The sequence below is a fragment of the Tamandua tetradactyla genome, chromosome 16 (assembly GCF_023851605.1).
Source record: "Tamandua tetradactyla isolate mTamTet1 chromosome 16, mTamTet1.pri, whole genome shotgun sequence".
Taxonomy (NCBI): domain Eukaryota; kingdom Metazoa; phylum Chordata; class Mammalia; order Pilosa; family Myrmecophagidae; genus Tamandua; species Tamandua tetradactyla.
The window spans coordinates 23,945,758-24,089,936 of NC_135342.1; the positions used below are offsets into that span (position 1 = coordinate 23,945,758).

At 39.4% G+C, this 144,179-nt stretch overlaps 2 protein-coding genes, 2 long non-coding RNA genes and 1 pseudogene across 6 annotated transcripts; 2 read left to right on the forward strand and 3 right to left on the reverse strand.

The window, feature by feature from the left end:
- The first annotated feature begins 4,237 nt into the window (after positions 1-4,237).
- LOC143659186 (uncharacterized) lies at positions 4,238-24,958 on the forward strand. Its single transcript, XR_013163474.1, has 3 exons — positions 4,238-4,341; positions 4,623-4,792; positions 24,591-24,958. It is a non-coding gene; the product is annotated as an uncharacterized LOC143659186 (long non-coding RNA).
- On the reverse strand, positions 24,219-44,590 carry ZNF546 (zinc finger protein 546). The gene is made up of 5 exons (XM_077131881.1): positions 44,178-44,590; positions 40,507-40,580; positions 38,525-38,651; positions 37,326-37,421; positions 24,219-30,814 (listed from the first exon to the last, which is right to left on the reverse strand). Exons 1-5 carry the CDS (start codon positions 44,281-44,283, stop codon positions 28,695-28,697), a joined length of 2,523 nt encoding a protein of 840 aa, XP_076987996.1. The 5' UTR covers positions 44,284-44,590; the 3' UTR covers positions 24,219-28,694.
- A 7,537-nt stretch (positions 44,591-52,127) lies between these two features.
- On the reverse strand, positions 52,128-61,486 carry PSMC4 (proteasome 26S subunit, ATPase 4). The gene is made up of 11 exons (XM_077131878.1): positions 61,357-61,486; positions 60,399-60,497; positions 60,090-60,276; positions 58,406-58,552; positions 58,217-58,326; positions 58,020-58,113; positions 53,383-53,550; positions 53,227-53,303; positions 52,854-53,022; positions 52,579-52,634; positions 52,128-52,392 (listed from the first exon to the last, which is right to left on the reverse strand). Exons 1-11 carry the CDS (start codon positions 61,390-61,392, stop codon positions 52,279-52,281), a joined length of 1,257 nt encoding a protein of 418 aa, XP_076987993.1. The 5' UTR covers positions 61,393-61,486; the 3' UTR covers positions 52,128-52,278.
- A 37-nt stretch (positions 61,487-61,523) lies between these two features.
- Positions 61,524-100,147, forward strand: LOC143659184 (uncharacterized). 3 transcript variants are annotated; one of them, XR_013163470.1, is made up of 4 exons: positions 61,524-61,953; positions 92,982-93,090; positions 97,186-97,322; positions 99,185-100,147. It is a non-coding gene; the product is annotated as an uncharacterized LOC143659184 (long non-coding RNA). The 3 variants fall into 3 exon arrangements; XR_013163471.1 differs by lacking the exon at positions 92,982-93,090 and having other exon boundaries at positions 99,185-100,024; XR_013163469.1 differs by lacking the exon at positions 61,524-61,953 and having other exon boundaries at positions 91,754-93,090; positions 99,185-100,144.
- A 26,829-nt stretch (positions 100,148-126,976) lies between these two features.
- On the reverse strand, positions 126,977-129,173 carry LOC143658357 (vesicle transport through interaction with t-SNAREs homolog 1B pseudogene; annotated as a pseudogene).
- Positions 129,174-144,179: the final 15,006 nt, after the last annotated feature.

Sequence of the window (144,179 nt, forward strand, 5' to 3'; positions counted from 1 at the left end):
CTTTTCCCAGCCTTTCACTTTCAACCTATTATTGTCTTGGGTCTGTAGACAGCATACAGATGGTGCTGTTTTAATCCACTCTTCCAGTCTATGTCTTTTGATTGGGGAGTTTAATCCATTAAAATTTAGTGTTATTACTGTAAAGGCAGTACTTTCTTCTACCATTTTGCCTTTTGGATTTTAAGTGATATCTATTTTTTCCCTCTCTCTTTTTTTTTTTTTTTACTTTTACTGGTAGTCTTCATTTCTAAACTCTTCTCTACACCTCTCCTGCCTTTTCCTATCTGTTTGTAGTGCTCCCTTAAGTATTTCTTGCAGAGCCAGTCTCTTGGTCACAAATTCTCTCAATTATTGTTTGTCTGAAAATGTTTTAATCTTCCCTTCAATTTTGAAGGACAGTTTTGCTGGACATAGAATTCTTGGTTAGCAGTTTTTCTCTTTTAGAATCTTAAATATATCATACAGCTGCCTTCTTGCCTCCATGGTTTCTGATGAGCAATCACACATAGTCTTATTGGGCTTCCCTTGCATGTAATGAATTGCTTTTCTCTTGCTGCTTTCAAAATTCTCTCTTTCTTTTTGACATCTGACAGTCTGATTAGTAAGTGTCTTGGAGTATGTCTATTTGTATTTATTCTGTTTGGGGTATGCTGCACTTCTTGGATCTGTAATTTTATGTCTTTCATATGAGATCGGAAATTTTCGTGATTATTTCCTCCATTAGTCTTTCTCCTCCTTTTCCCTTCTCTTCTCCTTCTGGTAAACCCACAACATGTATATTCATGCACTTCATGTTGTCATTCAATTCCCCAAGACCCTGTTCATATTTTTACATTCTTTTCCCTATATTTTCTTTTGTGGGTTGGATTTCAGATGCCAGTCCTCTAGTTCACTAATCCTTTCTTCTACCTCTTCAAATCTATCATTGTGGCTTTCCATTGTTTTTTTTTTTTTCATTTTTTCTACTGTGCCTTTCATTTCCACAAGTTCTATGATTTGTTTTTCAAACTTTTAGTTTCTTCTTTTTATTTGCCGATTGCCTTCTTTATATCCTCCTCAACTCATTGATTTGATTTTTGATGAGATTTTCCATGTCTGTTTGAACATCCTGAATTAGTTGTTTCAACTCCTGCATCTCATTTGAATTGTTGGTTTATTCCTTTGACTGGGCCATATCTTCAGTTTTCCTAGTATGACTCATAAGTTTTTGCTGGCATCTAGGCATTTAATTTCCTTAATTAGTTTATTCTGGAGGTTGCTTTCACTCTTTTTTACCCAGGATTTTCTTGCTGGATGGCTTTGTGCTCTACCTGTTCTTTGGCATTCAGTTCAACTTATTCAAGACTTCTAGCATAGGTTCTGTTTAACTGATCAGAAATTTTCAGTTCTTTCTGTTTTTCTGTTTCTTGCCCTGAAAATATAGAGCCTTTTTTTTTTTTTGAGGAGGGTCTCCTCAGATATTATAGACCCCTGTCAGATTTTCCCAGACCAGCCTGGCCTCTTCTCAGGCAGAAAGAGTTGCTGCATCAGTTTTCCCTGAGGGTGAGACCCAGCAGGTTGACAGACTTTCCTAGAAGCCTCTAGACGCTTTGTTTTTCCTGCCCTGCCCAGTACATGGTGCTTGTCTGCCTATGGCTTCCCAACAGTGTAAAGTGATGCAGCCCCTTTAACTTCAGCAGACTCTCCCTTCTGGGGGCATGGTTGAGACAGAGGTAAAGTTGGAGATTGGCATTAATCGCTTCAGTTTTCCAGTTCCTGGGGCCTGAATTTCTCGAGGGATTCCGCTTGAGCTGGGCCCCACCTTTCTCTTGGGGAAGGTACAGCCTTTAGCGATTTACTCCTTTTACCTGACTAGTTACTTTGTTTCTCAGACAAGCTTAATTCCACCCTTGCCTGAGGCAGTGTTGGAGACTGAGAAGGCTTGCATTTCTGTCTAGTTAGCTGTTGAGTAGTAGCGACAAAGCAAAAAAAAAAGATTATTTTCAAAGCAGGACCCCTGCTCCTTGGGTTTTGTCAATCAAGAGCTTACATTGGTACATGGCTTTATATATCTCCAGGCTCTACGCGCCCCTCTTTTAGGGCCCAGCTCTTTTCAGGTATTTTGTGCTGTGAGACTCAAAAAGCCTATGTTTTTTTCCATCAGCCCTATCCCCTCTCTGCTAGGGCAAGAATGCCTAGTATCTTTATCTCTTTTACCAAGTTTATCTGAGCTGGGGGTCTATTTTCAGTAGTCAGAATTTGTTACCTAATTCCACAATTGGAACTTGGCTGAGGTAAACCCTTGCTGCTAGTAAAATGTTTCCTTTCCCCTCAGGGATCTAGGCTGCCATGCCAATGGGGGAGGGCACTGGCCTCTGTGGCTTGGAGGACTTGCAGTTCTGTGTGAGACCTCAGCCAGCCCAGCTTGTGCAGGCTGGTGTACACTGTGTGTCCGGTCACTGATACGTTCCCAGAAGTTGTTCTGTACTGTTCCTGGCTATTTACTGGTGCTCTGGAAGATGAACTAAATTTCACACTCACTAAGCCACCATCTTGCCCCGCCTCCCCAGAACAGCTTTTTAATTGAGTAAGGGGAAGATTCTGGAAGAAATATGATATCCTTGATATTGAAGTCCTGAGTTATTTTGAAGAGACTGTTGGTAGAAATGTGGACTTTAAAGATACTTCCAATGAGGCCTTAGACAAAAATGAGGAGTGTGCTATTGCAAACTGGAAGGAAGGTGATCCTTGTTTTAAAGCGGCAGAGAATTTGGCATAATTAAATACTGGTGTTAGATGGAAGGGAGAATTAAAAAACCACGAACTGGGAAACTTAGCTGAAAAGATTTTCAAATTAAAAATGGAAAGTGTAGCCTGTTTTTTCCTTGCAGCTTATAATAAAATGTGAGAGGAAGGAGATCAGTTGAGAAGTGAACTGTTGTATACAAAGAAAACAGAAATTGATAGTCTGGGAAGTTCTGGACTTCCAGAAAGGGAGACACAAGTAGTTAGTGCCCCACATGAGGATTTAACCAAACATGGAAACAGTCAGCCATCACAGGACAAGCCAGGATTAGATATGGAGTTATCCAGAAGGGATTTGTGGAAGCCTTGTTTTTTACTCTCCATTACATAAAAATGTTTTTTACTTTTTTTTCTCTTTTTGGGAAAAGTAACCTAAATAAAAAAGGACAAACTTTTCAAAGCACATCACAACAATTAGTTGTAGAACAGATTTCAGAGTTTGGTATGGCTTACAATTGCACAATTTTAGGTTAGGAGGATAGAACTAGTTGATGTTTTGGAGACACTGGCCCCTCTGCATTTCAGGACTTATCTGGTCCAGGGACCTATAAGGAAGTTGTAGGCTTCTGGAAAGTTACCCCAATGCAAGAAACCTTTGTAGAATCTTACATAATGCCCTAAGTGTTCTCTAGAATTGGCAGGAATGGTTTTGGCTGGGGTTTGGCAATTAGCAATGGTAGGTAGAAATGTCTAACTAAAGCTTGCATAAGAGTGACCTCCAGAGTAACCATTTGACTCTATTTGAACTTTCTCAGCTAGTCATACCTTATTTGTTGCATCTCTTTCCCCCTTTTGGTTAGGATGTATTGTTGATCCTACAGTACAAGGGCCAGGCTCATCTCTGGGAGTCATCTCCCACACCACCAGGAAAACTTTTACCCTTGGATGTCATGTCCCATGTGGCGGGGGGGGGGGGGGGGCAATGATTTCACTTGCAGAATTGGGCTTAGAGAGAGAGAGGCCACATTTAGGCAACAAAAGAGGCCCTCTGGAAGTAGCTCTTAGGCATACCTAATGGGTAGGCTAAGCTTCTGTGCTACATACAGAAAGCTTCACAAGAGCAAGACTCAAGATGAAGGACTTGGCCTACTGATTTGAGTGTCCCTAATGTTTGACACAGTATCTGGGGATTCCCTAATGGTAAAGTTTAATAGTTCCATATTTTTTTCTCCCATTCCTCAAGGGACTTTGATTATCTGCTTAATACACTCTGGGATGTATCCAAGCATAATATTAAGCTATACAGGATTAAAGGCTCTCATTCTTTCTACAAGATTCATACCTTTGCAGTAGTTCATGCAAGAATTTATTTATATTTATAGTGTTAACCAGTGGGACACATGAGTCCATACAACTCCTTTTAATCATGTTCACCTTCAATATTGTAATGTTACTTATAGACCCACTAGTGAACTGCCTTCGCTTCTATCTATTCCCTTACATTTCAGCTCAACCTGGGCATGACCTTTTGATTAGATTACTTCCATGGAGATGTGATACACCAAATTGTGGGTGTGGACTCTTGATTAGATGGAGATGTGACTCCGCCCATTTGAGGTGGGTCTTGATTATTTTACTGGAGTCCTCTAAGGTGGGGAAACATTTTGGAGGGAGCTTCAGAAGTGACAGATTAACAGATGCAGACACAATTGTTTGCAAATGCAGAAGCCCCAGGAGACACCAGGAGCTGAGAGAGCTGATAGAGGCTAGATAGGAACCAGAGACAACATACATGCAGACATTTGGAAATGCTAGGGGTACCAACATAGAGAGAAGATGCCTAAGCATGGATGTTTGGAGATGTAGAGCCCAGCAGACATTGCCATATGCCTTCGCAGGAGATGCTAAGCAAGCAAGAACCCAGAGTCTTCCACCAGAGAAGCTAAGTAAAGACCCACAGGCCCTTAGAGAGGAAGCCACTGGGATCAGAAGCTGGAAGAAATGCAACTGGGAACAAAGACCAGCAGATGCCAGCCTTGTGCCTTCCCATGTGACAGAGGAAACCCAGGTGCCATTCAGCCCTTTCTTTGTAATCACTTTATCTTTCTCTGGTACCTTACATTTTTAAGGCCTTAGAACTGTAAACTTGTAAATTAATAAATCCCCTTTATAAAAGTCAATCCATTTCTGGTATATTGCATTCTAGCAGCATTAGCAAACTAAAACCCTATGTGACCCAGAAATTCAAACATAGATATATACCCAAATGAATTGAAAACAGGGACTTAAACAGATATTTGTACAAACAATGTTCATAGCATTTTCATAATAGTCAAAACATGGAAACAGATGGAGAGATCCAAGATGGCTGATTAGAGAGAAGCTGGGCTTAATTCTCTCCAAGAAAAACATCTGGGGGGGGGGATCACACAGAAACTGTCTGCGACAATGAATCAGTGGATCTGGAGATGGTAGTGCTCTGCAACACCCAAGAAACTGCGGGATGAAGAGGCAGGGAAAATGCAGTGAGAGATCATGAGTAACGCCCCTCAGCACAACTTCTGGTGCCTATCCTCCACCCTCAGGGCAGAAAGCCTCTTGTTCACCAGTCTCTGGAGGATGGGTGGCTCTATATTGAAAGGGAAGCAGAGGTGCACTCCCCCAAGAATGGCAGGACACAGGCTCACACTGTGACAGCTTTTGGCCTGTGAGTTTGCACTGCTAGGACCATTGGGAGGTTAAAAGTACCCTGCCAGGATCAGCAATGTCATTGTCTTGTTGGCAGGGAGCTTCTCAACCTTCTGAGGGCTGAGGAAAAGAGTACCATCTGCTGGCAGGTGGGGAAAGTGCACCTCTGGGAAGACATCTGAAAGGCTTTGGGGTGAATAAGGACATATGCTGAAGGAGAAAAGTGCACCATTGGGGAATGCAGTTACAGGTTTTTAGATATCTTTACCTGACCTCCCTGGGGCCATATGGAGCTGGTGTTTGTCCCCTTTGTGGATCCTTGACACAGCCCAGGTTGGGTAATACCGATAAGCCATATGTCAAGAAGAGCATTAACACAAATTGAATAAATAACAAAAGCTTTGGTAAAAGAGAGAATCTGAACTTCAGAGTAAACTCACAAAGATAATCTGATGCCCAGATATCAGCAAAAAATAGGCCATATGAACATACAAGAAGATATGGCCCAGTCAAAGGAGCAAATAAAAAAATCAGAAGAGAAACAGAATCTGAAACAACTATTCAAAGATGTTCAAATAAATCTAAATAAATCCAACGAGATGCCTAAAAAGATAAAGGATATTAAGAAGACACTGGATGAATGTAAAGAACACAAAGAAAAATAACAGATCTTATGAGAATGACACAATGGATGAAATTGAAATTACACTGGAAGCACACAACAGCAAACTTGAACAGGCAGGAGAAAGGGTCAGCAAGCTAGAAGACAGAGCATATGAGTTCAAACAGACAAAAGAACTGAGAAAAGAATGGGCAAAATTGAGCAAGGTCTCTGGGAACTGATCGGCAATATAAGAAACACTCAAACATTCCTGTCATGGGTGTCCCAGAAGGAGAAGAGAAGGGAAAATAAGCAGATGGAATATTTGAGGAGATAATGGCTGAGCAGTTCCCAACTCTTATAAAAGACATGGACATTAAAGTTCAAGAAGTGCAATGTACACTCACTGAATAAATCTGAATAGACCTACTCCAAGACACATATTAATCAGAATGCCAAATACCAAAAACAAATAATTTTGAAAGAAACAAGAGAAAAATGATTCATCGCACATAAGCAAAGCTTGATATGACTAAGCACTGATTTCACATCAGAAACCATGGAGGTGAGAAGGCAGTGGTATGAAACATTCAAGATAATGAAAGAGAAAAATTGCCAGCCAAGTATTCTCTATCCATCAAAGTCGTCTTTCAAAAGTGAGGGAGACAGTCTTGGGGTTTGTTCACATGAAACTTAACCCCACAAAGGATAGGTCAAGTCTACTTAAAATTTAGGCCTAAGAGTCACCCCCAAGAGAGCCTCTTTTGTTGCTCAGATGTGGCCTCTCCCTCCAGTCAACATGACGAGCAGTCTCACCACCCTCCCCCTCTCTGCGTGGGACATGACTCCCAGGGGTGTGGACCTTCCTGGAAACGTGGGACAAAGATCCTGGAATGAGCTGAGACTCAGCATCAAAGGACTGAGAAAAACCCTAGAATGAGCTGAGAATTAACATCAAGGGATTGAGAGAAACTTCTCGACCAAAAGGGGGAAGAGTAAAATGAGACAAAGTGTCAATGGCTGAGAGATTCCAAACAGAGTCGAGAGGTTATCCTGGAGGTTATTCTTACGCATGAAGTAGATATCACCTTGTTGTTCAAGATGTAGTGGAGAGGCTGGAGGGAATTGCCTGAAAATGTAGTGCTGTGTTCCAGTAGCCATGTTTCTTGATGATGATTGAACAATGATATAGCTTTCACAATGAGACTCTGTGAATGTGAAAACCTTATGTCTGATGCTCCTTTTAGCTACTATATCAACAGAAGAGTATAACATATGGAATAAAAATAAATAATAGGGGGAACAAATGTTAAAATAAATTCAGTTTGAAATGCTAGTGGTAAATGAAAGTAAGGGGTAAGGGGTATGGTATGTATAGTCTTTTTTTCTCTATTATCATTTTATTTCTTTTTCTGTTGTCTTTTTATTTCTTTTTCTAAATCGATGCAAATGTACTAAGAAATAATGAATATGCAACTATGTGATGATATTAAGAATTACTGATTGTATATGTAGAATGGAATGATATCTTAAAGTTTTGTTTGTTAATTTTTTTAATTAATAGAAAAAAGTTTTAAAAAAAAGTGAGGGAGAGTTTAAGATTTACAGATAAGAAGAATCTGAGAGAGTTCATTAATAAGACACCTACCCTATAAGAAATACTAAAGTCCTGCAGGATTAAAGGAAAGGACAGGAGAGAGGTTTGGAGGAGAGTGTAGAAATGAAGATTATCTGTAAGATAACTGAAAGAGTAAAAAGATAGATGAAAATAAGGTAGGACATATAAAAACCAGAGGATAGAATGGTTGAAGTAAATACTGCTTTTACAATAATAACATTTAATGTTAATGGATTAAACTCCCTGTGCTAGTTTGAAACTGCTGTATACACCAGAAAAGCCATGTTATTTTCCTAGTCCAATCTTGTGGGTTAGGCCTATTGTTTTAGGTTGGAAACTTTGACTGGGTTGTCTCCGTGGAGATGCAACACAACCATTTGTGGGCGTAGTTTTTTGATTAGGTTACTTCCATGGAGATATGACATATCCAATTGTGGGTGTGTCCTTTTGATTACCTGGAGAGGGGCCTCCCGACATTTAAAGTGTCTTGATTAGTTTACTTGATTCCTTTAAAAGGGAAAATGTTTTGGAGAAAGATGAAAAGTGACATAATTGCAAGCATCCAAGTTGATTTACAGATTCACCACAATTCCAATCAAAATTCCAACAGTCTACTTTGCAGAATTGGAAAAGCCAATTATCAAATTTATTTTGAAGGGTAAGGAGCCATGAATAGCCAAAAACATCTTGAAAAAAGATATATGAAGTTGGAGGACTCACACTTCGTGAATTTAAAGCATACCACAAAACTATAGTGAAAAAAACAGCATAAAGTTAGACATGTTAAAAATAGAATTGAATTGAGAGTTTAGAAATAGTCTCTCTTATCTATGGTCAGTTGACTTTTTAAAACATTTTTATTGTGAAATATAACATATGCAGAAAAGTGATAAATTTCAAAGTGAAATCTAACAAGTAGTCATTAGAGCAAATTTAAAAGTGTAGTTAAACAAATAATTATAGAGCAAACACCTGCCAAGGGTATAACATTGCTTATACCCTAGAAGCCTTCTTTGTATTGTTCATGATCACAACCTTCTTTTTCAGTGGTATTTGGTCAGATCTGTTTTTTAAAATATATTTTAAAAATTTAAAATTATATCATATAACATAAATACAAAGTAAAGAAAGAAAAAAAGCAATCATTTTCAAAGCACATTTCACAAGTAGTTACAGAACAGATCCCAGAGTCTGTCATGAGCTACCATTCCATCTTTCTCAGATATTTCCTTCTAGCTGCTCCAAAACACTGGAGTCTAGAAGGAATATTAATGAAGTGATTCAGCAGCCATACTCATGTGTTAAATCCCATTTTCTCTGTTATACCTCCTCCTTCTCCTTTAATCCATCTCCCAATCTATAGGAATCTTTGGGGAATACCTGTTCTGACTTTTTCATGTTGAGAAGTGGTGTCATGTAATTAATTGATAATCCTGGAGAGGCTGGTCCCTCTGAGTTTCAGGATTTTACCTGACTTAGGAACCCTTTGGGAATTGTATGTTCCAGGAAGGCAAATCTTTTGTATGAAACCTTTATAAAGTCTCAGTTCAAGCCGTAGCTGTTCTTAATAATCCACAGGAGTGATGTTGATTGGAGTTTAGCAAACCAGGACAATTGGCACTATGTAGCTGAAGCTTACATATGAGCAGCCACCAGAACAGCCTCTTGATTCCATTTGATCTCTGTTGGCCGCTGGTGCCTTATTTTATTACACCTCTTTCCCCCCTTTTGGTCAGGAAGGCATTGTCGATCCTATGGCACTAGGGCCAGACTCATCCCCGGGAGTCATACCCCATGTTGTCAGGGAGGTTTTCACCCCTGAATGGCTCATACCACATAGCACGGAGGGCAATGGTTTTCCTTCCAGGTTGGGTTTAGAGAGAAAGGCCACATCTGAACAACAAAGAGGTTTCCTGGAAGCAGCTCTTAGGCCTTGTTATGGGTAGTCATCATTTCTTCCCTACGAAAATAAGTTTTATAAGAGCAAGCCTCCAAATCCAGGGCTTAGCCTATTTTCTTGGGAGTCCCCAATGGTTGGGCAGGGACTCAGGGTTTCCCAGATGGGAGAGTTTATTAGTTCCATATATATATGTAGATATATTTTTCCCCTTTCAGATCCTCAAGGGACTCTACCAATACTTTAAAATTATCGCCCACCATAGTCTGAGATGTATCCTGGTATTATATTAAGCTATAAAGAATTACTAGGCTTCATTTCCTCATCAAGTGATTTTTTGACAAGGTGGCCAAGGCCACCCAACTGGGTCAGAGCAGTCTCTTACACAAATAGTGCTGGGAGAGCTGGATATCTATATCCCAAAGAGTGAAAGAGGACTCCTATCTTATATCTTATACAAAAAATTAACTCAAAATGGATCAAAGACCTACATATAAAAAACAGAACCATAAAACTCCTAAAATAAAATGTAGGGAGACATTAAAACTCCTAAAATAAAAAGTCACTGAATTATATACTTAAAATGACAAATTTTGCCACATATATTTAACACAACTTAAAAAATGTAACACTCCACGATAAAAACATTCGATAAGCTAGATCTTGCTTTTGGTGTCATGCCTAATCCTAAATCAAGATCATTTTTCTTGATAATTTTATTTTCTTCTAAAAGTTTTATAATTCTATTTTACATTTAAATCTATGATCAATTTTGAGTTAATTTGTGTATAAGGTATGAAGTTTAGGTCAATGTTCTTTTTTAAAATATGAATATCCTGTTGTTCCATCTCTTTATTAAAAAGACAATTCTACATGATTGCTCTGTAAACTCATAACTTCTCTAATAAAGAAAATATGACTGTTCCTACCAAGTTGTTTGTACTTTTGTCAATGAACAAATTGACATAATTGTGTAGGCTTATTTCTGGACTGATTTTTTGCATTAAATCCTACAAATGTGTTTGATGACTTTTCCTAACAATTTTCGCAAAGCATGTATTCCTTGTTGTGTGTACACTAAAGTTTGTGTTCTGTTATCTCTGCTATCAGCCAGTGACCTGAAAAATATCTCCTTTGATGTATGGCTCAAAAAATGGTTTCTGTCCCTTTAAATTTTCTGGTACAGCTGTAGCAGGGAGCCTTGCAGTCCTCAGAGGGCCTAAACCAAGACAAGCCCTCTGTGGTACCTCAGGAAACTACCAGATTGACAAAAATGGAAACACCAAATTTTTAGAAAATAATTTCCTTACTGCCTGCCCTGGCTCCAGCCAGTCCCTCTAGGAATGTAGTCTGCCATGCCTACCATGTCAAAGCTGAGGAATGGTGGATGGTAGCAGGCTCACATCGGCCACTCTCCAGAGTTGCAAAATAGTTCATTCTGTTAATTTCTTTTTCCAGTTAACTTTTTTTTTGGTGGGAGGAACAATCCCTAGAGCTTCCTACTCCAACATTTTGTGTGACTGCAGAATAGGTTTTTAAAAAGTCACCTACCTTGTACAAAGAGTTAATAATAGAGTGGTATATGAAGAAAAATTACCTATTGCAAGCTACAGACTAGTTAAAAGTAAGACCTTAATATTCTTTCATAAACACTAATAGGTGTATCACACCAATACTAGAGGTCAATAATGGGGAGGGGGAGGGATATGGGATGTTTGGGGTTTTCTTATTTTTGTTTCTGATATTTTTCTTTTTGGAGCAATGAAAATGGATAGAATTGACTGGGATGATGACTGCACAACTAGGTGATGATAAGTGAGACACTGATTGTGTACTTTGGATGGAATATATGGTATTTAAATATATCTCAATAAAATCTGCAGATTCAAAAAAAGCCACCCATCTATATGGTGTCTACTAGAATAAATTTTTAAAAAAACCAAACATACCACTATACAACACAGTGAACCCTATTGTAAATGATGGGCTATAGTTAGTAGTATAATTATAAAAATGTTCTTTCATGATTATAAACAAACCTCACTAATGCAAGGTGCTGACAATAGGATGGTGTATGGAAACTTTGCATTTTATGCATGATCGTAAACCTTCAACTTCTCTAATAAGAAAAACCAATCAATGTAATCTAGTATATTAATAAGTGATAGAAGAAAAATCATTGGTCATATATCCATTGATGCAGGCAAAGCATTTGTCATAATTCAACATCCATTTATGAAAAAAGTCCCAGTGAAGTAGGGACAGAAGGGAACTTCCTCAATGTAGTCAAAAGAAACTACAAAATACCTATAGCTTACATAATACTTAAGACCTCCTTAAGAATTGAAGAAGTCAAGGATGTCCACTCTCACCACTCCTATTCAACATCAGACGATGTGATAATGCAAGAAAAAGATATATAGGGCACATAAATTTAAAAGGAAGAGATGAACTGTCTTTATTTGCTGTTGACATGATATCTACATAGAAAATCCCAAGGATTTTGCAACAACAAAAAAACTCTCTTGGAAACAACAGTGTGTTTAGAAAGGTCACAAGATACAAGGTCAACATACAAAACTTAATCCAATTTCTATAAACAAACATTGAACAATTGGAAAGTAAAATTATTAAAAAATAACATTAAAATAACTACAAAACAAACAAATGAAACACTTAGATAGATATATGTATAGAAAAAAGTCAGAGTACCTAAATAGACATGAAGTATTCATGGATGGGAAGACTCAAGATAGCAAACATGCCAATTCTCCCCAAATCGATTTACAAATTTAAAGCAATTGCAATAAAAATCCCAGATTTTAAGATAGATATAGACAAGGTGATTCCAAAATTTATACGGAAATTCAAACTATCTAGATTATCTAGAAGAATTTGGGAAAAGAATAAAATTTCAGGCATCATGGTGCCCTATATTGAGACTTAAGATGAAGTTATAGTAATTAAGGCAGGTAATATTCACGAAGGATAGACCATTGAAACGTAATACAGAACACAGAAATAGACCTGCAGAAATATGGACCTTAATCTTTGACAAAGGTGAAAAAACAATCAGAGGAGAAAGGATAGCCTTTTCAACAAATGGTGGGAGAACAATGGGTCATTCATTTGAAGACAAAGGAAAACCTTGGACTAAACCTCATGCCTTTATAAAATTAAATCAAAATAGGTCATAAACTAAATGTAAAACATAAGACTCTAAAACTTTTAAAAGAATGCATAAGAGAAATGTTCATCACTACAGGTTAAGGTCCTAGACATAACCCCAGAAACAGGACCACTAAAAGAAAAAATAGAGAAACTGAATTTCATCAAAATTAAAAACTTTCGCTCTATGAAAGATACTCCTAAAGGAATGAAAAGAGAAGGTACAGCTTCAGAGAAAATAGGTACAAATCACATATCTTACAAAAAACCTTTTGTCCAGTATATATAAAGAACTCAAAACTCAACAATGATTAAACAACCTAATTCAAACTGGGCAAAACACTTAAACATAGAGGATATGCTCCAATAAAGAGAATATATGGGAGGCAAATAATCACAATAAATATTCGACGTCATTAGTCATTATAGAAATGCAAATTAAAGGCACAGAGAACACCATTACACACCTATTAGAATGAAAAGTGAAAAAATACTTTTAATACCAAGTACTGATGAATATCTGGAGCAACTGAAATTCTCATAATTTGATGATAGAGATGCTAAATGGTACAGATGCTCAGGAAAATAGCTGCAACATGTTTGTTTGCTTGTTTAAAATATTCTCATTATGAACTGAAATTATGAACTGAAGTTGACGTAATTTAAGAAACATAATATAGTCACACCAACACAATTAAATCTCAACAGCCTTTTGCTTTAATTTTATAAAAAAGTAATGACACATGTAGAGTTGAACACCCCTATCCCTCTCCTTTCTATTCCTTTATCTCCCTCTCCAGAGGCTGCAATATACTGAGTTCCATTTCACCAATACCAAGCATCTTTAAAAACTATTACTACATATTTATGTTTCAGAAATACATATTTTTAGACTTTATGTATTAGTATTAAACTTTATATATCATTCTGCAACTTGCTTTTTCTCCTCTTAATTTTTAAGATATTAATCTGTTTTGATAAATGTAGACCTAGTTCAAACATTTTAACCACTGAATAGTATTCTATTGTAGGTATATATTATTTATTTATCCTTAAATTTTGATGGACCTTATAGTGTTTCTAGTTTTTCATGATTACAAAGAAAGCTTTCTAAACATTCTTATATGTGAATGTTTTTGTAAAATTGTGAGAATATCTCCTGGAAAAATATCTATGAGAATAATAGTGTATAACTTTGAACTTTTCCAATCACTGCCAAATGCTCTCCCTGCCCCTGCCCAAAGTGATTGTACCAATTTACACCAGCATCAGCAAAATAGGATTTCCATGATTCTGCATTCCCAGAAAACTTTATTGTCAGACGTTTTAACTTTTACCAAATTGAAGGAAATGTTTCTCATTCAGTTAAGATTTACAAAGTCCTTGGAGGGCCACCCTGGCTCAGCAGGCAAGAACGCTCGCCTGCCATGCCAGAGGATCCGGATTCGATTCCTGGTGCCTGCCCATGTAAAAAAAAAAAAAAAAAGATTTACAAAGTCCCTTTCAGTTTACTTCTAAATTTGAGTTTATTGTTTTCAGATGGAATGTGTTTCAGGCTATGCAGGTTATTTCCTGGATTCTTTGGTTTTATTTTTCAATTTTTATTCAGGTATAATTTACATAGAAATGAATTCATTTTAAGGTTATCATTCAAATATTTTTAGTAAGTTTACCCTTGTGCACCCACCATAAAACAGCTTTTAAACATTTTCACCCTTCCATAAGATTTCTCATGCCAATTTACAGATAATCTGTTTCCACTCCTAACCCTAGGTAAACACTAACCTATTTTCTACATATTTTTGCCTTTTTTGGAAATTTTATATAAATGTAATCATACAATATATGGTCTTTTCTATATGAAATTTCACTTCGCATAATGTTTTCAAAGTTTATTCAAGTCATAGAATTTATTAACACATCTTTTTATGATTGAATGACATTTCAGTCTATGGACATACCATATTTGTTGATCTATTCATTAGGAAATGGACATTTGAGCTATTGTGAATAGTGCTGTTATCAACATTTGTATACAAGTATTTGTATGAACAACTGTTTTCAATTCTTTGGGATAAAACCTAGGGGAGGAATTTTGATTCTTATATTAATTCTATGTTTAACATATAGGAGAAACATCAAACTGTTTTCTTCAGCAGCTGCATCATTTTACATTCCCATTAGCAGTGTATGAGGGTTCCAATTTCTCCACATCCTCATCAACATTTGCTGTTTTCAGGTTTTAAAAAAATTATTATTATGGCCATTCTGGGGGGGTATCTTACAGTTTTGATTTGATTTTTCCCAATACCCACACCTGCCAATTTTAACATTTTGCCACATTTGCCATATCATCCTGTCTGTCTATCTACCTATCCAGTGCATCTATCTGTATCTCTATTTATCAATATATTTTCTGAACACTTGAGTATAGGTTGTATGCATCATGCTCCTTAAACACTTATTACTGCCATATACATTTCCTAAGAGCAAGTATATTCATTTATGTAACCACCTTAAGTGCTGTTATCAAGTTCAAAAAATTTAATATTGACAGAGTTTATAGTCTATATTCCAATTTTTTCATAGGTACCAATAATATCTCTTTGAACTTTTTATCTTCCCTTTATGGATCCCATCTAGGATCATACATTGCATTTAATTGTCACTATCTGTTTAGCTGTTTTCTTTTTCTTTAATTGTCTCAGCCACTCCCAAGCATATCATCCAATGGCATTAACCACATTCAAGATATTGTAGTACCTTCACCACCTTCAATTACTAAAACTTTTCCTATCTTCCCAAACAGAAATCCTATGCTCACTGTGCATTAACTCCCCATTCTCCCTGCCCCCACACCCCTGGCAACTTGTTTTCTATTTTCTGTTCTTATGAGTTTGCATATTCTCTTTGTACTTACCAGGGCACTTAAATTTAAGTACCTAATTTTACAACAATCTTGTTTGTAAAATTAGCAACTTAACTTCAATAGTATACAAACCTATGTTCCTATACTCTTCTGTCCCCCACTTTGTTCTTGTTGCAAATTATATGTTATACATATGAGTGCAAACCCACTAATTTATCATTACATTTTATGCATTTACCTTTTAGATTTATAGGTAGAAAAAAATGGAGCTACAAACCAAAATTAAAACAGTACTGGCATTTATATTTACCCATGTTGTTATTTTCACTGGAGATCTTTATTTCTTCATGGGTTGTGATTTATTATCTATTGCCCTTTCATTTTAACCTGCAGTTGTCTACTGGTGAAATAGTCCCTCAGCTTTTGTTTATCTGGTGTGCTGGTTTGAAAGGAAGTATGCCCCCTAAGAAAAGCCATGTTTTAATATAAATCCCATTTCTTAAAGTAGAATAATCCCTATTCAATACTGTATATTTGAAACTGTAATGAGATCATCTCCCTGGTTGATGTGATTTAGTCAAGAATGGTTGTTAAACTGGATTAGGGGATGACATGTCTCCACCCATTTGAGTGGGTCTTGATTAGTTTCTGAAGTCCTATAAAAGAGGAAACATTTTGGAGAATGAGAGATTCAGAGAGAGCAGAGAATGCTGCAGCACCATGAAGCAGAGAGTCTACCAGCCAGTGACATTTGGAGATGAAGAAGGAAAACACCTCCCGGGGAGCTTCATGAAACCGGAAACCAGGAGAGAAAGCTAGCAGATGATGCTGTGTTCACCATGTGCCCTTCCAGCCGAGAGAGAGAAGCCCTGACTGTTCACCATGTGCCTTCTCACTTGAGAGAGAGACCCTGAACTTCATCGGCCTTCTTGAACAAAGGTATCTTTCCCTGGATGCCTTTCATTGGACATTTCTATAGACTTGTTTTAATTGGGACATTTCCTTGGCCTTAGAACTGTAAACTAGCAACTCATTAAATTCCCCTTGTTAAAAGCCGTTCTGTTTCTGGTATATTGCATTCCGGCAGCTAGCAAACTAGAACATCTGGGAATGTCATAATCTCTCCCTCATTTTTGAAAGATAGTTTGCCAGATAGGCTTCTATGTTGACCATTTTTTGCTTTCAGCACTTTAATAAGTCATCCCATTGCTGTCTTACCACCATGGTTTCTGATGAGGAATTGGCATTTAATCTTATTGAGGCTTCCTTGTCCATGAAATTTTGCCTCTCTATTGTGGTTTTTAGAATCTCTCCTTATCTTTGGCAATCACAGTTTTATTATAATATGCCATGGTTTGGCTCTATTTGGGGTTATCCTGTTTGGAGTTTGCTGAGCATCTAAAATGTGTATATTCATATCTTTTGTTAAATTTGGGAAGTTTTCAGCCCATTATTTCTTTAAATATTCTCTCTGCCCTGTTCTTTCTTTTGCTGGGACTCCCGCAATGCATTTATTTTTATGCTTGATGGTGTCCCACAGGTTTCTCAGCCTCCGATCAGTTTCTCATTTTTTATTTCCTTCTGCTTCTCAGAAGGGATGATTTCAATTGTGTTATCTTCAAATTCACTACTTTCTTTTTTCTGCCAGCTCCAATCTGCAATTGAATCCATCTAGGGAATTTTTGATTTGTTACTGTGGTTTTCAGCCTATTTGGTTCCTTTTCATAATCTCCATCTCTCTATTGATGTTATGTTTGGTTTCATCCTATTGTTTTCCTAATTTCCTTTAGTTCTTTGTCCACAGTTTACTTTAGCTCTTTGAGCATATTTAGGATCTTGTTTTTGAAGTCTTTATCTGGTCTGTCCTAGGTTTGGTTCTCCTCATCCATGGTTTTTAATATTTTATTATTTTCTTTTGTCCAGGCCATTGCTTCCTATTTCTTTATATGTTCTGTAACATTTTGTTGGAACCTGGATATTATTGTGTTACTGCTGGAAGTTAAGACTCTGAAATGTCTGTGTCTCTTAAGCTTTTATTCAGGTGTATTATGAAAGAGATTTCCCTGATTGCCAGGAGCTAACAACAACAACAAAAAGAGCAAATGAAAAGAAGGGGAAATGAAAACACTTTAATGATCTTTAAAGATTAATCTGTGAAAGTGTTCTCCTTCAGGGCTTATCCATACAATCAGGCTAGAGAATAGCTGCAGGCCTCTCTGATCCTATCTATGTATGTGTCTTGTCTTGTGCATGCAGGTGTGGTCCTAGGAATTCTCCTATATACATGGATATACATATCTCCTTGTATTAGTTTGAAATTATTATGTACCCCAGAGAAGCCATATTCTTTTCCTAATCCAGTTTTGTGGGGACAAACCTATTGTTCAGGGTGGAAACTCTTGACTAGGTTGTTTCTATGGGGATGTGACACACCCAGTTGTGGGTGTGGCATTTTGATTAAGATGGAGATGTGACTCTGCCTATTCATGTGTATCTTGATTCGTTTACTGGAGTCCTTTAAAAGGGAAATATTTTAGAGTTGCTTCAGAAGCAACATAGACACAGACATTTGGAGACACTTGGAATTCTGACAGACTGAGCAGACTCATAGTCATGGATGTTTGGAGATTGTCATTGCCATATGCTTTCCCATGAGATGCTAAGCAAGCCAGAAGCCAGAAGCATTCACAGGGGCTGAGAGAGCTGTTTGAAACCAGAAGCTGGGAGAGGATGCACATTCCAGCCACGTGCTTTCCCATGTGACAGTTACTGGCCTTTCTTGAGTAAGGTATCTTTCTCTGGATACCTTAGTTGGGACAGTTTTATGGTCTTAGAACTGTAAACTTGTAATTTAATAACCCCCTTTATAAAAGGTAACCCATTTCTGGTACATTGCATTCCAGCAGAATTAGCAAGCTAAAACACTCCTCTTCTGTCAGGGAACAGTTTCCTCATGATCCTGGGCATTGCACTATGTATTTTACAGCCAGAAATCCCTTGCCCCATGCAGCTGACTGGACTACTCTTCTACAGTGGTCTGCAGAAGAACTACAGTGAACTGTCTTCTACATGCAGGCTAAGTTCTGGGATGGTGAGTCCCTCAGGCCACTATCAGACTGGGCCAGATATACATGTTCCCAGTACATGCAGGAGGGTTACTCTGCTCCCTCTGGAACTGGGACCAGAGATAAATACTGGGAGCATAGGCCAGCTCTGCACTGAGCTAGTGAGGGGTGGGAAGGGGCCAAGCGGGGTAGGAGATCCTACTACTTTCAAATAGCCATTTTATTTAGCATTCATTCCATTTTTTTATTGCAGTCCCTTAACTGTTTTCTGGAGCTTCAGTGATGCATTTATTGGTATATTTGAGAGTGTCCTACAGGTCACTGAGGATATTCAGTTTTCATTTTTCCTTTCTGCTCCTCACACTGGATAATTTCAATTGTCTTCAAGTTAATGGATCCTTTCTTCTGCCTGTAGAAATCCACTGTTGAATCCACTAGGGAGTTTTTCATTTCAATTACTGTACTCTGCAGCTCCAAAAAATTTTTCGTTCCTTTTTACAATTTCCATCTCTCTATTTTGTTCAGACAATGTTTTCTAATTTCTTTTAGTTCTTTGGATATGGATTCTTTTAGCTCATTGACCATATTTGGTTTAGTCTGCCAAAGCTGCCAGAATGCAACACACCAGAGCTGGATTTATTTAGTTAAAAACTTATAGTTCTTCAGAGGAAAGGCAGCTGACTTTCATCTGCAGTTGTCTCTTACATGGGAAGGCACAGAGTGATGATTGCTGGCCTTCTCTCCCAGCTTCTGGATTCCAACAGCTTTCCCTTGGGTGATTCCTTCCTCCATCTCCAAACATCTGAGGTGCAAGTGCTGAGATGAGGTATGCTGAGCTGCTTGGGCTGTGCCATGTTGAGCTCTCTTCTGACATCTCTCTTTTAAGCCTCCGGCTAATTAAGTTAAACATCACTCATTGCTGAAGGCACTCCCCTTAGCTGACTGTAGATGTAATCAGCTATAGACGAGTTGTACATGCTAATGATTCAAGTCCACAGCAACAGAACCTGGCACCATCATCTGGCCAACTTGACACCTGAACCTAAGACGATTGATTTGTAGACTTTGATTAACTATTATGTATTAACTTCCTCAGAGATGTTTTCTGGAATTTTTTTTTTCTTCCTGTGAATGGACCATATTTTCATGTTGTTTTTTTTTGTGTATTTTATAAATTTTTGTTGAGGACTGGACATTCTAATTATTATCTTGTTACAACTCTGGAATTCTAGTTTTTCCACTCCTCTGGGATTGCTAGATTGCTATTTTTGAGAGTTGGAGCTGTCAATTTGTGACTATTTTCCAAACTATTTTCACTCCTAAATGGAGAGTGGAAAGAGAAAAGAGGACAAAAAACAAGGTACTCCCTTTCCCACTTTTGCCTGAAGGTGGGGCGGGCAGCTTGGAACAATGGCTGTCCTCAAGGCAGACCCCTCAGCAATCTGAAGTCACTGATCAAAAGCAGTAATCATCAATCAGACTACACACCCCAGGAGTCTGGAGGACAAGGTCCCTATATCCCACTGTGGCATCAGCAAGGAGCACTAGGAGTCCAGGCTGCCTGTGGTTAGAGGATGGCAGCTGCTGCCTGAAGGATGAAATTCATCAATATCACTTTTCCTCCAGCTCTTCCCTGGATGCTGCACAGTGTTCTACTAGAAGCCAGAGTTTCCAAATAGTTGATTCAGAAAGTTCTTGCCAGTTCAATAGTTGTTTTGGGGGAGGGACTGATTCCTGGAACTTTCTAGCCCATTATCTTCCTCTTCATGAAAAGTGCTTAAATAGTTAACTTAATTTTAAAGAACTTAAAGTTTAATTTCTCTCTCTCTTATTTTTTAAACATTAAAGGTTTTGGTGTTCTGTCTACAAAATCTATGCCTATGCTAGGGCTGCAAAGATAACCTCTTATATTTTCTTCTAGCTTGTACCTTCATTTATCAAAATTCTGGGGGTGCTGCCTTGGCATCCATCTTACTTTGGCTAAGGAACTTGCTTCACACTGACCTTTGGTCTGGTTAATAAGCAGTTTTCCACTCCTGGGACCTAGACTCCGCACCTCAACCCACATCTGCTGCCATTACGTGCCTCACCAAGAACCCAAGGCTGGCCCCAAATGATAAGATAACCATCACCAGCAAGCTGGGACCCCATCCCTTTTCCTTTTTTGTGCACGTTTGCTCTAAACTAACCAATTCTTGACTCCCATGGGAAACATACTAATCTCCACCTTTGGGCCACAATAAAGGCACAAGCCCATGGGTAATTCTTGCTTACTACCTGCTGGTTGAGACACCAGAGCCTATCATGCTTCCAGCTGACCCTTCAAAGCACTTGTTTCTCTGGGACCTGTGACATCTGTAACAAGCCATCTTTTCTTATGCATTATGGGCTCAGTTCCCTTTTATATCACCTGACCTCCACCCAGACCCAATTTTAAAATACAATTTAATTAATTCAAAGTAATTGTTTATACCTGTGACCAATCTCATTTTTTACATATGTTGTGAGGTATAGATCAAGACTATCCCCCGCACCCCAAGTTTATCCAGTTGTTTCAGCACCATTTGTTGAAAGAATTTTCCTTTACCCCAATAAACTGCCTTGGCACTTTTTACGGAATCAAATGGTTGTGTAAGTGTAGGTGTATTTCTTGATTCTCTATTTTTTTCCTATTTATCTCTCTATCCTTATGCCAGAACCACATCATCTTGATTACTCTAGTTTCATGGTAAATTTTTAGTTCAGGTAGCATAAATCACCCATCTTTTTTTTTTTTAAAGTTGTATTGACTATTCTAAGTCCTTTGAAATTCCACATATATTATTCAATCAACTTAGCAATTTCTACAAAAATCCCTGCTGGAATTTTGATATTACTTTAAATCTATGGATCAGTTTGGGGGAGAACTGAGTTCTAAACATTTTTAGGTCTTCTCATCCATGATAATGGCATAGCTCTACTTTTTTCAGGTCTTCTCTAATTTTTCTCAGCAAAATTTTGTGTAGTTTTCTGGTAATGATCCTACATTTTGTTAAACTTATTCCTAAGTATTTGATGTTCTTTATAAGTGGAACTTTTTGGTTTTAATTTCATCTTGCCACTGCTTCCTGATACATAGAAATTAAGTTTTTTTTTGTATATTGACTTTGAGAATATAATTAAAAATTCTTCTTACCAAGAAAACTTCAGGCTCAAATGGTTTTAATGCTGACCTAACTCAAGACCTAAAAAACAAATAACAACGATCTTACAATATTTCCTTCAGAAAATAGAGAAAGAAGGAGCATTACCCATGTCATTTTATGAAGTTAACTTAACACTGAAACTAAAATCTGAGAAAGACATGTTAGGAAAAAAATTACAGACTAATATCAATGATAATCACACACTCAAATCCTGAATATATAAATAGTAAATTGATTTCAGCAATATATAAAAAGGATAATACTTCACGACCAAATGGGGACTAACCTAGGAATGTAAGGCTGGTATGACATTCTAAAATTAATCAAAACAATTCACCACCTTAAAGAAGGAGAGAAACTAAAAGACCATGTCAACACTTGCTTTTTATATATTTGAAAAAGATTCATCATTCATGATAAAACTGAATAAGTTAGGAACAGAACAAAATTTCTACATTGTGATAAAGGGTATCTATGGAGAACATAAAGCTAACATCAAATTGATAATGAAATATTCAATACTTTTCCCCTAAGATCAGAAACAAGGGTGAGGATGTCTACTCTGAGCACTTCTACTGAACACAGTAGAGAATGTCCTAGCCTGTGCAATAGCAAGTATAGGAAATAAAAATGAAAAAGGAACCATCTTCACAAATGTCATGACTGTGTTTATAGAAAAGTCTAAGTAATTTATATTAAAAGCCTTTATAGAACTAAGTGAATTTAGCAAGGTCATAAAATACAACATCAACATATAAAAATTCATAGTGTTTTAAAAACAAGTTGTCACTTAATTTTTTAAAAAACAGATAATTAAAATAGATAAAACTAATCTTATGGCCATACATGGAAAAATTCTCGTTAAAATATTATGAAATGGACCAGCATTATGATGAAATCACAATATATTAAAAGAAGTCTTAAAAATTCAAGAAATTAAGTATGAATTAATGCATCAATAGATTTGACAAAATATAAAATTATAGCAACAGATTACAAAATGGCCTTGAACAAACATCAGCAGTCAATAAAAGCAAAGTAGGTACCTCCCATTCTGCCACACATATAATGAAGGAAATTTAGAGGCAACAAAGAGAATTAATCCCCAAATGAAGAGTGAACATTATAGTAAATGCTTAAATGTTGCAAAATATTTCATTAAATTTGGAGAAAAACTACCTGCTATCACAATAATATTCAGAGTTGTTCTGATTATTCCAATTGCTATAATAATAAAAGTAAATAAAGGAATAAATATAAATATTGGAAAATAAAATTTATTTGCTGATTAGACAACTGATAACCTAGAAATCTTAAAAGTATCTTATAAAAATAGAATGAGTGGTCAGTAGACAGAAAACCAATGCTATATTCAGTCTAGGAGAAAACAGTTGTTGCTATAGCAAAGTATCCAGAATGGCATCCAAGTCAATTAGAAAGAAAGACAAAAAAATACTTGGGAAATCCAACAATAGCACAGACAAAGTAAAAGAATGATGACTGGCTTAGAAACATGTTTGAAAAGATGCTCAACTGAAAATTTAGGAAATACATAATAAAACATACCTAAAGTGAGGCTATAGGGATGCTTGATTTATCAGTTAACAGAAGTCTAAAAGAACAATTTGGCAATATTTAGTAGTGCTGGAAGTTGTAGTTGTTTGAAACTGTATGTACCCCAGAAAAACATGTTCTTAAATTTAATCCATTCCTGTGGTTGTGAATCCATTGTAGGTAGAGCCTTTTGTTGAGGTTACTTCAGTTGTGTCCCACCTCAATCAGGATGTGTCTTAATCCTATCACTGGTGTCCTTTATAAGAAAATGAAATTCACACAAAGAGAGAGAAAGCCACAGAAAACAAGAGGCTGGACAGCAATATTACCCCGGAAAGAAGGGAGAGATCAGAGATGCCATGTACCTTACCATGTGACAGAGGAGCCATGGATTGCCAGCAACCAGTCCCAGAATATCACTCTTTAGGGAGAAAGCAACACCTTGATGCCTTGATTTGAACTCTAGCCTCAAAACCATAAGCTAATAAATTCCCATGGTTTAAACCAACCCATTTCACAGCATTTGCTTGAGCAGCCCAGGAAACTAAAATAGAAAAGTGTATATAACCTATGATCAATTTATGAAAGAGCATATAATGTATGAGCAATTCTACTACAAGATGTACACAATTAGAGAAATTCTAGCTCACGTAAACCAATGATACAGACAAAGCTATTCACTGAAGTATATGTGAAGTAATGACAAATTGTTAAAGCCTCCTATCAATTAATAGGAGGTTTAAAAACCTTATGGTAGGGTGGGCCACGGTGGCTCACTGCCAGAGTTCTTGCCTGCCATGCTGGAGACCTGGGTTCGATTCCCCATGCAAAAAAACCAAAAAAAAAAAAAAAAAAAAAATCCCAAACAAACCTTATGGTAGGTTCATATAAAAAAACTGGGCCAAAGGGGCTTTTATGTGTTAACCCAAAATTCAGAAAGTGGACAGTGGATTCCAGAGCAAGGTGTGAATAGCAGAGAAAATACCATGCATTTCCTTTCTCAACATAGCTAATCTTCAGCCATAATATTTGAATATTCCATGCAGAGTCAATTTTTTTTTTATTATGGCAGCACTTCTGGGGTGGGTTCACATCCCAAAGACATCATTAGATGTTATGAATGGGATTTCCTTGGTAAAATTTAAGATGCACTAGGATAAACAAAGTTAAATTTTCTTTACTGGAGGACTTCTAAACATCTTTTCTTTTTTTTTTTTTTAGGTGCATGGTCTGGGAATCGAACCCAGGTCTCCCTCATGAAAAATCTTAGAAGGAATTTAGTTTTCAAAACTTCATAAGGTTGTGTGACCAGAGAACACTTTTTCCAAGTACCATTAAGTGCTACTATTCCTAGAGTCATTCTTTCAGACATGTTGGGTTAAGGCACTGTCTTTAGAAGACCCCAGGTTACGAAGCTATGGTACCTTAGAGAAATAATTTATCTATTATCAGTGAATTGCTTTATTATATGACTCAATTTTGTTCTGTCTATTGACATATAAAAATAATTTGCAAATGTTGGGCAAAGATGTCATCTATTAGATAGGGAAATATATTCTGGCTGCCTTATCTGCATAAAATGGGCCTGAATTTGCAAGTCCTAATGGATGGCCTCAATAAAATCACAGACATTTTGGTTGGCAGTGCATGCGTTGGGATGGAACTTAGTCATTTTAAGTTGGGGAAGGTGATACTTAAAAAAAAAAATTACAGTTGTGCAAGTAGATATATGCTCATGCTTTATTTTTACCAGGAAGGCTTTTCACAAAACTAGTTGATGACTGCCACCCGGCTGAAAGGACTGTAATGTGCCATCAACTGCAAGATACATCTTGATTTCAAAAGTGTTAAAATGTGAAAAGTGGCACTATTAAGCACTGAGGAAACTGCCCTATCCAGTTTAGACCACACTTTAGCCATTTCAAGCTAAGAAAAACTAAAAAAATGTATTTTGAAGATACAAAAAAGTTCTCCATCATTAATCTGGATAAATAATTAAAACAGAACAGATCTGTCCCTTACAGTCCAGGTTATTTATTTTGAGTAATTAGTAAATAAACTCTTGGATGATGTATGCTGATTATTTAGTATTTCTGCATTTATACTCATAATAAAACTCACTTACACTTTTGTCTTTTAAGAGCTATCAAGTACTAAGTATTAGTATGAAAGGGGAGCTCTTTGGCTAAATTTTCATTTTACCTTTTTATTTGTCTACTTAGGTTTAATACATAACTTGATAAATTATATTTCTCTAGGGAATAATTCCTTTTCCCCAGAGTTTTAAATATATGGGAATAAATTTGTTTATAGAATATTGCCTTCTAATTAAAAAAATTCATATCTGTAGTTATAGCCCATTCTTATTCACAATACTGTAATTTTATCACCTTCATTCCTTAGTCAGAGATAACAAAATCAAGAATTTTTTTTTCACAAAGCCTGGATAAATCTGTGATATTTTATTTTCTAACTATTAACTTCTACTTTTAATTGTCCTCATTCGTTTCTTTTACTGGCTTAGAGTATTTTCCTCCTAATGTCTTGAGCTGAATGTTAATTCACTTTTTTTTTTAACCATTTTATCAAGTGCTTCCTGGGAGACTTGGCATTAGTGCTGTGATGGCATGGTGAGCAGGAGATAGAGTGTTGACCTTAATATTTGTTTACTGGATACATTAACAGGTATTGATCTTTCATTGAGTAAAGGTTTGGCCACATCCACAAGTTCTGATATTCAAGATCTCATTAAAATTGTTTTCAATTGTGCCTTACGTTTTAATTTTCTCTTAAATCTAGGGTAGTTACATTATTGGTGATTTTAAAGTGGAGTTGCCAAAGTATCACCCCATTGATTACTTCTTGAGAACAACACTTAGCTTTAATGTGATTACCCCATTCCAGTTATCTATTGCTGTGCAACAAACCATCTCAAAACTTAGTGCCTTAAAACAATGAAGATATTTGTTTTACTCGTGAATCTGCAATTTGGACAGGCTCATGGGGGAAAGCTTGTTTTGTCTCAACACCATGGCTGAGAGGAGACAAGGATTGCTTAGAGGCTCACACACTACATATTTAGTGGTTGATGGTGGCTCTTATCTGCCTTCAGCTAGGGCTGTAGCTAGGAACCTTTGCTTGGCCTTTCCATGAGACTACTTGGCTTGTTTACAGCATGGTGGTTGGGTTTCAAGGGAAAAATTCTAAGTGGGCCAAGCGATTTTGTACTGCTTTTTGTGACTTAGTCTTGGAAGTCACAAAACATCACTTCTGCCATAGGCACAGACCTGCCTCCTATGACTCAAAAGGGGAGTACTGACATCACACTGTGATGTGAACATGTGGGATGGGATATATTGGTGTGGTCATTTTTGGACAATACATTCTGCTACACCAAATGACCTAATGTCAGACAACAAATACAGTGGCATGACATTGTTTGCCACCATGATGGGCAATAAAACGAAATATAAAATGCCACCTATTACATATTCTTGTAATCTGAACATAATTGGATCTCTAATCTTAACTTCCAGTTCATGTGAAATACTGGGGATAAAGGAACACATTAAAAAATACTTTGAGAAAATATAGAAAAATCTAGAACGTGACATTCTACAAAACAACTGTCCTAACTCTTTAAAAAGTCAATGTCACAATAAAGTTAGGGAGCTGTTCTTATTAAAGAAACTAATAATGTATAGGCAAATACAGTCCATGAACTTATTTTGGTTCCTGAATTTAAAAATAATAATCTATGAAAAGCTTTCTTCACACAATTGAGAAAATACAAATATGGACTGAATATTATAGATTATGGAATTATTGTAAATCTCTTCGGGTGAGAAGTTACATAGTGATTAAATAAAAGGCATCCTTTATTCTTGGGAAATAATATGTTTGTTTGTTTTTTATCTCTCTCTCTCTTTTTTTTTTTCACATGGGCAGGCACTGGGTATTGAACCCGGGTCTCCAGCATGGCAGGTGAGAACTCCGCCACTGAGCCACCATTGCCCAGGTGGGAAATGCATGTTTTATACAAAGAGGTGAAATGTCATGATCTATATAACTTATATTCAAATATTATAGCAAAATATATGTCAATATTATATAGAAGTAAACCAAATATGACAATTAAAAATGGCTGAATCTGGAGAGAGCATACCAGTGTTCATTGTATTCTTTTAACTTGTTCAAATGGACAGTGGTCTTTCAATTGTGTGTTAGTTTCTAATTTATAATGAATTGTGGACAGTAAAAGTGGACTGTAACATATTCACTTTTGGGATCATGAAAAGAAAAAGCTTCACAGCTCTCTGATTCTTCAACATTTTTGCTCTCATCATCTTAACGGTCATTAAATCCAAAGATTTTTCTTGCGTTAATTTTTTAGAGTTGTGCTCTGATTTTAGCAATGGAAGTTTACTATATTTATTCACAACCAATTATCTGAATTTAAATAGAGTGAATAACAATGGAAGCCTTTTACAAATTCCCACTGGGTCTTCCTCTCACATGAATTTTCTAATACCAGAATACCATCTTAATAAAAATAAAAGCACTATTTATTGGGTACATGCTGTGTGCCAAATACTCTTCTAAAGGTTTTATTTTGTATTAACATTTAATCCTCACAAAAATAGTTAGGTATTATTTTCATTATTTAAAAACTGAGGCACAGAGGGGAAAAGTGTTTTGCCAAATACCATACCAGCAAAGGTGGAATTGTGAAGACTTACAGTAAAGGATGTGTATGGCTAGGGTCTTTTCCACATTCAATATGTTAACAGAGTAATTTCCTTTTACAGTGCTATATAAAGTGTATGCTGGTCCATAAATTATTTACTACATCTGCAAGTCTTAAGTACAGACACTAAGAACAAGCATTTAGAAACCTTTGTGCAACCTGACAGGGTTAATTTTGTCTGTTAAACCCAATAATAAAAAATTAGGGCTTTAATTTTTTGGTCTCTTTTTCTATTTCATTTTCTCCTAATCCATTTTGACTGTATTTTATAAAAGTATTGGTTAGCAACAAATTGGGGGAAAAGGTTCTTCACTTTGGATAGTCTGAGATGCACTCTACCAGTATCAGTCTGCTGAAGTTAAACCAGGACTGGGTGAAGCTACAGATTTTCAATTCTCTAATACATGTAGAATAAAATTTCTGTTGAGTTGTTAGCATGAAGCAAAGGGATTCCCACATATAATCTAGTATGCATTTTCTCATGTCTCTTATTAGAGACATAAGTAAAAACTTTAAATTATGAATTCTCTGTTGTTGTAAAAGGTATGAATCTTTTCTAAAGGCATTGTTGATCATCCTTACATTCTTAGGGTTTCCTCACTAATATGATTTTTCTGATGTAGAGTAAGTTGATCACTTCGAATAAAGGCTTTCCCACATTCTTTACATTTATAGGGTTTCTCACCAGTATGAATTCTGTGATGTCGAGTAAGTTCTGAATTAACACTAAAGGCCTTTCCACATTCTTTACATTTATAGGGCTTCTCACCAGTATGAACTGTGTGATGACGAGTAAGTTCTGCTTGAAGACGAAAGGCATGTCCACATTCTTTACATCCATAGGGTTTCTCACCAGTATGAAGTCTAAAATGTTGAGTAAGATGATACCGACGACTAAAGGTCTTTCCACATTCCTTACATTCATATGGAATCTCACCAGTGTGAATTCTCTGATGTAAGGTGAGTTGATAACTACATATAAAAGCATTCCCACATTCTTTACATATATAGGGTTTCTCACCAGTATGAATTCTGTGATGTTGAGTAAGATGATAGTGACGACTAAAGGTTTTCCCACATTCCTTGCATTCATAGGGCTTTTCACCAGTGTGAATTCTGTGATGTTGTGTAAGATGATTACTACGGATAAAGGCTTTCCCACATTCCTTACATTTATATGGTTTCTCACCAGTATGAATTCTGTAATGTTGAGTAAGTTCTGTTTGAAAGCGAAAGGCCTTCCCACATTCCTTACATTTATATGGTTTCTCACCAGTATGAATTTTATAATGTTGAGTAAGATTATAACGACGACTAAAAATCTTCCCACATGCCTTACATTCATAGGTATTTTCACTGCTGTGAATTCGCTGGTGTGAAATAAGTTGATTGTTACGAATAAAGGCCTTTCCACATTCCTTACACTCATAGGGTTTCTCACAAGTATGAATTCTGTGATGTCGAGTCAGTTCTGCTTGAAGACGAAAGGCTTTCCCACATTCTTTACATCCATAAGGTTTCTCACCAGTATGAATTCTGTGATGTTGGGTGAGATGATAGCGACTACTAAAGGTCTTCCCACATTCCTTACATCCATAGGGAATCTCACCAGTGTGAGTTCTCAGATGTAAAGTAAGTTGATAGCCACAAATAAAGGCCTTCCCACATTCTTGACACTCATAGGGTTTCTCACCAGTATGAATTCTGTGATGCCGTGTAAGTTCTGTTTGAAGACGAAAGGCTTTCCCACATTCCTTACAATCATAGGGCTTTTCACCAGTATGAATTCTATGATGTCGAGTAAGTTCTGCATGAAAACTAAAGGATTTATTGCATTCCTTACATTCATAGGGTTTCTCACCAGTATGAATTTTCTGATGTTGAACAAGGTAAGAACCATGACTAAAGGCCTTCCCACATTCATTACATTTATAAGGTTTCACACCAGTATGAATTTTCTGATGTTGACTAATATGTCGTTGCACTCTAAAAGTCTTCCCACAAACCTTACATTCATAAGGCCTCTCGCCAGTATGAATTCTCTGATGTTCAGTAAGTTGATAATGAAGCCTGAAGGCCTTCCCACACTCTTTACATCCAAAGGGTCTCTCCCCAGCATGAATTGTCTGATGTACTCTAAGGTCTCTAACACGACTAAAGGCCTTCCCACATTCCTTACACTCATAAGGTTTCAAACCAGAATGGATTCTATGATGTTCGGTAAGGTGGTACTGAAGTCTAAAGGCCTTCCCACATTCCTTACATTCATAGGGTCTCTCTCCAGCATGAATTGTCTGATGTACTCTAAGGTCTCCCACGCGACAAAAGGCTTTCCCACATTCCTTACATTCATAGGGCCTCTCACCAGTATGAATTCTTAGATGTTGAATAAGGTATGACTGTTGTCTAAAGGCTTTCTTACATTCCTTACATTCATATGATTTCTCTCTAGTATGAATTTTCTGCTGTAGAGGAAGAGATATATGTTTTTTGATTATCATTTGATTAATGCATCCCATTTGCTGTCCTTCTTGTCTTTCAAATTCACATTTGCACAGCAAACCATTTCTGAAAATGCTGTCCTCATGGATGTAGGTTTTAGTTTTACTTTTTTCCACTGTCTGCCAGTGAGATAAATATATTTCATAAATACCATTTTCTGGAAATAACCTCTTGGTGACATACATGGACTCCAAATCTGGAAAAAAAAAAAAAAGCAAGAAGGCAACAAATGTTGAAATATTGGTGGGATGGAAAAGGGCCTTCCCATTCCACAGTAGAAATTAGAAGGGAAATGCTTAGAGTAGGGTCAGCAAACTTTTTCTGTAAATGGCCAGAGAGTAACATTTTAGGCTTTACAAGGCATCTGATTTCTGTCATAATCACTTACCTCTGCTGTTACACCATAAAACTAGCCACAGACGATATATAAATGAATGAGTGTAGTTGTGTTATAATAACTCTTTATTTATGGACACTGAAATTTGATGTGAATTTCATAAAATTTCTTATGTTACAAAATATTCTTCTTTTGATTTTTTTCCCCAATCGTTAAAAAATGCAAATCTAGTTTGAACTCACAAGCCATATAAAAATAGGGGGTGAGTTTTTTTGCTGATAGGCCATAGTTTGCTGACCCCTGGTTTAGAGAACTCTAAAAAATATTGAAATGCAATTTGAAAGAAGGCAAAAAGAGCTCAGAAAATCATGTGACATTAAAAGAAGGTAAAATTGGTTATTAGGGAAAAAGGTTAAGTCAGGGGTTCTTCTATTTTTGAATGACTCTGGGAGTTCCTTACAAATACTGCTTTTTAAGTACCAACCCAGATAAACTGAATCAAAATATATAGGTGTAAGTCCTGGATATCAGTATTTTAAATCTTTTACATCAGATTATTTTGAGGCAAATATTTTGAGAATCGATACCTAGTACTTTCCCCAAAGTTTTCTCTTTATCCTTAGAATAAAATCTAAAACACTATCACAGATAAAAATCATTTCAGGTTCTACAATATGCCACAATCTTTCTTATATCTTAAGGCCTCTTAAAGGCTGCTCCCGCTCCAGGAATCCTAATACTCTGACTGAGGTACTTTGTGTGATTTGGTCCTTCTCATCTTCTAGGTCTCCAGCTAAATGTTAATTCCTCAGAAAGGCTGTCCCTGCTGATTACATCTGAGCGGCTAATACTCTTTTTTTTTTATTACAACATTTAAAAATTGACCATTCTTTTTTTTTTTTTTTAACTTTTATTGATAAAGCATAACAACATACAAACACAAACATTCTTAACATATGAATGTTCCATTCTTGGAATATAATCAATGACTTACAATATCATCACATAGTTGTATATTCATTACCATGATCATTTCTTAGAACATTTGTAGCACTCCAGAAAAAGAAATATAAAGAAAAAACTCATATATACCATATCCCTTACCCATCCCTCTCATTGACCGCTAGTATTTCCATCTGCCCAATATATTTTAACCCTTGTTCCCCCTATTTTTTCCTTTACCCCTTACCACTCATCTTCATTGATCACTAGTATTTCAGTCTTCTCAATTTATTTTAGTATTTGTTCCCTCTATTATTTATTTATTTTTAATCCATATGTTTTACTCATCTGTCTATACCATAGATAAAAGGAGCATCAGATACAAGGTTTTCACAATCTCACAGTCACATTGTGAAAGCTATATCATTATACAATCATCTTCAAGAAACATGGCTACTGAACACAGCTTTACAGTTTCAGGCACTTCCCTCTAGCCTCTCTAATACACTTGTTCAATATCTGAATATAAATCAGTATAATAACCATATTAATAGGCTAAAAAAGAAAAAAAAATCACATCATCATATTAATTAATGTAGGAAAAACTCAATACCCATTCATGACTAAAAATCTCAGAAAAATAGGAATACAAACTTTATAAGTTTCTCAACTTATAAAGAAAATCTACAAAAAAACCTACAACTAACTTTATATTTAATAGTGAGAGATTAAATGTTTTCCCCCAAGATTGGTAACAAGGCAAGAATGTCTGGTCTTACCACTCTTATTTAACGTACTGTTGGAAGTTCTAGCCAATATAATAAGGCAAGGGAAAAGATAAAAGGCATATATGAGAAAGGAAGAAATCGAACTGCCTCTATTTTTCAGATGAAATTATTGTCTGCATGGAAAATCCCAAGGAATCCACAAAGAGCTCCTAGAATTAATAAGGTCAGCATGGGTGCAAGATAAAAGATACACACAATCAATTGCATTTCTATATACTAGCAATGAACACACGGACCATGAAATTAATATTTATAACCACTTAAGAAAAGTAGAAACTTATGTGTAAATCTAAGAAAACATACACAGGACTTACATGCTAAAAAGTAAAAAAACACTGATGAAAGAAATCAAAGAAGATCTAAATAAATGGACAGACATATTGTATTCATGGATTGAAAGATTGTAAAGATGCCAGTTCTCCCCAAATTGACATACACATTTAATGTGACTCCTATTCAAAATCCTAGCAAGATTCATTGTAGATTCAGACATGATTATTCTAAAACTTACTTGAAAAGATAAAGAAACAAGAATGGCTAAAACAATTTTGAAAAAAGAAGGAGGAATCAGTCCATCATATTTTAGGATTTGCTATTTTAGACTGTATGGTATTAGCAGAGGGAAGGACAAATAGACCAGTGGAATAGAACAGAGAACTGAAATACACCCACACAAATATGCCCAACTTATTTTTGACAAAAGTGCAAGAGCAATTCAATAAGGAAAAGATAGCCTTCCAACAAATGGTGCAGAAGCAATTGTACATCCATAGGTAAAAAAGCACACTTCAACCTAAGTCTCATACCTTATACAAAAATAAACTCAAAATGGATAACAAACATAAATGTAAAATAAAAAACTACAATTTTTAGAAAAACTATAGGAAAAAATCTTCAGGATCTAGGATTAGGCAAAGAATTCTTAAAATCGTCACCAAAAGCATACTCCCAAAGAAAAACTGATAAATCAGACTTCACTGAAATTAAAAGGTTTTGTTCTGATAAAGATCCTCTTAAGAGTATATAAAAATAAGCAAAAGTCTGGGAGAAAATACTTGCAAACCACATATCTCATAAAGGATTAGTATTTAAAATACATAAAGAACTCTCAAAACTCAACAATAGAAAACAAACAATCCAGTTAGAAAAGACATGAAGAAGCATTTTCATACAGATGGTAAAAAAGCACATGTCAAGATTTTCAACATCATTAGCCACTAGGGAAATGGAAATTAAAACTATAATGAGATATCACTAAGGAATGGCTAAAATAAAAATTGTGACAAGACCAAACGCTGGCAAGGATGCAGAGAAAATGAGTCTCTCATCGATGGCTGGTAGGAATGTAAATGGTACAGCCACACTGGGAAACAGTTTGGCAGTTTCTTTAAAAAACAAACAGGCAACTAACATACAATGAAGCAATTGTACTCTGGGACACTTATTCCAGAGAACATAAAGATAAAGGAGTCAATCAAGAGGACAAAACAATTCTAAACATTTAAATACCCAACAACGAGCTTCAAAATCCTTTAACAAAAACTGATTCTACTGCAAGGAGAAATAGGAAGTTTACAATTATAGTCAGAGATATCAATATCCCTATTCCAGGAACTGGGAGAAACAAGTAAGACAGAAAATCAGTAAGGATATAAAAGCCAAACAGTATTATCAACCAACTTGACTTAACTGACATTTATGGAACACCCTCCCAATCACAGCAGAATATACATTCTATTCAAGTACATATGGAACATTTGCCAAGGGAAATTATACTTTTTGCCATAAAGCAAGACTCAATTAATAAAAACGATTTGAGTCATTCAAATATATACCTTGAACACAACAGAATCAAATTAGAAATCAGTAACAGAAAAAAACTGGAAAATCTTCAGATATTTGGAAACTAGATAACACACTTCTATATAATGCATGGGTGAAAGAAGGAAAAAAGAACTTAGAAGGTGTTTTGAAAATGAAAATACAACATATCAAAAATTGTAGAATGCTGTTAGAGCAGGGCCAATAGGGAAAACTGAGGCACTAAATGCCTAGAGGAGAATAAGAATACTATGAACAACTTTATGCCAACAAATTTAACAACTTAGATGAAACAGAAAATCTCTTGAAAGACCCAAACTACCTCAGAAAAAAAGATAACCTAAATAGCCATATATCTATTAAAGAAATAGAATTTGCAATTAAAAACCTTCCCACAAAGAAAATAATACCAAGTGTATACAAATTCTTCCAGAATGTTGAAGAGGATGGAATACTTCTTCATTCTATGAGGTCAGCCTTACTATAATACCCAAACCAGACAATGACATTATGAGAAAAGAAAACTACAAAGCAACACCCTCATAAACACAGATGCACAATTTTTAAACAAAATTTTAGCTAACTGAATGCAACAATATATGAAAAGGATAAAACATGACCAAGTGGTTTATTCCAGGAATGCCAGATTGGTTTAGCATGCAAAAATCAATGTAATTCACCATATTAACAAACTAAAAAGAAAAACAAAATTATCATTTCCATATATGCAGAACAGCATTTGACAAAATCCAACATCCATTACTGACAAGAATTCTCAACAAACTAGGAAGAGATGAGAATTTCTTCAATCTGATAAAGGATATCTAAGAAAAGCATGAAGCTAACATCATTCTTAATGACAGAAAATCAAATGTTTTCTCCCTAAGTTAAGAAAAAGACAAAGATGTCCTCTCTCATCACTTCTATTCAACATTGCACTAAAAGCTCTAGCCACTGTTGCACTAAAAGTTCAAGCCACTGAAATAACACAAGAATAAGAAATAAAAAGCCTTCCAGACTGCAAAGGAAGAAGTAAACTGTCCCTATTCACAGACAACATAATCATCTTTGTAGAAAATTTGCTGGAAACTATATAAATGTTACTAGAATAAGTTTAACAAGATTTCAGTATACAAGATCAATACATAAAAATCAAATATAGAAAATATCAATATACAAAATCATTTGTATTTCTGTATTCTAGCAAAGAATAATTGGAAATTGAAAGTAAAAAATGAAAAAAGCAATAGAATTTATAACAGCATAAAAAATACGAAATACTTAGAAATAAATCTGACAAAAGATGTGTATAAAGTGTATATATTTAAACTATGAAACATTGTTTCAAGAACGTAAAGATTACCTACATTTAAAAATACCATTGATCAAAAGACTCAATATTAAGGTGTCATTTCTCCCCAAATTGATTCTCTCTATATAATAAAATCCCATCAAAATCCTAGAAGGCTTTTCTGCAGAAACTGACAAGGTGATTTTAAGAACTGTACGGAAATGCAAAGGAAATGTAAAAGGTTAGCTAAAACAACTGTAAAAAAGCAGTGTTACTGAGAATTAACACCACCTAAGTAGAATTAAAAAATAAAAAGATAAGCAATCCAATTAAAAAATGGGCAAAGGACTTGAATAGACATTTCTCCAAAGAAGATGTACATATGGCCAATAAACACAGAGAAGATGCTCAATGTCATTAGCCATCAGGGAAGTGCAAATCAAACCATAATGAGATACCACCTCACACCTAGTAGAATGACAATTAATTAAAAAAAAAAGGAAAGTAACAACTACTGACATGGATGTGGAGAAATAGGAACCCTTGTACATTGGTGGAAATGTAAAATGGTGCAGTCATTATGAACAGTTTGGTGGTTCCTTAGAAAATTAAATACAAAACTACCATAAGACCTGGCAATCCCACTTCTAAGTATATACCCTAAAGAACTGAAGGCAGAATTCAGACAGATATTTATACACCAGTGTTCACAGTAGCATTATTCACAATAGTCAAAAGGTGGAAGTAACCCAAATGTCCATCCGTAAGTGAATGGATAAACAAAATGTGGTTTATACATACAGTGGAATATTACTTGGCCATAAAAAGGAATGAAATCCTGATACATGCCAGCAAATGGATGAACCTTGAAGACATCATGTTGAGTGAAAGAAGTCAGACATAGAAGAATAAATACTGTATTGTTTCACTTATGTAATAACTAGAATATGCAAATTCACACAGACAGAAAGTGGAGTGCAGGCTACTAGAGGTGGAAGAATAGGGAATGGGAGTTAATGCTTAATGGTACAGACTTTCTGTTTGGGGTGATAGAAAAGTTTTGGTAACGGGTGATGGTGACAGAAGTATAACACTGTGAATGTAATTAATACCGATGAATTGTTTATTTAAAAGTCATTCAGATATGAAATTTTATGATGTGTATATGTTACCACAATAAACATTTCAAAATAATGATTTTAGGCAATGGAGAAATGAATACAGGTCTAAATGTGAAAAAAAAAAAGCCCTGGAAATATAGGGAAAATGGATTTCAATTGGGAAGAAAGAAAGTAGCCCATCTGTGAAATGAGAGAAAAATAACTGAGAAGAGAAACAAGGAACATAGCAAATGGGGTAAAAATGAAGTTCTTCCGGGAGCTCATGTTGAAAGGACCTTAATGTCTCCCCATTTTCTCCACAGGCCTTGGACCTTTGAAGGGAGATTTCCAAGCATCTCAGGGGGTCCCTGATCCAGTGGATTATAATCTGTGGTGGCTTCCCCCCTGAATGATTTGCTATCACTTACCTGTGTACCAACTTCTTATCCCTTCCCTCGCTACCATCCAGGGTTCTTTCTCTTGCTCCAGAAAGGTAATCAAATCTGGCTTAGGAAAGGAACATCCTGCTCAGGAGAAAAGAAATGCCATGTGATATAGAAAGTTTTAAAAAATAATGTAAGTTCAAAATGACTTAATTCAAACCTAGCTATTTTTATAATAAATTGTAAGTTAAAATGGTACTTGATAAAACCTTCAAAGTAAAGAAGAAAACGACATTGAAGAGCATTCACATTAAGATCATAGGACGTATGCATGATCTTAGGACTAAAAAGAAACCAGATAGGAGACGGGGAGCTATGCTCTCCTTTTGAAGGCAGTGTAGAGAAAGGCTGAGAGCATAAACTCTGGACCTATATGGCTGGGGTCCAAATCCTCTCTGCCACCTACCAGCCCTGTAACCTTGAAAAGTTATTTATCCTCAGTGTGTCACACTTTTATCAAATGCAAAATGGGGCTAATATTAATTACTTCACAGAGCTGCATGAGGATTAAAGGAATTAGTATATGTAAAAGGCTTAAGAGAATGCCTGGTCCAAAGAATTATTTTTGTGGTTGTTGTTTTGCTATCTTGCTAAGAGAAGAATAATAAGTTTCCTAAAACACATCCAGGTTCTTTTTCAGATATTACTCCAATCAAAAATGCAAAATTCATGTATAAATTTCAATTACAAAGCAGCTTAAAGAGAATATGTCTCTTTTAGGATAGGATGTGCTTGCTTAAGTTTTAAATGAATGTTGTTAGCCCACTACTGAAACTGTAGCAGTTCTTTTAATAATCAAAGAAAGCCAGAGCCCTGAGCCTAGCAGTCCTCCTCGTGGATGGTGAGAAATTAACACACAGCAACTATAAAAATTTGAGGCAATAACATCATATGAAATCCAGTTTCTTTGAAAAAGTCACAGAGCTCAAATTTGGGAGTTATTTAGAAAAACAGGCAATAACAGGAAGGGCCAGAGGGAGGAGAAAAGGCCACGGAAGGAAGGGGAAAATGAAGGCACTTAATGCAGGGGTCCATTCCCAACCCAACAATATTCAAACCTTTTCTTTAGAACAGGAGGGCAGAAATTCAGCTGGCTTCTTAAAATAGAGGTCTGACATTCAACAGTGGAGAAAGCTGAAATTCCAAAAAACAGACTGCAAATGATTTGGGGCAAATATCTTTACCCAATGAGACCAGGTTGCTGTAGTTCTCCAACATCACTTCCCTGTACAAGTCCCTCTGAGTGGGGTCCAAGCACTCCCACTCCTCCTGAGAGAGGTCAATGGCCACGTCCCTGAATGCCAACGATACCTGAAATGATGAACCATGTGTTATAAATAAAACTTTTATTTTGAAATGGATTTTCAAGTTAGAAAACTGTTTTGCAAGAAAGAGACAGCAGAGCAAGCAAATAAGTCAGGTTCAACCACTGACACGTAGGGAAGACTAAAGGAATCAGTATATTTCTTTCTTTCTTTTTTTTTTTTTTGCATGGGCAGGCGCCGGGAATCAAACCCAGGTCTCTGGCATGACAGGCAAGAACTCTGCCTGCTGATCCGCTGTGGCCTGCCCGAATCAGTATTTCTGAAACAGTGTGCTTACACCTTTTAAAAAATACCATTGATATAAACAAAATGTCCTGTATGTCATAGGATAATAAATTATCTGAGGGTATGGAAATGAATAAAATAATAAAAGTTTCCCAATTACTTATAGCATAAGTAAGCACACTGCCTATGATGTATCTCCATTTTATGTTCTGAATAAAAGTGAGTTCCATCATCCTCTTTTCCCATCAAGGAATAAAAAAAAGAGAGAATTAAGGAATTTTTTTCCCCAAAAAATTACTCTTATAAATCTCTCTCTTAGGAAACAGGACTTGATTGATAGAATTGGATTTCATGGAAACTCAAGTTGATCATTATGCAAGATGATGTCATAAGGATTTTTCCTTGTGGTAATGAATGACGAAGACTTCAGTTAATTTATCGGCTGGCTAATCATCCCTCTTGTGGATATTATCCGACTAATTCTTCCTTTACATTTAGGTATTTAGGTTGGACAAAATGTCTAATGTCTCTCCCAGTCCTGGGAGTCTGTTTTCCTCTACCGCTTAGGGATCTGGAGGATCTTCGTACCTACCACCAACACTGCCCCTCGCAGCACAAGACTTGTTTCTGAGCTAGAAGATGCTGAGGGAGAATGCTCCACAATGACAGTGATGTCATCAGAGACAGCACAACTCCTCAACCACAAAACTGACCTTTCTTTCATTGTTTGTCCCTTAGGGGGAAGTCCCCAATCACACTCTAATTGAGTCCTATAAGCCTCTCAAGGCCTGAGGTCTCATCATATGCAGAACACTCAGAATTAGATTTCATCCTATCAACCTGCACAACTCAGGTCAGTGGAGAAGGCTAAAGCTTCACCAAAGTCTGTGGGGACCACTATCTCTGCGTCATGGAGTCATGACTCTGACAAGAGAAACTTTCCCTTGAGGAACTTCACTTTTCACTGCTCCATTGGTGCTCCTCAGAGAAGCCTGGGCACAGAGGAGGAGGTGGATGAGTAGTGAACATGGGTCAGAGAAAGAGGAGGCAGAGGAGGAGGGTTCTAGACTGGGATAGGAGCAACCAGGGAGCAGGCTCAGCAACAGGGTTCTCTTAGGAAGGCAGTTTCAGGACAATAAATAAGGTCACAATGAGCCTTCAGTGTTCTGGGGCAGCTGGAGAAGAAGGTCTGAGATGATGGCGTGGTGGCCCATGGCGGACTCTGGGATCTGTCCAGTGGCTACTTATTGAAGAGTGTGTTGAAAACAATTTCTTTCTTTGCTTTATATACATGTTATATTGTATAATAAAAACAGTTAAAAAAAAGGAGTTATATCAGAGAAGTTTGGATTTAACAAATGAGTATGACTACTGAATCATTATATTGATATATTTTTTTTCCGTCTCCAGTGTCTTGGAGTAGCTAGAAGGAAAAGCCTGAAATTGTGGAACTATAATCCTTATCAAATTTTGAAATCTGTTCTATAATGTACTTTGAAATTTATTGCTTTTTTGTATATATGTTATATTTCACAATAAAACATGTTTAAAAAGAAAAAAAATGGTCACAATGAATTCAAGAACACAATACTTCAAGGAGAAGAAAATGAACTTACATGGGCCATGGTTTTAGAACTTGTCAGTCCTCCTGCTGCCTCTGCTGGAGAAGCAGCGTCCAAAGAGGCCAGGGCTGGGGAAGGAACAAGAGATTTTGAGATCAGGTATATCTCAAAACTACCCCCCAAATTTTTAAATGATTCCATTTTTTTCCTCATTTCTATTTCCAACCCCACTAAGTCCCACAGACAAACCTGGTGTGATAAGGGGATGTCTTGATAAAGCTAAGCCTTCCTCATGCTGTAAGGAATCAGCTGTTTAAGTGTAGACACAGAGGAAAGGCCTCCTGTACTGAAGCCACAGCAGTCACTACAGAAGTCTCTGGTCTACCCCAATTTCTGATCTGTCACCTCACAACAGATCAGTCTCAAGTGAACTACTGAATCTGCCCCGAGCAGATCCTTTTCTCTTCATGTTCACCTTCTAGGGCTGAGAAGGGGCCACCCCGTTCAAAACAGAGTATCATTCACGCCTAGGGAAGGGTCTGGATTCTACAGATAGAAAGGCAGAAAACAGGAGGCAGCCTTTCCCGCTACTGCACTTACCTATGTGAAGCGCTTCCCTACCCAGAACTACAACCCCCAGAATTCTCTGGGCCCATCAGCCCCTTTCCCAGTCTGGAAAATTGCTTTCTTGCCTGAAGTCAATGAATATCCCAAATTCTCAAATCAAGAACGGGGAAGGGTGAATTCATGCCCATGGTTGTGAGGTGACAACAAAAGAAGATGTTTTTTAGGATCTTCTATGTAATGGGTCCTTTAACATGTTAACATTTAATCCTGCATTTAGTTAGTTTTCTTCATCCAGCAGATGATGTAGTAGAGGCTCAAAGTAAAGTTCCTTACCCAAATGCAGTGTTAATAAGAGGTAGAGCTATGTTCAGAATACACATTTCTCTAATTATAAAGCCAGTTCTCCTTCAGCTCTGACTTTCATCTCTGAAGCTCAGGATATCTTTAAGTGAAACCTGAGTACAAGTGATCCACTAAAAAATAACATATCATCCATTAAAGATATTAAACTGCAGTGTAATTAAGGAGATACTTGTTAAGGAAATAAGGAAATAGTTTACAGTTTTTAGAATGCCAGCTTTAAAAGACTGATGATAGCCATATGAGGACGATTATGGGAAAATGGAAATGTCGTAGATGCTCTAGACATGTGCAAACTTAAACCAGGGCACACAGAAGTATGCAAAATAATTTAAACTTGTAAGCCTACTTCTGGAATTCTGTTCAAAGGAAATGTTTGTAAATGTGTATAAACATGTCTGCAAAGTTCAGAATTCTGAATCCAGCAACAGCTGACTGGATACATAAATTACAGATCATCTAAGTATTGGAATATTAAGTAGCTAAAAAGTATCACACTAAGTTGTGAAAACATTTAAAGGATGTGGAAATATTCAGGGTTTATGGTACAGTCAGGTTCAGGGGTCAACTTGGCTAGGTGGTGGTGCCTAGCTGTTCTGTTGTTGTGGACTTAAATCATTGGCATATGAATTTCATCTATGGCTGATTACATCTGTGGTAGGCTAAGGGGAGTGCCTTCCGCAGAATGACATTTAATTTAATTAGCTGGAGGCTTAAAAAGAAGAGTCAGAAGAGAGCTCAGCAGCTCAGTACACCTCAACTCAGTGCTCCGAGCCGACCCAAATGTTTGGAGATGCAGACAGGGAACACCCTAGGGAAAGCATTTGAACCCAGAAGCTGGGAGAGAGGGCCAGTGGACATCACCATGTGCCTTCCCATGTGACAGAGAAACCCAGATGAAAGCTATCTGCCTTTCCTCCGAGGAACTGTAAATTTGTAATTAAATAAATTCCCTTTATAAAAACCAATCCATCTCTTGTATACTATATTCCGGTAGCCTTAGCAAATTAAGACATATGCATAAACAGAAAAATCAGGTTAAAACCATGCTTTACCATATGATTATATTTGTTAAAAATACACACACACACAAGAATGCATGAAAGGCTAACAGACAGAAGAGCAGATATCAAAATAGTGAAAAAAGTCCAGAAAGCTAATCTAAACATAGCTGTTGTATTTTTATTGAATACCTTTTTTTACCTTTAGCTCCTAACTTTTAAATTTTTTTTATGTATGACTATTTATATTAATGTAATGCAGTATCTTGTACATATTGATGTTGGTCTCAATGAGGCTTTATTTCACATATTTTTACAGATGTATTCCTACAGTTTATTTTGCTTTGAAACTGTCCTTCAGCTGTGATATCTTCCAAACTTCTAATGAATCCAACAGTCTCACTCTGACTCTAACATCATTAGAATAAAAACTGTAAGGTATGACGTTCCACTGTCCAATACATGATTATTTAAATTAAAATTTAAGTTAGGTAAAATTAAGATTAAACATTTAGCTCCTCAGCTGTACTGAACATGTTTCAAGTGCTCAATAACCACATATGGCTAGTAGCTACTACAGTAGAGAATATAAATATAGATCATATCCATCATCATAGAAGTTTTATTGGACAGTGCTCATATATAGTATACAGACAGATCCAATTGCTCCACAGAGCTCCTCTGAGTTCAGAATAATTTGGTCAAAACCTGACAGAAATGGCTAATGAAATAATGACGTCTCCTCTCCACGCGCTCCTAAAGAGTGACCTGAATTTCTCCAGTTAATGACCCTACTCAGTCCATTCTGATTTTACATTCTTTGGTTGATCACAAATAATTTAAAGGAAGCAACTATGTGTTTTCAGCTCTTGTATTCCCTCAATTATTATCATAAGATCCAGAATGTTGTAAGAAGCCCTTTGTCTTACATTTGACTAAAATTACACTTTTAGGACTTTTTCTTAGTAAATAGTGATAAAAGCACTTTAAGATATAGGTGTAAGATGTTTAACATATAATTTATAATAACCAAATATTAGAAACATAAATAGCTATAACAGACAACAGGTTATATAAATCATGGAGAGTTATGACACATACCAAGGCATTATTTTCTGATTGTACTGTTCCATATGCATTGTTGGACAAAGACAAAGACATTTATGAATTACTGATTGAGAGAGGCAAATTAAAGGAGTACGTAAAATGACAGGAAGGATTGTAACGTCATCCTTAAGAACACACTCTTCAGAACCTGAAGAGCCATGATTATTATGTTTAATTGATTTATGTAATCCTAAAAGTTGTAAATACTTGGGAGGTTTATCAAACTAGAAGGGGTTCATTGGCACTTCCCTATTCTCCCTATATAGGAATGGAGGCTTAAGAAACCTATGTCTGGGTGAGATTACTTTTTCTAACTAAGAGCTGGAGAGTCTTTTTCTTCTTCGAATGACCAATTAATATGATTCTATTCTGCAGAAACAGCCCACACACCCCACCCCACCCCACCCCTGACACACACATACACAAGTGCTCAGAAAAATATACTTCCTCAAAATATTAATAGTGATGCTGGGTCAACAGATAATTTTAACTTTCTGCTTTAAAAGTCCCTTATGCAATATAATTGAATAACTGCATTTTTGCAAAATTTATGTATTAATTCTATAATCAGAAGTCTACAATAAACTTATATCCAATTTCAAAAAATGTTTAGAGATGTCAGAAACAAATAGGTTTGACATGCATAAGAACAATAAGAAAATTAGTATGACTGTTATAAATAACACCTACCACTTCTTGAACATTCTTGCTCAATATAAGACCTGTATACTTTAAAATTCTTCTCTGAATGAATACAGGTCTGGTGAGCATCTGCAGACCAAATAAGAAAATTCATGCAGTGCAGATACAACAGTGTTTGTTTCTCCCTCCACTTCTTCACTGAATAATTAATTGAAATATCATTTTGGATATAATCTTTGTTAAATGTCTTTCAAATCCCAATACTAGTAAATGAACTTTAAATTTTGAGTATTATTATTTATCACTACGAATACTACTTTACCTCATATGCACTTGTTTCCTTATGACTCACTCTTTATAAACATAAATCTCAACTTATGGATTCCCTGGAAAAATCCCTGCCCATGTTGCCCAAAATTTCCATGCTCAGATTACCACTCCATGCACATTCCCATTCCTAAAAGCCTTAGGAAGCACATGACTACCAGTCAAACCATCTCTACCTTGCCTTACTTTTAAAAAAAATTTTATTAATAAAACCAATCAACATACAATATGAACATTCTTTTTACGTCACATAGTTGTATGTTCATCATGATCATTTCTTAGAACATTTGCATCAGTTCAGAAAAATAAATAAAAAGACAACAGAATAAAATTCATACATACATACCCCCTACCCCTCCCTTTCATTGATCACTAACATTTCAATTTACTAAATTTATTTTAACATTTGTTCCCCCCTATTATTTATTTATTTTTAATCCATGTGTTTTACTCACATGGATTAAAGGTAGATAAAAGGTAGATAAGGTAGATAAGGTCCATAAGGTAGATAAAAGAAGCATCAGACACAAGGTTTTCACAATCACAAAGTCACACTGCAAAAGCTATACCACTATACAATCATCTTCAAGAAACATGACTACTGGAACACAGCTATACATTTTCAGGCAGTTCCCTCCAGTCTCTGTTACTCCTTAACTAAAAAGGTGATATCTATATACTGCGTAAGAAAAACCTCCAGGATAACCTCTCGACTCTGGAATCTCTCAGCCATTGACATTTTATTTTGCCTCATTTTGCTCTTCTTCCTTTTGGTCAAGAAGGTTTTCTCAATTCCTTGATGCTGAGTCTCACCTTATTCTAGGATTTCTGTCCCACATTGCTTGGAAGGTCCACACCCCTGGGAGTCATGTCCCACGTAGAGATGGGGAGGGTGGTGAGTTTGCTTGTTATGTTGACTGAGAGAGGCCACATCTGAGCAACAAAAGAGGTTCTCTTGGGGGTGAGTCTTAGGCCTAATTTTAAGGAGGCTTAGCCTATCCTTTGCGGGGTTAAGTTTCATATGAATAAACCCCAAGATTGGGGGCTCATCCTATTGCTTTGGTTGTCCCCACTGCTTGTGAGAATATCAAGAATTCTCTACTTGGGGAAGTTGAATTTCCCCCCTTTCTCACGATTTCCCCAAGGGGATTTTGCAAATGCTTTTTTATTCACTGTTCAAATCCTTCTGGGATTTATCAAGGCATCACTCTGGACAAACCTACAAAATCTCATGCCCTACTCAAGGTTCCATGTACTTATGGTGTTCATTTAAGCTGTCCACATAAGTTATATTAGGAAATGCACTAGCCAAAATATAAATTTTGTACAAAAATTTTTTTAGTCTCACACATAAGTTAAAATTTTAAAATATTAATTACCATCCATTTTCAACACCCTGCTATAATGACATTACTTTGTTCTTTCTCATGCAAAAACATTTTTAAATTTGTACATTTAATCAGTATTATTATACACTCTAGGTATTCCTAGATTATACCATCTCAGTCTTTATGGTCTATCTTTCTTTCTGATTTCATTTGTGCCCCCAGCCCTCCTCCTTCTATCATTCTCACACTCAGCTTCATTCAGTGTTCTAACATAATTGTATTACAGTTAGGTAGTATTGTGCTATCAATTTCTGAGTTTTTACAATTAGTCCTGTTGCACAATCTGTATCCCTTCCGCTCCAATTACCTAATATCTTACCCTATTTCTATCTCCTGATGGTCTCTGTTAAAGTATTAACTTTAAACTCTAGGGTATGACTTTCTCTACCATTATAAAAAGTCTGTGTATGGAATGATTTTTAGAAAAATGAGGAGAGCAGCACTGAGACCAGTGAAGAGAAAAAATGCATTTGCATGACCCCATCATTCACTGGGAAGGAAGACCTTCGATAGGTCATGAGACATTTCAAGAAAAGTAAAGCAAATCTTCCCATGTACACTAAAAAACAAAATGCCATTTTAGGAATAAAGAGGAAACACAAACATATGTGGATCTAGACTTTTAGTGGCACAACAGCAACTTTCCCCTCCTCCTTATGATCCTTATTTTGGAGAATGGTGGGACTGGGGAAAAAGGAAATCATGGGAAACCAGGTCTTAGTGCACAGACAAACCATATGCATCCTCTCCAGGGCCACATCTGTCCTGCCATCGTGCACTTAAACAGCTGTGAAAGGGAATTCACAGCAGAGTCCTAGGATCAGAGAGGCCTGGAAATGCTGAAGTTCTGAAAAATATAGCAGTACCCAAAGCGCCTCCAACTGGGGACTCTCCCATTATGTCATCCCAGGAGTCTGCCTCGGGGATAGATTCTAAAAGTTCCAGCCTCACAATGCACCCACCAACACAGAGGCCCACACCGGACCTGCTAGGCACACTGTCGCTCGCTCACATATGCACACGTATTCACACACTCCGTCCCACATACTGTCACACACAGTCACACAATCCCCTTTCTCCGCTCCTCACGCACCCAACAACAGGCCTGAGGCTACGGGCACGACACGCCCTGTCTGAGCCCGGGGCTCCTCGCTTTGGCAGCAGCCCCACCTTCAGGAGTCCCACTCCCTCTCACCTGACGCCGACTTCTTCCCTGGCTTTGATTCACTCACCCCAGGTGGTAATTCTACCACCAAAGCACCGGAAGGAGACCTCGGGTTTCAGACTAGCCCCGCCCCCTGTGGCTCCTGGGAAATGTAGTCCGTAGTCGGATGCACGTCGCCCTCAGATTGCTCAGGCGCAGGCGCACACGAGGGCGCCGTCTCGCCGCACCGCAGGACTAGAGCCGCGAGCTGAGCTGCCGATTCTCACTTCCGGGTGTCGGTAAATAACTGACCCTCACCTGCGTGGGCCGGGCTGCCGGATGCCTCTGTGGGTGCAAACCCCAAGTCGATATGGTGAGGGACCCGGCGTGAGCTCCGCAAGGCAGAATTGTCTGTTTCTGCCCCTGAGGTAGTGGTGGCGCCAGGGCCCATCCTTGAACACAGCAGGTGCTCAATACATGTATATCAAAGAATGGGTGTGTGGCCCCGTGTACCTGCCCTTGTGAATGGATGTGTCACTGTAAGCATTGTGGAACCAACTGCCCTCTCTGGCCGTGGTGGGTTTTGTTTCTGCGTGTGCGTAAGTCTTTCGATGTGAGACGGTATGTGACTGAAGCCGCTGCTGATTGTATAGAAGCCACAGAAAAGTAACCTGTGAGCAATGGGGTGACAGGTTCTGTGGAAATTTGCTGTTTTACTGTAACTTGATGGGTGAAGGTGTGTGGGTACGTGGGTCGTTGAGTGACTGGGTGCTAGGTGCAAGCAGGTCTGTGAAAAGATGGGTATGTGTGATTTTGAGTATCTGAATGTGGGACTTTGTGGGTGCCAGTGAGATTGTGAGTCTGTATGATTGTGTGAAACCATAGGCCTGTTCTAATCTGTGAAATAGAATAGGTTGTATCTTGTTGGAGTATCAGCTTTACTTAAAGATTTGAACCAAAGATTTGCAGTTTACCTGCCAAATAACTTAGCCTTTTATATTGAATCAAATGAATAGTTTCATAGACAAAAATGCAACTCATAGTAACTTTTAAAAAATATTAAAGATATAAAAATTCTTTCCACTTTCTGTGCTCTGAAGAGGTCTTTGGCAGATAATTTTGAAAAGCTCAGACTGGGGAAATTAACACTTGGAAAGGCAACATGGCATAGACTAGAGAGCCCAAAGGTAGGAAGTCAGATGTCCTGAATTCTAGGTCAGACTTTGTTAGTCCAAATTTCTGAAAAGAAAACCTTGATTCACTAAGGCAAGGAACATGTTTAAGACCATGTATAGTTAGTCTATCAGAGAATGACTTGCTGTATTTCAAATTATAACATTTTACTCTTCCTTTTCCCTTCCCTTCTTGAACAATTCAGTCCTAAGGACGTAAAGTGGGCCCACAGCAAGATTTTGTAATGTGAGCAGGGTGAGGAGGGGTCCATGCAATGGGCGGCTTAGTGCAGGATGCCAGAGTCCAAGATGGCACTATGAGAGTGTCAAAGTGATGGTATGGGATGGACTAGCTGGGGGTGTCAGAACCTGAGCAGAGTAAGGAGAGTGTCCGTATTGGCTGACCAGCATGGGGTGTCAGAGCCCAAGCAGGGTGAATAGTGAATCTGGCTGTGAGTGCTGCTCAGGACTGGGTGTTAGACCCCAAATGGGGATATTGAGGACAGTCGGGACAATGGTAGAGTGAGGGTAGTGGGTTAGAGGTGGCAGGGGTCTAGAGTTAGGGACTAGTGAACAGAGCAAGCTTCAGAAAAGGAGGAGAGGAGGAAAATGGAGAAGGCACGTGAAAGTGAGGAAGATGATAGGAAATGGTGTAGAGAGGCTGTGCTGGACAGGCTTCAGGTAGCACAGTCAGGTTGCTAGGGGCAAAGCCTGGATGAATAGGAACATTTTGGCAGTGAGCACTGAGGGAACTTTGGAAGAATTATGTAAGTTAGGAGTCTTGGTTGCAAGGGGCAGAAATCAAAATCAAACTGGTTCAAGTAAATAATGGATTAAACTATTATGAGTTAATAGCTTTTAAAGTCCAAAAGGAGTACTGCCTTCAGTTTGGCTGGATCCCAGGGACCAAACAACTACAATATCCCTTGGTTTTTTATTCTGCCTTTCCGTTGTTTTACTTTATTAGAGAAATTGTAGGTTTACAGAAACAATCATGCATAAAATAAAGGATTCCCATATACCACCCTATTATTTACACCTTGTACTGGTGTGGTACATTTGTTACAACTGATGAAAACAATGTTTACATAATTATACTATTAACTGTAACCCATGGTTTAATTTAGGGTTCACTGTGTACTGCAGTTTCATGGATTTACTTTTTAAATTAATTCTATTTTCTTATTTAACATTTGCCCTTTTAACCACATTCAGATATATATTTCAGTGCTGTTAATTGCGTTCACTTTTGTGCTACCATCACCACCATCCACTACCAAAACATTTCCATTGTTCCAAACAGGAACTCTGTAAATTTTAAGCCTGAACTCCTTATTCCCTATCTCCTCACCCTGTCTTCCAGGTTACCTATATGCTAGACTCTGACTCTATGAGTGCTTATTCTAATTACTTTATATCAGTGAGATATTTATTATATTTCACACAGCATGTCTCCAAGATGCACCCATGTTGTTGCATGTATCAGAACTTCATTCCTTTTTATGGCGGAATAATATTCCATAATATGTATATACCACATTTTGTTTATCCATTCATTGGCTGATGGGACACTTAGGATGCTTCTATTTTTTGGCAATTGTGAATAATGATGCTATGAATATCAGTGTGCAAGTATCTGTTCAAGTCCCTGCTTTCAATTCTTTTGGGTATACATCAGAAGTGGAATTGCCAGCTCTTATGGTAATTTTATACTTAGCTTTCTGAGGAACGGCCAAACCATCTTCCACAGGGTCTATACTGTTTTACATTATCACCAGCAATAAATGTGTTCCAGTTTTGTCACATCCTCTCCAACACTTGTAATTTTGTTTGTTTTTTTTTAATTGTATCCATTCTAGTGGATGTAAAATGGTATCTCATTGTGGTTTTGATTTGTATTTCCCTGACAGCTAATGAGGTTGAAATCTTTTCATGTGCTTTTTGGCCATTTGTATATCTTCTTTGGAGAAGTGTCTATTCAAGTCTTTGGACCATTTTTAATTGGGTTGTCTGTTTTATTGTTGTTAGGTTGAAGGATTTCTTTATATAGTCTGGATAATAAACCTTTACCAGATATGTAGTTTCCAAATACTTTTTCCCACTGTATAAGATGTCGTTTTGCTTTCATGATTAAGTCCTATGAGGCACAAAAACTTTAAATTTTGACAAGGTCCTATTTATCTGGTTTTTCTTTTGAAGATGCTCTTCTTTGTTTTCTTCTAGGAGTTTGATAGTTGTGGCGCTTCTGTTTAGGTCTTTGATTCATTTTGAGTTGATTTTTGTATAAGGTGTGAGATAGGGGTCCACCTTCATTCTTTTGAAAATGGAAATCCAGTTTTCCCAGCATCTTTTGTTAAGGATACTATTCTTTCCTAGTTGAGTAGTTTTGTTCCCACATCAAAAGTCATTTGGCCATAAATGTGAGGGTTGATTTCTAAGGTCTCAATTCAGTTCCACTTGTCTGTAATGTCTGCCCTTGTGCCTGTACCATGCTGTTTTAATTACTGCTTTTCTGTGTTTTTTATTGACACTTCACATGGTGACCCCTGACACTTGAAGTTTCCTTTATCCTTACAGCTTCTAGTCCCAGAAAAAAATTTTTTTCTTCCCAAGTTTCCTAATTTGTGCAGAATGGCATCTCATTGGCTCTGGCTGATTCCTGAGGCTATTCTGAAAACTATCTCTATTTCAAGAGGAATTCAGAATGTCTGAGGGGCTAGCATAGGCCACACACCTTCCCTGGTTCTCCACCTAAAGTTCGTGGACAGAGAGTGGGGTTGGGGGCCTCATCAAAGAACATCAGGTACTCTGACTTGAGTAGTGTGAACAGATAAGCAAAACCAACAGAAGCCCATCACAGAGCAGGGAAGAGAATATCCTCTATGTTCAGAAGAAATGATTTCATAAGATGCTTCCTGGATAGTGTTTCCTCACCTTAGAAGTAGATTTAGCAGCCTGAGTTTTACTACCAGATTATCTGAGATGAAAAAGCCTGTTAAGCTTCCCCAGTGTAGAATACAGGAACTGGTGAAAGATAAAAATGATATAGATAACATGAGGCAGGTAGAAGGGAAAAATTCCTGAAAGGCTCCTTATCAGGCAGCATATAGGACAAGCCAGGAGGCCCAGAGGCCCCAGTGAACATTGGATCTCTCAGCTCTTAGATCTGACAGCAGGTCCTCACTGCACTAAGGCTATTTCCTAAGGAAAAGGCCTCTCAGGGACAGTGACTATGGTCAGGCTTTAGTCAGAAATCACAACTTAGTAAGACACAAAAGGACACACTGAAGGGAAAGTCTCAGGCATTCAGGAAACAAAGAAAAGGATTTTGCTCAGTCACATATGACTCAGGGGAAAAGATTTGTGTGGGGAGTTTGCTTTTTTTAGCCAGAAGTTACAGCTCTTCAGACAAAATAGCACACCCAGTGAAGGCTTAATATGCCAGGCAACACCAAGAAAACCATAGATGGCTTACCTGCCAGTAGGCAGACAAATGCATACTTTGGTGGGTACTGATGTATCAGTGAGGATTGTGGGAATTGTTCAATCAGCACCCAACCTGCCTATGCTCTAATATTTCCATTTGGAGAACTAGAGAAATTCACAGAATCCGAGCATACAAACTTACCACCACAGCATCCCTGCCCTGGGGGACCCTGAGGAATGTCTCTGATACCCTCCAAGAATGAAGAAGGCAAGAATCACTGAAAATTCAAATGCTTTTCTATCTGTAGTAAATGGGGATGGGGAGAAGCACAGGGGCTTTATTTTGTGGTCAAAGAATGGTGCTTAAGGTTCATTTTCCATCTCTTTCCTCAAATATATGAAGTCATTTCATTTTAATTCTTTACTTCTCTCTCAGTCTATAACCTAGGCCAAGTACCTCCTTGCTCATCTGTCAGGAGGGACACAAAAGATCCTATTCAAGGCCCAAGTTCTCCAAAGGAGTCAAACTTCTAAGAAGAAATTAAAGAGGATTCAATCTTATACATTTATTGAATAAACCAATCCTGTGTAGAGAGGAGAACCAACCAAGTTTTAGGACAGAGGTACCTAGAGAACTGAGGGAAATCCTGGACTTTTGTAGTGGGTGGAGTAGGGGAAGGAAAATGGATGGGTCACTTGTAAAACTCATGTTCTTGTTCATCCTTCTTGATGACGGTCTTGTATGCTTTCTCAAAGTCCTTGGCCAGAACGATGTAGCGGTTCTCACGGACAGCCAACATTCCACTCTGTTGAGGGATAAAAGTTAAAATTGACTCCACTCTTCACCCTTAGTGATGGTAGAGGAAGATTCAGATGGGGTGCAAGACCTCAGGAGGCAAGAGGGAATAAAAGGATTGCAACATAGTAGTCTTGGAAAAGAGGAAGGGTCTTCTCACACTCCACCAGGGATCCAGAGAGAAACCATCACTTACCTCCTGACAGATGGAATTGATATCAGCTCCTGAAATCTTATCTGGCCGGGCCACATCTGAAGTGCATGAATTAAAGAAACCACTGCTTGCACTGAAAGGGTGAGTTCTGGGAACCAGTCATCCTTGGGCTGTCTTTGTTACCACCCACCTCCCATCACCTTGGTCTCCCACCTGCAGTCTGGGTTGTAGTGATAGCAAATGTGGAGAGGAAGCTCTTCAAGAAGCCAGATCCAGTCCCCATTTCCAACCCTGCCCCTCACTTTTAAGCAGGATACAATCTTCCAAATCAACCTCCTCAGACAGGTTCATCTTGCTGGTGATGGTGGAGAAAATCAATCTCTTCTGGCGGCGGTCAGGGAGTGGAAATTCAATTTTACGGTCAAGGCGTCCTGGCCGTAGCAGGGCAGGATCCAAGGTGTCTGCTCTGTTTGTGGCCATGATTACCTGGCATTGGGGGTAGGCTGGCTCAGACCTTTGTCTCCACTCCACCCTCCTTCCTAGCTCTGGGATGTATATTTAAATACCCCACTCTTTGACCGCTAGCTCACCCACTCCTTCCCATCATGATAACCACCACTTCATGTACCAGCTCCCTCATTTCCCTGATTCCTATGCCACACCTCCCTTGGCCCATCCCAAACCCCGAACCTTGACATTGACATTCTGGTCAAATCCATCCATTTGATTCAAGAGCTCCAGCAGGATTCTCTGAACCTCCCTGTCAGCTGGAATATTCAACACAATCAGTCCACGGCATTCTATATAAGCCCCCCAGACCCCAGTCCCTGGATGGACATGACTCACCCCCTGTCTGGGCATCAAATCTCTTGGTGGCGATGGCATCTATCTCATCTATGAAGATGATGGCAGGTGCATTCTCCTTGGCCAGGCGGAACACATCCCGGACCATGCGCGGGCCCTCACCCAAGTACTTCTGTACAAACTCCGAGCCCACAACCCGGATAAATGCAGCTGATGGTAGGATGACAAGGATTACATGTGATGAGTCTCCCATACAGCCCATTCTGCTTAAACTGAAACAGGTATTTCCCTGAGGACACCGCTTTTTTTTTGGCAACCGCTCTAAGTAGCCAGGTCATTTTCTCACACCCATGTCGTTCAGAACTTGCCAAGCAATGATATGTGTGTGCCCAACTGCAACCCATAGCAACCCAAGTCATGAGTCCTGCCCACAGATGTGGTTCAACATTTAAAAATCAGGATATTATTATTATTTTTAACCTGAATTTCTGGGACTTTTGACAAATCAGTGAAAAACAGATTCATTGTCCATGTACTAAAAGGTATTGTGTTGTTTCACCAAGAGCTCCAAATTCCCATTTTCTATATGGATCCAATTTTTAATATCATGCAAGAATTGGGGACCAGGGACACATCTTCTGACATAATAGATAATAATCTGGAATGGGACTGGAGACAAGTTTGTTTTAGGTTCCTCCTTTTCATCCTGTTTCTTAAAGGTTAACTTGTAATCTACTGAGAGTTGTGCAATGCTGCAGCCCTGTCCTGTTCACTCCTGAAAATCCAGATTTCACACCTGATCCAGTGTCTCCCTTCTCCCCAGTATCTGGGCTGTCCTCCAACATCCTAACCTCATAGTTTCTTACTTTTTCTGCACCAAACATATCCCCTACCACCTTGCTTTGGCCTCACATTTACTTGACTGCTCTGTAGGTGCCATATTTTTCCATGTGAAATCGCAATTCCTTAAGTTCCCTGACTCTGGCCTACTCTCTGTTTCTCTCACTGAATTGCTGCAGTCCCCTGTCCTACTAATTCTTCCTTGTCCTCACAATCTCTCAGTCCCTTCCAGGCTCTGCTACTCTTCCCATCTGCTCTGGAATGTGCTGCTTCCATCACTTGCTCTTAGTAAACTGTGCTAATTGCCACCATAGCAAATGGATAAATCCCCATTTCAGCTGCAATTTTAATCTTCCTCCAAAGTTAGATAACTCAACCCTAGTCAACAGCTTTTCCCACTGCGCAATCCTTTCTGTGCTATCTGTGCCTCCCTCCTTCTGCCAGGGACAAATCACTGATTCACACAGTACAGGAAATTCCTCCAACTTCTGTTCCTACTTGGCCAGACCTGTCTTCATCCACCCTTTTCAGCCTGGGGGAAAATTTTCCAGGTGTCCCACCCAAGTCTAGTCCTTCCACATCACTTGGATTCTAGAACCCATTATTCATTCAAGTCTTCAGCCACTGGCACACTATCAGCCCTGCTGCTACCTGTGCTAACTTCAGTATATAACATTCTAGATTTTGACCTCAACTCCAGACAGATGCATCTAACCCCACCTTACCATTCCTACAGCTGGACAGCTCCAGCACTGGGATTTACATTTAGATACCCGACTCTTTGACCGCTTGTCCACTCCCACACAACTACACCTGTTCTTTAGCTTCATTCTTTAGTACTTTACTATCTGCACTGAAGGCAATTATGCAACAACACAACAAAATAAGAAACAAAAAGGCCTGGAGTGTTCCTGAAACCTCTTTGTCATTTCCCCCCTTCAAGCCATCAGCAAATCCTCCAAAAGGTAGCCTGTTTCCAACCACTTTCATCGCTACCCCTGGTCCATGCCCAACATCATCTTTCTTTCATCTGGATTATAGAGCAGCCTCCTATTGAGCCCCCAGTATTGTCCCATAGCAGCCAGAGTGATCCTTTTAAAATGCAAGGCAAATTGTTTCCCTTCTCTGCTCATAATTTCCTGTGGCTCCTTTCTCACTCAAAATAGCCCAAGTCCTTACAGTAGCCCTCTGGTCTCTACCTGACCTGGCCCTTGCTATGTTTCTCCACAGTCCCCATTCACTTCGTGGACCAGTTGATGTACAAATAATGGCAGCTTTCTGGTTTCTGTTCTTAAAGCCTACCGTCTTCAGCACTGTTTAAGATGTCACTGTTCTCCTTCATACTGCAGCAGGACTTAAATACTAAAAAAAACTGGCAGATTAGGCAGACACCACAGCAACAATTGTGGTGACAAGATCCACAGATGGATGATAGATTCGGGGGGCAAAAGTTTGAAGAGAAACAGGATATTTGCATAGTCCTAAAATATCTCCCTCAAGACATTTATTTATTATAAAGGGACAAAAATAACTTTACTATGGAGAAGTCCATCAGATACCCCACCTTAACCATGTCATCAAGGTGAACATCACCAGTAATAAGACACACATGATACACTGAAAGGAGCTGCATCCCTCTTTGGTATTCCTGCCAAAAATGCGAAAGCACAATCCAATCATGAGGAAACACCAGGCAAACCCAAATTGTCGGACATTCTACAAAACACTTGACCAGTATTCTTCAAAAGTGTCAGTCATCAGAAACAAGGGAAAACCAAGGAATTATCCCAGATTGGAGGAAACTAAGGAAACCAGACAACTAAATGTAATGTGGGATCCCAGGACAGAAAAAGGACCCTAGTGAAAAAACTGGTAAAATTCAAATAAGCATTTTAGTTTTGTTCACAGTATTGTACCGATGTTTTCATCATTTATTGGATTTCCTCATTGTACTGTGACTATGTAAGAGAATACCATTAGGGGAAGCTGGGTCAAAGAACTCTGAAATAATTTCTTCTAAATTATTTAGAAAATTATTTCTTCTAAATTATTTAGAAAACATTTATCTTTATTTCAAAATAAAAATTTTTAAAACTAAATTTTTTTAAAAAGTGACTGGTAGGGCGGGCCACGGTAGCTCAGCAGGCAAGAGTGCTTGCCTGCCATGCCAGAGGACTGGGGTTCGATTCCCGGTGCCTGCCCATTAAGAAAAAAAAAAAAAAAAAGTGACTGGTAGATTTCCTGGATCCCAGACATAACACAGAGCTTCATGACATCATTATTTCTTTCTTAAAACAGTCAAGCCAAGACCCTCTAAATATCCCTTGTATCATTTTTCTCACTCACACACAGCAAAACCCTGCCCCTGGGACTCACTGAGGCCAAGGGATAAATAGAAGAATTGGAGATGTGCAGTTGGGCAGATTAGAATGGAATCTGCTGATGACCTGGGCAAATGAATCACTATGTGCCTGTTTTCTTATGTGTAAAATGGAGATAAAAGTCCTCACTGAGGACTTCAATGATTAAATGATTAAGTATTAAACAATAAACTCCACAGTGCTATACACTATCGAGAACAATCAGAAAACAAGACAGGCTGGCAGCACCTCAAATTCCTCTCTCCAGCCTCCCCAGGGTCCTCACAGCTGCCTGGGAATTATCCTGTGTCTCTCCTTCCATTGTCTACAGCAGCTATTTTGAACCTTTTCCACTGTCCTTAAGCACCTCACCTATCTTGTCCCCTCTTCAGTCAGGAGATGACCTCACTTAAGTCACCATCACAGAAACAATCAAACCATCAATTGAAAACCCTTTTTCCTGTCCCCCTTGTGGATAGTTACCTATATCTTCACATGCCCTTTTCATTTACCCTCTCTATCTTTCCACCTAAGCTCTAAATCCTGTATTTCCCACCTCTCCACAGATCTTTTCCTATCAGTTACATCCCCTCTTGACATGTCAACTTTTCCAGTCAATTGGTTCCTTTTCTGACAGCCATTATAGTGCATTCAAATCTTTCCCATCTTTAAAAAAAAAAACCAAAGCTTTCCTCATATATCCCCTCACACTAGTCAGAGTAAAAGCTCAATGCATAGTTAAGGAAATGAACAACTATGACAGAGGCTAACACTGCCCACTTACTATATGCCAGGCATGGTTCTAGATATTTCACATTATTTCATCCTCTTGACAACCCAGAAAGAGAGGTTTGATGATCGTTTCCATCTTATAGTTGAGGAAACTGAATCACAGAATAAGTAACTTACCCAGGATCATGTACGTAGTTGGCAGGGGAGCCAGATTTAAACCCAAGCAGTCTGACCCAGAAAACCCACTGCTAACCACCCTGGGTCACAGGTATTAAGAGTTTTCCCAAGCCCTGTACAAAGGCTTTACAAACAGTATTACAATGATTTTTGTCTGGAACTTTACTGTAAACAACTTATAATACTGTAAACCACACATGGGTTTCACAAAACAATGCTAACTCTCATTCTATAAGATCTGCTCTGACATTTTCCATTCTATTTTGTTTTTTAAATGATGGCTGAAACCTCCAAATTTGAATTCATAATTACCAGTGGTCACAACCCACCATGGGAAAAGCACTGTTATTTCTCTAACTTCTCACAATCAACCTGTGAAGTGAGTTTTTTTTTATTAGATGAAGGAACTGAGGCAGGAGAAGTAGGCTGCCCAGTCAGGAATAGGCACAACGGGTTTGAACCCAGGGCCTGTGTCTTAATCACTGTGCCACACCAATTCCTGAGGCAGATGAGAAGGAGCAGGGTCAAAAGAGCCAAGGTCAGAGCTCATAAGGGATGGGAGACATTCACCTGTCGTGTGATGTGCCACGGCCTTTGCCAACATGGTCTTCCCACAGCCGGGTGGGCCGTACATGAGGACACCTCGAGGAGGATCAATGCCAATCTGAAACCCAGAGATATGAACAAGAAGGAGAAACCAGGGAATTCCCTTAGCAACCCCAGACCCAGTGAAACCTCTCCTTTCCTGGCTACCCCTGGCTCCTCACCTGCTTGTAGAGCTCAAAGTGCGTAAGTGGTAGCTCCACGGCTTCACGCACCTCCTGCTTCTGGATGTCCATGCCCCCAATGTCTGCGTACATCACGTCTGGCTTCTGGTCTGGTGAGGGAACAGAGTTAGGGCTCCCAGCCTGGCCTGGAGGGTCTTGAATTTCCCTGGTCCCCGGCTGCCTCCTCACCTGATGTGAGCATCATGATGCTGCTGTCAGCCTCAGGGGGCAGCACATCCACCAGGGCATTGCTATGCTTGTGGAGGGCCACCGAGGCATTAGGCTTGAGCAGCTCCCGGTCAATAGTGCTCAGGATGCGTACGTAATAGTTGGAGCCTTTGGGAAGGGGACAGGGTGGGCGAGGGGAAAATGAGAGATGCCAGATCCTTAAAATCACTCCCTCTCCCCCAAACTCAGGCCACTAATACCTCACTCAGACCCTGACCGGCCTCTTCCAGTCCATCCCCCACATTCAAACAGACTCCTCTGTTTGTCTATCGTGACGCTCTGAATCTCTAGCCCCCAGGTGTCCAGCAGCCTCCTAGGTGCTTCCCCAACATGTTCCACATCTCACTCACTGGGTCACAAAGTGATCTCAGAATCTTCCCCCAAATTATGCTGCATCTGTCTTACTGGATGTGTCCCAGAGAGGCCCTACTATCTCCTAGTCTCAAGCCAGAGCCCTGAGCCTCCTTTTAGCCCTCTTTCTACACCCTTCCACAGCTCTTCAATCACTACAACTTTCCAGCTTGCCCCCTAAATGTTTCTCCAACCCATCCCCTCCTCTCCACCTCAAGGCCTGTGCTGATTCAGCTTCATCCTTTCCCCTAGGGGTCCTTGCCCCAGACTCCTCCTTGGTCTCCAGCCTCTAGTCTCACCTCCTCCAATCCACCTTCTACATTAACCTTATAGACCACACATCTCCATCTAGCCTCAGTCTCCCTCCTAACCTTCAGGCCTGGCCTTCTAGACACCTCCCTCTGAATGTCCTAGACTGCCCTCGCTAACCTACTCCTCTGCCCATGCTGCCATCTCAGGAATAGCCACTATCCCCACTGTCCCTTTAAGATCCACAAGTCAAAGACATGTGCCTTACCTTGGATATGTCCCTCCCTGCACTACCCCACATACCATTAGTTCAATTCCAAGCATGTCATATGCCTTATAAGAACATGCCTTAGTCCAGAGGAGCAGAGGCCGGTGTCAGGAGAAGACAGAGATGCCAGAGACACTGACCATCATAAGGAAAGGCCCCAAATCTATCTTAGTAACAGCAGCTACTGACAGTTCTTACCAAGTATTAGGCCCTGTGCTACATGCTTCAGATGCACCATATCATTTGATCCTCTGGACAACCTGAGGAGGCCAGTGTAATCAACACCACATGAACAAAGTGAGACTCAGAGAGAAGTAATGTCTTGCCCCAAAATCCAACCAGAAGTGGCCATGTCTGTCTGATTCTACAGCCCAATCTTTTAGCACTCCACCAATGTTTTCAAATTGCATATCCTAGCGCATGAAATCAATTTAGAGAGTCACAACTAGAACTTTGTTTAAAGTGAAATAGACTGAATAGAAAGGAAAACACCAGAGAATGTCACGTGTAGTAAGGCACTGACTGAATCACAGCATAAAATATATTCCTACTTTTGGATCAGTCAGAATGCTCTGAAGGGTGCACACGTTGAGACCCGGGTTCAATTCCTGACCCATTCACCCCCTCCATCCCCCCCCAATAAGCTCTGAAGAAGACCATGACACTGTCCTGCCTTGCTCGCTGTTGAAGGACCCTAGCACAATTCCCAGCACATGGCAGAAGACAGTTGTAGAATGAACAGATGAGTAAATGAAATGCCACCACCCACCCACCCACCTGTGGTGGAGCCCACGATGGCTGTATTCTGATCCACAGCCTCTAGAAACTGCCCAATCACCAGTGGGATGCTTTGGATTCGCTTCACCTCCTCCTGGGCATGAAGAAATTCCTTCTTCAAGTTCTTTTGCTCATCCTTGATATATTCCTCCTGTACCTCCAGGAACTCTAACTCCTGCTGCAGCTTCTGTGAGCAGAGGAGGGGAAAGGTGGGAGCAGCTTAGGTCCTTTTGAGCTAGGGAGTGGTACAAAGTAGGGAGAGTGTGGGATGCCTGGCCTCTGCAGGGTCTGACTTGGGGCTGAATGTACCTTGTAGCGGCTGTACAGGTCCTCAAGGTCCTCAGGCTCAGGCCCCAGGAAGGACAGGCCAGTCTGGGGCCGGGATACAGATAGTGCTGGGATTTCATCCTAGACCAAGGGGGAAAACTCTGGTTGGAAGAAGGGGGTCCCCACGTGAAAGCATCTAAAGCCTCCTCCCCATTTCACCATAAAGTCTCTTGGCCCCTAACAGGCTCCTGACATCATTCAGCCCCTCCAAATAGATCGCTGAAACCTCTCAGCCCCCTAAATAAGCTCCTGATGTCAACTAGCCTCCAAATAGACCCCTTATGGCAACTGCCCACCCCCAAACTGAACCTCTGCTATTATATGCCACATGTTCCCAATAACACTCAACTCATAACCAGAACCCAATGCCACCCTGGCCCCTACAACAGGATTCTAATGTCACATAGCTTTCCCACGTAGACTATCAATGTCACCAGACCTTCAAATAGTCTTAACATTACCCAGTTTCCGCCAAATCGTCCCTCATGGCACAGACCCCTAGCTCACATCAGGCCCTTAATGTCCAGCCCCCAGGCAGACCTCAAACATCACTCGGCCAAGCCACAAATATTACTTAGCCTTTAGCCAAGTCCCATATGTCATTCAGCACCATAGCCGGGCTCCATACATCACCACCCGCCCCAAGTCTGTTCCTCCCTTCCTCTTCCCGTCGACCCCCATACAAGCCTCGAAATCATTCAGTCCCAAAATAATCCTTAACGTCACTCATTCCTCCAGCCCCGCTCTCTGAGCCCTATCGCTCTTTCAACATTATTTGAGCCTCCCACACAGGCCTCCCACCATAGAAAGCTTTCTACTGAGGCCTCTGAAGTCACCCAGACTCGGGCCGGGACCCCTGAAGTCACGCAAGTTGCCCCTCGGGCACGTCTTCGCCCTTTTCCCGAGAACCAGGCCTAAAAAACCCAAGTTCCCGCCGAACCTGAGCCTTCTCCACCAAGATGCCTATCTCCTCCATAGTGACCAAGCCGCCCTCTGTGCGGCCGGCACAGATCCCAGTCACCGCTTCCGCTGACGGAACCGGAAATCTCTAGTCTGAGGGCACTCTGGGAAACGTAGTTCAAGACCTCGCTGAGCACTGGTCGAATGGGCGGGGTAGTACGGAGGGGAGGGAAGACCCCGCCTGGGGCTCCGCCCCCAAGGGACGCTTCTGCGCTCTCCGTAGCCCGCGGGGGCGCGTGCGCAGTAGCTGCGGTGTGATGGTTGCGCTCCCCAACCCACAACGCTGGCGTCCTAGTTGTGGCACTCTTCTTCACTCCCATTTTTGGGATGGGGCAGGAAGTGCTTCAGGCCGAGGTCCGGAGAGAGAATTTTTTAGAGGGTCTCTGAGCACCACCAGTCCAGCGTCACCTTTAGCAGCGAACCAAGAAGAGCCCACGCCGCAAAGCTGAAGAAAGCGAGGTAGCGGGTGGCCCAGGAGGTGTGAGGAGATGTGTGTCACACAGGAGACGCCGCAGACTTGTGCCACGTCCTGCGCTTAGAGAAGCCTTCCATGCATCATCTTACTGAATAACAACAGGTATTGCATGAGCTATTCCACAGACAAGGAAACAGGCTCAGAGCCATGAGACCACTTGCCACGGTCACAGGGAGCCGAAAGGGTGGAACACGGAATGGTGCTCAAATGGGTCTGACCCCAAAACCTGGGCTCTGGCCCCGGTGATAAGTTACTGCCCATCACACCAGTTCCATTTTTTGTTAAGTAGAGTTTTTATTGACATCTGAATATAAATACACAAGCATTACTATACAACTCAAAGAATTTACCCAAAGTGAACACACCCATATAATCAGCAGCCAGATCAAGAAATCAAAATCTTAGTAGCCCCCAGAAGCCCTTTATGCCCTTCTCCTCTCCCCTTCCCCCGAAGGTTATCACTTACCTGACTACAGCCTGAATTACTTTAGTCTGTTTTTGAACTCTCTCTCTATATATTAGACTCGTACAGTGTGTGCTGTGAGTTTGGCTTCTTTTTGTTTAACATTATGTTTCTGAGATTTATTCCTATATGGTTTTCCATTGTGTAAATATACCTAAAACTGGATATTTTCCAGTTTGGAGTGATGGTGGTGCTCAGAAAATTCTATTGCATTTCTTTTGGCAAATGTGTATTCATTTCACTTGAGACTATACCCAGGAGTGGAATTGCTAGTCTTAGGGTAGGTATGTGTTTAGCTTTAACTGTCAAACTGTTTTCTAACATGTTTCTACTAAATGTACACTCCCACCAGTTGTGTATGAGAATTCCAGGTGTTCCATAGCCTTACAAACGCTTGGTATTGTCTTTTTCACTTTTTTCAGTCCTGGTGGGTGGGTCATAGGTAACACTAGACACTGTGCTTTATTTTTTGGCCAGGCAATTTCCAAACCATGATTTCTGAATCCTTGCAACAACCTCGGACATAGGTTTGCTTTTCAGCATATTGCAGATGAGAAAATTGAGGCTCAAACAGGGAAAAGTCACTTCTGTTAAATCACAAAGAGAATTAGTTGCTCCTGCCCAGTGCTCGCTCTTTCCTAGGGGAACCCTGATTACTCACTGGTCCCTGCTCCCTTGTTTAAGGTCCCAGTATCTTTATTTCCACTAAAAAGGAAACGAACAAATCTTTCCTTTTTCTTCTGCATGTACAACTCAATTTTGTCTTCCTGGTCTCCTCTTAACACCCAAAAGACATCCCAGGTTGAAGCTTAGAACCTACCCTTTCAAATGGAATCCATCATCGTCTTGCCTTTTGTTCCCTATTCTCCTAGGATCCAGGCTTCAGACTCTAACCTTTCTGAGAATTTTCCTTTTATTCCACCGAGCCCAGTCAAATCATCACCAAATCTCTCTGCTTCCTTTGGCAATGACAAATCAGTGTATCCCTTTTGAGTTGTTATGGATAATAATCATAGCTAACTATTCTGTATACACTGTGTGCCTCATTCTTTGCTAAACACTTACCTCATTATCTCATTTGATCCTCATGGATAGTAAAAGTAACCAACATTTATACGGAGTCCTTACCTTGTGCCAGGGAATCTTAAGTACTTTATAAATATTATCTGATTTAATCTCCAGAACCTTTTGAAGTGGAAACTATCGTCTTACTTCATATTTTTTCAGGTCTTACATGAGGAACCAGGCCCAGAGAGGTGAAGTCACTTGTCCAAGATCACACTTTAAGTAAATGGTTGAGCTTGTATTCAAATCCAGAAGTCTGAGCCCTTAATGTCACGTAATAGTTATTTTGGATCTGCCATTGATCTTAGACATGTAGGCCAGGCATTTTGAAAAAGGATAAGGTTATCGAATCATTTAGGGAGTTTCTTTTCAAGCTAGACTCACCTTTACTGGCACATATCATTATGACCCTTTCTCCCACCCCCCAGTGAAGAACCACCCACTTAGCCTGTCCAGATGGGTCATGCCTCTGGGGCAGAGACTAAAATACATCTCTCCTAGTTCAAACCCAGGGCTTTAGTCCTCTCAATTTTGCCTTCTTGAAGAAGTCCTAAAACAGCTCTCTCTGAGTGAGGGTGTTTCCAGATCTGGCTCTTTAGGGCCTCTGCTGGTTTGAAACTGTTGTGTACCCCAGAAAAGCCATGTTCTTTAATCCTGAGTCAATATTGTTCGGGATCCTTTTGATTAAGTTGTTTCCATGGAAATGTGATCCACCCAATTGTGGGTGGGACCTTTTGATTAGGTGGTTTCTCTGGAGATATGTCTCCACTCATTCAAGGTAGGTTGCTTACTGGAATCCTTTAAGAGGGAGCTATTTTGGAAAAAGCTTTAGAGCTGACACAGACAGAGACCTTTGGAGATGCAGAAAGAGAATGCTCCCGGGGAAGCGGTTTGAAGCTAGAAGCCAAAGGACCAGCAGATGCCAGCCATGTGCCTTCCCAGCTGACAGAGGTGTTCCATGCCATCAGCCTTTCTTGAGTCAAGGTATCTTTTTATGGATGCCTTAGTTTGGACATTTTTATGGCCTTAGAACTGTAAACTTTAACAATAAATTCCCTTTATAAAAGCCAACCCATTTCTTGTACATTGCGTTTCTGGCAGCTAACAAACCAAAGCGTGGTCCTAGGTGAGGTTAAGTGCATACAGGAGCCACTTAAAAGCACCATAAGGGCCAAACAAAACACGCCTGTGGACTCTATGCAGCTGACAAATGACCATTTTATGAGTCCTGCTCTAGGCTCACCCTGTCCCCAGTATTGCTGTCAAAGTTCCCAGAAATTCTGAGCTTTATTCAATCGCAGGGTGGAGGTGCCATCCTGAACCATCCAGAAAGCAGGAGAAATAGGAGGTAAAGAATTAGTATGGGCTAAACCCAAGAAAAATCACATTTTAATGCCTACCATAGCAGATTAGTTAACTAAGCTTGGAGACATCCATCCATCTATGGGCTGTACAGTTTTTTAAAGGGGTGTAGACTATTTAATGATGAGCAACATGCTTACAAAATATGTAAGATGTAAAAGAAAAAAATAGATGACAAAGCAATAAAGTATAAATCCTTCACCCAGATGCCCCCAAATGTTAGCATTTTAACAAATTTGCTTTATCATTTAGCATATCATACATGTGTGTATACACATATATTATACATCTATATATATGCATATTATTTATTTATGTCTGTACTGTCTGAGTGTAGTTTGCAGACATACTGCCCCTTTACCCCTACATATTTTTGGAAATAATGTATTTTATCAAAAAACAGGGACTTTCTCTTATATAACCACAGTAGAGTTAACAAAATCTGGAAATTAACATTGATGCAATACTATTATATAATCTACATATCTTATTCAAACTTCACCAATTGCCCAGTGATGTCTTTTATGGCTAAAGGAAAACTTTTTTTTTTTCTCCTTGTCCAGCACCCAATCCAGGACCATAATTTGCATTTAAGTGCCATGTCTCCTTGAGTATTTGAGCCACTTTGGAAAACAGTTTGGCAGTTTCTTACCAGGTTAAATACACTTACCATATGATCCAGTGACTCCACTCCTAAATATTTACTCTAGAGAAATGAGACCTTATATTCACACAAAACATGTACAGGAATGTTTATAGCAATTCAGTTCGTAATCACCAAAACAACCCTGTAAGGAATCCAATTGTCCTCAATAGGTGAATAGATAACATCCATAAAATGGACTGCTATTTAGTAATTACAAGGAATGAATGATTGATGTACACAGTAACTTGGATGAATCTCACAGGCAGTATGCTGAGTGAGAGAAGCCAGTCTCAAAACATTACATACCAATTCTTTCCATTTAGATGGCATACTTAAAACAGATAAAACCATAGGAACAGAGAATAGATGTGTGGCCAAAGGATGGCAGAGGAGGTGACTACAAAAGGATTGCATGAGGGAGGTTCTGTATCTGACTGCAGTGGTAGTCACACAGATCCATTCGTATCAGTTGTACCGTACGTTCACTTAAAAAATAGTCAAGGGAGAAGGAGGTGCCAAAGATTACTCCTAGGTTTCTGACTTGGACAACGAATGCCAATTGTGGAATGATTCACTGAGCTTTAGAATGAGAAAGGAACTTAGGTTAGGTGGGAGAGGATGATGAGGTTTGGGGTATGCCAAACTTAAAGTGCTTTTGAGACATGCAATAGGTATCAAGTAGGCAGTTAGACCCACCATCTGGAACCCGGGGGAGAACTGTGTCTGTTCTTAACATTTTCAAAGAGTCAATGTCCTCCCAGATCCTTACTTGATGTGGAATCATATGAATGTTTCTTCTAAACTTGTACCTGAGTTATCAAGAATTACCATGCCATGTCCCTTATCACCGTTGTTTACATTGGCCTCGCACCAGCAGACTTAGTGCTTTCATCATAGCCATTGTGTGGTGTAAATAATGTCTGTTTGTGACTTCTGTGGGGCGGGTGTCTTAATTACAGTGAGGAAAGTAACAGGGCAGGAGGCCATTTAGAGTAATTATAGGGCATAAATCACCTGTATGAAGGTAATGAAGTCAGAAAGGGTTTGAAATGGCTTAGGAAGAATGTAGGATGTAAGAGTGACAGAGGGCTGAGAATGAGAAATGACAGAGGAAAAGGAGCTTGAAAAGTTGCAGCCAGAGGAGTTGGAGGGAAACCAGGCGTATATGTGTGTGTATATGTCTGTACATGTGTGTATGTGTACGTGTACGTAAGTATATGCTGTCAGGGAAGCCAAGGAAAGAGAGCAAGCCAAGACAGAAAGGCTTATGAGAGATCATCCAAGAGCAGGAAAATATCCTCTGGATTTCATCACAGGGAGGTTATTGGCAACCTCAGCTGGTGAAAACTCAGTGAAATGTGGGGTGGGAGCTGGACGCACGGGGGTGAAGAATGTGAAAAAGAATTATTGTAGAATGTAGAAGAAAAGCGAGAGAACATAACTCCTTCAAGAAACTTGGTTCTGATGGAAAGGGGAGTGAGAGGGCAGCAGTTAGAGGAGGTTGAGTTGTTAGGAAGAGTTTGTTTGTAAAGAGAGTTGGCCATGTTTACACGCTGATATGGAGGAATGGAGATTGAGAGAATGAAGTTCATTGGTGGAGGCAATCTCCTGATGCAGACGGAAGGGAATCGAACCTTGATAAGATACTCTCTATCTTCACTTTAATTTTTATGTTGGAGGTATTAGTCAACACTAATTAGAGGCATAAGAATTTGGAAGGATCTTTATTTACTGATAAAATGATTATAAAGAATTGGAAAAAACCACAAATAAGAGAATTTAGTTAAGTAGCACGATGTAAAATTAATATACGGAAATCAATAGTCTTTATATAGAGAGCAGTACCCAGTTAGAAGAAATAATGGAAGGACGGGCATTATTTACAAGAATAACAAGTAATAATAATGGAATATCTATGCATAAACTTAAAAGAAATGTGCAAAACCTATATGAGGAAAACTATAAAATACTCCTAAAAGACACAAAAGTAGATGTGCACAAATGAAAGCTTAATGTTTTTGGATAGAACACTCACATAATAAAGATGTCAGTTCTTTCAAAGTTAAATTTATAAGTGTAATGGAATTCTAATAAGAATACCATCAATTTCTTATTTAAAACCAGAAATTTGCTTATAAAAGTTATTTTAGTGGGAGACCTAGGCTCGATTCCTGGACAATGCACCCCCCCCCCCAAAGAAAAGAAACCTTATTTTAAAGAATAAACAAGCAAGAATAGCTGGAGAAACTCTGACTATAACATCTATGTAATTAAAACAGTGTGGTATTATCACATGAACAGAGCAAAGAAATCCTGTTTTCTTTAACAGGATTAAAGAAAAAACAGAAATAGACTCAAGTACATATAAATATTTAGTATATGATAAAAGTTGCCTCTGAACCCATTGAAGAAAAGAAGGACTTTTTAATAAATGGTATTACGATAAGTGTATTAGGATAGGTATATGGAAAAAGATGAAATTAGATTCATTCCTCATACCTTACACTAGGATAAAGTAAAATGGTTTTGAGATCTAATTTTTTTCAAATGAACCTATATAATCACTAAAAGAAAACATGGATGAATTCCTTGATAGCCTGGGAGTGGTAAAAAATTTGCAAACTATGATTCAAAATATAGGAGCAATGAAGGAAATGATTGATAAATTTCACTGCAAATAATTTTAATTTTTAAAAAGAGTTCCCATTAAAAAAAACCAGTAAGCAGGGCAGGCCACAGTGGCTCAGCAGGTAGAGTTCTTGCCTGCATACCGGAGACCCGGGTTCGATTCCTGGTGCCTGCCCATACAAAACAACAAAAGCAACAACAAACAGTAAGCAAAGTAAAAAGACAAAAGAACAGAATTCAGGAACCCTTAAATAAGCAGATGACTAATTTCATTTATAACATGAAAAATGCAAAATAAATTTTCATTGAGATACCATTTCTCACCTATCATATTGGAAACTTACTGTGGACAAGGTTGTAAGAAATTTTTCACTCTAAAATTGGTGGTGGGAATGAAAAATGGTACAAGCCCCGTGGAGGGGGATTGGCAATTTCTAATTAAGTTGAATATTCCCTTTCACTCAGCAATCTCACTTCCAAAAAAATTGCATAGCCCTTTGACCCAGAAATCTCATTTCTGAAATCCGATCACAAAGACACACTGGAAAAAATACAAATGTATATGCAAAGCTATCTTTGGTAGCAAATTTATAGTAGAAAATACTGAAACAACCAAAATGTCCACCAATAGTGGACTGATTGAATAAGCGAAGGTGTACGGTGGAGTATTATGCAGCTCTGAAAAGGAACGGGGAAGATCTGTATGTATTGTTATGGAGTGATCTTCATGATAAAGTATTAAGTAAAAAGGCAAAGTGAGGGTCAGTGTGTATAATATGTTTAAGTAAGAAAGAGAAATGCAAAAATAGATATAGATATATATGTGTATTTTTCAAAAAGAAACTATGGGAATATGACTAAAAAACTCCGTTAAAGTGGTTACTCATAGGGGAAGGTAGGAAACAGTGTGGAGAGTACAGAGATGGCAACTGAACCTCTGTGAATATTATTTACTTTGTAATTTTGACTTTGGAACCATGCAAATGCTTTACAAGTTTTAAAAATTAAATAAACAACTCCTCCCATAAGCATCCTAATTATGGACTCTAAATACAATTTTGTAATAATAGGAATCAGAGCTCTCTGAGAAATAGCTGATTCTTGATTTTGGAAGAAAATGTACAAATAGGGGCCGGTAACATCTTGTCATCGTATAAATCAAGGAGACTCCCATTAACCTAAGATGGAACTGGAATGGATTGAAATACTTCAAATATATTAAAAATTGAAGTATTTACGTTCTTCCTGTATGAACTGTAACTCAGGGTAACCAAGGAATTAATTAGGGGATGTTTCTGTATAATAGTTGTGTTAGCCAGGGTTCTCTAGAAAAACAGAACAGGATATATCTGTTAATAAACGATTTATAAAGATACCTCAAGGAACTGCAAGAATGGAAGAGTACAAAATCTGCAGGTCAGGCTGTGAAGCTGGTAGCTCCAATGAAGGGTCTAGATGAACTCCACAGGAGAGGCTCGCTGGCTGAAGAAGCAATGAAAAAGTCTCTCTTCTTTCTTAAAAGCCTTCAACTGATTGGATTATCTCATTGCTGGGAAATGCTCCTTAGTTGATCACAGATGTAATCAGCCACAGACACAATCAATGGACTGATGATTTAATATATCAGCCTTCCGGTTTATCAACCAGCAATGAAATATCCCTGCAGCAAGTCAGGCCAGTGCTTGCCTGACCAGACAACTGGTCATCATCACTTGGCCAAGTTGACACTAGAAACTAACCATCGCATAATATTCTAGCTAATAAATGAAGAAAATGATAAGTTAGAAATCCTCAAGAGAAATAATGGATCTAGGGAGAGTTGCCAGATTTAGCAATCAATAAATTGCATAGAACATACTTTTAAAAGTATATTTATACTATGATCATATGGGACATTCTTACACTAGAAATTTATTGAAAACTCAAATTTAAATGAATGACCTGTATTTTATCTGGCAACCTCAGGTCTAGGTTATGATCAATAATGGCTGTTAACATCACTAAGACAGATGCATAAGAATCATTTAATAAAATGAAATATCTATTTATGATTAAAAATTACTTAGCACATTAAAAATAGAAGAAATTTCTTTATGCGATTAGGTATGCTTAGAAAAATACTACTGCAAACATCACATTTAATGGCAAAATGCTGAAAGCTTTTCCCGTGTGACTAGAAGCAAGGCTAGGATGCCTCTGTCATTTTATTCAATGCTGTCCTCATCATGGTTTTATTCAATGAAGTGCTGAAGAGCCTAAAAAGGATATAAAAATGAGAAAAAGGACTTTCTCATAATGAATTCATTATTCATAGACAATATGACTATGCATGTAGAGAATCCAAAAGACTCTACTAATAAATTATTTAAATTAATAAGTGGAGACTTCTGGTTACAGATGAGATGGCATAAACATTTCTTCCTGACCCTCTCTATGCTATGTCAACTAAAAATCCTGGAAATAATACTGCAGGCATTCATGGGGTGGGATTCTGAATCATGGAAAGAAGAAGTCAAACTTATTGAAGACCTTAGGGTTTGAGGAACAACAAAATTAGTGATGTTAAGTGCCCCAGTATCCCCCAGCTCCTCACCAAATGGTAGAAGGAGGTGCAGACCTTGTGAGGCCCACCATCTAGTAGCAGAAGCACCCAAGGTAGATGCTTTCCTCCTTCATAGGTCAAGCAGGATCAAGCAGGATCTCTGAGCAGTGCAGGGAAGTGCTTTTCACTCCTTCAGATCAGTGTCTCCTATTCCCACCCTAGCAGTACCAGGTGGGCCTGAGAAAGTGCCTTCATCCCCTGCTGTTGGTACCAACAGGAGCTTCTTGTGAGCCACTCCAGCACTGGGCAGATGAAACAGACCAGAATAACACTATAAGGGCTCTGGAAGCTCAATTGTCACAGTGTACAAAATGGGCCACGATCTGCATGCTTAACCTAAACAGGGGACTGACTACTAAAATAGGAGAGTTAAGTAGAATACAAAGTCTCCAATCATAATATCTAAAATGTTTAGAATATAATTAAAAACTATATGTCATGCCAAAACCCAAGAAAATCATAACTTATGTGAAAAAAGGCAGGTATTATCATTGAGATGAATTAGATATTGGAATTATCTGACAAATAACTTAAAGTAGCATCATTAAAAAAATCCCTCATCAAAATATGGATCTATTTAAACTCCCCCACCTGGAAAATTCTTGAAACTCTCTCAAGCATTAGGGACTCCCAAGTAAATAGGCCAAGTCCTCAATCTTGAAACTTCCTCTTATGAAACTTATTCATGTAACAAGGAAGCTAAGTCTACCTATAATTATACCTAAGAGTCACTTCCAGAGACCCTGTGTTCTAGTGATGCCAATTTTTGATCACTTAGCCACTAAAACCTAATATTTTAAACATTTTGGTCAAGAAGGAATTGTTGAGCCCATGCTCATTCCTGGGAGTCATATTCCACGTTCCCAGGGAGACTTACACTCCTGGAAGTCATGTCCATGTAGTGGGGGAGGGTAATGAGTTTACTTACAGAATTGGGCTTATAGAGAGGGGCCACATCTGAGCAACAAAACAGGGTGTGCTGGTTTAAAAGGATGTATGGACCCTAGAAAAGCCATGTTTTAATCAAAATCCCATTTCATAAAGGCAGAATAATCCCTATTTAATATTATATATTTGAAACTGTAATCAGAACATCTCCCTGGAGATGTGATTTAATCAAGAGTGGTTGTTAAGCTGGATTAGGTGATGACATGTCTCCACCATTTGGGTGGGTCTTGATAAGTTTCTGGAGTCCTATGAAAGAGTAAACATTTTGGAGAATGAAGAAGATTCGGAGAGAGCAGAGCAGAATGACATAGCCACAAGAAGCAGAGTCCACCAGCCAGTGACCTATGGAGATGAAGAAGGAAAATGCTTCCCAGGGAGCTTCATGAAACAGGAAGCCAGGAGAAGAAGCTAGCAGATGATGCTGTGTTCACCATGTGCCTTTCCAGATGAGAGAGAAACCCTGAACTTCATCAGCCTTCTTGAACCAAGGTATCTTTCCCTGGATGCCATTGGTTGGACATTTCTATAGACTTGCTTTAATTGGGATATTTTCTCGGCCTTAGAACTGTAAACTTGAAACGTATTAAATTCCCCCTTTTTTTATTAATAAAAAAATTAACTAACAACATTTAGAAATCATTCCATTCTACATATGCAATCAGTAATCCTTAATATCATCACATAGATGTATGATCATCATTTCTTAGTACATTTGCATCGATTTAGGAAAAGAACTAGCAAAACAACAGAAAAAGATATAGAATGATAATATAGAAAAAATAAAAATAATAATAAAAATAAAAAATAAAATATACAAAAAAGAAAAAAAGGAAAAAGAAAAAAACAAAAAACACAAACAAACAAAAAACTATAGCACAGATGCAGCTTCATTCAGTGTTTTAACATAATTACATTACAATTAGGTAGTATTGTGCTGTCCATTTTTGAGTTTTTATATCTAGTCCTGTTGCACAGTCTGTATCCCTTCAGCTCCAATTACCCATTATCTTACCCTGTTTCTAACTCCTGCTGGTCTCTGTTACCAATGACATATTCCAAGTTTATTCTCGAAAGTCGGTTCACATCAGTGGGACCATACAGTATTTGTCTTTTAGTTTTTGGCTAGACTCACTCAGCATAATGTTCTCTAGGTCCATCCATGTTATTACATGCTTCATAAGTTTATCCTGTCTTAAAGCCGCATAATATTCCATCGTATGTATATACCACAGTTTGTTTAGCCACTCGTCTGTTGATGGACATTTTGGCTGTTTCCATCTCTTTGCAATTGTAAATAATGCTGCTATGAACATTGGTGTGCAAATGTCCGTTTGTGTCTTTGCCCTTAAGTCCTTTGAGTAGATACCTAGCAATGGTATTGCTGGGTCGTATGGCAATTCTATATTCAGTTTTTTGAGGAACCGCCAAACTGCCTTCCACAGTGGTTGCACCATTTGACATTCCCACCAACAGTGGATAAGTGTGCCTCTTTCTCCGCATCCTCTCCAGCACTTGTCATTTTCTGTTTTGTTGATAATGGCCATTCTGGTGGGTGTGAGATGATATCTCATTGTGGTTTTGATTTGCATTTCTCTAATGGCCAGGGACATTGAGCATCTCTTCATGTGCCTTTTGGCCATTTGTATTTCCTCTTCTGAGAGGTGTCTGTTCAAGTCTTTTTCCCATTTTGTAATTGGGTTGGCTGTCTTTTTGTTGTTCAGTTGAACAATCTCTATAAATTCTGGATACTAGACCTTTATCTGATATGTCGTTTCCAAATATTGTCTCCCATTGTGTAGCCTGTCTTTCTACTTTCTTGATGAAGTTCTTTGATGCACAAAAGTGTTTAATTTTGAGGAGCTCCCATTTATTTCTTTCTTCAGTGCTCTTGCTTTAGGTTTAAGGTTCATAAAACCGCCTCCAATTGTAAGATTCATAAGATATCTCCCTACATTTTCCTCTAACTGTTTTATAGTCTTACACCTAATGTTTAGATCTTTGATCCATTTTGAGTTAACTTTTGTATACGGTGTGAGATACGGGTCCTCTTTCATTCTTTTGCATATGGATATCAAGTTCTCTAGGCACCATTTATTGAAGAGACTGTTCTGTCCCAGAACAGCCTTATCAAAGATCAAATGTCCATAGATGAGAGGGTCTATATCTGAGCACTCTATTCGATTCCATTGGTCGATATATCTGTCTTTATGCCAGTACCATGCTGTTTTGACCACTGTGGCTTCATAATATGCCTTAAAGTCCGGCAGCGTGAGACCTCCAGCTTCGTTTTTTTTTTCCTCAAGGTACTTTTAGCAATTCGGGGCACCGTGCCCTACCAGATAAATTTGCTTAATGGTTTTTCTATTTCTGAAAAATAAGTTGTTGGGATTTTGATTGGTATTGCATTGAATCTGTAAATCAATTTAGGTAGGATTGACATCTTAACTATATTTAGTCTTCCAATCCATGAACACGGTATGCCCTTCCATCTATTTAGGTCTTCTGTGATTTCTTTTAACAGTTTTTTGTAGTTTTCTTTATATAGGTTTTTTGTCTCTTTAGTTAAATTTATTCCTAGGTATTTTATTCTTTTAGTTGCAATTGTAAATGGAATTCGTTTCTTGATTACCCCCTCAGCTTGTTCATTGCTAGTGTATAGAAATGCTACAGATTTTTGAATGTTGATCTTGTAACCTGCTGCTTTGCTGTACTCATTTATTAGCTCTAGTAGTTTTGTTGTGGATTTTTCCGGGTTTTCGACATATAGTATCATATCGTCTGCAAACAGTGATAGTTTTACTTCTTCATTTCCAATTTTGATGCCTTGTATTTCTTTTTCTTGTCTAATTGCTCTGGCTAGAACCTCCAACACGATGTTGAATAATAGTGGTGATAGTGGACATCCTTGTCTTGTTCCTGATCTTAGGGGGAAAGTTTTCAATTTTTCCCCATTGAGGATAATATTAGCTGTAGGTTTTCAATATATTCCCTCTATCATTTTAAGGAAGTTCCCTTGTATTCCTATGTTTTGAAGTGTTTTCAACAGGAAAGGATGTTGAATCTTGTCAGATGCCTTCTCTGCATCAATTGAGATGATCATGTGATTTTTCTGCTTTGATTTGTTGATATGGTGTATTACATTAATTGATTTTCTTATGTTGAACCACCCTTGCATACCTGGGATGAATCCTACTTGGTCATGATGTATAATTCTTTTAATGTGTTGTTGGATTCGATTTGCTATAATTTTGTTGAGGATTTTTGCATCTATATTCATTAGAGAGATTGGTCTGTAGTTTTCTTTTTTTGTAATATCTTTGCCTGGTTTTGGTATGAGGGTGATGTTGGCTTCATAGAATGAATTAGGTAGCTTTCCCTCCACTTCGATTTTTTTGAAGGGTTTGAGGAGAATTGGTACTAATTCTTTCTGGAATGTTTGGTAGAATTCACATGTGAAGCCGTCTGGTCCTGGACTTTTCTTTTTGGGAAGCTTTTGAATGACTGATTCATTTTCTTTACTTGTGATTGGTTTGTTGAGGTCATCTATTTCTTCTTGAGTCAAAGTTGGTTGTTCATGCCTTTCCAGGAACCCGTCCATTTCATCTATATTGTTGTATTTATTAGCGTAAAGTTGTTCATAGTATCCTGTTATTACCTCCTTTATTTCTGTGAGGTCAGTGGTTATGTCTCCTCTTCCATTTCTGATCTTATTTATTTGCGTCCTCTCTCTTCTTCTTTTTGTCAATCTTGCTAAGGGCCCATCAATCTTATTGATTTTCTCATAGAACCAACTTCTGATCTTATTGATATTCTCTATTGTTTTCATGTTTTCAATTTCATTTATTTCTGCTCTAATCTTTGTTATTTCTTTCCTTTTGCTTGCTTTGGGGTTAGTTTGCTGTTCTTTCTCCAGTTCTTCCAAGTGGACAGTTAATTCCTGCATTTTTGCCTTTTCTTCTTTTCTGATGTAGGCATTTAGGGCAATAAATTTCCCTCTTAACACTGCCTTTGCTGCGTCCCATAGGTTTTGATATGTTGTGTTTTTGTTTTCATTCACCTCGAGATATTTACTAATTTCTCTTGCAATTCTTCCTTCACCCGCTCGTTGTTTAAGAGTGTGTTGTTGAGCCTCCATGTATTTGTGAATTTTCTGGCACTCTGCCTTTTATTGATTTCCAACTTCATTCCTTTATGATCTGAGAAAGTGTTGTGTATGATTTCAATCTTTTTGAATTTGTTAAGACGTGCTTTGTGACCCAGCATATGGTCTATCTTTGAGAATGATCCATGAGCACTTGAAAAAAAGGTGTATCCTGCTGTTGTGGGATGTAATGTCCTATAAATGTCTGTTAAGCCTAGCTCATTTATTGTAATATTCAAATTTTCTATTTCTTTATTGATCATCTGTCTAGATGTTCTGTCCATTGATGAGAGTGGGGAATTGAAGTCTCCAACTATTATGGTATATGTGTCTATTTCCCTTTTCAGTGATTGCAGTGTATTCCTCACGTATTTTGGGGCCTTCTGGTTCGGTGCATAAATATTTGTGATTGTTATGTCTTCTTGTATAATTGTTCCTTTTATTAATACACAGTGTCCTTCTTTTTCTCTTTTAACTGTTTTACATTTGAAGTCTAATTTGTTGGATATTGGTATAGCTACTCCTGCTCTTTTCTGGTTGTTATTTGCATGAAATATCTTTTCCCAACCTTTCACTTTCAACCTATGTTTATCTTTGGGTCTAAGATGTGTTTCCTGTAGGCAGCATATAGAAGGATCCTGTTTTTTAATCCATTCTGTCAGCCTGTGTCTTTTGATTGGGGAATTCAGTCCATTAACATTTAGTGTTATTACTGTTTGGATAATATTTTCCTCTACCATTTTGGCTTTTGTATTATATATATCATATCTGATTTTTCTTCTTTCTGCACTCTTCTCCATACCTCTCTCTTCTGTCTTTTCATATCTGACTCTAGTGCTCCCTTTAGTATTTCTTGCAGAGCTGGCCTGTTGGTCACAAATTCTCTCAGTGACTTTTTGTCTGAAAATGTTTTAATTTCTCTCTCATTTTTGAAGGACAATTTTGCTGGATATAGAAGTCTTGGTTGGCAGTTTTTCTCTTTTAGTAATTTAAATATATCATCCCACTGTCTTCTAGCTTCCATGGTTTCTGCTGAGAAATCTACACATAGTCTTATTGGGTTTCCCTTGTATAGATGGATTGTTTTTCTCTTACTGCTTTCAAGATCCTCTCTTTCTCTTTGACCTCTGACATTCTAACTAGTAAGTGTCTTGGAGAATGCCTATTTGGGTCTATTCTCTTTGGGGTGTGCTGTACTTCTTGGATCTGTAATTTTAGGTCTTTCATAAGAGTTGGGAAATTTTCAGTGATAATTTCTTCCATTAGTTTTTCTCCTCCTTTTCCCTTCTCTTCTCCTTCTGGGACACCCACAACACGTATATTTGTGCGCTTCATATTGTCATTCAGTTCCCTGATCCCCTGCTCAAGTTTTTCCATTCTTTTCCCTATAGTTTCTGTTTCTTTTTGTAATTCAGATGTTCCATCCTCCAGTTCACTAATTGTAGCCTCTGTCTCTTTAAATCTACCATTGTAGGTATCCATTGTTTTTTCCATCTTTTCTTCTTTGTCCTTCAATCCCATAAGTTCTGTGATTTGTTTTTTCAGACTTTCTATTTCTTCTTTTTGTTCAGCCCATGTCTTCTTCATGTCCTCCTTCAATTTATTGATTTGGTTTTTGAAGAGGTTTTCCATTTCTCTTCGTATATTCAGAATTAGTTGTCTCAGCTCCTGTATCTCATTTGAACTATTGGTTTGTTCCTTTGACTGAGCCATATCTTTAATTTTCCTGGTGTGATCTGTTATTTTTTGCTGGCGTCTGCGCATTTAATCAGATTTCCCTGGGTGTGGGACCCAGTAGGTTGAAAGATTTTCCTGTGAAATCTCTGGGCTCTGTTTTTCTTATCCTGCCCAGTATGTGGCGCTCGTCTGTCTGCGGGTCCCACCAGTAAAAGATGCTGTGGCTCCTTTAACTTTGGAAGACTTTTGCTGTGGGGGAGGGTCGCCAGCCGAAGTGGCTTGGGGGAGTGCCGCTCCAAATCTCCCAGCCCGCCCGGGAATCCGTGCGTGGGGGGGCGGGGAGCGCCGGCTGCTGCGACTTGGGGGAGTGCCGATCCAAATCTCCCAGCTGGCCCGGGAATCCGCGCGTGAGGGTGGCTCTAGCCACCGCCGCTTGGGGAGTGCCGATCCAAATCTCCCAGCCGGCCCGGGAATCCACGCGTGGGGTGGGGGGCGCCGGCCGCTGCGGCTTGAGGGGACTGTCTGTCCAAATCTCCTAGCCAGCCCGGGAATCCGCGTGTGGAAGGGCGCCGGCTGCCGCGGCTTGAGGGGACCACCTGTCCAAATCTCCCAGCCGGCCCGGGAAGGAGGGAGGGAGGGGCTCTGGCCGTCAGCTGCCATGGCCCGGGGAAGCACGCGCCCCTCGGGGATCTCACCGCAGCAGTTTCTCCCAGCCAGTTCAGCCGTTCCAGAATGGGGTACGCTGTCTTTTTGGTCTCTGTCGTGGCTCCGGGAGCTGTTCTGTACCGTTTCTGTTTCTTTAGTAGCTGTTCTGGAGGAGGAACTAAGACCCGCGCATCTTACTAAGCCGCCATCTTCTCCGGAAGTCTCCCGAGGTATTTTCTTGCTAGAAGACCTGTACAGAGCTATGACCACCGTCTCCATCTTCAGTCCATTGCGGTTGCCTTGTGAACTTCCCGACTCTCCTCTTTTTGCATTCTCTAAATTCCCCTTTTAAAGAGCCATTCCGTTCCTGGTGTATTGCATTCTGGCAGCTAGCAAACTAGAACATATTAAGAAACATAAATCAAAATGCAATTTTAAAGCAACAAAGATTAAAAATATGTGAGGAGAAAATTGGTAGAGCTGAAAGGAGAAAAAATACCAATCCACAGTTGTACTTGGTGAGTTTAAACTTCACTCTAACCAACTGATAGAACCACAAGAAAGAAAATAAGCAGATAAGGAAGAACTGAATAACACCCATCAATCAACAGGATCTAATATATATTTATAGAACAGCTTGTCTAACAATATCAGTATATGCACTTTCCAAGCACTTCTGGAACATTTAGCAAGATATATTATATACTGGAAGATGGCGGCTTAGTAAGACGCGCGGGTCTTAGTTCCTCCTCCAGAAAAGCAACTAAAGAAACAGAAACAATACGAAACAGCTCCCGGAGTCACGACAGAGACCAAAAAGACAGCGTACCCCATTCTGGAACGGCTGAACGGGCAGGGAGAATCCGCTGCGGTGAGATACCCAAGAGGCGCACGTTTTCCCGGCCGGGGCGGCTGGCGACTGGGGTCCCCTCCACGCACGTGGCTCCCCAGTCTGACTGGGAACGTTGGATAGCGGGGCCCTCCCGTCACACTTGGCGTCTCGGGCCAGCTGGGCAATTTGGACCGGCACTCCCCCAAGCCGTGGCGGCCAGCGACCCCCGCCTCCACGCGCGGTTTCCCGGCCAACTGCCCCGCAGACAGACGAGCGCCACGAGCGCCACCTACTGGGCAGGAAAAGAAAAACAGAGCCCAGAGATTTCACAGAAAAAGCTTTCAACCAGCTGGGTCCCACACCCAGGGAAATCTGATCAAATGCCCAGACACCAGCAGAAAATAATGGATGACGCTCGGAAAATTGAAGATAAGGCCCAGTCAAAGGAACAAACCAATAGTTCAAATGAGATACAGGAGCTGAGACAACTAATGCTGAATATACGAACAGAAATGGAAAAACTCTTCAAAAACCAAATCAATAAATTGAGGGAGGACATGAAGAAGACATGGGCTGAACAAAAAGAAGAAATAGAAAATCTGAAAAAACAAATCACAGAACTTATGGGAGTGAAGGACAAAGAAGAAAAAATGGAATAAACAATGGATACCTACAATGGTAGATCTAAAGAGACAGAAGCTACAATTAGTGAACTGGAGGATGGAACATCTGAATTACAAAAAGAAACAGAAACTATAGGGAAAAGAATGGAAAAACTTGAGCAGGGGATCAGGGAACTGAATGACAATATGAAGCGCACAAATATACGTGTTGTGGGTGTCCCAGAAGGAGAAGAGAAGGGAAAAGGAGGAGAAAAACTAATGGAAGAAATTATCACTGAAAATTTTCCAACTCTTATGAAAGACCTGAAATTACAGATCCAAGAAGTGCAGCGCACCGCAAAGAGAATAGACCTAAATAGGCGTTCTCCAAGACATTTACTAGTTAGAATGTCAGAGGTCAAAGAGAAAGAGAGGATCTTGAAAGCAGCAAGAGAAAAACAATCCATCTATACAAGGGAAACCCAATAAGACTATGTGTAGATTTCTCAGCAGAAACCATGGAAGCTAGAAGACAGTGGGATGATATATTTAAATTACTAAAAGAGAAAAACTGCCAACCAAGACTCCTATATCCATCAAAATTGTCCTTCAAAAATGAAGGAGAAATTAAAACATTTATAGACAAAAAGTCACTGAGAGAATTTGTGACCAAGAGACCAGCTCTGCAAGAAATACTAAAGGGAGCACTAGAGTCAGATACGAAAAGACAGAAGAGAGAGGTATGGAGTAAAGTGTAGAAAGAGGAAAAATCAGATATGATATATATAATACAAAAGCCAAAATGGTAGAGGAAAATATTATCCAAACAGTAATAACACTAAATGTTAATGGACTGAATTTCCCAATCAAAAGACATAGAATGGCAGAATGGATTACGACCCAGCAATACCACTGCTAGGTATCTACTCAAAGGACTTAAGGGCAAAGACACAGATGGACATTTGCACACCAGTGTTTATAGCAGCATTATCTACAGTTGCAAAGAGATGGAAACAGCCAAAATGTCCATCAACAGATGAGTGGCTAAACAAACTGTGGCATATACCTACGATGGAATATTATGCAGCTTTAAGACAGACTAAACTTATGAAGCATGTAATAACATGGATGGACCTAGAGAACATTATGCTGAGTGAGTCTAGCCAAAAACTAAAGGACAAATACTGTATGGTCCCACTGATGTGAACCGACATTCGAGAATCAGCTTGGAATATATCATTGGTAACAGAGACCAGCAGGAGTTAGAAACAGGGTAAGATAATGGGTAATTGGAGCTGAAGGGATACAAACTGTGCAACAGGACTAGATACAAAAACTCAAAAATGGACAGCACAATAATACCTAAGTGTAATGTAACTATGTTGGAACACTGAATGAAGCTGCACCTGAAATATGGTTTTTTGTTTGTTTGTTTGTTTGTATCTTTTGTTTTTGTTTTTTTTTCTTTTTCCTTTTTATATGTATATATTTTTTATTAGTATTATTTTAATTCTCTTCTCTATATTAACATTCTATATCTTTTTCTGCTGTTTTGCTAGTTCTTTTCCTAAATCGATGCAAATGTACTAAGAAATGATGATCATACATCTATGGGATGATACTAAGAATTACTGAGTGCATGTGTAGAATGGAATGATTTCTAAATGTTGTGTTAATTTCTTTTCTTTTTTTTGATTAATAAAAAAAAAGATATATTATATACTGGGTCATAAATCCATGACAAAACACAGCATAACAAAACTAGAAGTGTAGAAATCAGTGTATATTCACTGACCATAATGGAATAAAATAGAAATAAATAACAGAAAGATATAAGGAAATATCAAACCACATGGATATTAAACAAGACATTTCTAAGTAATTCATGAGTCAGAGATGAAATCTCAAGATCATAAAAAGTTACAGAGAAATAAATGAAAATGGAAATACAACAAACCAATATTTGTGGTTTGCAGCTAAAGCAATGTTAAGAGGGGGATTTATAGCACTAAATGCTTACGTTAGAAAAGAGTAAAGGTCTAAAATCAACAATAAGCTCCTACCTCAAGAAAGTAGAAAAAGATCAAAATAAACATAAAGCAAGCATAAATAATAAATATAAGAGCAGAAATTAATAAAATTGAAAACAGGAACCCGATAGAGCAGATTAATGAAAGAAAAAGCTGGTTCTTAGGGAAATTTTAAATAAAATTTATAAATCTAGCAAGACTGACAAAGATAAAAAGAGAGAATAAAATCAACAATATCGGGAATGAAAGGTGTTTTTTTGCTGCAGATGCTGCAGCCATTGTAAGGACATTAAGGGAATATTCACATATTTGACAGATAAAATGGACCAATTCCTCAAAAGCAAAAACTACCAGAAGTTCACTCAACATAAAAGATTATCTGAATAGTCCTCAAATCATTACAGAAATTGAATTTGTCACTAAAAAGCTCTAGAAAACGAAATCTCTGGGCCCAGATTGTTTCACCAGAGAATACTAGCAAACATTTAAAGAAGAATTAGCACCAATTTTCTCAATCTCTTCCATAAAATAGAGAACACTTTCCAACTCATTCTATAAGGTCAGTATTACCTTGACAGCAAAATTAAAAATCTTCACAAAAAAGGAAAGAAAGAAAGAATAGGAAAATTAGACAGACTCTCTCATAAACTTAGATGCAGAAATCCTCAGTAAAATATTAGCAAATCAAATCCAGTAATGTGTAAAAAGAATTATATACCACAACAAAGTGAGATTTATTCTAGGTATGCAAAGCTGGTTCAGTAGAACAGATAACCCAGAAATAGCCCCACATAAATATGCCCAACAGATTTTTTTTTAGGGTAGTTGTTAAATCAATTTTTTTTTTTTTTTAGTGCATGGTCCAGGAATCGAACCCGGGTCTCCCTCATGAAAGGCGAGCACTCTACCGCTGAACTACCCGTGCACCCTCCAAATCATTTTTTAATGGTTGTGGTAGAGCCCATTGTCCTCATTAAGTACCTCAAGGCATTAAGCACCTCTTTTTTTTTTTCGCATATCCATTTATTAAACAAGAACTCCTTCATGACAATTTAATACGATATTTATCAGCGATTTAGTGTTGGGAAAATTATTTCCCTCTACATACAAAAATACAGATTTGAACACTATGAAAACAATAAGGACAAGTACCATGAAAAAATTAGTCCTTCAAAAGAAAGTAAAGGGCAACGTGAGGCTTTGTCTGTTGTCAGGGACAAATAAAAAGAAGCCAAATTTTGGGGGCCCCCAAAAACACTCCAGATGGACAGAGTCAAACCCGAGAAGCAATCGGAACTAGGTGTCCCCCTCGCAGGAACAGTTTGAGGAGATAGGATGGGAGTTCTGAGTAACAACAGCATAAACCGAAGTTCACACAGAAGGTCCCACAGCTGTACCTTAAAACCAATAAAAAGAAATTGCCTTAGCATTGCTCCCAGAGTACCATTTGGGGAAGTATCCATGAGTAATCACATTGGAAAGATTTATGACTTGGCCATCTGACTTGTCTTCTTTTGCTATAAAATAACTACATAATCTGGCCCTTCAAGAGGACAAAAAATGGTACCATGTTTTTTCCGTAACTCTGATATCTTCATTTTGCAATGGCTCACCTACTTCACTCAAGACTTTTTCCTTGGCCAGACACATCTATTTGTCCTGCAGATGGAGAGCAGGAAGAGCAGCTAGAGAGTGTTACCTGTGTCTTGATATCAACCTTCTTATTGCAAAGAATCTATTTCTAGGGCCAAAACCCTAGAAAGGGCCACTGAACTGACCCAGAGCACCCACAAACCCATCTGAAGTCTGAGTGGAAGGACTGCCTGGCAGCCTGGCTGGCTGGGCAATGGGAGGCAGGCAGTGAGGTTCCTGGGACATGCCTAAGCTCACCCTGGGAAGCACCAAGCCTGAGAATACCCTCCTGCTTGCCAGCATGCAACAGTGGGGAAGGAGCCAGAAACAGGCCTGTCATCATTTTAAACCAAAGAAGTGGAAGACAGCATTGATAATATTCTTTTATTTTTAAAAATGCAACAACTTTCCTCTTACTGTTTGAAGTGTGCCATGCCCTTCAAATGGAGCAAAGGGTACAAAATGTCAAATGCAATTATACTGATTAATTGTTATTTCACAGAAATGTACACTCACTCTCAGACTATTTAAATAAGCAGAAAAAGATGTTAGGCAGAAAGCAACATAGAAGAGACAGGGAAAGCCAGTTGCTTTTCGTTTTGTTTTGTTTTTTAAACATACGTACGAAGTTAAAGGGGAAATGGCCAAACCTCAAAACCAGCATTGCTAAAAGCAATATCAAATCTAAAACCATGCTACAAAAATAATGTTATCTGGTTTAACTAAATGTACATCTTTTTTTCAATTTCATGATTGACAAGAGTGCTTCTGTGACACATGGACAGCACCAGAGGTGAAGTGATTATTATTTGTCTTAAAATACACAAAGATAGAACTACCTACTTTAGAAAAAAAATATGGTCATATCTATAATAAATAGTTTACTGTTTTGCCATGGGTTCCTGAGCCCCTACAAACTTCAGCATATACAAATAACTTCAATCCCTAGCATTTTCTCAAAGGGAACCACATTAAACAAAATCAAGTTATGAGAAACACTGATTTTATCCAAATAGATTAATTTTACTGTGGGGCAGGATTTGAAAACTCATTTTAAATGGGTTGTGGCCTGAAGAGTTGGAAGCAGGTGGCCCCCACCATGGGCCTGAGCCGGCAGGAGGCTCTCCCTGCCCTCCCTCTCCTGCAGGAACCTGCTATCCTTGAGCCCTGGGACCAGCCAGGTCTCCCTTCAAGCCCCGAAGGCTTGCCTCTCTCTCTTCTGCACAGAGAGGAATGGAACACAGAAACTTGGGAAATCTATTCTGAAAAGGTAGCAAGGCAAAAGCAGGGCCCTCAGAGGGAAGCCGCTCACTAGTCATGCTTGGCCCCACCTGAGGTGGGCATCAAGTGACCCCCCTACCATTCTCATTTTCCAGACCATTCCTTAGGGTTGCTTTTCTAATCAAAGGCGGTATTTCCTACTAGGGAGAAAAGCATGCTCTTAACAGTTACTTAAATATAACCAAGAATGTGGTACTAAGGAAGATTATATAAATTCAAATATTCATGGTAAAAGGACTATCTTTTTTAAAAAAAATTTTAATTATGAAATATATATACAAAAAAGCAATAAATTTCCAAATACATTTTAACAAGTAGTTATAGAACAGATTCTAAAGTTGGTATGGGTTACAGGGCTACGATTTTTTGGTTTTTCTTCTAAATGCTTTAAGACACTGGAGACCAACAGAAATATCAATATAATAATTCAGCAGTCATACTCATTTGTTAATTCCTGTCTTCTCTGTTATACTCTTCCTTCTCTTTGACTAACATATATACATAAAAAACAATACATTTCAAAGTACATTGCAACAATTAGTTGTAGAACAGATTTCAGAGTTTGGCATGGCTACAGTTCTACAATTTTAGGTTTTTATTTCTAGCTGCTCTAAGGTACTGGAGGCTAAAAGAAATAACAGTAAAATGATTCAGCACACATACTCATTTGCTAAACCTGACCTTCTCTGTATAACTCCACTATCACTTTTGTTCTTTCTCCCACACTTTAGGGGTATTTGGGCTATACCCATTCTAACTTTTTCATGTTGGAAGGGGCTGTCAATAGTATGGGATAAGAAGATGGAACTAGTTGATGTTCTGGAAGGCCTAGCCCCTCTGCATTTCAGTACTTATCTGGTCCAGAGACCCATTTGGAGGTTGTAGGTTTTGGAGAGTTACCCTAGTACGTGGAACAACTGTAGAATCTTATATAATGCCTTAGGTATTCTTTACTATTGGCAGGAATGGTTTTGGTTGCGGTTTGGCAAGTTATGATAGGTAGCAATGTCTAACTGAAGCATGCATAACAGTGACCTCCAGTGTAGCCTCTCAACTCTATTTGGACTCTCTCAGACACTGATACCTTATTTGTTACACTTCTTTTCCCCATTTGGTCAGGATGGCATTGTTGATTCCACAGTGCCAGGGCCAGGCTCATCCCTGGGGGTCATCTCCCAAGTAGCCAGGGAGATTTTTACCCCTGAATGTCATGTCCCAAGTAGGAGGGGGGGCAATGGTTTCACTTGCAGAGTTGGGCTTAGAGAGAGAAAGGCTACATCTGAGCAACAAAAGAGGTCCTCTGGAGGTGACTCTTAGGCATACCTATAGGTAGGCTAAGTTTCTCCACTACATACATAAGCTTCACAAAAGCAAGCATCAATATCAAGAGCTTGGCCTATTGATTTGGGTGTTCCCTATTGTTTAGCACAGTATTTGGGGTTTCCCTGGTAATAAAGTTTAATAGGTCCATAATTTTCCTCCCATCCCTCAAGGGGGTTGCCAGTACTTTTTGCTTATCTGCTTAAAATGCTCTGGGATATATCCAGGCATTATATTAAGCAATACGAGATTAAAGGCTCTCATTCTTATTCTGCGCTCCCTGTATTTGGATTGTTTAAATAATCAATCCAAATAGGTTGAGTTGGATTATGTGCTATAGAAAACTTAGGTTCTGGACATAATTAAACTTTCTTCCTTTTGTTAAAAAATTTTTAATTAAATTAATTTAACATTTTGATTAAATAAAAATTCCCAGAATAAGTTTGTTAATTAAACAGAATGTTTGGTAAATCGTTAATCTTAAAGTATATCAATATTCAAGAAGAAGGTTATTGCTACCAAATTTGAATTAAAACTTTAGAGTAAACTCTAAAAAACCATAAAAAGATATGAATTTTCAAATGAATGCAGAATGGCTATTATCTTTAAAAAAAAAAAAAAAGGAAACTAACAAGTCCTGAAAAGGGTGAAGAGAAATAGGAACCCTCCTTGTCTGTTATTGTCAGTGGGAATGTTAAACAGTGCAGCTACTGTGCAAAAATAGTTTGGTGGTTCCTCAAAGAGTTAAACATAGACCTACTGTATGACCCTGCTTTACCACTTCTAAGTATATACCCAAGAGAATTGAAACATGGATTCAAACAGATTAACAAGCCAATATTTGTAGAATTAATCATAATTGCCAAAAGATGGCAGCAACCCAAGTGTCCATCAGCAGAGGAATGGATAAGCAAAATGCGGTATATATAATGGATATTCAGCAATAAAGGGAATGAAGTACTTACACATGTTACACCATGAACTTTGAAGATATCATGGTGATGGGAAAAGGTCTGACACAAAAGTATAGATTTTGTATGACTTGTGTGAAATAACTAGATTATGAAAATTCATAGTAGATTCCAGGTTACCAGGGATGTGGGTGGAGAAGAAATGGGAGTCATTGCTTAAGGGGCACAGTTTCTTTTGAGGCAATGGATAAATTTTATTAATGGATAATGGTGATAGCAGTATAATATTGTGAATGTAATTAACACTGAGATCTACACTTAAACTACATAAAATAGGAAATTTTATGGTGCGTGGATGGTTCCACAACAAAAGAAAATCCCTCACAGAATTGTACAACAGAGTGAACCCTGATATAATTATGATAGTATTGGTTTATCAATTTTAATAAATATACAACACTAAGAGAAAACCTTGGAGGTGAGGGGTAAACATATGGGAATTCTGTACTTTCTGCATAATTGTTATGTAAACCTCTCACTGCTCTAAAAAAACTTTTAATTTTAATTAAAAGGAAGATTAACTAACATGAACTGCAACATGTTTAAGAAATATATCTATCCACATTTATGTATTCAATTCCTTCCTCCCACCACAGAATTAATGCCATGTTGTATTTCACTTAGGCTGGGAACCCATATGTTTTAGTTTGGAAGTTGCCGGAATGCAATATACCAGAAACGGAACGGCTTTTAAAAAGGGAAATGTATTAAGTTGCAAGTTTTAAGGCTGTGAAAATGTCCAATTTAAGTCACCAGCAAGAGGTTACCTTCATTCAAGAAAGGCTAATGAAATTTGGAATTTCTTTCTCAACTGAGAGGGCACTTGGAGATGTCTGCTAGCTTTCTCTCCTGGCTTCTTTTTCATGAAGCTCCCCTGAGGGTGTTTTCCTTCTTTATCTCCAGAGGTTGCTGGTTGTGTGGACTCTGTTGGTTCTGATTGTTCTCAAACTTTTCCAAAACGGTTCCCTCTTTTAAGGGCTCCTTGAGTGGGTGGAGACACATCTCCATGGAAACCATCTTATAAAACGTTACCACCCACAATTGAGTGGGTACGTCTCTATGGAAACAATAAAAAAGATCCTACATGTGCTTGTTTGAAATGATGTACGTACCCTAGAAAAGCCATGTTTTAATCCTAATCCCATTTTGTAAAGGCAGCTATTTCTTCTAATCCCTATTCAGTATTGTGTGTTTGAAACTGTAATTAGATCATCTCCCTGGAGATGTGATTTGATCAAGAGTGGTTGTTAGGCTGGATTAAGTGGAGGCTTGTCTCCACCCATTTGGGTGGGTCTTGATTAGTTTCTGAAGTCCTTTAAAAGAGGAAACATTTTGGAGAAAGAGCAATTCAGAGACAACAGAGCAGAACAACATAGCCACGAGAAGCAGAGTCTTTCAGCCAGCGACCTTTGGAGATGAAGAAGGAAAATGCCTCCCAGGGAGCTTCGTGAAAGGAAGCCAGGAGAGAAAGCTAGCAGATGATGCCATACGCCCTTCCAGCTGAGAAAGAAGCCCTGACTGTGTTCGCCATGTGCCTTCTCACTTGAGAGAGAAACTTTGAACTTCATCAGCCTTCTTGAGCCAAGGTATCTTTCCCTGGATGCCTTAGATTGGATATTTCTATAGACTTGTTTTAATTGGGACATTTTCTCAGCCTTAGAACTGTAAACTAGCAACTTACTAAATTCCTTTTTTTAAAGCCATTCCGTTTCTGGTATATTGCATTCCGGCAGCTAGCAAACTAGAACCTTAGGGATGCAAGGGTAGTTCAGTGGTAGAATTCTTGCCTGCTATGCAGAGACCTGGGTTCGATTCCCAACACATGCACTTCCCTAAAAACAAACAAACCAAAAATTCAATAAATGGTGCTGCAATAACAGGAAACTCACATGGAAAAAGAATGAAATATGACCCCCACCATATTGAATGAGGATTAAAGGACATGGCTTTTCTGGGGTACACAACAGATTCAAGCTGGCACACTATCTTATATTTCATTGGTTTCCATGCAATCCATGACAGTGAAGTGGGAGACTTTTTCTGAAGCTTAGAATATGTTAAAAATTGGCAGGAAGTGGGTGCAAGGGTAGTTCAGTGGTAGAATCCTCGCCTGCCATGTGAGAGGCTGAGGTTCCATTCTTGGCCCATGTACTTCCCCCAAACAAACACACAAAAATTCAACAAGTGGTGCTGCAACAACGGGATATTCAGATGGAAAAGGAATGAAATGTGGCCCTGGACATACAGCATACAAAAAAAGAAAAAAAAATTGGCAGGTAGTAGAGTGATGGCAGCCACCAGCTAAGAGAACATTTACTCCCTTTCCTCTGGCCTCAGGGCCTTAAGGTGATTATGCCTCAAGAGAGAAATCAAAATACTTTGTGATCTTCAGAGGATATTTAGAGGTTGACTCTGTAGCTTCAGTGGCTTCATCTAGAAAGCTGGAAGTGGTTGATCGCCCATCAGGAAAGAAATCAAACTTCTTGGTATCCTACAGAGGCCCTTTACTGAGTGACTCTGCAGCCTCAATGGCTTTGACCACCAAGCTGGAGGTGGTTTATACCATTATCCGGTAAGAAGTCTGGAGCTGGGGTCGGGGAAGCCACAGCCAGGGAAAGCAAGGCTGAGAAAAGCAGCACTTTCCAGAGCATGGTGACTGCGGGGATGGCCAGAGTTGAGAGGAGGGATGCAGACAGAGAGGAGGCCCCCCAGAGGGGATCAGGAATGAACTCTTGATATACACAACAACTTGAATCTCAAGAAAATGGTGCTGAGTAACAACAACAACAAAAAAGCTAATCTCAAAAGGTTACACATAGTTTTGCTGATCCTTGGCACTTATGGTCACTTGGTTTAAATAAAAGTGGGCCTGCAGAGCAGCAGAGATAGGATATCTTTTCAATAAATGGCATTGGGTCAATTGGCTATTTATTGCAAAAAAATGACACTGAACCCCAAACTCACATTCTACACAAAACAATACCAGATCAATAGTAAATCTAAATGTAAAAGGCAAAACAGCAAAGCTTTCAGAAGACATAGAATATCTTAATGACCTTGTGGTAGGCTAGGATTTCTTTAATCAGACACAAAGACGATGTTCATAAAGGAAAAGTTTGATAAAATGGACTTATAAAAATTATGATTTAGTTCATCATTAAGAGAATGAAAAGATAAGTCACAGAGTGAGAGAAAATAATGTCAAGACAACCAACAGCAGGCTTGTATCCAGAATATATAAAGAATTCATAAAGATGAATAAGAAAAAGACAGCCAACTCAATAGAAAATAGGCAAGAGACGAATAAGTGCATTACCAAAATCACAAATCACAACAAAAGGAGATCCAAAAGGCCAATAAGTGTATGAAAAGGGGCTTGAACTCATTAATATCAAGGATGTGCAAACTATAATCACAACCCAATAATATTGTATTTCCAGATTGACTAAAATTACAAAGTCATACAAGACAGAATACTGGTGAAGCTGCGGTGGAATGAGAAGGCTCATACACTGCTCCTGGGAATGTCAGTGGGTCTGGAACCCTGTCTGGTAGCATCTGCTAACGCTGAGCCCAATGACCTGTCAGTTGCAAGACTAGGAGTATGTGATCCTTGTTTTAAAATGGCATATAGAAGTTGGTAAAATTGACAGCTGGTATTGAATGGAAGCCATCAGTTGGGATACTTAGCTGAAAAAAAATTCAGTCTAAATCTGGAAAATGCAGCCTGCCTGCTTATTGCAGCTTATAGTAAAATTTGACAGGAAAGAGATAAGTTCAGAACTGAACTCTTGGGTACAAAGAAACGAGAAACTGATGGTCTAGAAAATTTTGGGCTTCCAGAAAGGGAACTAGTGCCCCATGTGAAGATTTCACCAAATGTGGAAACTGTCAGCCATTCAGAAAAAGCCAGGATTGGAGATGGAGTTGTCCAGGAAGGATTTGGGGAAAGTCCTATTGTCTGATGGATATGATCCCACTATACTGCATAGAAGACCACCAAGAATGTTGTGCGATCTGTATAATTGGAACCACTGCCAATCTGGACTAAAATGGACAGAAAAGGGACAAATGGATTGAAAAATAACTTCAAAGACAAAACTATGGAAGGTAAGGTCTGAAGCCAATAAACTTTAGGCCAGGAGAGTGGACCCACTCTTGCACTTGAAGAGAGTGCACTTGCCCTGAAGTGCACTTCTTGGCCTTCAGACTCAATGTTCAGGAAGAGTTTGGTTGCCTCAGGCCTCACAGAGGTTGGAGCACATTCCTTGGGAATTGGGAAGAACCTTGCTGCTGCCCCATTGTACTGAGGGTGTTGAGTAAGTGCCCCAGAGAGGGTAGAGAGCCCAGGTGCTGCCCATGTTTGGAGAGGGTGGAGCTGAGAAAAAGGTGGTCTCCCCAATGTCTGCCAAGGTTGCAGCCAACACCCCAGTGTTTGCAGAGAGCAGGGCCCCTGCATAGGCCCTTGGAAGGGGTGGGACTGCTGCTTTCTAAAGCCCTGAGGATAAATGGCTCAGACCTTGCAATCTAATGGAGTTTGCCCTGCAGGTTTTCAGAACTGTTTGGCTCTGGTGACCCCTGTGTGCCTTCCAGTTTCTCCATATGGAAGTTATAATATTTGTCTCATAACTGTCCTTCCTTTGTATATTGGTAGCAGATAACTTGTTCTAAGTTTTACAGGTCCAGAGCCAGGGGAGAATGTTACCTTAGGACAGACCATGCTGATGGCATACTTTGATGAGATTTTCTACTGTTTCTGACTTTGTATTGTATATGTGCTGTTACTGATATGGTTTAAGGCTTTTTTCATTGTAATAGAATGAATGTGTTTAGTATATGGAAATAACATGTCTTTTGGGGGTCCAGAGGGTGGAATGTGCTACTTTGAAACTGTTTTGTACCCCAGAAAAGCCGTGTTTCTTAATCCTAATATAATATAATATAATATAATATAATATAATATAATATAATATAATATAATATAATATAATATAATATAATATAATATGATATAATATCATATAATATGATATAATATAAAGTGCATGGGCCAGGAATCAAACCCAGCTTTCCTGCATGACAGACAAGAATTCTACGACTGATCTACCCTTGACCCCCCACTACCCCCCTTTTGAGAAACAGTTTTTGGCCTGCTCCTGGCCTTAGTAGAGACTGGACGCTTAACCATGGGCCACCAAGTTGCTGTGAGACCTGATTTACCTATTGTGGTAGTTAGGTTCAGGTGTCAACTTGGCTAGGTGAAGGTGCCTAGTTCTATTGCTGTGGACATGAGCCAATGGTACGTGAACTTCAATCTGTTCCTGATTACATCTGCAGTCTGCTAGGAGGCATGCCTGCTGCAATGAATGATGTTTGGTTGAATTGGCTGGTGCTTAAATGAGAGAGCTCAACGTAGCACAGCCCAAGCAGCTCAGCATACCTCATCTCAGCACTCGCAGCTCAACCCAGGCCTTTGGAAATGCAGAAAGGAATCACCCCAGGGAAAGTTGTTGGAATCCAGAAGCCTGGAGAGAAGGCCAGCAGAGATTGCCCTGTGCCTTCCTACGTAAGAAAGAACCTCAGTTGAAAGTTAGCTGCTTTTCCTCTGAAGAACTATACATTAACTAAACAAATCCCCTTTTATTGAAAGCCAATCCATCTCTGGTGTGTTGCATTCTGGCAGTTGGCAAACTAGAACACCTATCATAGCTGGGTGTTGCCTGACCTAGCAAGCCATAAAGTTGGGTGGGATCTTTTTTTATTGTTTCCATGTAGATGTGACCCACCCAATTGTGGGTGGTACCTTTTGAGTAGGTGATTTTCGTGGAGATGTATCTCTGCCCATTCAAGGTGGATCTTAATCTGCCTACTAGAATCCTTTACGAGGGAACCATTTTGGAAAGAGCAGCAGAGCCGACAGAGCCGATACAAGACTCAGACATTTGGAGATGACAAAAAAGAAAATGCTCATGGGGAAGCTATTTGAAATGAGAGGCCAAAGACCTGAGAAGACACCAGTCCCATGCTTTCCCAGCTGACAGAGGTGTTTCTGACTATTGGCCTTTCTTAAGTCACAGATGTGATATCATTGCTTGAGCAAATAAACACGTTCCCAGGAACCTGGTATGCAGCTAGGGATCTGGCAAATGCTTTTTTCTCAATAGCTGTTAGTAAGGACCAGCAGAAACTGTTTGCACTAAGCTGGCAAAGCCAGCAGTATACTTTCACTGTCCTACCTCAGGGGTATATCAACTCTCCAATCCTATGTCATAATCTTGTTTACAGGGACCTTGATTGTTTCTCCATCCCACAAGATACCTCACTGGTACATTATGTTGATACCATGTTAATTGGACCTAGTGAGCAAGAAGTAGTACCTACTCTAGACTTATTGGTAAGTCATTTTCATGTCAGGGAATGGGAGATAAATTCAACAAAAATACAGGGTTTTTCCATCTCAGTGAAATTTCTAGGTGTCCAGTGGTGCGGGACGCGTTGATATCCCTTCTAAGATAAAGGATAAGCTGTTGCATCTGGCCCCTCATACAACCAAAAAAAGAAGCACAATGCCTAATTGGCCTCTTTGGATTTTCGAGACAATGTGTCTCTTATTTGGGTATGCTAGGTCCAGGCTGCTATGCAAGTTGCTCTGCCACTCAGGCCATATGATCCAGCAGATCCAATGATGCTGGATGTGTCAGTGGCAAATAGAGATGCTGTCTGGAGCCTTTGGCAGGTCCTACAGGAGAATCACAATGGCATTTAGGATTTTCAAGTAAAGCCTTAACCTTCCTTTGCATATAACTACTCTCCTTTTTTTTTTTTTTGCATGCTGTGTAGTGGGGGGTCGCATTTCATTCTTTTTTCTATGTATCATTTGTTGAACTGTTTTTTTTGGGGGGCGGGGTATTGGGGAGGAAATGCATGGGCCAGGAATCGAAATTGGATCTCCTGCATGACAGGCAAAAATTCCACCAATGATGTACCCTTAACCCCCTACTACCCCCCTTTTGAGAAACAGTTTTTGGCTTGCTCCTGGGCCTTAGTAGAGACTGGACGCTTAACCATGGGCCATCAAATTGCCATGAGATCTGAGTTGCCTATCATGAGCTGGGTGTCGTCTGACCCACCAAGCCATAAAGTTGGGTATGCACAGCAGCACTCCATCATAAAATGGAAATGGTATATGAGAGATAGGGCTGAATAGGTCCTGAAGGCACAAGTAAATTACATGAGGAAGTTGTCCAAAGCCTATGGCCCCCACTCCTGCCACATTATCTTCTCTTTCCCAGTCCAGAGCTATGGCCTCTTGGGGAGTTCCTTATATTCAATTAACTGAGGAAGAGAAAACTTGGACCTGGTTTATAAATGGCTCTGCATGATATGCAGGTGCCACCTGAAAGTGGACAGCTGTAGCACTACAGTGCCTTTCTGAGATGTTCTTGAAGGACAGTGGTGAGGGGAAATACTCCCTGTGAGCGGAACTTCGAAGAAAGTACCTGGTTGCTCGTTTTGCTTGGAAGCAGAACTGACCAGAGGTGCTTTTGTATACTATCTCATGGACTGTTGCTAATTGTTTGGCTGCATGGTCAGTGATTTGGAAGACACATGATTACAAAATTGGTGACAGAGAGGCCTGAGGAAGAGGAGTGTGGGTATACATTTCTGAATGGGCAAAAAACATGAAGATATTTGTGTCCCATGTGAATACTCACCAGAGGGTAAGTTCAACAGGGGAAAGTTTTAATAATCAAGTGGATAAGAGGCCCCGTTCTTTGGATACAAGTCAGCCTCTTTCCCCAGTCACTCCTGCCATTGCCCAATGGGCGCATGAACCAAGTGGTCATGGTGATAGGGATTCAGGTTATGCATGGGCTCAGCAACATGGACTTCCACTCATCAAAGCTGATCTAGCTACAGCCACTGCTGAGTGCCCAGTCTGTCAGCAGCAGAAACCCACTCTCAGTCCCTGATATGACACCATTCCTTGAAGTGACCAGCCTGCTACATAGTGACAGGTTGATTATATTGGATGGCTTCCATCATGAAAGGGTCAGTAATTTGTTTCAATTGGAATAGACACATACTCTGGATATGGGTTTTCCTTCCCTGCAGGCAATGCTTCTGCCAAAACTACCATCCATGGACTTACAGAATGCCTTATCTACTGTCATGGTATTCTTTACAGCACTGCTTCTGATTAAGGAACCCACCTCACAGCAAATGAAATGCAAGAATGGGCATATGCTCAAGGAATTCTCAGGTTTTACCGTATTTCTCATCACCCAGAGGCAGCTCTGTTGAAAGAACGGTAGAATCGCCTTTTTTTTGTTTTTTAATCTCACCACAGTTTTATTTTAAAGAACTATGGTATCCAATATTTTTCTATGAGGGACATGAATCAAATTTGTTCCAGAAGTTTATGGAACAGACATTTGATCTGCTGATTGGAAAATATGTAACTACAATGGATGTCTACTTGTAGGTCCCAAAGGGAAAATGACAAATCACCAATGAGTACCACTTTGGCCTGTCTCTTGAGGATGGTAGCTTTTCTTTAATAAAAGAAAAAAGACAAAATATGCACATGCAATACACATGTGATGGAATATTGCACAGTTGTAAGACAGAATAAAGTCACGAAGCATGGAACAACTGTATGAACCTTGAGTGAAATTAGCGAGAAACAAAAGGACAAATACTGTATGGTCTTTCTATATGAACTAATGCTAATGAGTGAACTTTGAGAGTTAAAGTTAAGAACACAGGTTGTCAGGAGATAGAAAGAGGGTAGAGATTGGGCATTTGGTGCTGAAGGGCTATACAGACTGCAACAGGACTGATCATAAAAATTCAGAAATGGAGAGCAAATTACTACCTGATGGTAGTGCAATAATAAAAGTACACTGAATGAAAAAAAAGATAATTACAGATTCATATGAAGTTGTAAGAAATAACATAGAGATATTCTGTTTATTCTTAACCCAGTTTACCCCTAATGTTAACATCTTGCAAAACTATAGTACATTATCCAACCATGACATTAAAATCACAGATCTTATTCAGAGTTGCCCAATTTTACATGTACTTATGTGTGTGTTTGTGCATGTGTGTGTGTATACAACCAGTTCTAGGCAATTTTATCACACATGTAGGTTCATGCATTCACCGTTGCAGTTAAGATACAGGACAATTCCAAACCACAAGGTCCCTTATGTGACTCTTTTATAGCCATACCCACCGATTTCCCTAACCACATCCCTAATCTCTGACAGCCACTATTTTTCCCCCATTTCTATAATTTTGTCATTTCAAGAATGTTACATAAATGAAATCATATGTATGTAACCTTTTGGGATGAACTTTTTTCAAACAGCATAATTCCCATGAGATTCATCCAAGTTATCAGGTATGTCAATAGTTTCTCCCTTTTTATTGCTGAGTAGTATTCCATGGGATGAGTCTATACATCTAATACATTACTACAGTTTGTTTAGACATTCAACCATTGAGGAACATTTGGATTGCTTTCGGTGTTTAGCTATTATAAATAAAGTGGCTATGATCATTATATACAGAAAAAATGCACATACAAAAAATTGGAATAGTTCAGAAAGACATATTATGAAATGTTATATTCTTCTTCTTGGATGAGGAGGGGGTTTCCTTAAGTCATTGCCCAGATTTTGTCTCTCATGAATTTCTCTGCAGCTGTATTTTTAGTGCTTGTTATCTTATCTTTTCAGATGAGAAGCATTCATTGTTCCAACTGTTCCATTCTTCCCAGTCTCATTATTGCTTCATCTGAAAGGAGTTTATTTCTACGTAAATCTTGCTTTGACAGAAAGATGACAGATGAATGAATGCTAATCAAATGCTTGTTTTAAAAACATTTCCCTAATACTGAACCTTTATTTCTGGGTGATTTTCAGAATTGCCATCTGGTAGGATGACATTTTTTAAGCTGTTAAGAAATGGAGTTATTTGGTATAAGAGTGTTGTATGTGTTAGTTTTGGCCATTGGCTAAACTGAAGTTAAAATCAGAAATGATAAGATTGCAGACATAAAATCAGAGTTAAGCTCAGCTGCTGAAAAAATAATAGCAATTAAAATGTAGATCAGTCCAACTTAAATTAGAATATATTGGAGTCCAATGTCATGGAAGTGAAGTACTCCCTCTATTGGTATTTATTAATATATGAGGTTCTAATGTTCAGGGTAAGTCAGAAATAGAAATTGGGATTAATCTGTTTAACACATGCAGAACAAATGGTAATACCATGAAGTGGTTTTTCTCCCTTTTTAGGGAGAAACCAAAAAGGTTTCCTAGCCAAATACTCAGTAGCTTCCAGGAATAGGAAACCTGGAAATCTACTGTACCAATAAAGTGCCAAGACTGACAGTAACAAAATCAAGGAATTGCAACCATAGGAAGGAAAAATGTTCAGGCACATCCAAATGACTACTCTTTACCCTCCTTCTTTCTAGAAGACAAAGTCCAATTCATCTGGGGTTTTATATTGATGCATTTGATCCTATGCTAGCTCCAGCCACAGGTACCCCTGTTGTAGGGGGACCAACCCATCAAGAAGGCATGAATATTACTGAGGAAATACACAATGCAGGTATGTAGCAACCAGTCCTTCAGGCTATTAATTACATAAGTAAATATGCTGAAGTCTCATACCTGCAGTGGGTCTTTTCTATTCCATGTTATTGCAGACTTTATTTTTGCATAAACTATTATAGCTATAAATGATATGGCCAGGCTAATAAAGGATAGAGTCATTTAGAAACATGTTTAGACCTGACTGTTTTGTACCTAAATATGCTAAGAAATTTTGAAAAAACTTCCTTGTGTCTATTCAAACATTTACTAAACACAAGTGGACACAGTTCCTTATGTCTGTATTGTTTGAAGGTAGATTAAGATCAAAAGACAACAACAAGTAGTTATAATTAATTCTAATATTAAGAGATTGGTTCCCCTGGAGTTGGAAGTTTGGAGTTATCTCTGGAAGCTATTTCAAAGTAGGACACTATCTTGGGTTCTTTCATATAGGGTAAGTCTAGTACTAGAGCTTGTTTGTAGGAGAGCGCCAATATGGGGATATTGGAAGATGAGTGATTGGCCAAAAGAATAGCAAAGTGAATTCTAGATCATCAAGGGTGGCTTCAAGGTGTTATTGACTCCAAACTCATGCTTGTTTGAAGTTTCCACTTGTCAGAAATCTTCTGGTTTTAAGGCTACTTTAAATGACTTTTCATTCCAAAATTTAAACAATTACCATTTGATGCTTCAGTATCCATCTCATGAGATTGGGGTGTGGATAGGAGCATAGAGACCCCAGATTGAAAGTTCCAGGGCTATAGGAAACCCTTGAGTATCAGGGACAGAAATGGACATTGAGAAATGCTAGAACTTTGCACAGTACAGGAATGGAATGCTTATCTATGAGATCTGACAGTAGCAAGAGAGTCTCATAATCTTTAGACATTGCTAATGATCCTTGGGTTGATGTCCAGAGATTCTGGGAGTTTGCTTAATCCTCTGCTTTGCTTCCCAACGACACCTCTTAGAGCAGGGGATGGTAACCTTGAACACTTAGATGAGGCATTGGTCATTCCTGTCCTTCTCTTTCCCACTGCAGTATTCTTTTATTCCAAAAGACTGTTTCTCATGACATTGGCTATTAGACACATAAAGCAATTTGCTTTAACTAATTTATAGGATGGCAGTAGTTTGAAACGTCAGTATTTTTGTTTTGTTGTGTTGTGTTTTACTTCTGAGTTATGCTAAAGGCACAGGATTAGTCACTGGAAATGAGAGACACAAATCATCAGAAGGAGGAATCACAGATATATGCAGGAACTGATGGAAATGTGCATTAATACACTTGCTCATTGCAGTTTTGCACAGTGCATTGAACTGTCTATTGCTAGTAAGCGAACATACAATGAACAACTGTAATGGCATTGAGCATATCATGCACTATAAAGTAATATCAGTAAACCATTAGGCATATTTCCCCATGTTTCCAGACTTAATGGCTACTCAAAATATTATTCTCAGATACTTGTTTTCTCAAATACTAGTTTGTTCAGATGACACTGAAAGAGGCAGGTTAACTTTGCTCAGAATAACTACTGAAGTATAATTTCTCTTAAATTTAATCTGAGCCCCTCTAAAACCCTTTCCTTAGTCTATCCAGAAAGTCTGAAAGTTATGTTTGTTTTGTTAGTTGAACAGGGAAGACTTATTTTTTTCCCCTAAAGGTTTCTTTCAACCCTCCTCTGGGTCAGTGTTTTAACTTAAATTCATGGCCAAGTAGATGACATGCAAGGGACTTCTGACAGTGGATAACTGCATAAAATAAAATGAATCTTGTTTTTACATTGGCATGTTGTCTCTCTGTCCAGGTGGGACTCTCACTGAAATTCATAGCTAGGGTCTTTTCTGAGGTTTTCTCTTACTTTGTTCTCCCAGGGCTGCTGTCAACACTGGATCTTGTTGAAGTCAATCCTCAGTTGGCTACTTCAGAGGAAGAGGTGAAGGCTACATCTAGCCTGGTAGTGGATGTGATTGCTTCAAGTTGTGGTCAAACAAAGGAGGGAGGACACATTGTCTGTGACCAACTCCCTACTCCCACTTCACCAGATGAATCAGAAAGTGAAGGATGTGTGAGAATTTAGGAAAAACTGTGATTGACAGTTATTTCAAGATGGGCATTCCAGAGCTGCAAGACTTTTGAGGGGACAGATACTAAATGGTTAAGTAGGACCATATTGCCCTAATTTGCATTTTCCTAACTGTAATGTCTCCTGTCCATTTTGGTGACCAATAATATTACCTTACACCTATTTAGATTTTTGCAGTTTTCAAGGGGTTAGTATGTTGGAGTACTATGTAAATTAAAATATATCATGAACAGGTTCCTGGAAAATGTCAGAATAGGATAGGTGAAGTTCACCCCTGCTCCAAGTAACTGCTAGAGAAGTGACAGGAAGACGACCAAGACAGTGATTCCAGGGTGTAAGTGACCTGGGAGGGTCACTTCTACACCACAGAGGGAGGCTCTGGTTGAAAAGCAGAAGAATTGAGACGCAGAGAACTGGAGACTTTCCAGCTAGTGCAAATAGATTAGTACACCCCTTTCCAAATGGAGGCCAGCTGTTCTCAGGAATGCACAGACAGGGAGATGGGGACAAGGATGTAAGCCAAGCTGTGTTCCTTGAAAGCGCTATCCTCATGTGTGCCACCTCCACGCTGCGACCTGTGACTCCCCTACACCCCGTGCACTGAACCCCATCACCCATTCCCCCACCATGGTCCAGGCATCCTCTCCCCAACCCCCCTCCCCGCACACCCCTACCCTCCCCGCAACCCTGCAGGCACGCCATTCTGACCCACCTCTTCCGTGCAAGCGCAGTCTCTCCCGGCCCCTCCCAAGATCCGCGCACCCAAGACCCACACACCCACTGCACCTCAGCTCCCCTACTCCGCACGTGTCCACCCTTGCCCTGCCTCCCAGCATGGTGCATGGGGAGGGGCACAACAGTGTGGTGATGGGTGGCAGTGCAGATATATGCACAGGTTGGGGACGCTACACTGGTGCCTGTGAGCAAGGGGCGCAGGTCATGGGGTTGTGGAGGTGCGGTGTGGGGAAGAAAGGAAAGAAGTGCCTTTCTCTCACACCAGGTAGGTGCTCTCATGTGCATCGGTGCTACATAGCCCCCTCCCTGCACAGGATTGCATCTCTGCCCCATCCCACCCCCCCCCCAGCACCTACTCACCCGCGTCAGGGACCTACCCACCTGACACCACCCACTCCTGACACACGTTCTGCAACCTCTGCGACCTGTGCCCCCCTACACACTTACTCATCTGTATCACGGCCCCCCTGAACCCTTCCTCTTGTACAAGGACACACCCATACCCTGCCCTCCCTGCACCCCCACTTCTGTGCCCTGTACCCCACACCCTGACACCCATGACCCACACGCTCCAGGTGCCCACCCACATCCTGCCCACTTACCAGGCCTAACACATCTGCTCAGCCCTCCCATCCGCCTCCTGCCACATGCTAGCTCTGTTCCCCACACTGCACCCTGCTCCTGCCTTGCAAGGCCTGCCTGTGCTGCCCCTCGACTGCACTGCCCCCACACCACACCTCCACAACCCCATGACCTGCACCCCATGCTCACAGGCACCAGTATAGTGTCCCCGACCTGTGCATATATCTGCACTGCTACCCATCACCACACTGTTGTGCCCCTCGCCATGCCCCATATCCTGCTCCACACCCATCCCACAAATACAAAGCTTTAGACTTCTGAAGGAAATCAAGTTTCAGAGTAACCCTATCAAGATATTTACATGCCATGAACACAACAGAAGATCACCAAGCATATGAAGATGCAGACAGATAGAGCCCAGACCAATGACTAAAAACATTGGAGGAGACAGATTTTGGAACTAATAAAAAATGTTCACATACCTCTACTAAATAAGATCAGTGGGATAGTTAATGACATAAAGGAGATCAAGAAGACAATAGAAGGGCATAAAGAGGAAATTGAAAGAATAAATAGAAAAATAGTAGATATCATAGAGATTAAAGATGCTATAGTCCAAATAAAAAATATACTAGAGACGTACAACAGCAGATTTGAAGAGGCAGAAGAAAGAATAAGTGAACTAGAGGACAGGGCAACTGATTGTGAACACTAAAAGAGCAAATGGCAAAAAAGATGGAAAAATTTGAATTGGATCTCAGGGAAATGATGGACAAAACAAAGTATGCAAATATAAAAATCATCGTGTCCCAGAAAAAGAAGAGTAGAGTAAAGGGCTAGGAAGATTGGTGAAGGACATAATGGGGGGAAACTTTCCAACCTTTATAAAAGACATCAATATGCAAATCAGAGAATCCCAATGAACTCCAAATAGAATAAATCCAAATAAGCCTACCCCAAGACACATACTAATCGATCTGCCAAATGTTGAAGAGAAGCAGAAAATCCTGAAAGCGGCAAAAGAAAAACAATCTACTACGTACAAGGGAAATCACATAAGACTGAGTTCAGGCTACTCAACTGGCACTATGGAGGCGAGGAGGCAGTGGTATGATATATTCAAGATCCTGAAAGAGAAAGACTTCCAGCCAAGAATTGTACCCAGCCAAATTGTCCTTCATAACTGAGGGAGAGATTAAAGTTTTTTACAGGCAAACAAAGGCTGAGAGAATATGTCAACAAGAGACCAGTTCTACAAGAAATACTAAAGGGAGTTCTGCTGGCTGAAAAAAAAAAGAAACAATGGGAGAGAGAGGTCTGGAGGTGGGCACAGATTGAAGAGTATGAGCAAGGGTAACTTAAAGGATAAAAAGAAAAAGAGGGAAAAGAATATATAGGTCTGACATATAAAATCCAAAGGATAAGATGGTGAATTCAAGAAATGCCTTTACAGTAATAACTTTGAATGTTAATGGACTAAACCTACCAGTCGAAAGATACAGACTGGCAGAATGGATTAAGAAATATAATGCAGCTATATGCTGCTTATAAGAGACTCATTTTAAACACAAGGATATGAATAGATTGAAAGTGAAGGGATAGAAAAAAATGTTCCACACAAGCTGTAACCAAAAAAAAGCAGGAGTTAACTATGCTAGTATCAGACAAAATAGACTTTAAATGCAAAGACATCATAAGCGACAAAGAAAGACACAATATATGAGTAAAAGGGACAATTAACAAAGAAGAAACAACAATATAATGTAAAATATAACTAATATATATGGTTACAGCTTGTGTGGAACATCTTTTTCCATCCTTTCAGGGACAATTAACCAAGAAGAAATAACAATCATAAATGTCTATGCTCCTAATCAAGGAGCTTCAAAGTACCCAAGAGAGACACTGGCAAAACTGAAGGAAGCCTGCTCAAACTCTTCAAAAAAAATTGAAGAGGAGGGAAGGCTACCTAATTCATTCTATAAAATCAGCATCACCCTCATACCAGAGCCAGACAAAGATATTACAAGAAAAAAAACTACAGACCAGTCTCTCTAATGAATATAGATGCAAAAATCCTCAACAGAGTTCTTGCAAATCGAACCCAGTGGCACATTACAGGAATTATACACCATAACTGTGCTGGTTTGAAAGGAAGCATGCCCCCTAAGAAAAGCCATGTTTTAATATAAATCCCATTTCATAAATGTAGAATAATCTCTATTCAATACTGTATGTTTGAAACTGTAATGAGGTCATCTTTCTGGATGATGTGATTTAGTCAAGAATTGTTGTTAAACTGGATTGGGGGATGACATGTCTTCACCCATTTGAGTGGGCCTTGATTAGTTCCTGAAGTCCTATAAAAGAGGAAACATTTTGGAGAATGAGAGATTCAGAGAGAGCAGAGAGTCCACTAGCCAGTGACCTTTGGAGATGAAGAAGAAAAACGCCTCCCGGGGAGCTTCATGAAACCGAAAATCAGGAGAGAAAGCTAGCAGATGATGCTGTATTCGTCATATACCCTTCCAGCTGAGAGAGGGACCCTGACTGTGTTTGCCATGTGCCTTCTCACTTGGGAGAGAGACCCTGAACTTCATCGGCCTTCTTGAATCAAGGTATCTTTCCCTGGATGCCTGTGACTGGACGTTTCTATAGACTTGTTTTAATTTGGACATTTTCTTGGCCTTAGAATTGTAAACTGGCAATTCATTAAATTCCCCTTGTTAAAAGCCGTTCTGTTTCTGGTAAATTGCATTCCGGCAGCTAGCACTCTAGAACAATAACCAAGTAGGATTCATCCCAGGTATGCAAGGATGGTTCAACATAAGAAAATCAATTAATGTAATACACCATATCAACAAATCAAAGCAGAAAAACCACATGATCATCTCGATTGATGCAGAAAAGGCATTTGACAAAATTCAACATCCTTTCTTGTTGAAAACACTTCAAAGAATAGGAATAGAAGGGAACTTCCTCAACATGATAAAGGGAATATATGAAAAATCCACAGTTAACATCATCCTCAATGAGGAAAAACTGAAAACTTTCCCCTAAGATCAGGAACAAGACAAGGATGTCCACTATCACCATTGTTATTCAACATTGTGTTGGAAGTTCTAGCCAGAGCAATTAGACAAGAAAAAGAAATACAAGGCATCAAAATTGGAAAGGAGGAAGTAAAACTTTCACTGTTTGCAGATGATATGATACTATATGACTTAAACCCAGAAAAATACACAGCAAAACTACTAGGGCTAATAAATGAGTACAGCAAAGTGGCAGGTTACAAGATTAACACTCAAAAATCTGTAGTGTTTCCATACACTAGTAACAAACAATCTGAGGGGGAAATCATGAAAAAATTCCATTTACAATTGTAACCAAAATAATAAAATATTTAGGAATAAATTTAAAGATACAAAAGACCTATACAAAGAAAACTACAAGAAACTGTTAAAAAGAAATCACAGAAGACCTAAATAAATGGAAGGGCATACCGTGTTCATGGATTGGAAGACTAAATTTGGTTAATATGTCACAAGATGGTCTAAGATGGTGGCTTAGCAAGGTGTGGGATTCAGTTCATCCTCCAGAGCAGCTAATAAAAAGCCAGGAACAGTACAGAACAACTGCTGGGGCCATGTCAGTGACCAGACACACAGTGTACCCCAGTCTGGACCAGCTGGACTGACTGCAGGTCCGCCCAGAACCATGAGTTCCCCAAGCCACAGTGGCTGGCACCCCTCTCCCACAGGCTGCTACCCAGAAGGAAAAGGAGATAGACTTTACCAGCAGCAGGGGCTGAGCACAACCAAACTCCAATTGTGGAATTAATTAACAAATTCTTACTACTAAAAATAGGCCCCCCAGCTCAGCTGAACCTCGAGTAAAAGTGGAGGTCACTGTTTTTTGCCTCAATGCAGAGGGGGCAGGGCTGACAGGAAAAAAGTGTTTTTGGATTTGAAAAGGTCTGGGCCCTGAAGGAAGGGAGGGGGCACATAGGACCTGGAGATACACAGAGCAACATACCAACTTAAGCCCTTGATTGGCAAACCTGAAGAATGGGTGTCCTGCTCTGAAAAGGATTTTTCTCTTTCGTCTTGGAGGTTGTGTTTCTATGGCTTGACTGCTCTTTGGATACAGCTTCTTGGGCTCCACTGTCCCAGGCATAGGCAAAATTAAGCTTGTTTATTTGTCTGGAGCCTGTGCCTTCCCCAGGAGAGGGGTGGGACCCAGCTCAGGTGGAATCCATCCCTCAAGGAGTTTAGATCCCAGGGTCTGGAAAAGCAAAGTGATTGTAAAACCAGCTTACAACCTCTCCTCTGTCTCCAGCATGCACCCAGCAGGGAGAGTCTGGTGAAGTTAATGGTATCACATCACCTTATGCTGGTGGGACCTGCAGGCAAACAGTGCTACATACTTGGCAAGAGAGGAAAAATGAAGAGTCCAGAGACTGCATAGGAAAGCCTTTCAATCTGCTGGGTCTCACCCTCAGGAAAACTGATGCAGTGACTCTTTCCTCCTGACAGGAGGCCAGTTTGGTCAGGCAAAATCTGGCTGGGGCCTATAAAACCTTAGCAGACCCTCCTAAGGGGGGAAAAAAGTACCATATAGGCAGGGCAAGAAACAAGAAAACAAGAACTGAAAAATTCTGATCTGTTAAATAAAACCTAAGCTAGAGGTCCAGAATAAGTTGAACTGAATGTCGAAGAACAGATAGACAACAAAGTCATCCAACAAGAAAACCCTAGGTGAAAAAAAGTGAAAACAATCTCTAGAATAAATTAATTAAGGCAATTAAATGCCTAGACACCAGCAAAAAATAATGAATCATACTAGGAAAATTGAAGATATGTCCCAGTAAAAGGAACAAACCAACAATTCAAATGAGATACAGGAGTTGAAACAATTAATTCAGAGTATTCAAACAGACATGGAAAACCTCATCAAAAATCAAATCAGTGAATTAAGGGAGGATATAAAGAAGGCAAGGAATGAGCAAAAAGAAGAAATTGAAAGGCTGAAAAAACAAATCTCAGAACTTATGGAAATGAAAGGCACAGTAGAAGAGCTGAAAAAACAATGGAAACCTGCAATGTCAGATTTCAAGAGGCAGAAGATAGGATTAGGGAACTGGAGGAAGGACATCTGAAATCCAACAAGCAAAAGAAAATATAGGGAAAAGAATGGGAAAATATGAGCAGAGACTGAGGGAATTGAATGACAACATGAAGTGCATGAATATATGTGTTATGGGTGTCCTAGAAGGAGAAGAGAAGGGAAAATGAGAATAAAAACTAGTGGAGGAAATTATCACTGAAAATTTCCCAGCTCTTATGAAAGACTTAAAATTACAGATCCTAGAAGTGCAGCGTACCCCAAAGAGAATAGATCCAAATAGACGTACTCCAAGACACTTACTAATCAGAATGTCAGAGGTCAAAGAGAAAGAGAGAATCTTGAAAGCAGCAAGAGAAAAGCAATCCATCACATACAAGGGAAGCCCAATAAGACTATGCGTAGATTTCTCAGCAGAAACCATGGAGGCAAGAAGACAGTGGGATGATATATTTAAATTGCTAAAAGAGGAAAACTGCCAACAAAGAATTCTATATCCAGAAAATTGTCCTCGAAAATGAGGGAGAAATTAAAACATTTTCGGACACACAAAAAAATCACTGAGAGAATTTGTGACTAGGAGACTGGCTCTGCAAGAAATACTAAAGGGAGCACTAGAGACAGATAGAAAAAGATAGGAGAGAGAGGTGTGGAGAGGAGTGTAGAAATGAAGACTATCAGTAAAGGTAAAAAGAAAGAAAATTAGATATGATATATAAAATCCAAAAGGCAAAATGGTAGAAGAAAGTACTGCCTGTACAGTAATAACATTAAATGTTAATGGATTAAATTCCCCAATCAAAAGACATAGATTGGTAGAACGGATTAAAAAACAAAACAAAACAGGATCCATCTATGTGCTGTCTACAGGAAATGCATCTTAGACCCAAGGACAAACATAGGTTGAAAATGAAAGGTTGGGAAAAGATATTTCATGCAAATAACAATCAGAAAAGAGCAGGAGTAGCTATACTAATATCCAACAAATTAGATTTCAAATGTAAAACAGTTAATGGAGGCAAAGAAGGACACTGTGTATTAATAAAAGGAACAATTCAACAAGAAGACATAGCAATCATAAATATTTATGCACCAAGCCAGAATGGTCCAAAATATATGAGGTAAACATTGGAAAGAGAAACAGACACATCTACCATAATAGTTGGAGACTTCAATTCCCCATTCTCATCAATGGACAGAATATCTAAACGGAGGATCAATGAACATCTAAACGGAGAACAGAGAATTTAAATAATACAATAAATGATCTAGTTTTAACAGACATTTATAGAAGATTACACCACACAACAGCAGGATATACCTTTTTCTCCAGTGCTCATGACTCTTTCCCAAGGATAGACCATATGCTGGGTCACAAAGCAAGTCTCAATACATTTAAAAAGATTTAAATCATACAAAACACTTTCTAAGATCATAAAGGGATGAAGTTGGAAATCAATAATAAGCAGAGTGCCAGAAAATTCTCAATTATATGGAGGCTCAACAACACACTTTTAAACAACCAGTGGGTCAAGGAAGAAATTACAAGAGAAATCAGTAAATATCTCGAGGCAAATGAAAGTGAAAACACAGCACATCAAAATTTATGGGATGCAGCAAAGGCAGTGCTAAGAGGGCAACTTATTGCCCTAAATGCCTATATCAAAAAAGAAGAAAGAGCAAAAATCGAAGAATTAACTGTCCATTTGGAAGAGCTAGAGAAATAACAGCAAATTAACCCCATAGCAAGCAAAAGGAAAGAAATAATGAAGAGTAGAGTGGAAATAAATGAAATTGAGAACATGAACACAGTCGAGAAAATCTGCAAAACCGGAAGTTGGTGCTATGAGAATATCAATAAGATTGATGGACCCTTAGAGAGGTTGACAAAAAGAAGAAGAAGGAGGATGCAAATAAATAAAATCAGAAATGGAAGAGGAGACATACCACTGAGCCCACAGAAATAAAGGAAGTAATGAGAGGATACTATGAACAACTTTATGCTAATAAACTAGAGAATGTAGATGAAATGGACAACATCAAAGAAAGGCATGAACAACCAACATTGACTTGAGAAGAAATAGATGACCTCACCAAACCAATCACGAGTAAAGAAATTTAATCAGTCATCAAGAAGCTCCCCAAAAAGAAAAGTCCAGGGCGAGATGGCTTCACAAGTGAATTCTACCAAACTTTCAATAAAGAATTAGTACCAATCCTGCTCAAACTCTTCAAAAAATTTGAAGAGTAGGGAAAGCTACCTAACTCATTCTATGAAGCCAACATCACCCTCATACCAAAACCAGACAAAGATATTACAAAAAAAGAAAACTACAGACCAATCTCTCTTATGAATATAGATACAAAAATCCTTGACAGAGTTTTTGCAAGTCGAATCCAGCAGCATATTGGGAGAGTTAATGCACCATGACCAAGTGGGATTCGTCCCAGGTATACAAGGATGGTTCAACATAAGTAGATCAATTAATGTGGTGCACTGTATCAACAAATCAAAGCAGAAAAACCACATGATCATGTCAATTGATGCAGAAAAGTCATTTGATAAGGTTCGGCCTCCTTTCCTGTTGAAAAGACTTCAAGAGATAGAAATAGAAGGGAACTTCCTCAACATGATAAAGGGAAAATATGAAAAACCCACAGCTAACATCATCCTCAATGGGAAAAACCGAAAACTTTCCCCCTAGGATTAGAAACAAGACAAGGATGTCCACTGTCACCATTGTCATTCAACATTGTGTTGGAAGTTCTGGCCAGAGCAATTAGACCAGAAAAAGAAATACAGGGCATCAGAATTGGAAGGCAAAGGTAAAACTCTCATTGTTTGCAGATGATATGATACTATATGTCGAAAACCCCCCAAAATCCACAGCAAAACTACTAGAGCTAATAAATGAGTACAGCAAGAGGTCAGGTTACAGGATCAACCCTCAAAACATCTGTGGTGTTTTTATACACTAGTAAAGAACAATCTGAGGGGGAAATCATGAAAAAATTCCATTTACAATTGCAACTAAAATAATAAAGTATTTAGGAATAAATTTAACCAACAGACAAAAGACCTATACAGAGAAAACTATAAGAAATTGTTAAAAGAAATCACAGGAGACCTAAAGAAATGGAAGGGCATACTGTGTTCTTGGATGAAAGACTAAATGTGGTTGAGATGTCAATTCTATCTAAATCGATTTACAAATTCAATGCAATACCAATTAAAATCCCCAAAACTTACTTTTCAGAAATAGAAAAACCAATGACCAAATTTATCTGGAAGGGCAGAGTGCCCTGAATAACTAAAAGTATCCTGAGAAAGAAAAATGAAGTTGGAGGTCTCATGCTACATGACTTTAAGGTGTATTACAAAGCTACAGTGGTCAAGGCAGCATGGTACTGGCATAAAGATAGATATACTGACCAATGGAATCAAAGAGACTGTTCAGATATAGACCCTCTCATCTGTGGACAATTGATCTTTGATAAGGCAGTCAAGCCAACACACCTGGGACAGAACAGTCTCTTCAATAAATTGTGCTTAGAGAACTGGATATCCACATGCAAAAGAATAAAGGAGGATCCATATCTCACACCCTATACAAAAATGAACTAAAAATGGATCGAATACTTAAACATTAGATCTAAGACCATAAAATTGTTAAAAGGAAATGTAGGGAAATATCTTTTTTTTATTAATTAAAGAAAAAAAGAAATTAACCCAATATTTAGAAATCATTCCATTATACATATGCAATCAGTAATTCTTAACATCATCACATAGATGCATGATCATCATTTCTTAGTACATTTGCATCGATTTAGGAAAAGAACTAGCAAAACAACAGAAAAAGATATAGAATGTTAATATAGAGAAAAAAATAAAAATAATCATAATAGTAAAAAAAAAGAAAAGGAAAAAGAAAGAAAAAAAACGACAAACAGACAAAAAAAAAAACCCTATACCTCAGATGCAGCTTCATTCAGTGTTTTAACATGATTACTTTACAATTAGGTATTATTGTGCTGTCCATTTTTGAGTTTTTGTATCTAGTCCTGTTGCACAGTCTGTATCCCTTCAGCTCCAATTACCCATTATCTTACCCTGTTTCTAACTCCTGCTGGACTCTATTACCAATGACATACTCCAAGTTTATTCTCGAATGTCAGTTCACATCAGTGGGACCATACAGTATTTGTCTTTTAGTTTTTGGCTAGACTCACTCAGCATAATGTTCTCTAGGTCCATCCATGTTATTACATGCTTCATAAGTTTATCCTGTCTTAAAGCTGCATAATATTCCATCGTATGTATATACCACAGTTTGTTTAGCCACTCGTCTGTTGATGGACATTTTGGCTGTTTCCATCTCTTTGCAATTGTAAATAACGCTGCTATGAACATTGGTGTGCAAATGTCCGTTTGTGTCTTTGCCCTTAAGTCCTTTGAGTAGATACCTAGCAATGGTATTGCTGGGTCGTATGGCAATTCTATATTCAGTTTTTTGAGGAACCGCCAAACTGCCTTCCACAGTGGTTGCACCCTTTGACATTCCCACCAACAGTGGATAAGTGTGCCTCTTTCTCCGCATCCTCTCCAGCACTTGTCATTTTCTGTTTTGTTGATAATGGCCATTCTGGTGGGTGTGAGATGATATCTCATTGTGGTTTTGATTTGCATTTCTCTAATGGCCAGGGACATTGAGCATCTCTTCATGTGCCTCTTGGCCCTCCGTATTTCCTCTTCTGGTAGGTGTCTGTTCAAGTCTTTTTCCCATTTTGTAATTGGGTTGGCTGTCTTTTTGTTGTTGAGTTGAACAATCTCTTTATAAATTCTGGATACTAGACCTTTATCTGATATGTCGTTTCCAAATATTGTCTCCCATTGTGTAGGCTGTCTTTCTACTTTCTTGATGAAGTTCTTTGGTGCACAAAAGTGTTTAATTTTGAGGAGCTCCCATTTATTTATTTCTTTCTTCAGTGCTCTTGCTTTAGGTTTAAGGTCCATAAAACCGCCTCCAGTTGTAAGATTCGTAAGATATCTCCCTACATTTTCCTCTAACTGTTTTATGGTCTTAGACCTAATGTTTAGATCTTTGATCCATTTTGAGTTAATTTTTGTATAAGGTGTGAGATACGGGTTTTCTTTCATTCTTTTACTTATGGATATCCAGTTCTCTAGGCACCATTTATTGAAGAGACTGTTCTGTCCCAGGTGAGTTGGCTTGACTGCCTTATCAAAGATCAAATGTCCATAGATGAGAGGGTCTATATCTGAGCACTCTATTCGATTCCATTGGTCGATATATCTATCTTTATGCCAATACCATGCTGTTTTGACCACTGTGGCTTCATAATATGCCTTAAAGTCCGGCATCGCTAGACCTCCAGCTTCGTTTTTTTTCCTCAAGATGTTTTTAGCAATTCGGGGCACCCTGCCCTTCCAGATAAATTTGCTTACTGGTTTTTCTAATTCTGAAAAATAAGTTGTTGGGATTTTGATTGGTATTGCATTGAATCTGTAGATGAGTTTAGGTAGGATTGACATCTTAATTATATTTAGTCTTCCAATCCATGAACACGGTATGCCCTTCCATCTATTTAGGTCTTCTGTGATTTCTTTTAGCAGTTTTTTGTAGTTTTCTTTATATAGGTTTTTTGTCTCTTTGGTTAAATTTATTCCTAGGTATTTTATTCTTTTAGTTGCGATTGTAAATGGGATTCGTTTCTTGATTTCCCCCTCAGCTTGTTCATTACTAGTGTATAGAAAAGCTACAGATTTTTGAATGTTGATCTTGTAGCCTGCTACTTTGCTGTACTCATTTATTAGCTCTAGTAATTTTGTTGTGGATTTTTCTGGGTTTTCTACGTATAGTATCATATCGTCTGCAAACAGTGATAGTTTTACTTCTTCCTTTCCAATTTTGATGCCTTGTATTTCTTTTTCTTGCCTAATTGCTCTGGCTAAAACTTCCAACACAATGTTGAATAATAGTGGTGATAGTGGACATCCTTGTCTTGTTCCTGATCTTAGGGGGAAAGTTTTCAATTTTTTCCCATTGAGGATGATATTAGCTGTGGGTTTTTCATATTTTCCCTCTATCATTTTAAGGAAGTTCCCTTGTATTCCTATCTTTTGAAGTGTTTTCAGCAGGAAAGGATGTTGAATCTTGTCAAATGCCTTCTCTGCATCAGTTGAGATGATCATGTGATTTTTCTGCTTTGATTTGTTGATATGGTGTATTACATTAATTTATTTTCTTATGTTGAACCATCCTTGCATACCTAGGATGAATCCTACTTGGTCATGATGTATAATTCTTTTAATGTGTTGTTGGATACAATTTTCTAGAATTTTATTGAGGATTTTTGCATCTGTATTCATTAGAGAGATTGGTCTGTAGTTTTCTTTTTTTGTAATATCTTTGCCTTGTTTTGGTATGAGGGTGATGTTGGCTTCATAGAATGAATTAGGTAGTTTTCCCTTCACTTCGTTTTTTTGAAGAGTTTGAGGAGAGTTGGTACTAATTCCTTCTGGAATGTTTGATAGAATTCACATGTGAAGCCGTCTGGTCCTGGACTTTTCTTTTTAGGGAGCTTTTGAATAACTAATTCAATCTCTTTACTGTGATTGGTTTGTTGAGGTCGTCTATTTCTTCTTGAGTCAAAGTTGGTTGTTCATGCCTTTCCAGGAACCCGTCCATTTCATCTAAATTGTTGTATTTATTAGCGTAAAGTTGTTCATAGTATCCTGTTATTACCTCCTTCATTTCTGTGAGGTCAGTAGTTATGTCTCCTCTTCCATTTCTGATCTTATTTATTTGCATCCTCTCTCTTCTTCTTTTTGTCAATCTTGCTAAGGGCCCATCAATCTTGTTGATTTTCTCATAGAACCAACTTCTGGTCTTATTGATTTTCTCTATTGTTTTCATGTTTTCAATTTCATTTATTTCTGCTCTAATCTTTGTTATTTCTTTCCTTTTGCTTGCTTTGGGATTAGTTTGCTGTTCTTTCTCCAGTTCTTCCAAGTGGACAGTTAATTCCTGCATTTTTGCCTTTTCTTCTTTTCTGATAAAGGCATTTAGGGCAATAAATTTCCCTCTTAGCACTGCCTTTGCTGCGTCCCGTAAGTTTTGATATGTTGTGTCTTCATTTTCATTCGCCTCTAGGTATTTACTAATTTCTCTTGCAGTTTCTTCTTTGGCCCACTTGTTGTTTAAGAGTGTGTTGTTGAGCCTCCATGTATTTATGAATTTTCTGGCACTCCGCCTATTATTGATTTCCAACTTCATTCCTTTATGATCCGAGAAAGTGTTGTGTATGATTTCAATCTTTTTAAATTTGTTAAGACTTGCTTTGTGACCCAGCATATGGTCTATCTTTGAGAATGATCCATGAGCACTTGAAAAAAAGGTGTATCCTGCTGTTGTGGGATGTAATGTCCTATAAATGTCTGTTAAGTCAAGCTCATTTATAGTAACATTCAGATTCTCTATTTCTTTATTGATCCTCTGTCTAGATGTTCTGTCCATTGATGAGAGTGGTGAATTGAAGTCTCCAACTATTATGGTATATGTGTCTATTTCCTTTTTCAGTGTTTGCAGTGTATTCCTCACGTATTTTGGGGCATTCTGGTTCGGTGCATAAACATTTATGATTGTTATGTCTTCTTGCTTAATTGTTCCTTTTAATAGTATATAGTGTCCTTCTTTGTCTCTTTTAACTGTTTTACATTTGAAGTCTAATTTGTTGGATATTAGTATAGACACTGCTGCTCTTTTCTGGTTGTTATTTGCATGAAATATCTTTTCCCAACCTTTCACTTTCAACCTATATTTATCTTTGGGTCTAAGATGTGTTTCCTGTAGACAGCATATAGAAGGATCCTGTTTTTTAATCCATTCTGCCAGTCTATGTCTTTTGATTGGGGAATTCAGTCCATTAACATTTATTATTTTTTTTCCAATCTACATGTACAATCAGTAATTCTTAATAACATCACATAGATGCATATTCATCATTTCTTAGTACATTTGCATCGATTTAGAAAAAGAAATAAAAAGACAACAGAATAAGAATTAAAACAATAATAGAAAACAAAAACAAAAACAAAAAACCTATACCTCACATGCAGCTTCATTCAGTGTTTTAACATAATTGCATTAAAATTGGGTAGTATTGTGCTGTCCATTTCTGAGTTTTTATATCCAGTCCCGTTGTACAGTCTGTATCCCTTCAGCTCCAATTATCCCTTCTCTCTTTTTTTTTTTTAATTAACGGAAAAAAAGAAATTAACCCAACATTTAGAGATCATACCATTCTACATATGCAATCATTAATTTTTAACATCACCACATAGATGCATGATCATCATTTCTTAGTACATATGCATTGGTTTAGAAGAACTAGCAACATAACCGAAAAAGATATAGAATGTTAATATAGAGAAAAAAATAAAAGTAATAATAGTAAAATCAAAACAAAACAAAACAAAAACCTATAGCTCAGATGCAGCTTCATTCAGTGTTTTAACATGATTACTTTACGATTAGGTATTATTGTGCTGTCCATTTTTGAGTTTTTGTATCTAGTCCTGTTACACCGTCTGTATCCCTTCAACTCCAATTGGCCATTATCTTACCCTGTTTCTACCTCCTGCTGGACTCTGTTATCAAGGACATATTCCAAATTTATTCTCGAATGTCTGTTCACATCAGTGGGACCATACAGTATTTGTCCTTTAGTTTTTGGCTAGACTCACTCAGCATAATGTTCTCTAGGTCCATCCATGTTATTACATGCTTCATAAGTTTATCCTGTCTTAAAGCTATATAGTATTCCATCGTATGTATATACCACAGTTTGTTTAGCCACTCTTCTGTTGATGGAGATTTCGGCTGTTTCCATCTCTTTGCAATTGTAAATAACGCTGCTATAAACATTGGTGTGCAAATGTCCGTTTGTGTCTTTGCCCTTAAGTCCTTTGAGTATATTCCCAGCAATGGTATTGCTGGGTCGTATGGCAATTTTATATTCAGCTTTTTGAGGAACCGCCAAACTGCCTTCCACAGTGGTTGCACCCTTTGACATTCCCACCAACAGTGGATAAGTGTGCCTCTTTCTCCGCATCCTCTCCAGCACTTGTCATTTTCTGTTTTGTTGATAATGGCCATTCTGGTGGGTGTGAGATGATATCTCATTGTGGTTTTGATTTGCATTTCTCTAATGGCCAGGGACATTGAGCATCTCTTCATGTGCCTTTTGGCCATTTGTATTCCCTCTTCTGATAGGTGTCTGTTCAAGTCTTTTTCCCGTTTTGTAATTGGGTTGGCTGTCTTTTTGTTGTTGAGATGAATAATCTCTTTATAAATCCTGGATACTAGACCTTTATCTGATATATCATTTCCAAATATTGTCTCCCATTGTGAAGGCTGTCTTTCTACTTTCTTGATGAAGTTCTTTGATGCACAAAAGTGTTTAATTTTGAGGAGTTCCCATTTATTTATTTCCTTCTTCAGTGCTCTTGCTTTAGGTTTAAGGTCCATAAAACCGCCTCCAGTTGTAAGATCCATAAGATATCTCCCAACATTTTCCTCTAACTGTTTTATGGTCTTAGACCTAATGTTTAGATCTTTGATCCATTTTGAGTTAACTTTTGTATAAGGTGTGAGAGATGGGTCTTCTTTCATTCTTTTGCATATGGATATCCAGTTCTCTAGGCACCATTTATTGAAGAGACTGTTCTGTCCTAGAAGAGTTGGCTTGACTGCCTTATCAAAGATCAAATGTCCATAGATGAGAGGGTCTATATCTGAGCACTCTATTCGATTCCATTGGTCGATATATCTATCTTTATGCCAATACCATGCTGTTTTGACCACTGTGGCTTCATAATATGCCTTAAAGTCAGGCAGCGCGAGACCTCCAGCTTCGTTTTTTTCCCTCAAGATGTTTTTAGCAATTCGGGACACCCTGCCCTTCCAGATAAATTTGCTTATTGGTTTTTCTATTTCTGAAAAATAAGTTGTTGGGATTTTGATTGGTATTGCATTGAATCTGTAGATGAGTTTAGGTAGGATTGACATCTTAACTATATTTAGTCTTCCAATCCATGAACACGGTATGCCCTTCCATCTATTTAGGTCTTCTGTGATTTCTTTTAGCAGTTTTTTGTAGTTTTCTTTATATAGGTTTTTTGTCTCTTTAGTTAAATTTATTCCTAGGTATTTTATTCTTTTAGTTGCGATTGTAAATGGGATTCGTTTCTTGATTTCCCCCTCAGCTTGTTCATTACTAGTGTATAGAAATGCTACAGATTTTTGAATGTTGATCTGGTAACCTGCTACTTTGCTGTACTCATTTATTAGCTCTAGTAGTTTTGTTGTGGATTTTTCCGGGTTTTCGACGTATAGTATCATATCGTCTGCAAACAGTGATAGTTTTACTTCTTCCTTTCCAATTTTGATGCCTTGTATTTCTTCTTCTTGTCTAATTGCTCTGGCTAGAAACTCCAACACAATGTTGAATAATAGTCGTGATAGTGGACTTCCTTGTCTTGTTCCTGATCTTAGGGGGAAAGTTTTCAATTTTTCCCCATTGAGAATGATATTAGCTGTGGGTTTTTCATATATTCCCTCTATCATTTTAAGGAAGTTCCCTTGTATTCCTATCTTTTGAAGTGCTTTCAGCAGGAAAGGATGTTGAATCTTGTCAAATGCCTTCTCTGCATCAATTGAGATGATCATGTGATTTTTCTGCTTTGATTTGTTGATATGGTATATTACATTAATTGATTTTCTTATGTTGAACCATCCTTGCATACCTGGGATGAATCCTACTTGGTCATGATGTATAATTCTTTTAATGTGTTGTTGGATACGATTTGCTAGAATTTTATTGAGGATTTTTGCATCTGTATTCATTAGAGAGATTGGTCTGTAGTTTTCTTTTTTTGTAATATCTTTGCCTTGTTTTGGTATGAGGGTGATGTTGGCTTCATAGAATGAATTAGGCAGTTTTCCCTCCACTTCAATTTTTTTGAAGAGTTTGAGGAGAATTGGTTCTAATTCTTTCTGGAACGTTTGGTAGAATTCACATGTGAAGCCATCTGGTCCTGGACTTTTCTTTTTAGGAAGCTTTTGAATGACTAATTCAATTTCTTTACTTGTGATTTGTTTGTTGAGGTCATCTATGTCTTCTTGAGTCAAAGTTGGTTGTTCATGTCTTTCCAGGAACCCGTCCATTTCATCTAAATTGTTGTATTTATTAGCGTAAAGTTGTTCATAGTATCCTGTTATTACCTCCTTTATTTCTGTGAGATCAGTAGTTATGTCTCCTCTTCCATTTCTGATCTTATTTATTTGCATCCTCTCTCTTCTTCTTTTTGTCAATCTTGATAGGGGCCCATCAATCTTATTGATTTTCTCATAGAACCAACTTCTGGTCGTATTGATTTTCTCTACTGTTTTCATATTTTCAATTTCATTTATTTCTGCTCTAATCTTTGTTATTTCTTTCCTTTTGCTTGCTTTGGGATTAGTTTGCTGTTCTTTCTCCAGTTCTTCCAATTGAACAGTTAATTCCTGCATTTTTGCCTTTTCTTCTTTTCTGATATAGGCATTTAGGGCAATAAATTTCCCTCTTAGCACTGCCTTTGCTGCGTCCCATAAGTTTTGATATGTTGTGTTTTCATTTTCATTTGCCTCGAGGTATTTACTAATTTCTCTTGCAATTTCTTCTTTGACCCACTCGTTGTTTAAGAGTGTGTTGTTGAGCCTCCAGGTATTTGTGAATTTTCTGGCATTCCGCCTATTATTGATTTCCAACTTCATTCCTTTATGATCTGAGAAAGTGTTGTGTATGATTTCAATCTTTTTAAATTTGTTAAGACTTGCTTTGTGACCCAGCATATGGTCTATCTTTGAGAATGATCCATGAGCACTTGAAAAAAAGGTGTATCCTGCTGTTGTGGGATGTAATGTCCTATAAATGTCTATTAAGTCTAGCTCCTTTATAGTAATATTCAGATTCTCTATTTCTTTATTGATCCTCTGTCTAGATGTTCTGTCCATTGATGAGAGTGGGGAATTGAAGTCTCCAACTATTATGGTATTTGTGTCTATTTCCCTTTTCAGTGTTTGCAGTGTATTCCTCACGTATTTTGGGGCATTCTGGTTCGGTGCATAAATATTTATGATTGTTATGTCTTCTTGTTTAATTGTTCCTTTTATTAGTATATAGTGTCCTTCTTTGTCTCTTTTAACTGTTTTACATTTGAAGTCTAACTTGTTGGATATTAGTATAGCCACTCCTGCTATTTTCTGGTTGTTATTTGCATGAAATATCTTTTCCCAACCTTTCACTTTCAACCTATGTTTATCTTTGGGTCTAAGATGTGTTTCCTGTAGACAGCATATAGAAGGATCCTGTTTTTTAATCCATTCTGCCAGTCTATGTCTTTTGATTGGGGAATTCAGTCCATTAACATTTAGTGTTATTAATGTTTGGATAATATTTTCCTCTGCCATTTTGCCTTTTGTATTATATATATCATATCTGACTTTCCTTCTTTCTACACTCTTCTCCATACCTCTCTCTTCTGTCTTTTTGGTTCTGACTCTAGTGCTCCCTTTAGTATTTCTTGCAGAGCTGGTCTCTTGGTCACAAATTCTCTCAGTGACTTTTTGTCTGAGAATGTTTTAATTTCTCCCTCATTTTTGAAGGACAATTTTGCTGGATATAGGAGTCTTGGTTGGCAGTTTTTCTCTTTTAGTAATTTAAATATATCATCCCACTGTCTTCTAGCCTCCATGGTTTCTGCTGAGAAATCTACACATAGTCTTATTGGGTTTCCCTTGTATGTGATGGATCGTTTTTCTCTTGCTGCTTTCAAGATCCTCTCTTTCTCTTTGACCTCTGACATTCTAATGAGTAAGTGTCTTGGAGAACGCCTATTTGGGTCTAATCTCTTTGGGGTGCGCTGCACTTCTTGGATCTGTAATTTTAGGTCTTTCATAGGAGTTGGGAAATTTTCGGTGAAAATTTCTTCCATTAGTTTTTCTCCTCCTTTTCCCTTCTCTTCTCCTTCTGGGACACCCACAACACATATATTTGTGCGGTTCATATTGTCCTTGAGTTCCCTGATACCCTGTTCAAATTTTTCCATTCTTTTCCCGATAGTTTCTGTTTGTTTTTGGAATTCAGATGTTCCATCCTCCAAATCACTAATTCTGTCTTCTGTCTCTTTGAATCTATCATTGTAGGTATCCATTGTTTTTTCTATCTTTTCTACTTTGTCCTTCACTTCCATAAGTTCTGTGATTTGTTTTTTCAGTTTTTCTATTTCTTCTTCATGTTCAGCCCATGTCTTCTTCATGTCCTCCCTCAATTTATTGATTTCGTTTTTGAAGAAGTTTTCCATTTCTGTTCGTATGTTTAGCATTAGTTGTCTCAGCTCCTGTATCTCATTTGAACTATTGGTTTGTTCCTTTGACTGGGCCATATTTTCAATTATTTGAGCGTGATCCATTATCTTCTGTTGGCGTCTGCGCATTTAGACAGATTTCCCTGGGTATTGGATCCAAAAGTTTGGAAGATTTTTCTGTGAAATCTCTGGGTTCTGTTTTTCTTATCCTGCCCAGTAGGTGGCGCTCGTGGCACACATTTGTCTGCGGGTCCCACCAGTAAAAGGTGCTGTGGGACCTTAAACTTTGGAAAACTCTTGCCGTCCGGGGGGTTCGCTAGCCGTAGCGGCTTGAGCCGGCCCGGGGTCCGAACGCAGGAAGGGTTGCTGGTCGCCGCAGCCTGGGAAAGAGCCCGTCCGAATATCCTAGTCGGCCCTGGGCGACAAGCGTGGCGGGAGGGCGCCAGCGGCAGTGGCCCGCCCGAGAGAGTGCACGTTCCCCGGGAGTCACGGGTTTGGAAGGGGCCTCCCCCACCCGTCACCGTTCTCCACGGCCTGGGGATTTCCGATCCAATTCTCTCAGTTGGTCCGGGGGGCTGTGCGTGGTGTGGGCGCCAGCCGCCTTGATTTCAGGGGACCGCCTCTCCAATTCTCCCAGCCGGCCCGGGAAGGGGGAAGGGAGTAACTCCGGCCGCTTGCCACCCCACCCAGTGAGGCCCGCGTGCTTCGTCAATCTCACCTGAGCTGCTTCTCTCAGCCAGCCAGCCATTCCAGGATGGGGTACGCTGTCTTTTTTATCTCTGTTGTGGCTTTGGGCGCTTTCTGTATCGTTTCTACTCCCCTAGTAGCTGTCCTGGAGAAGAAACTAAGATCCGCGCGTCTTACTAAGCCGCCATCTTCCAGGAAGTCTCTGCCTTGATTTTTGATAATGATTGTATAATTATATAACCTTTATCTGGTAATGTAAAAGCCTCATGATTGACCCCTCTTGTATCCCTTTTCCTGTTTTCAGTCCATTAACATTTAGAGTTATTACTGTTTGGATAATATTTTCCTCTACCATTTTGCCTTTTGTATTATATATATCATATCTGACTTTCCTTCTTTCTACACTTTTCTCCATGCCTCTCTCTTCTTTCTTTTTGTATCTGACTCTAGTGCTTCCTTTAGTATTTCTTGCAGAGCTGGTCTCTTGGTTACAAATTCTCTCAGTGACTTTTTGTCTGAGAATGTTTTAATTTCTCCCTCATTTTTGAAGAACAATTTTGCTGGATATAGGAGTCTTGGCTGGCAGTTTTTCTCTTTTAGTAACTTAAATATATCATCCCACTGTCTTCTAGCTTCCATGGTTTCTGCTGAGAAATCTACACATAGTCTTATTGGGTTTCCCTTGTATGTGATGGATTGCTTCTCTCTCGCTGCTTTCAAGATCCTCTCTTTCTCTTTGACCTCTGACATTCTAACTAGTAAGTGTCTTGGGGAACGCCTATTTGTGTCTAATCTCTTTGGGGTGCGCTGCACTTCTTGGATCTGTAATTTTAGGTCTTTCATAAGAGTTGGGAAATTTTCAGTGATAATTTCTTCCATTAGTTTTTCTCCTCCTTTTCCCTTCTCTTCTCCTTCTGGGACACCCACAACACATATATTTGTACGGTTCGCATTGTCCTTGAGTTCCCTGATACCTTGTTCGAATTTTTCCATTCTTTTCCGGATAGTTTCTGTTTCTTTTTGGAATTCAGATGTTTCATCCTCCAAATCACTAATTGTATCTTCTGTCTCTTTAAATCTGTCATTGTAGGTATCCATTGTTTTTTCCATCTTTTCTACTTTATCCTTCACTTCCATAAGTTCTGTGATTTGTTTTTTCAGTTTTTCTATTTCTTCTTTATGTTCGGCCCATGTCTTCTTCATGTCCTCCCTCAATTTATTGATTTCGTTTTTGAAGAGGTTTTCCATTTCTGTTCGTATATTCAGCATTAGTTGTTTCAGCTCCTGTATCTCATTTGAACTATTGGTTTGTTCGTTTGACTGGGCCATATGTTCAATTTTCTGAGCGTGATCTGTTATCTTCTGCTGGCGTCTGGGCATTTAGTCAGATTTCCCTGGGTATTCGACCCCACAGGTTGAAAGATTTTTCTGTGCAATCTTTGGGTTCTGTTTTTCTTATCTTGCCCAGTAGGTGGCGCTCGTGGCACACGTTTGTCTACGGGTTCCACCAGTGAAAGTTACTGTGGGTCCTTTAACTCTGGAAAATTCTCGCCGTAGGGGAGTTTCGGCAGCCGAAGCGTCTTGGAAGAGTGCCAGCCGGCCTGGGGTTCTGAATGCGGGGAGGGTCGCCGGCCGCCGCAGCACGGGAGAGCGTCCGGCCGAATTAGCTAGTCGGCCCGGGGTGCCAAGCGTGGCAGGAGGGCGCCAGCTGTCGCAGCCCGGGAGAGTGCACTGTTCCCAGCCGGACGGGGGAATCACGTGTTTGGAAGGGATCCCCCGGTCACTGTTCTCCGCAGTCTGGGGATTTCCGACCCAACTCTCTCAGTTGGTCCAGGGGGCCTCACGTGGTGGGGGCACCAGCCGCCGCGGCCTAAGGGGACCGCCTGTCCAATTCTACCAGCTGGCCTGGGAAGGTGGAAGGGAGGGACTCCGGCCCCTTGCCGTCCCACCCAGGAAAGCCCGTGCCCCTTGGTGATCTCACCGGAGCTGGTTCTCCCAGACAGTCAGCCATTCCAGGATGGGGTACGCCATCCCTTTGATCTCCCTTGTGGCTCTGGGAGCTGCTCTGTATTATCTCCACTCCCCCAGTAGCTGTTCTGGAGGAGGAAAGGTGAGGGTGGCAAGGCTGTCGAGGCTGGTAGCGGAGGAGCCGGTGAAGGCGGAAGAGGGGAGAGGATGGCGGGAAGAGGGGAGAGGAGGGCGGGCGGGTCCGCTGCTGCGGGGCGTGGGCGCCCCGCGGTGGGCCAGTGGACAAAAGATATAATTCTTTTAATGTGTTGTTGGATACGATTTGCTAGAATTTTATTGAGGATTTTTGCATCTATATTCATTAGAGAGATTGGTCTGTAGTTTTCTTTTTTTGTAATATCTTTGCCTGGTTTTGGTATGAGGGTGATGTTGGCTTCATAGAATGAATTAGGTAGCTTTCCCTCCACTTCGATTTTTTTGAAGAGTTTGAGGAGAGTTGGTACTAATTCTTTCTGGAATGTTTGATAGAATTCACATGTGAAGCCGTCTGGTCCTGGACTTTTCTTTTTGGGAAGATTTTGAATGACTAATTCAATTTCTTTACTTGTGATTGGTTTGTTGAGGCCATCTATTTCTTCTTGAGTCAAAGTTGGTTGTTCATGTCTTTTCAGGAACCCGTCCATTTCCTCTAAATTGTTGTATTTATTAGCGTAAAGTTGTTCATAGTATCCTGTTATTACCTCCTTTATTTCTGTGAGGTCAGTGGTTATGTCTCCTCTTCCATTTCTGATCTTATTTATTTGCATCCTCTCTCTTCTTCTTTTTGTCAATCTTGCTAAGGGCCCATCAATCTTATTGATTTTCTCATAGAACCAACTTCTGATCTTATTGATTTTCTCTATTGTTTTCATGTTTTCAATTTCATTTATTTCTGCTCTAATCTTTGTTATTTCTTTCCTTTTGCTTGCTTTGGGGTTAGTTTGCTGGTCTTTCTCCAGTTCTTCCAAGTGGACAGTTAATTCCTGCATTTGTGCCTTTTCTTCTTTTCTGATATAGGCATTTAGGGCAATAAATTTCCCTCTTAACACTGCCTTTGCTGCGTCCCATAAGTTTTGATATGTTGTGTTTTCGTTTTCATTCGCCTCGAGGTATTTACTAATTTCTCTTGCAATTTCTTCTTTGACCCACTCGTTGTTTAAGAGTGTGTTGTTGAGCCTCCACATATTTGTGAATTTTCTGGCAGTCCGCCTATTATTGATTTCCAACTTCATTCCTTTATGATCCGAGAAAGTGTTGTGTATGATTTCAATCTTTTTAAATTTGTTAAGACTTGCTTTGTGACCCAGCATATGGTCTATCTTTGAGAATGATCCATGAGCACTTGAAAAAAAGGTGTATCCTGCTGTTGTGGGATGTAATGTCCTATAAATGTCTGTTAAGTCTAGCTCATTTATAGTAACATTCAGATTCTCTATTTCTGTATTGATCCTCTGTCTAGATGTTCTGTCCATTGATGAGAGTATTGAATTGAAGTCCCCAACTATTATGGTATATGTGTCTATTTCCCTTTTCAGTGTTTGCAGTGTATTCCTCATGTATTTAGGGACATTCCGGTTCGGTGCATAAATATTTATGATTGTTATGTCTTCTTGTTTAATTGTTCCTGTTATTAGTAGATAGTGTCCTTGTTTGTCTCTTTTAACTGTTTTGGGAAATTTCTCATAATCATGTAATATGAGGCCATTTCCTAGACCTTACACCCAAAGCACAAGCATTGAAGAAAGGCAGAAAGAAATGGGAACTCCTCAAAATTACACACTTTTATGCATCAAAGAACTTCATCAAGAAAGTAAAAAGACAGTCTACACAATGGGAGACAATATTTGGAAACAATATATCAGATAAAGGTCTAGTATCCAGAATTTATAAAGAGATTGTTCAACTCAACAACAAAAAGACAGCCAACCCAATTAGAAAATGGGCAAAAGACTTGAACAGACACTTCTCAGAAGAGGAAATACAAATGGCCAAAAGGCACATGAAAAGATGCTCAACTTCCCTGGTTATTAGGAAAATGCAAATCAAAATCACAAGGAGATATCATCTCACACCCACCAGAATCACCATTATTAATAAAACAGAAAATGGCAAGTGCTGGAGAGGATGTGGAGAAAGAGGCACGCTTATCCAGTGTTGGTGGGAATGTGAAATGGTACAACTGCTGTGGAAGGCAGTTTGGCGGCTCCTCAGGAAGCTAAGTATAGAATTTCCCTTTGACCCGGCAATACCATTGGTAGGTATCTACTCAGAGGACATGAGGGCAAGGACACAAATGGGCATTTGCACACCAGTGTTTATAGCAGCGTTATTTACAATTGCCAAGAGATGGAAACAGCCCAAATACCCATCAACAGAAGAGTGGCTAAGCAAGCTATGGTATATACATAATGATGGAATATTGGGCAGTTGTAAGACAGAATAAAGTGATAAAATATGTAACAACATGGATGGACCTTAAGGACATTATGCTGAGTAAGATTAGCCAGAAACAAAAGGACAAATACTGTATGGTCTCACTGATATGAACTAACATTAATGAATGAATTTTGAAAAATTCAGTTAAGAACAGAGGTGATCAGGAGATAGAAATAGGGTAGATATTGGGTAATTGGAGGGGAAGGGATACTAACTGTGCAACGGGTCTGATTGTAAGTATTCAGAAATGGATAGCGCAATACTACCTGATTGTAACACAATAATGTTAGAACACTGAATGAAGCTGAATGTGAGAATGATGGAGGAGGACTGGGGGCACAAATGAAATCAGAAGGAAACATATACAATAAAGACTGAGATGGTATAATCTAGCACTGCCTTTATTGTATAATGATAGTGACTAAATGTACAAATTAAAAAATGTTTTTGCATGAGGAAAAACAAAGGAATGTCAATACTGCAGGATTTTAAAAATAGATGGTACTTGATATTTTAAAACTAACTTATGTGTGAGACTAAAGCAAAAAATGTTTATTTGATGCAAAATTTATATTTTGACTAGTACATTTCTTAATATAACTTATGTGGACAGCTTAATTGAACACCATACGTACATGGAACCTTGAGTAGGGCGTGAGGTTTTGTAGGTTTGTCCAGAGTGATGCCCCAGTAAATTCCAGAGTGATTTGAACAGTGAATAAAAAGTATTTGCAAAGCCCTCTTGGGGCAATGGTGAGAAAGGGGGAAAATTCAACTTCCCCAAGTGGAGAATTCTTAATATTCTCACAAGCAGTGGGGACAACCAAAGCAATAGGTGGAGTCCTCAATCTGGGGGTTTGTTCATATGAAACTTAACCCCGCAAAGGATAGACTAAACCTACTTAAAATTAGGCCTAAGAGAGCGGGCTGGGGTGGCTCAGTGGCAGAATTTTCACCTGCCATGCTAGAGAACTGGGTTTGATTCCCAGTGCCTGCCCATGCAAAAAAAAAAAAAATTAGGCTTAGGAGTCATCCCCAAAGAACCTCTTTTGTTGCTCAGGCCTCTCTCTCTCAGCCAACAGAATGAGCAAACTCATTGCCCTCCCCCTATCTACATGGGACATGACTCCCAGGGGTGTGGACCCTCCTGGCAACATGGGACAGAAATCCTAGAATGAGCTGGAACTCGGCATCAATGGATAGAGAAAACCTACTTGACCAAAGGGAGAAGAGAGAAATGAGACAAAATAAAGTGTTGATGGCTGAGAGATTCCAAACAGAGTTGAGAGGTTATCCTGGAGGTTATTCTTATGCATTATATAGATAACACCTTTTTAGTTAAGGTGTAATGGAGAGGCTGGAGGGAACTGCCTGAAAATGTAGAGCTGTGTTCCAGTAGCCATGTTTATTGAAGATGATTGTATAATGATATAGCTTTCACAATGTGACTGTGTGATTGTGAAAACCTTGTGTCTGATGCTCCTTCTATCTACCTTATTGACAGACAAGTAAAACATATGGATTAATAATAAATAAATAATAGAGGGAACAAATTTTAAAATAAACTTAGTAGATTTAAATGCTGGTGATCAGTGAAAGGGAGGGGTAAGTGGCATGGTATGTAAGATTTTTTTTTCTGTTTTCTTTTTATTTCTTTTTCTGAATTGATGCAAATGTTCTAAGAAATGATCATGATGATGAATATACAATTATGTGATGATATTGTGAGTTATTGATTATATGTCAAGAATGGAATGATCATATGGTAAGAATGTTTGTATTTGTATGTTATGTTGAATAATAAAGAAATAAAAAATAAACTGAAGAAAGTGATAGATGTTTCAACAACTCTAGTAGGAGACTTCAATACACTACTCTTCTCTATAGATAGAACAAGCAGACAGAAGATCAACAAGGAAATAAAGAAGTTAAACAACTTGATAAATGAATTTGATCTAACAGCCATACATAGGTCGTTGCACCCCCAAACATCAGGATATAGATTCTTCTCTATATATCCCCAAACATCCAGATATAGAATGCCATTCATTCACTGACTGAGTCAAAGTTCTGATCTGTAAACCATTCCAAGAAAGTTCTTGAGAAAAAATTTGTAATAAGCCAGGCCTCACAGGATGACTAACTCCAGTAAAATGAAGAAGGAAAGCAGCAGTTTGTAGGTCACCACATTTCTGGAATATTCTCCAGGATAGATCATATGCTGGGGCACAAAACAGGTCTTTATAAATTTAAAAACACTGAAATTATTCAGAGCACTTTCTCTGATCACAATGGAATGAAGCTGGATACCAATAACCACCGAAGAATGAGAACTTTCACAAATACATGAAGATTAAAAGATATCAGAAATATCATTTATTACCTTGGTATATCACACTGGTCTTGCTGTTCTTTCACATTTAAGAGGTTTTTCATCTTCCTTCCCTTCTCCCATAGTTTCCTAAACAGCGCATACTTGGACTGTCAGGTCATAGCAGCGGAATGTTTATTCTTTGTTCCTAATGCCATTCATTCACTGGGTCAAAGTTCTGATCTGCAAACCATTCCAAGAAAGTTCTAGAGAAAAAATTTGTAATAAGCCAGGCCTCACAGGATGACTAACTCCAGTAGAATGATGAAGGAAAACAGCAGTTTGTAGGTCACCACTTTTCTGGATGTGAATGGAGAATCTTTCAACTTTTGCTCGAGTTTTCACTTGTGTTTACCAGTCTACTCTTGGCACATTCCAACTGCTCTCATTGCTCCCCCAGTTCTTTTATGATTTCTGAGCCAATCTGGTCAGTCTCTGTAGCAATCCGATGAGCACACTCAATACTCCGGGTGGCCTGATTCAGGCTGTCAGTGGCTTGCAGAAGCAATGCCCTTTATGACTGTTGCTTAGTCATATGCTCATTCTCTACCACATATGTGCTGTACTTCATATCTCCTTGGCCCCCAGGTGTAGCTGTCAAAAGTGTACTTCTAACTTCCTGATGGAGTTTAGCAAGGTCCCTCTGGTAAATTTGAAACTGGGACATCATGGGATTTGGGAAAGATAGGGGTCCGTAAATAGTTATCTCTCCATCTCTGCCAGCATTTCATTTGCTTCCTGTTACTTTTCATCAAAATTTCTGATCAACTTCTTATCTTTGATCCCTGGCCATCTCCAACAGCTTCTCTGGAACTCCTTTTAAATCTTCAAGGAGGGCACAGAAGATTTCATGCAGCTTTTTGAAATGCACCGAGGAGATGGATGAGGTGACCAGGGTGCAAGCTGCACTTCAGCAGCAGCAGCTGAGATTCTGGGCTTGGAGCCTGGTTATAGCCTGGTGGTTAGCTGCCCAAACCCACAGGCATCAAGGTGACCACCACAACCTGGAATGGCCTTTGGAAGACCCAATTATAGTGCCAATAGGTGACAATACCTTGCAGAGCTGAGGCAGTGTTCTCAAGGAGGCTATCTGAATCAGTATCCACTGTATGGTGCTGTTTCTCCCATATCCAGGATTCATGGATGCAGAAATCAAGGGGTGGAAATGGGAATAGCACCACTCTCTGCCACCCCTAGTGATCCAATAGGAAAATTTTTGCTTCCTGTCCCTTAAACCTGAAGCTCTGCTTGTCTACAAGTCCTAGTTCCAAAAGGAGGAGTGCTCCAAGATTCACAAGAATGATTCCACTGAACTGGATGTTAAGACTGCCACCTGGCCACTTGGGCTTCTCATGCCTCTAATCAATAGGCAAGGAAGGGGATTATTGTACTGGCTGGCATGATTGTGCCTGATTATCAAGGGGAAATAGTACTGCAGTTACACAAGGGAAGTAAAGAAGAGTTTTCCTTAATACAAGAGACCCCCTAGAGCATATCTTAGTACTGTTATGCCCTGTATTAAAGTCAATGGAAAACTGCAACAACCCAATCCAGGCAGGACTTCTAACAGCCTAGAAACATTGGGAATGAAGGTTTGGGTCACCCCACCAGACAAAGAACCATGGCCAATTGAGGTGCTTGCTGAGGTTAAAAACATCGGGAACTGCATACAAAACAACATACAAACATGAACATTCTTTAACATATGAACATTCCATGCTTGGTGTAAAGTCAATGGCTCAGAATATCATCTCATAGTTGTATATTCATCACCGTGATAATTTCTTAGAACATTTGCATCACTCCAGAAAAAAAAATTAAAAATTAAAAACATACTCCTTACCCCTCCCTCTCACTGACTACTAGTATTTCCATCTACCTGATATATTTTAACCTTTGTTCCCCCTATTTTTTTCCCATGCCCCTTACCACTTCCTTTCATTGATCACTAGTATTTCAACCTATTTAAGTTATTTTAACATTTGTTCCCCCTATTATTTATTTATTTTTAATCCATAGTTTTTACTCATCTGTCCATACTGTAGATAAAAGGAGCATCAGACACAAGGTCTTCACAATCACACAATTACATTGCAAAAGCTATATCATTATACAATCATCTTCAAGGAACATGCTACTGGAACACAGCTCTCAGTTTCCAGCACTTCCCTCTAGCATGATACACCTTAATCTAAAAAGGGGATATCTATATAGTGTATAAGAATAACCTCCAGAATAACCTCTCGGCTCTGAAATCTCTCAGCCACCGACACTTCATTTTGTCTCATTTCTCTCTTTCCCCTTTTGGTCGAGAAGTTTTTCTCAATCTCTTGATGCTGAGTCCCAGCTCATTCTAGGATTTCTGTCCCACGTTGCCAAGGAGGTTTACTCCCCTGTGGTCATGTCCGATGTACAGAAGGAGAGGGCAGTGAGTTTGCTTGCCGTGTTGGCTGAGATAGAGATAGGCCACATCTGAGCAATAAAAGAGTTTCTCTAAGGGTGACTCTTGGGACTAATTTTAAGTAGGCTTAGCCTATCCTTTGCGGGGATAAGTTTCATAGAGGCAAACCCCAAGATTGAGGGCTTGATCTATTGATTTGATTGTTCCCACTGCTTGAGAGAATATCAGGAATTCTTCAAATGGGGAGTTGAATTTTCCCCCTTTCTCACCATACCCCCAAGGGGACTTTGCAAATACTTCTTTATTCACTGTTCAAATCACTCTGGGATTTATTGGGGTATTACACTGGACAAACCTACAAAATCTCATGCCCTGTTGATGGTTCCATGTACTTATGGTGTTCAATTAACCTGTCCATATAAGTTATATTAAGAAATGTACTAGTCAAAATATAAATTTTATATCAAATAAACTTTTTTTGCTTTAGTCTCACACAGAAGATTAAGTTTTAAAATATGAATGACCATCTATTTTCACATCTGGAACAGCAGCTGAAATTGGAGTCACCACCTTGTTTAGTTTATGATAATCCACTGTCATCCTCCAAGACCCATTTGTTTTCTGCACAGGCCAAATAGAAAAATCGAATGGGGATGTGGTGGGAATCATCACCCCTGCATCCTTCAAATCCTTAAGAGTGGCACTAATCTCTGCAGTCCCTCCAGGAATCTGGTATTGTTTCTGATCGGCTATTTTTCTGGGTAGGGGCATTTCTGATGACTTTCACCATAATTGCCCTTTCTCCACAAGTCAGAAAACCGGTGTGGGAATTCTGCCAGTTGCTGAGTATGTTGATTCAAATTATGCATTTTAGAACTGGGGAAATAACCACAGAATGGGTCTGGGGACCATTGGACCCACTGTGAGACAGACCTGAGCTAAAACTCCATTGATAACCTAGCTATCATAAGCCTGTCTGATTGGTGGACTAAAGAGACATTATAGGTTTCCTGGAATTAGTGTCAGTTCTGAGCCAGTGTGTAATAATCCCCAAAATTGGGATTTTTCCTTTTCCCAATGCATAGTCACTCTGGTAAAAGACCATAAGTTCTCCTTGGGGAAGGCTGTGAGGAAGGCTAACGGTGTAAATTTTGGGCAGTGTTACAGGGTCCTCCCCCAAGGGTACCCTGCCCTCCCCTCATTCATAGGGCTTTGGGTCTGTAAAATGTCTCAAGTCTTGAAATTGATTAAGGGGCTGTGACTCTCTATTTTTGTAATTCGAGTTAGACTTCTGTTCACTTGTCCTAGAACTCTTCTGCTTATACACTTCAAATAAGAATTTAGTAGACATCCTATCTTTTTTACTTCTAGGTACCCCATGATCTACTAGCCAATGCCACAAGTTTCTGCAAGTCAGATTATCTTGACTGCTGCTTTGAGTCTGCTGTACATTATGGTGGCCATACCCACCCTGTCTAAGATGATTAACTGTTACCACATGACTTCTGCCAACTTGGGATCTGATCATCCCCACTATGTTTAAGAATTCTACTCAGTGACAGCAGTTCCCACAGTAATATCTGACCTAGAGAGAAGGGCAACTATAGAGCTCTTCAGGGACAATGGAACTAGTCTCAGAAACTTATTCCTCAAAATTCTTGTGAAAGGTGAGTCCTCTGGACATTCCTGGGGTGTATGAAAAGGTATTCCATGATAAATCTGCTCTAACATTCCAATCTCTTTAAGCCTCTGGATCCACTTATATTATGGCAGGGCAGTTCTAGCATTTTGACCTCAGATAATGTTGGCCACCTTTTTAAAAAATATGTTTTTATTGACAAATCTTCACTTACATACAGTCCATACATGGTACACATTCAGTGGCTCACAATATCATCACACAGTCGTGTATTCATTGCCATGATCATTTTTTTAAACATTTGCATCACTCCAGAAAAAGAAATAAAAAGAGAAAAGAAAAAACTCATATACCCCATACCCCTTACCCTCCCTCTCATAGTATTTCAATCTGCCCAATTTATTTTACCCCTTATCTCCCCTATTATTTGTTTATTTTTATCCATTTTTTTTTTGGAACTCATCTGTCCATACCTGGATAAAAAGGAGCATCAGACATTAGGTTTTCACAATCACACTGTAAAAGCTATATCATTATACAATCATCTTCAAGAAACAAGGCTACTGGCACACAGCTCAACTGTTTCAGGTACTTCCCTCCAGCCACTCCAATACGTCATTAACTAAAAAGGGATATCTGTATAATGCATGAGAATAACCTCCAGGATAACCTCTTGATTCTGTTTGAAATCTCTCAGCCACTAAAACTGTATTTTGCCTCATTTCTCTCTTCCCCTTTTTGTTCAAGAAGATTTTCTCAATCCCATGATGCTGGGCCCTAGTAAGTCCCAGGAGTTCTGTCCCATGTTGCCAGGGAGACTTATGCCTCTGGAAGTCATGTCCTATGTAGTGGGGAGAGCAGTGAATACACCTGCTAAGTTGGCTTAGAGAGAGAGGCCACATCTGAGCAACAAAAGAGGTTCTCTGGGGGTGACTCTTAGGTCTAACTTTAAGTAGGCTTAGCCTATCCTTTGTAGGGATACGTTTCATAGGGACAAACCCCAAGATTGAGGACTTGGTCTGTTGATTTGATTGTCCCCTCAGCTTCATTCTTATCTCTACTTGATGCCTGATCACTTTTTCAAATTTTAAACGTTCCTGTATGAGGTACTGCTGACTTTCATGGCTTCAGAGCTCTAACTCTGAGTCTCAGGTGTCACATAAATACATGAAGTTTCTGGGAATGACCAGGTTATATGCAAACATCTCAGTACTCAGAATTTAGACATAACAGTTACAACTCCTGAACATATGTGACTGCTGTAAGAGCTTACAATAGGTCCCAATCTGATAACCCATGCTCTCGACTTCAGTTCACTGAGTTTTTACAATTATAGTTAGTCCATATGTCCATATGAGTGAAAAAAAAAGATAATATTTGTCTTTTTGTTTCTGACATTTCATTCAACATACAGTCCTTAAGGTTCATTCACCTGGTTGCATGCCTCACAACTTAGTTCCCCCTTCCATTCCTCAGTTGTTGTACTCTTAGGCCACCTCCATCCATTGTGAATTGGAGCACTGCTACCATAAAACCAGTGTGCAAATGTCCATTCATGTCCCCACACTCAGTTTCTCCAGGTACATATTGAGTAATGGGGTTGCAGGATCATGTGGCAACCCCAACCCTAGCCTCCTGACACCACACTGCCCTCCAAGGGGCTGCACCTCTCGGTTTCCCTACCAACAGTGAATAGGTACATCTCTTTCTCTGTATTTTATCTAGCACTTGTTTCTCTCTGTTTATTTTTAAAGTTTTATTCACACATCATACAATTGTTGGCCACCTTTGGATCCATGTTTCAGCCAACTATCCAAACTGTTAACACCTTTTCTAACCCCTCGAGCTACAACACTAAATCCAGAATCTCTGCTTAGTGACTCCACGTCAATAAATTCAGCTTGATCCAATTTTATATTCCTTCCACCATTATCCCAGAAGCTGTTTCCTTAAGACAGGCTGGAGGTCAGAAACTCTTTCCTCAGGGCAAGCTGGAGGTGGGGCGACTGTTTCCTTGAAATAGACCATTAAGGTCTATCTAGCAAAGACTCAGCAGAATCCAGGATTTCCATGTCCCCATTCCATGTTTCAGGACCCCATTCTTTTCCAATCAGTCCTTACTTTAACAGCAGACACACTGCAAGGTTGAGAACTGGGTTTATGTTGAAAATCTACTACTTGCACAATGAGGCTCTGGGTCTGATTTTCAGAGATTCCACGTCTCCAACCACAGGAAATAAGATTTTCTTTCAGGGCACACATGGCAACTTTTACATCATTCATATGGCACTTAAGCTGCAAATTTAAAGCCTTCAGCTCATCCCTTTCTTTCATAATGTTAGGTATCAGAAAATAAACAATATACAAAATGAATTCTATGGTATGGGGGCCCCTTCAGTTTCTCTCCCTCAGCAACTCTTCTGACAGGACCTGATATGACACCAAGATAATAAGCACAAGTGTGTGGACGCCACACCTGCCAGAGACCGGAGCAGATAACCATGAGCCTGAAGTCATGATCTGCACCAGCCTGATAACTCCCAGTGATACCTGTGGCCACATGTCATCCCCAACCTTCTTGGCATGGTTTTTTCTTTTAAACCACAACCTGCCAGAAAGAGAGTTGGAGCCATTTTTCCTTTTCTTTTGCTACCAGATTTTGCTGGCTCCCACCTCCCTGCTCTCCCTTTGCTCTCTGTCAAACTATGTGTGTGTGTGTGGGGGGGGGGGTGGTGGGAGAAATAAATCAGGCCCCAGCAAGAAGAAGGTATCCGGAGTCCATACAAGATCCAGGGCAGAAAGTTCCCAAGAGTTAAAAATTGAACAATAATCATTGTTAAGAAACTAAAAGAATGGGGTGTATTGTGCAAGAACAAATGACATTCCTCTGCTTCTGTAAATAAGATTGCTTGCTTACAGCTGCAAACCAAGATGTGGCTCTAAAAGATAATGTCCTTTTTCCTGCTTCTGTGGATACGCTTGTGGTTTTTACCTTTATAAGCCCCCCTTGAGAACTTCTCAGAGCTGCTCTCTGAATCCTCCTTCTTGGGTTTCTGAGGCAGTTGCTGGCCGGCTAATAAAGACTCCTAATTGGCTTGCAAATTGCTTTGACTTGTGTGGTCTCTCCTTTAATGTGCCCCACAACATTTGGAGGCCCCAGCAAGATCGTCCCTAATGGGACCACAGGTCCTGGGGATCGCCCCTGGAACCAGGGTCAGGCCTAGGGGAAGACCTCGGAGAGACGTTTCTTGGCCCCAGGCAAGGACCAGGAACCAGGCCAGTCCTACAGGACTCTGAAATTATTCAAAAATCTGGGTGGAGTCATCTGTTTCTGGAAATCTCACCAGTGAGTACAGTTTTGTTACTGGATCCAGGTTAGGGACCTCTGGAAGGCTGGACGCAGCATTACTTCCGAGGTCAGGTCCTGGAGCAAGACGTTGACTGGGGCTTCTGGTTAGGAATCAGTTAAGGTTAAGGTTTTTGTGTGTGTCTTGGTTTAGTTTGTCCTTTCTCTCATCTATTGGTCTTGTTGCATTCCATGTTGTTCTTGTCATAATTGCCATGGGTCAGTCAAGCTCATCTGTCTGTACTCCCCTTCAATGTTTTTTGGAAAATTTTCAGGAATTTCAGTGGAAGGCCAGAGACTACGGAGCCCCTGTCAGTGCCTTCGACTTGGAGAAATTCTGCTCACGGGAGTGGCCAACTTTTGGTTCTGGGTGGCCTTCCGAGGGAACCACAGACCTATCTATAGCTTACAGAGTCCAAAGGATGATTTTTGGTGATCCAGGCCACTCTGACAAGCTCCCCTATATACTAATTTGGATTGAAATTTTAACAGAAAAACCTAAATGATTACGATCTTGCCTGGAGTCCCAAAAAGGAAGAACCCCCAGAGCCAAAACAGCCCTCATACTAAAGAACACTCAGAAAGAAAAGACTAATAGGGTCCCAGGACTGACGGGACCACCGGAGGATCTGCTCTTAATGAATCCTCCCCCATATCCGATAGCCTGTCTGCCCCCTCTGAGACCAGAGGGGAGAGGCAGCCCAGAGGTGGAAATCAGCCCCTCCAATAGCCAGGAGGTGACCTTCAGCTCCCCCATACCAGAAGGGGCTCTGCTTACCACCCCTCTTCTGGTACACAGTCACCAGATTCTTCTGGGGCCCCAATTTTACCCTTAAGACAGGTTGGTCCTACCCCAGGGGATGCCCGCCCACCTTTCATGGTCTATGTCCCCTTTTCCTCTAGCGACCTATATAATTGGAAAAACCAAAATCCCTCTTTCTCTGAAAAGCCCCAAGGGCTCATCTCCCTCTTGGAGACTGTCTTTTTTACCCACCAGCCCACCTGGGAGGACTGCCAACAGCTCTTCCAGGCCCTCTTCACCTCCGAGGAACGAGATCGAGTCAGGAGAGAGGCGAGGAAGTTAATTCTTGGACCTGACGGACAGCCTACTACCGAGCCAACCCGATTAGAGGCTGTGTTCACCTCCACCCGCCACGGATGGGATCCCAACACTGATAAAGGTAAGGAGGCTCTCAATCAGTATCGCCAGACTCTGCTTCGGGGACTACGAGCGACAGCCAAAAAGCCGATCAACTTATCTTGGGTAAGCGAAACTATACAAACACCGGACGAATCTCCGGCCACTTTCCTTGAGCACCTCCTTGAGGCATACCACTTCTACACCCCTATAAATCCAGTTCTTGTAGAACCCCGCCACCTTACTCCTGGATGATGACCCGTCTGAGCCCATCCACGACTGCCATGAGGTCCTGGATTCCCTCACAAACCTGAGGGATGACCTCACCAACAACCCCTGGCCAAATCCTGATGAAGAATTACATACAGACGGGACTAGTTATGTCTCAGAGGGAATCAGGTTTGTGGGGGCAGCAATGGTAACTGCGAACCGAGTCATCTGGGCTCAGGCCCTAGAACATGGGACTTCAGCCCAAAAGGCCGAACTGATAGCTCTGACCCAGGCTCTGAGGTGGGGAAAAGGGAAGGTTGTCAACATCTACACAGACAGCAGATACGCCTTCACAACTGCACATGTCAATGGGGCACTATATCAGGAGCAGGGACTTTTGACATCAGGGGGAAAAGAAATAAAAAATACACCAGAAATACTCACCTTGCTAGAGGCTATCTGGTTACCGAAAAGGACAGCCATTATACATTACAAAGGACATCAGACTGCTGAAACTCAAATCGCTAAAGGAAATGCCCTGGCTGATAAAACGGCAAATGAGGTTGCCCAAAAAACAGTGGGGATGCTGCAGATACTTCCTGTCTTACTCAGACGGGTACTGCCGACCCTCCAAACTATACTGGGGAAGAAATTAAACTGGGAGAAACCCTGGGCGCTAGAACAGATCCGGATGGTTGGAAAATTCTCCTGGATGGGAGAATTCTGGTGCCAGAGCACCTGGGGCACAATTTGGTTGCCCAGGTTCACCAAAATACACACCCGGGCAGTGTGAAACTAACTGAACTATTACAGAGAAATTACTACATTCACCGACTGCAGCAACAATCCCGGCAAATATCCAGATGCCACATCTGCACCCAGGTAAATTCTGGCCAAGGAAAGGAGGTACCCCAAGGGACCAGGATGAGGGACAAGCCCCAGGAGAACAGTGGGAAATAGACACCACAGAAATATTACCCAGTCCATATGAATACAAATATCTGCTAGTTTTCTTCAACACCTTCTCCAGATGGACTGACGCATTCCCTACCAAAACCGAGACAGCACAAATAGTAGTAAGAAAACTAGTTTCTGAAATTGTCCCCTGATTTGGCCTCCCGACTGCAATGGGGTCTGACAACGGGCCAGCGTTCATTGCCCAAATTACCCAATTGTTAGCAAAAAAATTAGATATTAAATGAAAATTACATTGTATTTATAAGCCACAGAGTTCAGGGCAAGTTGAGAGAATGAATAGAACAATAAAAGAAACTCTGATTAAACTAAAGCTCGAGACTGGCGAAAACTGGGTGAGTCTCCTTCCATCTGCCCTCCTAAGGACTAAATGTACTCCCTATGTTAAGGGAATTACCCGATATGAAATCATGTTTGGGCGACCATCCCCACTAATTCCTAAGTTGGGGGAAGAGAAAATAGCTGAATTAAATAACCATTCTCTTCTAAAATTATTACAAGCCTTGCAGTCTGCCACCCATCGTACCCGGGAACTGGTGAGGGCAGCCCATCCAGGACCAACAAATCCTGCCCCTAACAAAGATCTATTTCAGATGCAGCCTGGAGACCTGGTCTGGATTAAAAGGCTTTAGCCAGCCACCTTGGAGGCCCGGTGGACGGGACCCCTGCCAGGAATCCTCACAACCCCAATGGCGGTAAAAGTTGTGGAAAAACAACACTGGATTCATCACACCCAGATCAAGAAGGCTGCCCTGGACCAGCTCCCCAGAAAATGGACCATCCAGCGAACCGAGGATCCACTAAAGATAAGACTTTCCAGAAATCCTCTGGGTCCTCCTGATATCCCTGGTGGGGGTCGCGGGAAAAAGTCCTCACCAGCTCATGAACTACACCTGGGAACTCACTACAACAGTGGACAGTATAGTGGTCGCTAAAAACACCACTCCATCCCACCCAATCCTCCAGTTTGACCTCTGCCCGCTGTTTGGGAACCAGCGGAACTCTTACTGGGGAAATCAGAGGATGGGGGGGCATCTTCAAGGGGGAGGGCCAACTATAATCTGGGGATATGGATGTGGCACCCTTCCCCAAGAAAGAAGCTTACAGTATATTGGCCATTATGCCTGTCCTGAAAAGGGCAGTCCAGAATGTCAGGGGGAAGACGAGTACCGTTGTGCCAAATGGGGTTGTGAAACACTCACAAAATGGACTGACTGAGATCCGTTCATAACCTTAACAAGAACACCAACCCCTAGCCCCGACAGTTGCACCCAAGGTGCCTGTAACCCAGTTATTATTACAATCCATTCCTGGTAAACCCAAGCCTGGGACAGTGGGAAAACTTGGGAATTTAAATTATACGTCACGGGTTATGATCCCGGCATCGGTTTCAGAATTCAGAGATTCCTTCCCCGAAAACCGAACAACCTGGATAGGGCCAAAGAGAGCTCTAAACCCCGGCGTAAAACCCGTACAACCCCCCAAACAAAAGCCGCTGCCGCTCGAGCGGCCGCCACCGTTGCGGCTCCCTCCCTCCAGACAGAGGGTGGGGCAGATCACCACCCCCCGGGCTTCCCCGAACCCAAACAGTCTCACCTGTTTAAGCCCTCATACAGGCTTCTCCCCCTCCCCCCAAAAACCCCTCCTTGACACGTTGGATTCAGTGTTCCAGTTCATGAATCAAACCAATCCACTTACTACTGAAGACTGCTGGCTTTGCTTAACCCTGAACCCCCTTATTACATAGGAATGGGAGCTAATATCTCCCTAGGCCTCACAGACACCCATATCAGAAACCTCTCGGTCCAAGAAGCGCAAGGCCAGCACCTATGCAGGTGGGGACAGGAACCAAAACTCACCCTAGGAAATCTCCAAGGTCAGGGAACCTGAATTTATTCTGAGGATTTCAATCTAGCTAAATTCCCCTGTAGTGACTCTTGCAGACTCCTCATATCACTAGAGAACATTTTAACTTCAACCCTAAATGTAGCTCCTTGTAGCTCCTGATAGCACTTGGTTTGCTTGCACATTTCGTATCACCCCCTGCATAACTCCCCCAATAATGGCCGTCGAGGAGGAATTTTGTATCTTGATTCACATTAGCCCCAAGTATATTATTATTCTGGGGAAGGGGGTAGGGAACATTTAGAAATCACTACCAGTCCAAGCGAGCCCCAATCCTGGTGCCCCTCCTTGTCAGACTGGGCATCGCAGGATCAACTGCAGTCGGAACTGCAGCCTTTATCACTGGGTACCAAAACTTTAAAACCCTTAGCAAACAAGCTGATCGGGACCTTAGTGAATTAAAAAACTCTGTCAGTCGTTTAGAAAACTCCCTAAATTCACTGGCCGAGGTCATCCTCCAAAACCGCACAGGCTTAGATCTCCTATTTCTGAAACAAGGTGGGTTATGCATGACCCTCGGAGAGACCTGCTGCTTGTATGCCAGTCATTCTGCAATAATTAAAAATAGTCTAGCCCTAGTCCATAGCAGGTTACGAGAGTGGGAGGAACACCGGAAAGCTGAAACCAACGGGTATGAAAATTTGTTTTCCTGGTCCCCATGGCTAACCACACTCCTAACCGCCATAACAGGACCCCTAATTCTCGTATTATTAGGCTTAATGTTTGGACTCTGTATAATAAACTGTCTGGCCTCATATGTGAAAAAAAGAATACAAGCTATTAAATCATTAGTCCTTCGAACCCACTATCAACAGATTTATAATCAAAATACAGAAACAATGATTTGATTCTCTCATAAAACCAGTGGGGAATGTGGGGGGTCAGGAGCAATAAATCAGGCCCCAGCAAGAAGAAGGTATCCGGAGTCCATACAAGATCCAGGGCAGAAAGTTCCCAAGAGTTAAAAATTGAACAATAATCATTGTTAATAAACTAAAAGAATGGAATGTATTGTGCAAGAGCAAATGGCATTCCTCTGCTTCTGTAAATAAGATTGCTTGCTTACAGCTGCAAACCAAGATGTGGCTCTAAAAGATAATGTCCTTTTTCCTGCTTCTGTGGATACGCTTGTGGTTTTTACCTTTATAAGCCCCCCTTGAGAACTTCTCAGAGCTGCTCTCTGAATCCTCCTTCTTGGGTTTCTGAAGCAGTTGCCAGCAGGCTAATAAAGACTCCTAATTGGCTAGCAAATTGCTTTGACTTGTGTGGTCTCTCCTTTGGTGGCCCCCACAACAACTATTTCTCTCTAGCAATAAACCCCTTAAGCTTTAACTCACTGTCTCAAGTGGAGTCCTTTAGCAACCCTTTGCCTAACACATAACTGTATCCAGCATATCTAATAACTAACCAACATCATTATATCTCTTAACTACACACAACTCCGTTAAGGTGTCAAAAACACTCTCACCCAGAGCCTTGCCACATATAAGTGTGCAATTAGCAGAATGAAATGGTCATATTTTGCATATCTCTATTGCTAACTCACACCATGGACTGTCCATGCCATCTTCATTACTGGAAACAGTGTCATTAGTGCCTCTGAGTCTAACCGGAGTAGAAAGTCAATTGTAAAAACATTTTTAAAATTCTGTTTCTCAAGAACCACTCACAGTACCAAGCTGTATTAGTCAGGGTTCTCTAAAAAAAAAAAGAACCCACTGAAGCGATCATAACTATATGATTTATAAAATGGTCTCTCACAACCATGAGAATGCAAGAGTTCAAGAACTGTAGGGCAGGTTGTAAAGCTGGCAACTCTGATGAAGGGTCTCAATGAACTCCATAGGAGAGGCTCCCTGGCAGAAGAAGAAATGAAAATTCTCTCTTTGCCATTTAAAATCTTCACCTGAATGAATCAAATCCAACAGATTGCACTATCTCCTTTGCAAGAGATTGGCCCTTAGTTGACAGCAGATGTAATCAGCCACAGCTGTAATCAACTGACTGATAAGTTAATAAACCAGCCTTCTTGTTTATCAGTCACCATGAAATATCCTTGCAGCAATAGTTAAGCCAGTATTTGCCTGGCTTCACAGGTCAGCACCATTACCTGGCCAAGCTGACACCAGAACATAACCATTGCACACACAAACACCCTTTGTTTGGGCTCACAGCAAGCCTGCCCATGGGGAGATGGGTGCGGTTTCCCTGTTCATAAGCAAATATTTCAAAGGTCACAGTAGGGTTTCTTGAGAAAAGCTATGGAGGGGTGAGGCACATGGTTGCAACATCTCTCACATACACACACCCCTGGCTTCCAAAAACAGTATGAGAGAAGAAGGTCCCAGTGGTAGATGCACAGAGAATCTCAAATACAAATATTAATTTGTGAGATTTCCCAAAACCGCTCCATTTCTGGGATCCCTAGCTGCAGAGAGCAACAGTGGGGTTTGCAATGAAGGCTGTCGGGGTGAGGGAACCTCTCTCTGGAATCAACCAAGGGAGAGCCCAAGCCTTATAGGAGAGTGAAGGTCAGAATCACCTCGAAAACTCATCCTAATTCTCTGCCTCTCGCCCCTCATTTCTCTGAATTTTCCAAACCACAAGGGGATATCTGACATAGAGGATTTTGCCACATAGGTTTGCAATCACCTTTCCAGTTAGCAAAGCAGGAAGTGGTTGACTGTAGAAATGCAAAGGAATAGAACCCCTTTCTGTTCTCCAGAGGCTCTTCAGGAGTTGATTCTGTGGCCTCAATGGCTTTGTCCTCCAAGCTGGAGGTGGTTGATACCATATTAAGAAAGAAATCTGGGGCTGGAGTCGGGGAAGCCACAGCCAAGACACCCAGAGGAGTGAAAGGCAGAGCCTTCCTGAGCATGACACCCACTGGGGCTGGCTGGAGCTGAGAGGAGGGAGGTGGGCAGAAGGGCAGGCTCCAGGGTGGGTCAGGAATGAACTCCTGATGTGCACAACAATTGGGATGAATCTCAAGAAAATTGTGCTGAGTAACAAAAAAATAAGCTAATCTCAAAAGGTTACACACAGTTTTGTTGTATCTTGGCATATATGGTCATTTGATTTAAAATAAAAGTGGGCCTGCAGAACAGCAGGGAAAGGATATCTTTTCAATAAATTATGCTAAGTAAATTGGCTACTGGAAAAATTGAAACTGAATCCCAAACTCACATCTTACACAAAAACAACACCAGATCAAATGTAAGTCTAAATGTAAAAGGTGAAACAATAAAACTTCTAGAAGAGAGAGAATATCTTCATGACCTTGATGTAGACAAAGCTTTCTTAAACCACATACAAAAAGCACTGCTCATAAAGGAAAAGACAGATAAAATGGACTGTATGAAATTAAGAATTTTAGTCCATAATTAAGAAAATTAAAAGGTCACAGAGTGGGAAAAATACTGTCAAGATATACAACCACAGAGGCCTTGTATCCAGAATATATAAAGAATTCATACAATGAATAAAAAAAGACAGCCAACTCAATAGAAAATAGGCAAGAGAATTGAATAAGCACATTACCAAAACCACAAATCACAAAAAAGGAAATTCAAATGGCCAATAAGTATGTGAAAAAGGGCTCAACTTCACTGATAATCAAGGAAGCACAAACTACAACCATAACCCAATATCATTTTATCTCCAGATTGGCTAATATTGCAAAGTCAAACAAGACCAAGTATTGATAAAGCTGTGGTGCAATGAGAAGGCCTATACTCTGCTCCTGGGAATGTCAGTGGGTCTCAAACCCCATCTATAGCATCTGCTAATACTGAGCCCAATGACCTGACAGTTCCATGACTAGGAACTCCACACCACATCCCAACAGAAGGTGGCACATGTGGACCCAAAGACAGGATGCATTAGCCCAAGCTAGAAACAGTCCAAATGCTTGTCATAAATATGAGTGAATGTGTAGTTTTAAATACAAATAAGTATCCTACTGTGATGAGAAATGAATTATAGTTACATGTACAAGGAAAAGATTGAGTAAAAGAAGCCAGTCACAAAACAGTACAGACTTCAGATTCCATTTACATAAAGTTCAAAACAAAACAATCTGTGATGCCAGAATAGTGTTCACCTACGAGAGATAAGGAAGGAACAGTGATTGGGGAGGCATACAAAGAGGTCTTCCAGGAGGGTGAAAGGTTCTATTTCTTGAAGTATGTGAAGGTTTAAGCATGTGTTCATTTTGAGATAATTTCCTGAGCTGTATAAATGTATTAATTATGTCCATTTTCATATGTGTATTTTAGTTCATTAAAATATTTTCAATATATACCCATTAATCAAATTAGAATGGTTGCTGTCAGGGTCAGGTTCATGTGTCAACTTGGCCAGGTGGTGGTGCCTTGTGCCTGGTCAGGCAAGCACTGGCCTATCTGTTGCTATGGGGACATTTCATGGAGTTAAATCATGATCACTTTGGCTGCATCCACAGCTGATTGCATTTGTAATCAGCTAAGGGGAGTGTCTTCTGCAGTGAGTGAAGCTTAATCTCATCATCACAAGGCTTTTAAGGAGGATTCAGAAGACACAATCACTCTTCCTGCTTCAGCCAGCGAGCCTCTCCTGTGGAGTTCATCCAGACCCTTCATCGAAGTTACAGCTTGCAGCCTGCCCTACAGACCTTGGATTCTACATTCCCACAGTTACGTGAGACACTTTAATAAATTTTATTTCTACAGATATCTCCAGCTAATTCTGTTTCTATGCAGAACCCTAGCCAATACAGTTGCCTATAAAGAGGTAATGGGAATTAGAAGACATATAAATGGCCAATAAGCATATGAAAATATGTTTTACATTATTAATCATTAGGGGAATGCACATCCAACTACAAAGAGATGCCACTTAACACCTACTAGGATGGCTATAATACTTTTTTAAGAACACTAAAAGTAGTGTTGGCAAGGATATGGAGAAATTGGAACTTTGACACATTGCTGGTAGAGATGCAAACTGTGCAGCTACTGTGGGAAACAGTTTGATATATCCTCAAAAATTCTACTGCTAGGTATCAGCATAGGAGAAATGGAAATACATGTCCATGAAAAATACTTCTGCACATATGTTCATACAAGCATTATTCCTAACAGCCGAAAGTGGAAATAACCCAAATGATGTATGGATAAACAAAATGCAATGTATCTGTATAATAGGACATTATTTGGCAATAAAAAGGAATGAAGTACTAGTACATGCCACAACATAGATGAACCTTGGAAGCATGTTAAACGAGAGAAGCCAGTCACAGAAGATTACATATTGGGATTCCAATTATATGAAATGTCCAGGATATGCAAAACTATAGAGACAGAAAATAGATTGGTGGTTGTCTAGGGCTAGGGGTAGGGGGTGGAGGTGGGAGGAATGGGAACAGACTGTTAGTGGGTACAGGGTTTCTTTCAGGGGTGATGAAAATGTTCTAAAATCTAATTGTGGTGATGGCTGCAAAATTCTGAAAACATAAAAGTTAATTTAATTGTATACTTTAAAAGGGTGAATTTTATTGTATGTTTGTTACATCTCAATAAAGTTTTTAAAAAATTATAAAAATTAAAAAAAATTTAAACCAGGAAAAAAAAGAGGTAATGGGAATGAAATTGGCTATGAAAGGAAATAAATAGGTAGGAGGAAGTGGCTGGGAAGCTAGGTAGGCAGATGAGATGTGGCCTGCTCTGGGAAGAGCTCTAGAATACAGCAGCCACCAGCTACAGGTGCTATTGGAATGTAAGTCTGAATTTAAATTAAATTAAATTAAGAATTCAGTT

Excerpts from the sequence above, each read along its gene's own strand:
- ZNF546 (XM_077131881.1), bottom strand. The coding sequence starts at position 44,283 with ATGAATTTTCTTATTTGGTCTGCAGATGCTCACCAGACCTGTATTCAT. Across the intron at positions 40,581-44,177 it reads GCAAGAATGTTCAAGAAGTG|CCCTGGCCTCTTTGGACGCT; the intron begins GTAGGTGTTATT and ends TTCCTTCCCCAG. Across the intron at positions 30,815-37,325 it reads GATAAGAAGTTGGTACACAG|ATTTGGAGTCCATGTATGTC; the intron begins GTAAGTGATAGC and ends TTTTTTTTCCAG.
- PSMC4 (XM_077131878.1), bottom strand. The coding sequence starts at position 61,392 with ATGGAGGAGATAGGCATCTTGGTGGAGAAGGCTCAG. Across the intron at positions 60,498-61,356 it reads TCTTGGTGGAGAAGGCTCAG|GATGAAATCCCAGCACTATC; the intron begins GTTCGGCGGGAA and ends CCCTTGGTCTAG. Across the intron at positions 58,327-58,405 it reads CATCATGATGCTCACATCAG|ACCAGAAGCCAGACGTGATG; the intron begins GTGAGGAGGCAG and ends TTCCCTCACCAG.